At 60.3% G+C, this 128,765-nt stretch overlaps 2 protein-coding genes across 4 annotated transcripts; both read left to right on the plus strand.

Annotated features, from left to right (window-relative positions):
* The first annotated feature begins 14,930 nt into the window (after positions 1 to 14,930).
* LOC123366800 (CAD protein-like) lies at positions 14,931 to 66,891 on the plus strand. The gene is made up of 44 exons (XM_045010554.1): positions 14,931 to 15,075; positions 17,043 to 17,182; positions 17,992 to 18,121; positions 18,867 to 19,009; positions 20,389 to 20,530; positions 20,976 to 21,147; positions 22,764 to 22,949; positions 33,300 to 33,412; positions 33,950 to 34,092; positions 39,764 to 39,895; positions 40,526 to 40,759; positions 41,243 to 41,464; positions 42,494 to 42,682; positions 43,518 to 43,642; positions 44,148 to 44,281; positions 44,530 to 44,642; positions 44,732 to 44,982; positions 45,555 to 45,801; positions 45,888 to 45,986; positions 46,235 to 46,459; positions 47,002 to 47,184; positions 47,774 to 47,992; positions 48,312 to 48,479; positions 48,559 to 48,741; positions 49,866 to 49,970; positions 50,987 to 51,235; positions 51,828 to 51,909; positions 52,536 to 52,702; positions 53,598 to 53,762; positions 56,656 to 56,787; positions 58,130 to 58,331; positions 59,086 to 59,276; positions 59,663 to 59,803; positions 59,971 to 60,066; positions 60,356 to 60,497; positions 62,122 to 62,166; positions 62,657 to 62,811; positions 62,908 to 62,982; positions 63,224 to 63,436; positions 64,664 to 64,789; positions 64,972 to 65,127; positions 65,210 to 65,311; positions 65,772 to 65,866; positions 65,964 to 66,891. Exons 1-44 carry the CDS (start codon positions 14,994 to 14,996, stop codon positions 66,064 to 66,066), a joined length of 6,717 nt encoding a protein of 2,238 aa, XP_044866489.1. The 5' UTR covers positions 14,931 to 14,993; the 3' UTR covers positions 66,067 to 66,891.
* A 1,397-nt stretch (positions 66,892 to 68,288) lies between these two features.
* LOC123367031 (protein Mpv17-like) lies at positions 68,289 to 104,041 on the plus strand. 3 transcript variants are annotated; one of them, XM_045011016.1, is made up of 9 exons: positions 68,313 to 68,356; positions 73,528 to 73,615; positions 85,583 to 85,947; positions 93,766 to 93,881; positions 97,599 to 97,691; positions 98,362 to 98,457; positions 101,488 to 101,520; positions 101,972 to 102,024; positions 103,802 to 104,041. In XM_045011016.1, exons 3-9 carry the CDS (start codon positions 85,722 to 85,724, stop codon positions 103,869 to 103,871), a joined length of 687 nt encoding a protein of 228 aa, XP_044866951.1. In that variant the 5' UTR covers positions 68,313 to 68,356; positions 73,528 to 73,615; positions 85,583 to 85,721; the 3' UTR covers positions 103,872 to 104,041. The 3 variants fall into 3 exon arrangements, with proteins under 3 accessions (XP_044866952.1, XP_044866951.1, XP_044866953.1); XM_045011017.1 differs by lacking the exon at positions 85,583 to 85,947 and having other exon boundaries at positions 68,289 to 68,356; XM_045011018.1 differs by lacking the exons at positions 68,313 to 68,356; positions 85,583 to 85,947 and adding an exon at positions 69,353 to 69,881.
* Positions 104,042 to 128,765: the final 24,724 nt, after the last annotated feature.

Here is a 128,765-nt window from a genome sequence, read left to right on the forward strand (position 1 = left end):
TGAGGGACGTGATTATTCCCCTCTATTCGGCACTGGTGAGGCCACATCTGGAGTATTGCGTTTGCGTCCATCCGGTTTTGGGCCCCCCACTACAGAAGGGATGTGGACAAATTGGAGAGAGTCCAGCGGAGGACAACAAAAATGATTAGGGGGCTGGGGCACATGACTTATGAGGAGAGGCTGAGGGAACTGGGCTTGTTTAGTCTGCAGAAGAGAACAGTGAGGGGGGATTTGATAACAGCCTTCAACTACCTGAAGTGGGGTTCCAAAGAGGATGGAGCTCGGCTGTTCTCAGTGGTAGAAGATGACTGTGTTATGTCCTAGGGGCAGCCAGTGTAGGAAGCAATCACTTGAGGCCAGAGAGCAGACAGCTAACCAAAACCTCCATTTTATTTACAGAAACAGAGAGCTCACTCAGCCGGTTGAAACCGGCTGAGCTATCCCTTAATAGTCTAACTCAGTTGCCATAGTAACAAAACCCATGACAACCAAATACACAACATATTCCTCCCCCCCTAATAACATCCCCTAAATAAAACACACACTAAACTAGAGAAGGAGGGTAGACTGCCTCCATTCCCGGCTAAACCCTGGGGATTATTTTGCCCCATAACCGTGGGTTTGCCCTAACTAAAGATCCAGCCGATGAGGAGGCCTTCTGTCTCTAGGTGGATTACGGCGAACTTCTGGTGTTGTTGCACCCGAAAGTACTAGGGGCTCAGGGTCCGCAGCACGAATAGGTGAGGAGGTGGTATCAGCTCGTGCTGGGCAAAGGGGTATCTCAGCTGCCGGCAGTAATGGAGGAGAACAGTCAGGAACAGGTGACTCATGATTCGGTGTCTCACCAGGAGGGGTGAAGTCAGACCCCTCAACTGCAGATGGGTCCTGAAGACTGGCATGACCTGGCAACAGCTGATCTACATGTCGCCGCCAGGTAAGATTCTCTGCAGTCCGGACTGTATAGGAAACAGGTCCTGTTTGAGTGATGACTGTGGCCAGGACCCATTTAGCTCTGGAAGTATAATTCCGAGCCAAAACTGGCTGCCCTGGGCTAAAGGTTCGGTCTTTTGCTCTGGGTGCCCGTCTGATTACTTGATATTGCTGCTGATGTTGCACAGTTTGTCTGGGTTCAGAAGGTTTCAGCAGATCAAAGCAAGTGCGCAGCTGTCGTCCCATCATTAGAAAGGCTGGGGAAGCCTGGGTCGTAGCATGAGGTGTGTTTCTATAGGAAAGTAAGAAGGTATCCAGACGCTTTTGAATGGAGTGTTGTCCCTTTGCTGATTTCAAAGCGTTTTTCATTGTCTGCACAAATCTTTCAGCTAATCCGTTGGTGGACGGATGATATGGTGCTGACGTGATGTGGTGTATCCCATTTGCCTTCATAAAATTTTGAAACTCCTGAGAGACGAACTGCGGTCCGTTGTCGCTCACAAGTTGTTCTGGCAGACCAAAACGACTAAAGAGTCCTCGTAGTTTTTGGATAGTACTCTCTGCAGTAGTGGACTGCATTATAGAGACTTCTGGCCATTTAGAATGGGCATCTACTGCCACCAAGAACATGCTTCCTTCAAGGGGGCCAGCAAAGTCAACGTGAATACGTTGCCACGGGTTTTCAGGCCAGTCCCATGGGTGTAGGGGTGCCCACTGGGGTGCATTTCTTACACTCTGACATGACATACAAGCTTTTGCCTTCTCTTCAATAGCACTGTCCAATCTAGGCCACCAAAAATAGCTTCGTGCAATTTCCTTCATGCGCACTATTCCACAGTGACCGGAATGTAGCTGTTCTAACATCTGTGATCTCAGGGGTGGTGAAATAATGACACGCCTCCCCCACAACAAACAACCAGATTGGACCGATAACTCCGTCCGCCTGGACATGTAGGGAACAAGGTCGGGTGAGACCGGAGAGGTTTGTCGAGATTTTCCATGCATCACCAGGTCCATAACTTGGGATAATACTGGGTCAACGCGGGTTGCCTTCTTTATCTGAGTAGCAGTGATGGGTGTATTCTCTACCTGTTCAAAGTAGAAGATTTCCTTTTGGGCACTATCTTGATGTTTGACCGGTAAAGGCAACCTTGAGAGGCCATCTGCATTGCCGTGCAGAGTGGATTTCCGATATTTGATTTCATATGTGTGTGCAGAAAGTATCAATGCCCAACGTTGCATACGACTAGCAGCTAATGGGGGAATGCCTGTGTAGGGTCCAAAAATTGATGTCAGAGGTCGATGGTCTGTAAGAAGAGTAAACTTTCGTCCAAACAGGTACTGATGAAACTTCCTAATTCCAAAAACAATTCCTAATGCCTCACATTCGATTTGGGCGTAGTTAGTTTCTGCTTTGCTTAGAGTGCGTGAAGCAAAAGCAATAGGTCTTTCTTCTCCCGAAGGCATAATGTGTGACACGACCGCTCCCACTCCATAAGGGGAAGCATCGCAGGCCAATTGCAGGGGTAAGGATGGATCAAAGTGCGTTAGAACTTCAGAATTTAGCAATGCATCCTTAGCTTTGTTAAATGCAACATCACAGGCTTCAGTCCACTTCCAGGCCTTGTTCTGCCCAAGGAACTCATGAAGTGGTTTTAGCAGTGTGGCTAACTGTGAGATGAACTTTCCATAATAGTTCAGTAGTCCTAGAAATGAGCGTAGCTGGCTTACATTTCGAGGTGGGGGAGCCTCCACAATAGCTTTAACTTTTGCAGGGGCCTTATGAAGACCTGCAGAATCGATGATGTGTCCCAAATATTCAACAGAGGGCTTGAAGAATTCACACTTGTCTTTGCAAACTCGTAGGCCATACTCTTCCAGTCTTTGTAGGGTAGCCTTTAAATTCTTTAAGTGATCCTCTTCATTTCTTCCAGTGACCAGGATATCATCCAGATAGCACTGAACTCCTGACAAGCCACACAAGATCTGGTCCATAGCCCTCTGGAACAGGGCGGGAGCCGATGTGATTCCGAAGGGTAGGCGACAGTATCGATAAAGCCCCTTATGAGTCACAATAGTCAACAGCTCTTGGGACTTTTCATCAACGTGCATCTGTAAATATGCTTGACTCAGATCAATCTTACTGAACTTTTGTCCCCCAGCCAGGCCTGCGAAGAGGTCATCGATGCGGGGAAGCGGGTATTGCTCTGCACACAACACTGGGTTGGCAGTGACTTTAAAATCACCGCAAATCCGGAGAGAGCCATCTTTCTTCACGATTGGAACGATAGGAGTGGCCCATGAGCTATGGGTAACTGGTATTAGGACTCCATTGGTGACCAGGCGCTCCAGGTCTGCTTCAACTTTTGGCCTGATGGCATATGGCACAGTTCGGGCTTTCAGATATTTTGGTGGACTGCCAGGTTTAATGTTCAATGTCACAGTGATTCCCTTCATACTTCCCAAATCATCTCCAAAAACAGCAGCATGTTTCCTTAGTATAGGGGTTAGACTGGTTTCTTCTTTAGTCATCCGGTGCACTTCTGCCCAGTTCAGCTGAATCTTCCCAAGCCAAGACCTACCCATTAAAGCTGGGTAGTCACCTCTCACCACAAACAGTGGCAATTTAGCCGCCTGTCCATTGAGCTCCACCTTAACATCAACAGTGCCCAACATGGGCACAGCTTCACCTGTATACGTCTTCAGAACAGTTTTTGTTGCCTTAAGCGGAAGATGCTGTAGCTTTTCCTTATACACAGTCTCAGGAACCAGCGAGACAGCTGCACCGGTGTCTAGTTCCATGCGTATAGGTTTGCCCTCCAATAAGGGGGTTACCCAGTATTCATGTGAGCCCACTGCTAAAGACAAAACATGCAGTGGCACTTCCTCTTGTGAGGAGGTGTCACCTTGATCATCCTGGGTCTGCTCTAGGGTATGCAAGGTTCCTGGCTTTTTGGCTTTTTGGCTTTTTTTTTTCTGGCTTTTTGTCGGCCAGACCACAGGCCTCTTTTTCTTTTGTTTACAGGCATACTCAATGTGTCCCTTTTTGCCACAGTGTCGACACACCAGGTCCTTACACCAGCATTCTGATGCCTGGTGACCCAGCTTACCACAGCGGTAACATTCTTGACTCTGCACCGTTTTGTGGGTCAGTTCTTGTGACACTTTTTGCACCCTAGGGGATGCACCGATGTATTGTGCCTCCCTTGTAGCCAGTTCCATGGAGACAGCAATATCAACAGCCTTCTGTAATGTAAGCTGAGCCTCTGTCAGTAGGCGCTTCCGTATAGCTTCACTGCAGAGGCCACACACTAACCTGTCACGCAGGGCATCATTTAACATCTCTTTAAATTCACAGTGTTCTGCTAGCTTTTTTAAAATGGCTACAAATTGTACAACTGTTTCATCTTCCTTTTGGTCTCTTTTGTGGAACCTATATCTTTCAGCAATTACCAGTGGTTTTGGGGAGAAATGAGACCCCAGGATTTCCACAATGTCACTGTAAGATTTAGTCTCAGGCTTAACAGGGTGTAGTAAGCTGCGTAGCAGGGAGTAGGTTTTAGCCCCTACAACAGTTAAGAATATTGGCACCTTCTTCGCTTCTGTAATGTCATTTGCAATACCAAAAAGCTCAAAACGCTCAGTATACACATGCCACTGCTCTGTATTCTCATCAAAAGGCTCCAGGGGCCTGGTCAGAGTAGCCATGATTTTTAGTTTCACTTTCACAGTCAGTGCAAACAAGCAGCTTTTTTTCTTTGTTTGGTCTTTACCTTGACTTCTACTTCCTTCTGTTACTGGAGCAGCACCAGGATCCCACCCTCGTCGCCAGTGTTATGTCCTAGGGGCAGCCGGTGTAGGAAGCAATCACTTGAGGCCAGAGAGCAGACAGCTAACCAAAACCTCCATTTTATTTACAGAAACAGAGAGCTCACTCAGCCGGCTGAAACCGGCTGAGCTATCCCTTAATAGTCTAACTCAGTTGCCATAGTAACAAAACCCATGACAACCAAATACACAACAGACTGAACAAGGAGCAATGGTCTCAAGTTGCAGAGGGGGAGGTTTAGGTTGGATATTAGGAAATACTATTTCACTCAGAGAGTGGTGAAGCACTGGAATGGGTTCCCTAGGGAGGTGGTGGAATCTCCTTCCTTAGAGGTTTTTAAGGTCAGGCTTGACAAAGCCCTGGCTGGGATGATTTAGTTGGGGTTGGTCCTGCTTTGAGCAGGGGGTGGGACTAGATACCTCCTGAGGTCCCTTCCAGCCCTGAGATTCTATGATTCTATTTAATTGCCTTAAAAGTCTTTGTTGAGGGTCCTTGTCTCCATTTTGACTGACACCCACAAAGAATTGTACTAGGTTGCTGGGCCTCAATTCCCTTTTACAAAAGCCGTGTTGACTCTTCCCCAGAAAGTCATGTTAATCTGTGTGCCTGATAACTCTGTTCTCTATTATAGTTTCTGCTTTATACTGAAGTTAGACTCACCAGCCTGTAATTGCCAGGATCACCTCTGGAGCTCTTCTTTCAAATTGGCGTTACATTAGCTACCTTCCGAGCCACCTGGGACAGAGGTGAGTTTCAGTGTTAGGTTACACACCACAGATAGTAGTCCTACAATTTTGGATTTGAGTTCCTGCCAAATTCTGGGGTGAATCCCATCTGGTCCTTGTGATTTATTACTGTCTAATTTAGTAATTTGTTCTATAATCTCTTCTACTGACACATATGGGGCAGTGTCACAGAGTCACCAGGGCGACGCTCTGGAACTGCTCCATACAAAGCCAGGCAGGACTCTGGGGGAGCCTCCTCTCTGTGAGCAGATTGTCTCCAGGGCAAGGAGCTCACACGGCTTCACCTTCCTGGGTCGGACCTCGGAGCATTCAGCATCCCCTTCTCATACCGTTTGCTTCCCACAGCGATTCCGCACAGGCAGGGCTCCTGGGGAAGCCAGAGGGCCCTGCACCCCAACTCCGCAGCCAGATGTGACTCTCAGCCAGCCAGTAACACAGAAGGTTTATTAGAGAACAGGAACACAGTCCAAAACAGAGCTTGTAGGTACAGAAACCGGACCCCTAAGTCAGGTCTGCGCCTCCCTCTCTTTCCCCAGCCAGCTCCAAACTGAAACTCTCCAGCCCCTCCTCTGGCCTTTGTCTCTTTCCCAGGCCAGGAGGCACCTGATCTCTTTGTTCTCCAACACCTGCAGTTGGCACCTTGCAGGGGAGGGGCCAAGGCCATCAGTTGCCAGGAGACAGGGTGTCGGCCATTCTCTGTGCAGACCCCTGCCCACCCCTGCCCTGTAGGGCTCTGCAGCAATCATACCCCCTTCTCCCACCACCTAGATACTTAAGAAATGCATAGGGGAAAGTGAGGCACACAGTATTCAGAGAAAACATTGAGAACATTCCCACTTCGTCACAGGCTGTACTTCAGATTCGTCACCCAGAAAGAACAGCTCTTATGTGGGGAATCTCCCCCACATCCTCTGCAGTGAACAGGGCCGGCTCCAGGCCCCAGCACGCCAAGCGCGTGCTTGGGGCGGCACGCCGCGGGGGGCGCTCTGATGGTCGCCGGGAGGGCGGCAGGTGGCTCCGGTGGACCTCCCGCAGGCGTGCCTGCGGATGCTCCGCCGGAGCCGCGGGACCAGCGGACCCTCCACAGGCACGTCTGTGGGAGGTCCACCGGAGCCACGGGACCGGCGACCTCCAGAGCGCCCCCCGCAGCGTGCCGCCGTGCTTGGGGCGGCAAAATTGCTAGAGCCGCCCCTGGCAGTGAAGACCGATCCAAAGAATTAATTTAGCATCCTTGTAATGGCCTTGCCGTCCTTGAGTGCTCCTCTAACACCTATGTCATCTAGCGGCCCCACTGCCGGGACTTAAAAAAACTTCCTGTTAGTTTTTTGTCGTTAGCAGGTTCTCCCATGGCCTGCCATACTGTACTTTCACACTTACCAGCCAGAGTTTGCTTCCTTCTTATTATCCTCCCTAGGATCTGACTTCCAGAGTTGAAAGGATGCATCTCGTGGCCTCTACTCCCAGGCGGTTAAGCCATGGTTGATTCTTTGGCCGTCTCATTGTCGCTGCTGATTTGGGGTACGCATCTAGTCGAGCCAGTACTACGCTGTTTGTAAATAGTCCCCATGTTTCTTGCTGGCATGTAACCCTTGTGAACAGCACCTTTTCACTTCTAACAGCCTTCCTAAGGTTTGTGTGGTTCCCCTTTTCCAAGTGAAGTGTTACCGGGGTGGAGTTTTTGTGTTATTTGCAATACAAGGAGGTTAAATTTAATTACATTGTGGTTGCTTTTACCCAGCAGTTCAGTTATAGTCACCTCTTGGACCACATCCTGTGCTCCACTTAGGACTATAGTAATTGGAGATATACCAATCTCCTAGAGCTGGAAGGGACCTTGAAAGGTCATCAAGTCCAGCCCCTGCCTTCACTAGCAGGACCAAGTACTGATTTTTGCCCCAGATCCCTAAGTGGCCCCCTCAAGGACTGAACTCACAACGCTGGGTTTAGCAGGCCAATGCTCAAACTGTTGTGTATTTGGTTGTCATGGTTTTGTTGCTATGGCAACTGAGTTAGATTATTATGGGTTAGCTCAACCGGTTTCAACCGGCTGAGGAGCTCTCTGTACATATGTAAATAAAATGGAGGTTTTGGTTAGCTGCCTGCTCTCTGGCCTCAAGTGATTGTTTCCTACACCGGCTGCCCCAAGGATATAACACTGGCGACGAGGATGGGACTCCGGTGCTGCTCCAGTAACAGAAGGAAGTAGAAGTTAAGGTAAAGAACAAACAAACAAAAAAGCTGCTTGTTTGCACTGACTGTGAAAGTGAAACTAAAAATCATGGCTACTCTGACCAGGCCCCTGGAGCCTTTTGATGAGAATACAGAGCAGTGGCATGTGTATACTGAGCGTTTTGAGCTTTTTGGTATTGCAAATGACATTACAGAAGCGAAGAAGGTGCCAATATTCTTAACTGTTGTAGGGGCTAAAACCTACTCTCTGCTACGCAGCTTACTACACCCTGTTAAGCCTGAGACTAAATCTTACAGTGACATTGTGGAAATCCTGGGGTCTCATTTCTCCCCAAAACCACTGGTAATTGCTGAAAGATATAGGTTCCACAAAAGAGACCAAAAGGAAGATGAAACAGTTGTACAATTTGTAGCCATTTTAAAAAAGCTAGCAGAACACTGTGAATTTAAAGAAATGTTACATGATGCCCTGCGTGACAGGTTAGTGTGTGGCCTGTACAGTGAAGCTATACGGAAGCGCCTACTGACAGAGGCTCAGCTTACCTTACAGAAGGCTGTTGATATTGCTGTCTCCATGGAACTGGCTACAAGGGAGGCACAATACATCGTTGCACCCCTAGGGTGCAAAAAGTGTCACAAGAACCGACCCACAAAACTGTGCAGAGTCAAGAATGTTACCGCTGTGGTAAGCCGGGTCACCAGGCATCAGAATGCTGGTGTAAGGACCTGGTGTGTCGACACTGTGGCAAAAAGGGACACATTGAGTGTGCCTGTAAACAAAAGAAAAAGAGGCCTGTGGTCTGGCCGACAAAAAGAGGAACCCTGCATACCCTAGAGCAGACCCAGGATGATCATGGTGACACCTCATCGCAAGAGGAAGTGCCACTGCATGTTTTGTCTTTGGCAATGGGCTCACATGAATACTGGGTAACCCCGTTATTGGATGGCAAACGTATACGCATGGAACTGGACACCGGTGCAGCCGTCTCACTGATCTCCGAGACTGTGTATAAAGAAAAGCTACAGCATCTTCCGCTTAAGGCAACAAAAACTGTTCTGAAGACGTATACGGGAGAAGCTGTGCCCATGGTGGGCACTATTGATGTTAAGGTGGAGCTCAATGGACAGGTGGCTAAATTGCCACTGTTTGTGGTGAGAGGTAACTACCCAGCCTTAATGGGTAGGTCTTGGCTTGGGAAGATTCAACTGAACTGGGCAGAAGTGCACCGGATGACTAAAGAAGAAACCAGTCTAACCCCTATACTAAGGAAACATGCTGCTGTTTTTGGAGATGATTTGGGAAGTATGAAGGGAATCACTGTGACATTGAACATTAAACCTGGCAGTCCACCAAAATATCTGAAAGCCCGAACTGTGCCATATGCCATCAGGCCAAAAGTTGAAGCAGACCTGGAGCGCCTGGTCACCAATGGAGTCCTAATACCAGTTACCCATAGCTCATGGGCCACTCCTATCGTTCCAATCGTGAAGAAAGATGGCTCTCTCCGGATTTGCGGTGATTTTAAAGTCACTGTCAACCCAGTGTTGTGTGCAGAGCAATACCCGCTTCCCCGCATCGATGACCTCTTCGCAGGCCTGGCTGGGGGACAAAAGTTCAGTAAGATTGATCTGAGTCAAGCATATTTACAGATGCACGTCGATGAAAAGTCCCAAGAGCTGTTGACTATTGTGACTCATAAGGGGCTTTATCGATACTGTCGTCTACCCTTCAGAATAACATCTGCTCCCGCCCTGTTCCAGAGGGCTATGGACCAGATCTTGTGTGGCTTGTCAGGAGTTCAGTGCTATCTGGATGATATCCTGGTCACTGGAAGAAATGAAGAGGATCACTTAAAGAATTTAGAGGCTACCCTACAAAGACTGGAAGAGTATGGCCTACGAGTTCGCAAAGACAAGTGTGAATTCTTCAAGCCCTCTGTTGAATATTTGGGACACATCATTGATTCTGCAGGTCTTCATAAGGCCCCTGCAAAAGTTAAAGCTATTGTGGAGGCTCCCCCACCTCGAAATGTAAGCCAGCTGCGCTCGTTTCTAGGACTCCTGAACTATTATGGAAAGTTCATCTCACAGTTAGCCACACTGCTAAAACCACTTCATGAGCTCCTTGGGCAGAACAAGGCCTGGAAGTGGACTGAAGCCTGTGATGTTGCGTTTAACAAAGCTAAGGATGCATTGCTAAATTCTGAAGTTCTAACGCACTTTGATCCATCCTTACCACTGCAATTGGTCTGCGATGCCTCCCCTTATGGAGTGGGAGCAGTCGTGTCACATATTATGCCTTCAGGAGAAGAGAGACCTATTGCTTTTGCTTCACGCACTCTAAGCAAAGCAGAAACTAACTACGCCCAAATCGAATGTGAGGCATTAGGAATTGTTTTTGGAATTCGGAAGTTTCATCAGTACCTGTTTGGGCGAAAATTTACTCTTCTCACAGACCATCGACCTCTGACATCAATTTTTGGACCTTACACAGGCATTCCCCCATTAGCTGCTAGTCGTATGCAACGTTGGGCATTGTTACTTTCAGCACACACATATGAAATCAAATATCGGAAATCCACTCTACACGGCAATGCAGATGGCCTCTCAAGGTTGCCTTTGCCGGTCAAACACCAAGATAGTGCCCACAAGGAAATCTTCTACTTTGAACAGGTAGAGAATACACCCATCACTGCTACTCAGATAAAGAAGGCAACTCGCGTTGACGTTATGGACCTGGTGATGCATGGAACATCTCGACAAACCTCTCCGGTCTCATCCGACCTTGTTCCCTACATGTCCAAGCGGACGGAGTTATCGGTCCAATCTGGTTGTTTGTTGTGGGGGAGACGTGTCATTATTCCACCACCACTGAGATCACAGATGTTAGAACAGCTACATTCCGGTCACTGTGGAATAGTGCGCATGAAGGAAATTGCACGAAGCTATTTTTGGTGGCCTGGACTGGACAGCGCTATTGAAGAGAAGGCAAAAGCTTGTATGTCATGTCAGGGTGTGAGGAATGCACCCCAGTGGGCACCCCTACACCCATGGGACTGGCCTGAAAACCCGTGGCAACGTATTCACGTTGACTTTGCTGGCCCCCTTGAAGGAAGCATGTTCTTGGTGGCAATAGATGCCCATTCTAAATGGCCAGAAGTCTCTATAATGCAGTCCACTTCTGCAGAGAGTACTATCCAAAAACTACGAGGACTCTTTAGTCGTTTTGGTCTGCCAGAACAACTTGTGAGCGACAACGGACCGCAGTTCGTTTCTCAGGAGTTTCAAAATTTTATGAAAGCAAATGGGATACACCACATCACGTCAGCACCATATCATCCGTCCACCAACGGATTAGCTGAAAGATTTGTGCAGACAATGAAAAACGCTTTGAAATCAGCAAGGGGACAACACTCCATTCAAAAGCGTCTGGATACCTTTTTACTTTCCTACAGAAACACACCTCATGCTACGACCCACGCATCTCCGGCCTTTCTAATGATGGGACGACAGCTGCGCACTTGCTTTGATCTGCTGAAACCTTCTGAACCCCGACAAATTGTGCAACATCAGCAGCAATATCAAGTCATCAGACGGGCACCCAGAGCAAAAGACCGAACCTTTAGCCCGGGACAGCCAGTTTTGGCTCGGAATTATACTTCCAGAGCTAAATGGGTTCCGGCCACAGTCATCACTCAAACAGGACCTGTTTCCTACACAGTCCGGACTGCAGAGAATCTTACCTGGCGGCGACATGTAGATCAGCTGTTGCCAGGTCATGCCAGTCCTCAGGACCCATCTGCAGTTGAGGGGTCTGACTTCACCTCTTCTGGTGAGGGATCGAATCACGAGTCACCTGTTTCTGACTGTTCTCCTCCATTACTGCCGGCGGCTGAAATACCCCTTTGCCCAGCACGAGCTGATACCACCTCCTCACCTGTTCGTGCTGCGGACCCTGAGCCCCTAGTGCTTTCGGGTGCAATAACACCAGTAGTTCGCCGTAATCCACCTAGAGACAGAAGGCCTCCTCATCGGCTGGATCTTTAGCTAGGGCGAACCCACGGTTATGGGGCAAAATAATCCCCAGGGTTTAGCCGGGAATGGAGGCAGTCTACCCTCCTTCTCTAGTCTAGTGTGTGTTTTATTTAGGGGATGTTCTTATTAGGGGGGGAGGAATATGTTGTGTATTTGGTTGTCATGGTTTTGTTGCTATGGCAACTGAGTTAGATTATTATGGGTTAGCTCAACCGGTTTCAACCGGCTGAGGAGCTCTCTGTACATATGTAAATAAAATGGAGGTTTTGGTTAGCTGCCTGCTCTCTGGCCTCAAGTGATTGTTTCCTACACCGGCTGCCCCAAGGATATAACACAAACCACTGAGCTATCCCTCCCCCCAACTGATTCACGAATTGCCTCGTCCCTTAGGCGTGCAGGACTGGCCTTCAGGGTGTCTAGAAATGTTCTCTCTGCGTCACGCCCTGAGATAACATTGACTCAATCATTATGAAGAGAGTTGAAATCACCCATTGTTATTGCACTTTCTGCTTTTGCAGCCTCTCGGGCCGCTCCCTTTGGCTCTCGCCAGGCAAGTTGGAAGACGGCCTGTCCAAAAGTTCCGTCTCACTTTGTGGCTGGTAGGTTCTGGCCCCTGCTTTTGGGATGAGAGAGAGCAGAACTCGACTGCATCATTTGTGGTGGGGGGTCCGTGTTTGCACTTTCACCCAGCATTTGGTCAAGCGAAGAAAGAGAAAGCTGGCTTCTTGCAGCAGTCCCTCCGCATGCTCTGCATCTTCAGTGTAACTGTATTGTTTTTCTTTCTCCTGGTAGATTGGTTGTGTTTGGATGCGCACAACAAAATCTTTACCATAAATGACTTGGGGGAAAAAATAGCACGTACAGCCAAGACCTGGGACACGCCTGCCTAGGAAGGGGCACTGCGGCAAACAATCTAAGGTTTATGGGGGATCACAAACTAAGGATGAGTCTACAATGCAATCCTGTTGTGAAAAAAGCAAACATTGTTCTGAGATTATTAGCAGGAGTGTTGTAAGCAAAACACGAGCAGTAAATCTTCTGCTCCTCTCCACGCTGGTAAGGCTGAAGCATTGTCTCCAGTTGGGGGCACATTACAGCAAAGATCTGGAGAAAGTCCAGAGAAGAGCAACAAAAATGAATAAAGATCTAAAAAATGTGCTCTCTGGGGGAAGATTGAAAAAACTGGGTTTGTTTCATCTGGAGATGACTGAGGGTGGCATGATAGATTTAAAGTGTGTAAAAAGGTTTTTGTGCTGTCAACAGATGGGATTGAACCTAGGACCTCTGGAGCAAAATGACACATTCCCCTTAGCTAAGGTGATAGCAGACCTAGGAGGTGTGTGGTTACATTATTATGAAGAGGAGGGTGATAAATTGTTCTCCTTAACCACCGAGGACAGGACAAGAAGCAATGGGCTTAAATTGCAGCAAGGGCGGTTTAGGTTGGACATTAGGAAAAAGTTCCTAGCTGTCCGGGTGGTTAAGCCCTGGAACAAATTGCCCAGGGAGGCTGTGGAACCTCGGTCACTGGAGGTTTTTCAGAGCTGCTTGGACACACCCCTGTCAGGGCTGGTCAGAGAATCCTTAGTCCTGCCTCGGTGCGGGGACAGGAGCAGATGGCCTCTCGAGGGCCCTTCCAGCCCTAGGGTTCTCGCAGTCCCTGGGAGATGTTGTAATGCACTGGGCCCCAGACGGGCCTTTGTCCTGCCGGGGACGCCAACTGCCCCAGGCTGGAGCCCCCTCCTGCATCCTGAACCCCACATCCCTGGCCCCACCCCAGAACCCGCACCCCCAGCCCGGAGGCCTTACCCCCTCCTGCTCCCCAGCTCCCTGCCTCAGCCTGGAGCTCTCTCCCATACTCCGACCCCCTCGACTCCACTCCCCAGCACAGAGCCCCTCTTGCAGCCCGAACCTCTCATCCCTGGCCCCACCCCAGAGTCTGCACCCCCAGCCAAGCCCTCAGCCCACACCAGGGTCAGCTCCAGGGTTTTTGCCGCCTCAAGCGGGAGGGGGGGGGAAGCCGTGATCGGCGGCAGCTCCACCGCGCCGCTTTCTTCTTCGGCAGCAATTCAGCGGCAGGTCCTTCCCTCCGGGAGGGACCGAGGGACCCGCCGCTGAAGAGCCCGATTGGCCACCCCTTCCCCTTGGCTGCCCCAAGCACCTGCTTGCTGAGCTGGCGCCTGGAGCCGGCCCCGGCCCCCCGCCAGCCCCTTGAGCCAGCCGGGTGTAAATGAGTGAGCGAGCAGTGGGGGCTGGGCTGAGCGGTTGGGATTGGCTTGTTGGGTTTGCGTCGAAGGTTGGGGGAGGGAGGAGGCGCAGGGCTGTGCTGCTGAAACTAGGGTGACCAGATGCCCCGATTTTATAGGGACAGTCCCGATATTTGGGGCTTTTCTTATATAGGTGCCAGTTACCCCCATCCCGTGTCCTGATTTTTCACACTTGCTGCCTGGTCACCGAAGCTGAAACACCCGGGGAACTGGGGGGCCGCGAATCAGCCCGGCTGGTTTCTGTAGCGCCCGCCCCCCCGCAGTGCTGGGGAGCCCCTGCGCCCCCCGCGAGCTCCAAGGCAGGATTACGGGGCCGCCAGCTCCCCCCGGCACCACCGGGCACTGGCAAAGCAGCCCGGCCTCGCCCGCGGGCCCCGTGAGACTCCCGCCCCGGAGTCCAGGGACCCGCCGTGCCCGCCGGGGCTCGGGGGCTCGCAGCAGGGAACGGGGCTCGCTCTGGGGCGGGCTCGGGAGCTCGCAGCAGGGGAGGGGCTCGCTCGGGGGCGGGCTCGGGAGCAGGGGGCGGGGCTCGCTCGGAGCAGGGGCCGGAGCCAGCTCGGAGCAGGGGCGGGGCTCGCTTGGGAGCTCGCAGCAGGGGGTGGGGCTCGCCCGGGGGCGGGCTCGAGAGTTCGGAGCAGGGGGCGGGGCTCGCTTGGGGTGCTTCGGGAGCTCGCAGCGGGGGGCGGGGCTCGCCCGGGAGTTCGCAGCGGGGGAGGGGCTCGCTCGGAACGGGGGCGGGGCTCGCTCGGGAGCTCGGAGCAGGGGGCGGGGCTCGCTCGGGGCGGGCTCGGGAGCTCGCAGGAGGGGGCGGGGCTCGCCCGGGGCGGGCTCGGGAGCAGGGGGCGGGGCTCGCCCGGGCCCGCCCCGCCCCGCCCGCATCCGGCTCCTCCCGCGCAGGCCGGCGCAGTCCCCGCAGCCGCTGCGGCCTCCCCGCCTCCTGCTCCGCGCCGCGCACGTGGCCGCCCCCCGCTCCGCGCCCCACGTGCCGGCCCCGCCATGGGCTGCCTGGTGCTGCAGGACGGGGCCGTGATCCGGGGCCGCCCCTTCGGGGCCGCGCGCTCCGCCGCCGGGGAAGTGGGTGAGTGGGGCGGGGGCGCCCGGCAGGGGGCCCGGCGGGGAATGGGGCAGGCCGAGGGAAGGGAAAGGAAGGGAAGGGGGGCAGGCCCTGGGGAGGGGAGGGAAGGGAATGGGGGGGTGGGGAAGAGGGGTGGGGGAAGGGAAGGGGGGCAGGCCCGGGGGAGGGGAGGGGAGGGGAGGGGAGGGGGATGGGGAAGAGGGGTGGGGGAAGGGAAGGGGGGCAGGCCCTGGGGAGGGGAGGGGGATGGGGAAGAGGGGTGGGGGAAGGGAAGGGGGGCAGGCCCTGGGGAGGGGAGGGGAGGGGAGGGGAGGGGGATGGGGAAGAGGGGTGGGGGAAGGGAAGGGGGGCAGGCCCTGGGGAGGGGAGGGGGATGGGGAAGAGGGGTGGGGGAAGGGAAGGGGGGCAGGCCCTGGGGAGGGGAGGGGAGGGGGATGGGGAAGAGGGGTGGGGGAAGGGAAGGGGGGCAGGCCCTGGGGAGGGGAGGGGGATGGGGGGTGGGGGGGGCTCTGTCTGATCACTGTGCCCAGACCCGCACTGCTCCCACCAGCCCTGCAGGGTGCCTGGCGGTGCAGGGTCTCTCTCCTCCCCAGGTGGGGTGTGGGGGGTGCCCCGTGCCTGGGGCTGGTGCCCAGCGGAGGGGGCAGCTGGAGAGCTCGGGGCAGGGGGTCCCTGGTGCCAGGCCTCAGCCTTTGGCAGCATCCTCCAGTCGCTGGGGCGCTTCCTTTGCCACGGGCTTTAGAGCCTGTGCTGAGCTTTCCCTCTGCACCGTGTGCATCTCTGTGGGGCAGGTCATCAGAGGCCCGGACCCCGCCCCAGGTGCCCGGGAAGTTATCACCAGCCCTGTAGCGCTGGCTGAGCTCCCTGGCCCCGGGGGGGGCTGGCACCTGGCACTGATACACCAGTCTACGGCCCAGCAGTGCCCTCGCCGTGAGGGAGGGCAGGGAGTGCCCATGGCCGGCGGGTGCAGTGCCGTGCTCCGGGGCCCTGGCAGAGCTGCGCTGTGCCAGTGCCGCCGGCGGCTGTGGTGCCGTGCTCCGGGGCCCTGGCAGAGCCGCGCTGTGCCAGTGATGGGTGCGGTGCTGTGGTCCGGGCCCTGGCAGAGCCGCACTGTGCCAGTGGTGCTGGCGGTGCTGTGCTCCGGGCCCTGGCAGAGACGCGCTGTGCCAGTGGTGGGTGCGGTGCCGTGCTCCGGGCCCTGGCAGAGCCGTGTTGTGCTATTGCTGCGGGCGGGTGCGGTGCCAGTGCTCCGGGGCCCTGGCAGAGCTGCGCTGTGCCAGTGGTGCTGGCGGGTGCGGTGCTGTGCTCCGGACCCTGGCAGAGCTGCGCTGTGCCAGTGCCGCCGGCGGCTGTGGTGCCGTGCTCCGGGGCCCTGGCAGAGCCGCGCTGTGCCAGTGATGGGTGCGGTGCTGTGGTCCGGGCCCTGGCAGAGCCGCACTGTGCCAGTGGTGCTGGCGGTGCTGTGCTCCGGGCCCTGGCAGAGACGCGCTGTGCCAGTGGTGGGTGCGGTGCCGTGCTCCGGGCCCTGGCAGAGCCGTGTTGTGCTATTGCTGCGGGCGGGTGCGGTGCCAGTGCTCCGGGGCCCTGGCAGAGCTGCGCTGTGCCAGTGGTGCTGGCGGGTGCGGTGCTGTGCTCCGGACCCTGGCAGAGCTGCGCTGTGCCAGTGGTGCTGGCGGGTGCGGTGCTGTGCTCCGGACCCTGGCAGAGCCGTGCTGTGCCAGTGGTGGGTGTGGTGCCAGTGCTCCGGGGCCCTGGCAGAGCCGCGCTGTGCCAGTGGTGCCGGCGGGTGCGGTGCTGTGCTTCGGGCCCTGGCAGAGCCGCGCTGTGCCAGTGGTGGGTGCGGTGCTGTGCTCCGGGCCCTGGCAGAGCTGCACTGTGCCAGTGGTGCCGGCGGGTGCGGTGCCGTGCTCCGGGCCCTGGCAGAGCCGCGCTGTTCTGAGTGCTGTTTCTCCTTCCGCCCCGGGCTGCAGTCTTCCAGACCGGCATGGTGGGTTACCCCGAAGCCTTGACAGACCCCTCCTACAAATCCCAGATCCTGGTGCTGACCTACCCTCTGATTGGGAACTATGGCGTCCCGCAGGATGAGCCTGACCAGTACGGCCTCAGCAGGGTGAGTGCAGGGCTGGGGTGGGGCGCGGGGCTGGGGGTGGGGGTGTTGGCCGCTGCAGGCAGCTGGATGAAGCTGCGGGGAGGCTGAGAGTCGCTGAGGGCTGGGCAGCGGGTGGGAGCCGCGCCCAGAGACGCTGGGCAGGCCAGGCCTGGTTCCCAGGGGGGCTCCGGGGACCAGCACAGGCGATTTCCCCTGCACTGAGCAGTGGGGCTGGGGCTGGCGAGGCCCCGGACTCTCCTGGGACAGACAGGTGGCTAGTGGGGGAGAGATGCTGGGGCACCTGAGCCCGGCGGGTGGGGCTTGTGGGCGCTCGGGGCACAGAGCCGCCTGCTCGCTAGGGAAAGGAATGTGCCGCCCCAGGCAGGCCAGGTCCTCGCCCGTGGCTGTCTGCCTCGGCACCCTCTGCCTTGGGCACTGTCTGCCGGGCAGCTGGGGAGCAACAGCAGGGCCCTGCCCGTCCCCACGGGGCCAGCGAGGCAGAGCACTGGCCTGGGGCAGCCCCGCACCCACAGCCCTCTGGCAGGGGGCTGGGGCTGGTCTGCAGCTCCGTAACGTGCCAGGCCTGGGGAGGGGTTCCCAGAGGCTGCCGTGGCCAGTGGGCAGGGGCGGGCGGGCGGGTGGGTGGGAGCTGCGTTCTCCCTCCCTGGGGCACTCACTCCCGCTGATGGCCCAGCCTGGGGGTCCCTGGCAGGTGGGAGTGGGACCCGTGGGTGACAGGAGGTGCTCAGTCACGGCAGCTCATGCCCTGGCCCGGGGTGCTGGGGCATTGGCTGGGGTCCCGCGCAGCTCACCCCTCTCTGTGCCTGCAGTGGTTCGAATCCAGCAAGATCCACGTGTCGGCGCTGATCGTGGGCGAGTGCTCGCAAATCCCCAGCCACTGGAGCGCCGCGCGCTCGCTGGACCAGTGGCTGAAGGAGCAGAACATTCCCGGGCTGGAAGGTGGGCAGCAGGCGGGCGCGGGGGCTGAGCGGGTGGGAGGCTGGGGGCTGGGAAGGGGGTGAGATGGGGTCTTTGGCGTGGGTGTGGATGGTGAGGGGCGGGGCTCTGGGTTGGGGGAGGAGGGAGGCTGAGAGGAGGGGGCAGGGGCTCCCAGCTGGGGAGGGCGAGGGGCTCCAGGGTGGGGGAAGTGGTATGGGCTGGGGAAGGGGACAAGGGCTTCGGGCTGGGGGCAGGGGTGAGGCTGTGGGAGGAGGCGGGGGCTTCAGTCTGGGGAGGAGAGTTGAGGGAAGGGGGAGGGGCTCCGGGGCCAGGGGCTCTGGGCTGGGGGAGGGGGCAGGGGCTCTGGGCTGGGGGAGGGGCTCCAGGCAGGGCCTCCGGGCTGGGGGCCTGCGTGAGGCTGGGGGAGGGGGCAGGGGCTCCGGGCTGGGGGAGGGGGCAGGGGCTCTGGGGGAGGCGCTCCAGGCTGGGGGAGGGGGCAGGGGCTCCGGGCTGGGGGAGGGGGACGGGGCTCTGGGGGAGGGGCCAGGGGCTCCGGGCTGGGGGAGGGGGCAGGGGCTCCGGGGCCAGGGGCTCCAGGCTGGGGGAGGGGGCAGGGGCTCTGGGGGAGGGGCCAGGGGCTCCGGGGGAGGGGCTCCGGGCTGGGGGGGGCAGGGGCTCCGGGCTGGGGGAGGGGGCAGGGGCTCCGGGCTGGGTGCCGGGCTGGCGGTGGGCAGGGCTCTGGCGCTCACGCTGGGATCCCTGCCAGGGGTGGACACCAGGGCCCTGACGAAGCGGATCCGGGAGAAGGGGACGCTGCTGGGCAGGCTGGTGCTGGATGGGGCCCCAGAGAGGAACGTGCCCTTCGAGGACCCCAACAAGCGGCACCTGGTGCGGGAGGTGTCGGTGAAGGTAGGGCTGGGCCGCCCGTCGCCTCTCCCTGCATGGCGCTGGGGCAGGAAGAGTTCGGGGTGTGTGTGGGGGGGGGCGGGGGGGGGTTACTGCATGTTGGGTGAAGCCCCCCCCCGCACGGTGCGTCACGTTGGCTCCCGGGGCCGTGCAGCATGCGAGGGGGTGGGGGTGTCGCCTGGCTGGCTGGGCCGTGGCGAATGGGTCCGTAAGGAGCAGCTGGCACGTGCTGTGGGGAACCCGCCGAGGGGACACTGGAACGCCCCAGTGGCCCTGGAGGAATGTCCCTCCCCCAGCGGGCGCCTGAGCAGAGGCCCCCGGGGGGGAAGGAAAGGCTGAGGGCGTGTCTGTGCCGCCTCAGAGGAGGGCGTCCCCCTCGGTCTGGGCAACCCACCGCCCCCACAGGCGGGAGCAGGGCCGGATTGACCTTCTGTGGGTCTCGGTCCCCTCCCTCTGCTGCCCCGAGGCCTTGTCCCCCCCTCCCGCTTTGCCCCAGGCCCTGCCTGCCGCTTGCAGGGTGCGGGGGTGGGGTGGGGGAGTGGTGGTGCAGTGGGCTGAGCCATGGGAGAGGCTGAGTGGGGGTGGGGTCTGTGTGGGGCAGGGCCCCGGTCTGGGGCCAAGGCCCTTCTGAGTCTGGCCCAGGCCCCACGGTGCCATGGCACCACTGCAAGCCCAGTGCTGGCCGGGAGGGAGGGAGGCCGACAGGAGACGCCTTTCGCTGTCTGCGGGGGCGGCAGAGCTGTGGGACTGGGTTTTCCACACCCCGAGAGACGCAGCTGCGCCCAGGGACGTTCCTAGTGCAGGCCAGGCCAGGCAGGGACCGAAGGGGGGGGATGCCGGAGGAGGCGAGCGCTGAAGCAGGTGTCTGAGGGAGACACGGATCCCCAAGCGGAGTCACTCCAGCTTGGCTGGTGGGTGGCTCTGGCTGGACCAGAACGGACTCGCTTTAACCTTCGTTTCTCCGGGCTAACCTGAGAGCTGCCGATGCCGCTTCCGGGTGACGAATAAACCCTGCTCCGTTTGCCAAGCGCCGGGCGGTGTCGCTGCAAGTCCTGCCTGGATGTCCCTGAGGAGTGGGCAGGGCTCCCTGGTGAGGCGTCTGGTTCCCGCGGCTCAGCTCCTGGTGCGAAGCCGGGGGCTGGAGGCAGTGCGGCTGCGGGGCCGACCCTCAGGAAGAGTGGGACCCCTGGGGCTCTGGCCCTTGAGGAGGTCCCACAAGAGACTGTTCCCAGCTGGGGTGTAGCATCTGTTCCCGTGGATCTGTGACCCCGGGCTCCTCCCCTCACACCGTGCCCTTCTCCCCTCAGCTCCAGGGTGGGGCAGGGAGCCGCACGGGTCTTGACTGGCCTGCCACTGGCCTCCTTCATCCCTTCTCCCCACAGGAACCCAGAGTGTTCAACCCCAGCGGCTCGGTCAGGATCACGGCTGTGGATTGTGGCCTGAAGTTCAACCAGCTCCGGTGCCTGTGCCAGCGGGGGGCGGCTGTGACCGTGGTGCCCTGGGACCACCCCCTGGACAGTGCAGGTGAGGGGCTCTGGTGGCGGGGGCTGGGACCCATCAGTGAGAGCAGCTGAGGGTGTCGTGTCCAGTGTGGGGTACCGGGCAGTGTGCCCGGCACGTGTGGGGTGCTGGGGGTGGCTGAGCGTAGGGCCCCTGGTGCTGACGGGGCAGGGTGCCCAGTGCGGGGGGCTGCTGGCACAGGGGTGCCATGGGGGCTGGGATGCCGCAGGGGAAGGCAGGGGCACCCCGGGGGGGCGGGGGTGGGGGAAGGTGGAGGCGCTCAGGGGCAGGGATATCAGGGAGCCGGGGGTGGGGGAAGGTGGGGGTGCCCCGGGGGCAGGGATATCGGGGAGGTGGGGGTGCCCCAGAGGGGTGGGGGATGGTGGGGGCACCCCAGGGGGTGGGGCTATCAGGGAGGCTGGGGGGATCATGGGTGCTGCCCTGCTGCTGACCCGTCCTGTTCCTGCAGAGTTTGACGGGCTGTTTATCAGCAATGGGCCCGGGGACCCGCTCTCGTGCTCACAGACCATCGCCAACCTGCGCCGGCTCCTGGCTGAGCCCCAGCCCAAGCCCGTCTTCGGTATCTGCCTGGGGCATCAGCTGCTCGCACTGGCCATCGGCGCCCAGACCTACAAGATGAAGTGAGTGTGCGGGGGTTGAGCCCTCCCACTGCATGCCCAGCGTGGAGCTCCCCTGCTCATCCAGCTGGGGGCTGCTGGAGCAAGGCGGGCTCGGCAGAGCTGCATTACCTGGATACAGAGTTCAACTTATTCATAAATGATTTGGAGAAAGGGGTAAACAGTGAGGTGGCAAAGTTTGCAGATGATACTAAACTGCTCAAGATAGTTAAGACCAAAGCAGACTGTGAAGAACTGCAAAAAGATCTCACAAAACTAAGTGACTAGGCAACAAAATGGCAAATGAAATGTAATGTGGATAAATGTAAAGTAATACACATTGGAAAAAATAACCCCAACTATACATACAACATGATGGGGGCTAATTTAGCTACAACGAGTCAGGAAAAAGATCTTGGAGTCATCGTAGATTAGTTCTCTGAAGATGTCCACGCAGTGTGCAGAGGCGGTCAAAAAAGCAAACAGGATGTTAGGAATCATTAAAAAGGGGATAGAGAATAAGACTGAGAATATCTTATTGCCCTTATATAAATCCATGGTACACCCACATCTCGAATACTGTGTACAGATGTGGTCTCCTCACCTCAAAAAAGATACTCTAGCACTAGAAAAGGTTCAGAAAAGGGCAACTAAAATGATTAGGAGTTTGGGGAGGGTCCCATACGAGGAAAGATTAAAGAGGCTAGGACTCTTCAGCTTGGAAAAGAGGAGACTAAGGGGGGACATGATAGAGGTATATAAAATCATGAGTGATGTGGAGAAAGTGGATAAGGAAAAGTTATTTACTTATTCCCATAATACAAGAACTAGGGGTCACCAAATGAAATTAATGGGCAGCAGGTTTAAAACAAATAAAAGGAAGTTCTTCATCACACAGCGCACAGTCAACTTGTGGAGCTCCTTACCTGAGGAGGTTGTGAAGGCTGGGACTAGAACAGCGTTTAAAAGAGAACTGGATAAATTCATGGAGGTTAAGTCCATCAATGGCTATTAGCCAGGATGGGTAAGAATGGTGTCCCTAGCCTCTGTTCGTCAGAGGATGGAGATGGATGGCAGGAGAGAGATCACTTGATCATTGTCTGTTAGGTTCACTCCCTCTGGGGCACCTGGCATTGGCCACTGTCGGCAGACAGATACTGGGCTGGATGGACCGTGGCTGTTCCTATGCTCAGAGCTGGTCGGAGGCCCACAAAGCGAGTCCCTGTGAATGGGACGGTGTCGATGGCAGGGGGGTCTTGCGTGGGGTTCCGCAGGGGTCTGTTCTGGCGCTGGTTTGGTGTCCCAGCTTTATCAATGCCCTGGATGTAGGATCTGGATCAAATCACAGAGCCGGGGGGAGCAGGCGCCGCACCAGGCTCTGGCATGGAGCCCTCTCCTGTCTCCCTGGACGCTGCGCCCAGCCCGGGGGGTCACTCGGCAGGGGACGGGGGGAGGCCTGTTGCTCGCTGCTCCCATCTCCCCTGAGCCTGCCCCACATGGCTCCATCGGGCTCCTCACTCCCTGGGCGGAGCCTCGGGCGAGCCGCCCATACCCAAGGGTGGGGGGCTGTGACCAGCTAGTCACAAGCTCCCCAGGGCTGGGGCCTGGGCCCTTGCTGACCCCTTCCCTCCCGCCCCCAGGTACGGGAACCGAGGCCACAACCAGCCCTGCATCCACGAGGACTCCCAGCGCTGCTTCATCACCTCGCAGAACCACGGCTTCGCGGTGGAGCCGGGTAGCCTGCCCCCGGGCTGGGCCGTGCTCTTCACCAACGCCAACGACCGCTCCAACGAGGGCCTGGTGCACCACACCCAGCCCTTCTTCAGGTGGGAGCGCGGTGGGGGGATCTTGGGTGCCCCAGGGGACGGCATCCGGCTCAGCTGTGCCTGGATGGCCCCGCAGCGATGTCAGGGAGCAGAGGAGACTGGTTGTGTCATGGCTTGTGGTGCCCCGGGTCTGGTGCTGCGTAGCAGGGTCTTAGCAAGGGTGGGGCGGTGCATGTCGTGGGGGGCGGGGGAGGAGAGCGCTGCATGTCGGGCACCGGTGGGGGTGTCTGACCTGGGCTGGTGGGGCGCAGCAGTGCGTGTTTGACTAGGGCTGGGGGAGGGGGGGAGCGTTACGTGTCTGGCATGGGTGGGGTGGTGGTGGTGTCTGACCCAGGCTGGCAGAGCGCGGCAGTGCGTGTCTGACCCAGGCTGGGGGGGGGAGCGCTGCGTGTCTGGCACAGGTGGGGTTGTCATGGAGTGCGGGGGAGTCAGGGCCCTGCACCCCTCTTCCTGGGACTCTCAGTGACTTTCAGCCAACCAGTAAAACAGAAGGTTTATTGGACAACAGGAACACAGGCTACAGCAGAGCTTGTGGGCACAACCAGGACCTCTCAATCGAGTCCTTCTGGGGTTCAGGAAGCTTAGTCCACAGCTTGGGATTCCCTGAATTCCAACCACCCAGCCCCAAACCGAAAACTAAACTAACTCCCTCCAGCCGGCCCCTTCCTTTGTCCAGCTTCCCGGGCAAAGGTGCTGACACGCCTCCCTGCTCCCTGGCTCAGGTTACAGGCTGAGCACCTGTCCCTCACCCAAAGTCCTCCCCGGTTCTTCCATCCCCCACACAGACAGTCCCTACTCATCACATTGGTGGTGGTGGTGTCTGACCCAAGCGGGCGGGGCGGGCGGGTGCAGCAGTCTGTGTGTGACCCAGGTGGGCGAGCGCGGCAGTGTGTGTCTGACCTGGGCTGGCCGGGGAGGGGGGGAAGCACTGCTTGTCTGGCATGGGTGGGAGGTGGTGTCTGACCCGGGCTGGTGGGGGGGGGGGGGGAGCGCTGCGTGTCTGGCACAGGCGGGGTGGTGGGGATTGTCATGAATAGTTAGTAAAGGGTTAAAGCATAGTACCTGGTGGGCACCTGACCTGAGGACCAATCAGGGAAGAGAATTTGAAATTCCTAGGAGGGAACTTTTTCCCTCTGTGTGTGTGTGTGTGTGTGTGTGTATTGTCTTTAGCCATCTGGAGTTACAAGAGTCCAGATGATTTAATCAAGTCTCTCAAGTTCCACCTTTCTGAACTAATTTCTTCTAGCCAAGATAGTGAGTATTAGAAAGATACGTTGTGTCTTAAACTAATGATCCTATGTTTGCAATTCTGTGTGTTTGTTATTGATTATTCTTAATTCTGCTTGTACTGGTTGTACTGAGAAGGAGAGGGGATTCTCTCCAGAACTTAGCAAGGTTATACCCTATGAGTGTCCAGCTTGGACTCATAGAGATTCTGTATTTTCTTGTTTTTCTTTTAATAAATTCTTTCTATAAAGATTTGATTAAATCCCTTCTACTGTGGATATAGGGGGAGGGGCTAAGACGTTCTCTCTCGGTGGTGAGACAGCTTATCTCCGGGCAGAGAGGGGAGGGGGAAGGTTCCTCCTCTGTGAGTTGATCTGTGTTCCCCAGGGAGTGTCTTTGAAGGGAGACGGGGAAAACAGGGGTGTCCCGGCCCACGTATTGACCGAGGTGGTGGCAGCAAAAGGGAGACCTACCCTAGGATTTTGGGGTGGGGGAAGACATGCGGGTCCTCACTTTGAAACCCCCCAGTTTCAAGTGAGGGCAGACTCTGACATGGTGGCAGCGGAGTTTCGAACCCATTGATAGAGGCAGTTTTTTTTCAACTGGGCTACGCTGAATACAGCTTTCAGAGTAGCAGCCGTGTTAGTCTGTATCTGCAAAAAAAACAGGAGTACTTGTGGCACCTTAAAGACTAACAAATTTATTTTAGCATGAGCTTTCGTGAGCTAAAGCTCACTTCTTCGGATGCATAGAATGGAACACACAGACAGGAGATATTTATACATACAGAGAACATGAAAAGGTGGAAGTATGCATACCAACAGGCAGAGTCTAATCAATTGAGATGAGCTATCGTTAGCAGGAGGAAAAAAAACTTTTTGAAGTGATAATTAAGATGGCCCATAGAAGGTGTGAGGAGAACTTAACATAGGGAAATAGATTCAATTGGTGTAATGACCCAACCATTCCCAGTCTTTATTTAGACCACAGTTAATGGTATCTAGTTTGCATATTAATTCAAGTTCAGCAGTCTCTCTTTGGAGTCTGTTTTTGAAGTTTTTTTGTTGCAAAATTGCCACCTTCAAGTCTGTCACTGAGTGGTTAGGAAGGTTGAAGTGTTCTCCCACTGGTTTTTGAATGTTATGATTCCTGATGTCAGATTTGTGTCCATTTATTCTTTTGCGTAGAGACTGTCCGGTTTGGCCAATGTACATGGCAGAGGGGCATTGCTGGCACATGATGGCATATATCACGTTGGTAGATGTGCAGGTGTACGAGCCCCTGATGGTGTGTCTGATGTGATTAGGTCCTGTGATGGTGTCACTTGAATGGATATGTGGACAGAGCTGGCATCGGGCTTTATTGCAAGGATAGGTTCCTGGGTTAGTGTTTATGTTGTATGGTGTGCGGTTGCTGGTGAGTATTTGCTTCAGGTTGGGAGGCTGTCTATAAGCAAGGACTGGCCTGTCTCCCAAGATCTGTGAGAGTGAGGGATCATCTTTAAGGATAGGTTGTAAATCTTTGATGATACGCTGGAGAGGTTTTAGTTGGGGGCTGTAGGTGATGGCTAGTGGTGTTCTGTTATTTTCTTTTTTAGGCCTGTCCTGTAGTAGGTGGCTTCTGGGTACTCTTCTGGCTCTGTCAATCTGTTTTTTCACTTCAGCAGGTGGGTATTGTAGGTTTAAGAATGCTTGATAGAGATCTTGTAGGTGTTTATCTCTGTCCGAGGGATTGGAGCAAATACGGTTGTATCTTAGAGCTTGGCTGTAGACAATGGATCGTGTGGTGTGTCTGGGATGGAAGCTGGAGGCATGTAAGTAAGTATAGCGGTCAGTGGGTTTCCGGTATAGGGTGGTATTTATGTGACCATCGTTTATTAGCACAGTAGTGTCTAGGAAATGGACCGCTTGTGTGGATTGGTCTAGGCTGAGGTTGATGGTGGGATGGAAATTGTTAAAATCTCGGTGGAATTCCTCGAGGGCTTCTTTTCCATGAGTCCAGATGATGAAGATGTCATCAATGTAGCGCAAGTAGAGTAGGGGCGTTAGGGAACGAGAGCTAAGGAAGCGTTGTTCTAAGTCAGCCATAAAGATGTTGGCATACTGAGGGGCCATGCGGGTACCCATAGCAGTGCCACTGACTTGAAGATATATATTGTCCCCAAATGTGAAATAGTTGTGGGTGAGGACAATACAGCTACACTCTAGAGGTGTGTCCTTCCTTTGTGATATCAGGTATCACTCAGGATTCCTAAGGTGGGGGGAAGTGCTCGTCAAAGTACATTCCCATCCAGCGGGAAAAACAGGTTTGGGAGAGAGAAACCCTCCGGCCAGGTTTTTTTTCCCTGTGTCTTTTGAAAGGATCAGGAGGCAGGAGAACACAGATCCCTGAGGAAATAGACCAGATTTTTCTCAGGGGTATTGTTAGCAGCAGCCTTTCAGCTGGGCTGCTGAGTACAGCAACTCAGAGCAGAGGGAGACAGAGAATTTTTTTTTTTATCTTTCCCTCTTTCTCAGTACAAAGCAGTAACATTACACAAACCACACTTTGCTGTACAAAGGATTGTTTCTCTTTCTTTACCCAAGTTATCATAGCCAGGGTTAGGGACTGTCAAGCACCACAGACAGTTCACTGCCTGCAGAGGGGTGTGGCCAGCCCCAGAACACAGAAACAATGAGTGCCAAGGACGCATCTAAACTGGATGCGAAACAAAGAGAACTGGACTTAAAACAACAAGATTTAAATATTAAACTCCAGGAGCTGGAGATGAAAGACAAAATCAAACAGGCTGAGCACAAGAGGGAAATGGAGAAAATACAAGCCAAAGAGGCTGAGCACAAAAGACAAATGGAGTTGAAAGACAAAGAACTGGAATTAGAAAGGCTTAAGCAGAATCACCCAACCAATCCACTCCCTCTTCAACCTACTGATCAACCTTCTCGGAGAAAATTTCCCGCCTACAGGGCAGGTGAGGATGTTGAGGCCTTCTTAGAAAACTTTGAAAGGGCCTGTCTGGGATACCGTCTTCCTGAAACAGAATACAGGGTAGAGCTGAGGCCACAGCTCTGCGGACAATTAGCCCTGGTGGCAGCTGAAATGCCTAGGGGCCAAATGAACGACTTTCAACTATTCCTCACCAAGGCCAGACTCAGAATGGGCATCACCCCTGATCACGCCCGTCAGCGGTTCAGAGACCAGAAATGGAAACCAGAGATGTCATTTCCACAGCACGCTGCTTACCTTGAAAAACACTATTTGTCCTGGATAACAGGATCCAAGGTTAAGGACATAGACGACTTACACCTCCTGATATTGATGGAACAGTTCCTAGATGGTGTTCCGGAGAACATTAGACGCTACATACAAGATGGTAAACCAAAATCTCTCACTGAGGCAGGGGAGATTGGAGCCAGATGGATGGCATCGGTAGACAACACGAAAGCTACTGCCAAGGGGAGCGAATCCCACAAGGTACCCACCGAGACTAAACCCTACCATCGAGGGCCAATCAAGCCCACACCTACAACCCAAGGACAGTCACACCCTACCTCTTCTTCTACCCCACCAGTCTCCAGTAGACCAACACAAACCGGTGACCCATCAAGTGGGCGATGTTTTCGATGCAATGAACTGGGGCATATCAAAGCCAAATGCCCAAAGAACTTAAACCGAGTGCAACTCCTTGCACCTTCACACCAAGGAGATCCGGACATAGATGTATCTCAAATACCCTTAGAACATAGGGAAACTTTGAGAGTGGATGAAAAGGAGATCATCGCATGGAGAGACACTGCAGCACATGTGTCAGCTATCCACCGATCCTTCATGGACCCCAAATTCATCAACCAGAAAACCAAAGTGACAATTCAACCCTTCATGTCAAAACCGGTAACATTACCTACAGTGCGTTTACCTGTCCAGCACAAGGGCTGGTCAGGGAAGTGGACTTTTGCTGTCTATGACAACCATTCGATTCCCATGCTACTGGGGAACGACTTGGCCCGACACGTTGAACAGCAAAAAACAGAGGGAGTGGTTACACGCAGCCAAGCCAGACGAGCTGCCGGACCCATCCCTGTTCCTGAGCCATCCACCGGGCCCCCGTCTGTGTTACCAGAGACCCAGACAGAGGTGGTGGAGCCGGCTCCCATACCAACAACTACAGCAGCCATAATACATCCAGTCCCAGAACCGGAACTGGAAGAGCAACCGGCGCCAGCACCGACGCCAGCGCTTACAACACCATCGCCAGAGGGCGCCAGCGAGACAGAACTGGCAGAAGAAGCAAACAACCCTACCCAAGAGGCTCAGCCAGAGCCTGAAATATCACCTTGTGCACCAGCGGAGAGCGGTTCACAGTCAACGGAAACAACCTCATCACCTACATCGCTCCCAGAGGAACTGGTGTCTCCCGCCTCAAGGGAACAGTTCCAGACAGAGCAGGAAGCCGACGACAGCCTCAAGAAAGCATGGGCGGCGGCACGCAGCAACCCACCGCCTCTCAGCTCTACTAACCGATCCCGGTTCATTGTGGACCAAGGACTTTTATACAAGGAATTTCTTTCTGGTGGACACCAGGAGGGCTGGCATCCTCAAAAACGGTTGCTAGTTCCAGCCAAGTACCGGGAAAAGCTCTTAAGCTTAGCCCATGATCACCCTAGTGGCCATTCTGGGGTGAAGCGAAGCAAAGACAGGTTGGGAAGGTCCTTTGACTGGGAGGGGATGGGCAAGGCGGTAGCCACTTACGTCCGGTCTTGTAAGGTATGCCAAACGGTAGGAAAACCCCAAGACCAGGTCAAGGCCCCTCTCCAACCACTTCCCATAATGGAGGTCCCATTTCAGCGAGTAGCTGTGGATATTATTGGTCCTTTCCCAAAGAAGACCCCCAGAGGAAAGCAGTACATACTGACTTTTGTGGACTTTGCTACCAGATGGCCGGAAGCAGTAGCTCTAGGCAACACCAGGGCTACAACTGTGTGCCAGGCCTTAACTGACATTTTTACCAGGGTGGGTTGGCCCTCTGAACTTCTTACAGATTCAGGAGCAAATTTCCTATCAGGGACCATGAAAGACCTGTGGGAAACTCATGGGGTGCATCACTTGGTGGCCACCCCGTACCATCACCAAACTAATGGCCTAGTGGAAAGGTTTAATGGAACTTTGGGGGCCATGATCCGTAAATTCGTACATGAACATTCCAATAATTGGGATCTAGTGTTACAGCAGTTGCTGTTTGCCTACAGGGCTGTTCCACATCCCAGTTTAGGTTTCTCACCATTCTAGCTGGTGTATGGCCATGAGGTTAAGGGGCCATTACAGCTGGTGAAGCAGCAATGGGAGGGGTTTACGCCCCCTCCAGGAACTAACATTCTGGACTTTGTAAGCAACCTTCAAAACACCCTCCGAGACTCTTGGGCCCTTGCTCGAGAGAACTTAAAGGATGCTCAAGCGGAGCAAAAGGTCTGGTATGATAGACACACCAGAGAGCGTTCCTTCAAGGTTGGAGACCAGGTTATGGTCTTAAAGGTGCAACAGGCCCATAAGATGGAAGCGTCCTGGGAAGGACCATACGTGGTCCAGGAACGCCTGGGAGCTGTTAACTACCTCATAGCATTTCCTGATTCATCTTTAAAGCCTAAAGTGTTTCATGTTAACTCTCTAAAGCCCTTTTATCCCAGAGAATGACAGGTCTGTCAGTTTACAGTCCAGGAAGGAGATGACACCGAGTGGCCTGAAGGTGTCTATTACGAAGGTAAAAGAAATGGTGGTGTGGAAGAGGTGACCCTCTCCACAACCCTGCAATGTCGACAGCGGCAACAGATCAAGGAGCTGTGCACTCACTTCGACACCTTGTTCTCAGCCAACCCAGGACGGACTGAGCAAACCTGCCACTCCATTGACACAGGTAATGCTCACCCGATTAGAACACCACCCTACCGGGTGTCACCTCATGCCAAAGTTGCTATTAAACAGGAGATTGACAACATGTTGGAGATGGGTATCATCCGCCCTTCTATCAGTGCATGGGCATCTCCAGTGGTTCTGGTTCCCAAACCAGATGGGGAAATACGCTTTTGCGTGGACTACCGTAAGCTAAATGCTGTAACTCGTCCAGACAACTATCCAATGCCACGCACTGATGAGCTATTGGAAAAGTTGGGACGTGCCCAGTTCATCTCTACCATTGATTTAACCAAGGGGTACTGGCAGGTACCGCTAGATGAAACCGCCAAGGAAAAGTCTGCATTCATCACCCATGCAGGGGTGTATGAGTTTAATGTGCTTCCATTCGGACTGCGGAATGCACCTGCCACCTTCCAAAGGCTGGTAGATGGTCTACTAGCGGGATTGGGAGACTGTGCAGTTGCATACCTCGATGATGTGGCCATTTTTTCTGATTCATGGCCCGAACACCTAGAACATTTGAAAATGGTTTTTGAGCGCATCAGGCAGGCAGGACTAACTGTTAAGGCCAAAAAGTGTCAAATAGGCCAAAACAGAGTGACTTACCTAGGACACCAGGTGGGTCAAGGAACCATCAACCCCCTACAGGCCAAGGTGCAGGCTATCCAACAGTGGCCTGTCCCACGGTCAAAGAAACAGGTCCAATCCTTCTTAGGTTTGGCCGGATATTACAGGCGATTTGTACCACACTACAGCCAAATCGCTGCCCCACTAACTGATCTGACCAGGAAAACCCAGCCGAATGCAGTTAAGCGGACTGATGAGTGTCAGAAAGCCTTTACCCAGCTTAAGGTGATGCTCATGTCTCACCCTGTATTAAGGGCCCCGAACTTTGACAAACCCTTCCTAGTTACCACCGATGCATCTGAACGTGGGGTAGGAGCGGTTCTAATGCAGGAAGGACCGGATCACAACTTCCATCCTGTCGTGTTTCTCAGCAAGAAACTGTCTGAGAGGGAAAGCCACTGGTCCATCAGTGAAAAAGAATGTTACGCCATTGTATATGCCCTGGAAAAGCTACGCCCATACGTTTGGGGCCGGCAGTTCCAGCTACAAACTGACCATGCTGCGCTAAAGTGGCTTCACACCAACAAGGGAAACAACAAGAAACTTCTCCGCTGGAGCTTAGCTCTCCAAGACTTTGACTTTGACATTCAACACATTTCAGGAGCTTCCAACAAAATTGCTGATGCACTCTCTCGTGAAAGTTTCCCAGAATGAAGTGGCTAAAAACTGTTCTTAACATGTTTTCATGCTTTGTAGTCTATGTGATAGTGCATGTGTTTTATTACTCTGTTTGTTTACAGTTCTAGGAGGAAATCGCCGCCAGTGGATCCCACTGTAGCGATTTGGGGGGCGTGTCATGAATAGTTAGTAAAGGGTTAAAGCATAGTACCTGGTGGGCACCTGACCTGAGGACCAATCAGGGAAGAGAATTTGAAATTCCTAGGAGGGAACTTTTTCCCTCTGTGTGTGTGTGTATTGTCTTTAGCCGTCTGGAGTTACAAGAGTCCAGATGATTTAATCAAGTCTCTCAAGTTCCACCTTTCTGAACTAATTTCTTCTAGCCAAGATAGTAAGTATTAGAAAGATACGTTGTGTCTTAAACTAATGATCCTATGTTTGCAATTCTGTGTGTTTGTTATTGATTATTCTTAATTCTGCTTGTACTGGTTGTACTGAGAAGGAGAGGGGATTCTCTCCAGAACGTAGCAAGGTTATACCCTATGAGTGTCCAGCTTGGACTCATAGAGATTCTGTATTTTCTTGTTTTTCTTTTAATAAATTCTTTCTATAAAGATTTGATTAAATCCCTTCTACTGTGGATATAGGGGGAGGGGCTAAGACGTTCTCTCTCGGTGGTGAGACAGCTTATCTCCGGGCAGAGAGGGGAGGGGGAAGGTTCCTCCTCTGTGAGTTGATCTGTGTTCCCCAGGGAGTGTCTTTGAAGGGAGACAGGGGGAAAACAGGGGTGTCCCGGCCCACATAATTGACCGAGGTGGTGGCAGCAAAAGGGAGACCTACCCTAGGATTTTGGGGTGGGGGAAGACATGCGGGTCCTCACTTTGAAACCCCCCAGTTTCAAGTGAGGGTAGACTCTGACAGGGATGTCTGACCCAGGCTGGCGGGGGGGGGGGGGGCGTGTCTGGCACGGGCGGGGTGGGGGGGCGGTCTGACCTGGGCTGGCGGGGGGGAGGGGGGGGAGCGCTGCGTGTCTGACCCGGGCTGGCGGGGGGGGGGGAGCGCTGCGTGTCTGACCCGGGCTGGCGGGGGGGAGGGGGGCAGGGCGGGGGGAGCGCTGCGTGTCTGACCCGGGCTGGAGGGGGGCAGGGCGGGGGGAGCGCTGCGTGTCTGACCCGGGCTGGCGGGGGGGAGGGGGGCAGGGCCGGGGGAGCGCTGCGTGTCTGGCATGGGCGGGGTGGTGGGGATGTCTGACCCGGGCTGGAGGGGGGCAGGGCGGGGGGAGCGCTGCGTGTCTGACCCGGGCTGGCGGGGGGGACGGGGGCAGGGCGGGGGGAGCACTGCGTGTCTGGCACGGGCGGGGTGGTGGGGATGTCTGACCCGGGCTGGCGGGACGGGGGGAGCGCTGCGTGTCTGACCCGGGCTGGGGAGGGGGGCAGGGCGGGGGGAGCGCTGCGTGTCTGGCACGGGCGGGGTGGTAGGGATGTCTGATCCGGGCTGGAGGGGGGCAGGGCGGGGGGAGCGCTGCGTGTCTGACCCGGGCTGGCGGGGGGGAGGGGGGCAGGGCGGGGGGAGCACTGCGTGTCTGGCACGGGCGGGGTGGTGGGGATGTCTGACCCAGGCTGGCGGGGGGGGGAAGCGCTGCGTGTCTGACCCGGGCGGGAGGGGGGCAGGGCGGGGGGAGCGCTGCGTGTCTGACCCGGGCTCGCGCGGGGGCGGGGGGCAGGGGGGGGGGAGCGCGGCGTGTCTGGCACGGGCGGGGTGGTGGGGATGTCTGACCCGGGCTGGAGGGGGGCAGGGCGGGGGGAGCGCTGCGTGTCTGACCCGGGCTGGCGGGGGGGAGGGGGGCAGGGCGGGGGGAGCACTGCGTGTCTGGCACGGGCGGGGTGGTGGGGATGTCTGACCCGGGCTGGAGGGGGGCAGGGCGGGGGGAGCGCTGCGTGTCTGACCCGGGCTGGCACTCTTGCTCCCTTGCAGCGTTCAGTTTCACCCAGAGCACCGGGCCGGCCCCACAGACCTCGTAGGCCTCTTTGACGTCTTCCTGGAGACTGTGCGGGACCTGAGCGCTGGCAGCCAGAACGCCAGAACAGGTGGGAGTTGGCCTGGCCCTGGGGGGCGCTGAGCTGGGTGCTGGCCCACGGTCTGTGCCCTGGGAGGAGACTCCCCCGGCCCCTGCGGCCCGGCCGGTCTCTGGTGGTTCGTGTCTGAGCAGTGGGGGGAGGGCCCTGCCCCCATGGGTGCTGCTGTGCCATGCCACCCTCTGAGGCAAGGGCAGGCTCCAGATGAGGGGCCCCTGGATGTGACTGGGGCCACGTGGGCACCTCTAGGGAATGTGCCCCTGAGCCCCTCGTGATGCCATGGACCCCGGGGAGCCAGGCCCCGCTCCATGGAGGTTCCTGGCCTCTCCGCCTCGGCAGCAGCACCAGGCTCAGGCTGCAGCGGCGTGTCTGCCCCTCTGCCCCCCTGGGTGGCACCATCGGGCTGTGGTGATGCCAGCAGGGGGGAGAGCCGGGTACTGCCCTAGCTGGGTGTCCGCAGTGGGAGCGTGGCCTGAGCCTTGGCCATGCTGAGGATGCTCCCGATCCCCTGCCAGGCTAACGGACGCCGGGCCTGGCTTTTCTCCCCAGTGCGCGAGAGGCTGCGGGAGTGGCTGGTGCACAAGGAGCCCCCGGCGGACAGGGACGCAGCCCGGCCCCGCAAGGTGCTTATCCTGGGCTCGGGGGGCCTCTCCATAGGGCAGGCCGGGGAGTTCGACTACTCCGGCTCGCAGGTGAGTCCTCTGGGTGCTCTCGGGCCCTGGGCGCTGAGAGGTGGGGCAGGGGCAGGGGCTGCAGGGGGATGTGAGAGTAGAGGGGTTGGTGCAAAGGGGGCCGGGGGTGCGGGGGCTGACACCCCCCCAGGGTACAAGTTAGACTGTGGAGCTGCTGTGTCCCCTTAACCCTCGAGCCCAGGCTGGCTCCAGCCCGGCTCTGCTAGCGACCAGCAGCCCCTCCAGACCCTGCTCTCGAGCCATCTGCATGTAGAGGCTCCCCAGCGAAGTGCCAGTCGTGACCTGTATCCAGGGCGACTCCCACAACCCCCCCAGCCTTGCACCCCAGAACTGTGCACCTCCCCCGGCTCGATGCGGGCTCCGCCAAAGGGCGACGGCTCGTCCCCTGCTCGCACGCTGAACCAAGTGTACGAGCGCGGGCCGTGGTTATAAGCACTGGGGGCCTGGAAGGTGGAAGGCGTTAGCTCGCCGAGCTCCCTGTTATTTCTGCTCATTCTGACACTTTGCCTGGGCTGGTCAGTGGAAGAGCAGAACAAGCTGCTCGGCTGCGTGCTGCGGTACCTTTCGCAGGCTGTCTCCTTCGGCCCGGGACCCCTCTCCCCAGCTCAGCGTTAGCTCTTTGCCTTTCAGGGGGTCACGCGGCCTGGGCAGAGGTCGATTTCCCCCGTTTATACTCCGACCCTCTGTCCTGGAAAAGTCTCTGCTGGGCCATAGGGCCAGGCAGTCCCGTGGCCTGCGGGAGCTGCCAAGTGTCCTTGGGGGAACTGTCAATGTCTTGCTTCCAACTCCCCTGCTGGTGAGTCTCTGAGCAGCTTGGCCGCGTCAGTCCCTTTGTTGTTTGTGAGGCGCTAGCCAGCGCCCCTGCCCCACACTCACCACGCGGGGCCGGAACAGAGCAGATGTTCACACCTTCATAGAGGATGCTGCTACCCACCTATTAGCAGGACAGTGACACTCAGCAGATCAGGATTTCTCAAATGATCCCCCACGAGGCACTTGGCCACTTGTATATAGTTGTGTGTTGTACAAACATGGGGGTTAGAGGGTGTTATTGTGTCACGCGGTTAGTGCAAGGGGGGAGAGGGGAGAGGTGCAAAGGGGCAGAGGGTGGCGGAGGGATACGGGTCGGGAGGGTTGGGGCCAAGGGGGCAGGACCGACTCTAACTTTGTTGCCGCCCCAAGCAAAAAAGAAGAGCGCCGCCCCGCTGTACCCCGCCCCCGAGCGCCACACCAGCCCTCGCTCCCCTTAGAGCACCACGCCGCCCGAAGCCCCGCTCCCCTCAGAGCACCACGTCGTGCCCCCACCCCCCCCAGCGCCGCACCAGCCCCCACCCCCCTCAGAGCACCGCGCCAGCCCCCGCCCCCCCCCAAGCGCCACGCCGCCGAAACAAAAAAAACACCCTCCAGCGCTGCCCCGACGAACCAAAACCCAAGCGCCGCCCTGCCCCAAGGTGCCGCCCCAAGCACGTGCTTGGTCGGCTGGTGCCTGGAGCCGGCCCTGCGAGGGGGTTCATAGAATCATAGAATCTCAGGGTTGGAAGGGACCTCAGGAGGTCATCTAGTCCAACCCCCTGCTCAAAGCAGGACCAATCCCAACTAAATCATCCCAGCCAGGGCTTTGTCAACCCTGACCTTAAAAACCTCTAAGGAAGGAGATTCCACTACCTCCCTAGGTAACCCATTCCAGTTCTTCACCACCCTACTAGTGAAAAAGTTTTTCCTAATATCCAACCTAAACCTCCCCCTCTGCAACTTGAGACCATTGCTCCTTGTTCTGTCATCTTCTACCACTGAGAACAGTCTAGATCCATCCTCTTTGGAACCCCCTTTCAGGTAGTTGAAAGCAGCTATCAAATCCCCCCTCATTCTTCTCTTCTGCAGACTAAACAATCCCAGTTCCCTCAGCCTCTCCTCATAAGTCATGTGCTCCAGTCCCCTAATCATTTTTGTTGCCCTCCGCTGGACTCTCTCCAATTTATCCACATCCTTCTTGTAGTGTGGGGCCCAAAACTGGACACAGTACTCCAAATGAGGCCTCACCAGTGCTGAGTAGAGGGGGATGATCACATCCCTCGATCTGCTGGAAATGCCCCTACTTATACAACCCAAAATGCCATTAGCCTTCTTGGCAACAAGGGCACACCGTTGACTCATATTCAGCTTTTCGTCCACCGTAACCCCTAGGTCCTTTTCTGCAGAACTGCTACCCAGCCATTCGGTCCCTAGTCTGTAGCAGTGCATGGGATTCTTCCGTCCTAAGTGCAGGACTCTGCACTTGTCCTTGTTGAACCTCATCATATTTCTTTTGGCCCAATCCTCTAATTTGTCTAGGTCCCTCTGTATCCTATCCCTACCCTCCAGCGTATCAACAACTCCTCCCAGTTTAGTGTCATCTGCAAACTTGCTAAGGGTGCAGTCCACACCATCCTCCAGATCGTTAATAAAGATATTGAACAAAACCGGCCCCAGCACCGACCCTTGGGGCACTCCACTTGATACCGGCTGCCATCTAGACATGGAACCATTGATCACTACCCGTTGAGCCCGACCATCTAGCCAGTTTTCTATCCACCTTACCGTCCATTCATCCAGCCCAGACTTCTTTAACTTGCTGGCAAGAATACTGTGGGAGACTGTATCAAAAGCTTTGCTAAAATCCAGAAATAGTACATCCACTGCTTTCCCCTCATCCACAGAGCCGGTTATCTCGTCATAGAAGGCAATTAGGTTAGTCAGGCATGACTAGCCCTTGGTGAATCCATGCTGACTGTTCCTGATCACTTTCCCCTCCTTTAAGTGGTTCAGGATTGATTCCTTGAGGACCTGTTCCATGATTTTTCCAGGGACTGAGGTGAGACTGACTGGCCTGTAGTTCCCTGGATCTTCCTTCTTCCCTTTTTTAAAGATGGGCACTACATTAGCTTTTTTCCAGTCATCCGGGACCTCCCCCGATCGCCATGATTTTTCAAAGATAATGGCCAATGGCTCTGCAATCTCATCGGCCAACTCCTTTAGCACCCTCGGATGCAGCGCATCCGGCCCCATGGACTTGTGCTCGTCCAGCTTTCCTAAATAGCCCCAAACTACTTCTTTCTCCACAGAGAGCTGGTCACCTCCTCCCCATACCGTGCTGCAGAGTGCAGCTGTCTGGGAGCTGACCTTGTCTGTGAAGACAGAGGCAAAAAAAGCATTGAGTACACTAGCTTTCTCCACATCCTCTGTCACTAGGTTCCCTCCCTCATTCAGCAAGGGGCCCACACTTTCCTTGACTTTCTTCCTGTTGCTAACATACCTAAAGAAACCCTTCTTGTTACTCCTAACATCTCCGGCTAGCTGCAACTCCAAGTGTGATTTGGCCTTCCTAATTTCACACCTGCATACCTGAGCAATACTTTTATACTCCTCCCTGGTTATTTGTCCAATCTTCCACTTCTTGTAAGCTGTTCTTTTGTGTTTAAGACGAGCAAGGATTTCACTGTTAAGCCAAGCTGGTCGCCTGCCATATTTACTTTTCTTCCTACACATCGGGATGGTTTGTTCCTGCAACCTCAATAAGGTTTCTTTGAAATACAGCCAGCTTTCCTCGACTCCTTTCCCCGTCATGTTATTCTCCCAGGGGACCTTGCCCATCAGTTCCCTGAGGGAGTCAAAGTCTGCTTTTCTGAAGTCCAGGGTCTCTGTTCTACTGCTTTCCCTTTTTCCTTGTGTCAGGAAGAGGGTTACGGCGGAAGAGGGTGGTGGAGGGATACGAGGGTTGGGAAGAGGCAGAAGTTGGCAGAGGGGTTTGAGCAGAGGGTTGGTGGAAGGGGCAGAGGGTGGCGGAGGGGTACGGGGACAGGAGGGTTGGGCGAAGGGGCAGAGGGTGGCGGAGGGATATGCGGGGAGGGTTGGGCGAAGGGGCAGAGGGTGGCGGAGGGGTACGGGGACAGGAGGGTTGGGCGAAGGGGCAGAGGGTGGCGGAGGGATACGGGGGGAGGGTTGGGCGAAGGGACGTGGGGAGGGATACGGGGGGAGGGTTGGGCGAAGGGAAGCTGGGAGGGATATGGGGGGAGGGTTGGGTGAGGGGGCAGAGGGTGGCGGAGGGATACGGGGGAGGGTTGGGTGAAGGGACGGGGGGAGGGTTGGGTGAAGGGGCAGAGGGTGGTGGAGGGATATGGGGACAGGAGGGTTGGGCGAAGGGGCAGAGGGTGGCGGAGGGATACGGGGGGAGGGTTGGTGGAAGGTGCAGAGGGTGGCGGAGGGATACGGGGGGAGGGTTGGGCGAAGGGACGCGGGGAGGGATACGGGGGAGGGTTGGGCGAAGGGATGCGGGGAGGGATACGGGGGGAGGGTTGGGCGAAGGGGCAGAGGGTGGCGGAGGGATACGGGGGGAGGGTTGGGTGAAGGGGCAGAGGGTGGCGGAGGGATACGGGGGGAGGGTTGGGCGAAGGGGCAGAGGGTGGCGGAGGGATACGGGGGTAGGGTTGGGCGAAGGGACGGGCGGAGGGATACGGGTGGAGGGTTGGGCGAAGGGGCAGACGGTGGCGGAGGGATACGGGGTGAGGGGTGGTCGAAGGGTCAGAGGGTGGCGGAGGGATACGGGGGGAGGGTTGGGTGAAGGGGCAGAGGGTGGCGGAGGGAGACGGGGGGAGGGTTGGGCGAAGGGGCAGAGGGTGGCGGAGGGATACGGGGGGAGGGTTGGGCGAAGGGACGTGGGGAGGGATACGGGGGGAGGGTTGGGTGAAGGGGCAGAGGGTGGCTGAGGGATACCGGGAGACGGTTGGGCGAAGGGACGTGGGGAGGGATACTGAGGGAGGGTTGGGCGAAGGGACGCGGGGAGGGATATGGGGGGAGGGTTGGGTGAGGGGGCAGAGGGTGGCGGAGGGATACGGGGGTAGGGTTGGGCGATGGGACGTGGGGAGGGATACGGGGGGAGGGTTGGGTGAAGGGGCAGAGGGTGGCGGAGGGATACGGGGGGAGGGTTGGGCGAAGGGACGTGGGGAGGGATACGGAGGGACCGAGGGTTGGGCGAAGGGACGCGGGGAGGGATATGGGGGGAGGGTTGGGTGAGGGGGCAGAGGGACGCGGAGGGATACGGGGGGAGGGTTGGGCGAAGGGACGTGGGGAGGGATACGGGGGGAGGGTTGGGTGAAGGGGCAGAGGGTGGCGGAGGGATACGGGGGGAGGGTTGGGCGAAGGGACGTGGGGAGGGATACGGGGGGAGGGTTGGGCGAAGGGATGCGGGGAGGGATATGGGGGGAGGGTTGGGTGAGGGGGCAGAGGGTGGCGGAGGGATACGGGGGAGGGTTGGGTGAAGGGACGGGGGGAGGGTTGGGTGAAGGGGCAGAGGGTGGTGGAGGGATATGGGGACAGGAGGGTTGGGCGAAGGGGCAGAGGGTGGCGGAGGGATACGGGGGGAGGGTTGGGCGAAGGGGCAGAGGGTGGTGGAGGGATATGGGGACAGGAGGGTTGGGCGAAGGGGCAGAGGGTGGCGGAGGGATATGGGGACGGGAGGGTTGGTGGAAGGGGCAGAGGGTGGTGGAGGGATATGGGGACAGGAGGGTTGGGCGAAGGGGCAGAGGGTGGCGGAGGGATACGGGGGGAGGGTTGGGCGAAGGGGCAGAGGGTGGCGGAGGGATACGGGGGGAGGGACACTTTGGGCTGTCACGGTGCTCCCCCCTCCCCCCCCCAGGCCATCAAGGCGCTGAAGGAGGAGAACATCCAGACGGTGCTGATCAACCCCAACATTGCCACGGTGCAGACCTCCAAGGGGCTGGCCGACAAGGTGTACTTCCTGCCCCTCACGCCGGAGTACGTCACGCAGGTCAGCCCCAGCCTGGGGGGGCCATGGGGGGACCTGTGCACTGGCCTGGGGCTGAGGGGAGCCGCCCTGTGGGGCGCAGGGTGTTGCCAGGAGTCCAGGGCTCCCTGAAAACCACTTGGCAAACTGCCCCCAGGGGCAGGGGGAGGATCCTGGCTCGGGTCGAGTCGCAGCCCCTCCCCTGGGGGTTGGGGAGGATCCTGGCTCTGGGCCGGCCCCCCAGTCCCAGCCCCTCCCCTGGGGGTTGGGGGGAACCCTGGCTGTGGGCCGGCCCCCCAGTCCCAGCCCCTCCCCTGGTGGTTGGGGAGGATCCTGTCTCTGGGCTGGCCCCCCAGTCCCAGCCCCTCCCCTGGTGGTTGGGGGGGACCCTGGCTGTGGGCCGGCCCCCCAGTCCCAGCCCCTCCCCTGGTGGTTGGGGAGGATCCTGTCTCTGGGCCGGCCCCCCCAGCCCCAGCCCCTCCCCTGGGGGTTGGGGGGGATCCTGGCTCTGGGCCGGCCCCCCAGTCCCAGCCCCGCCCCTGGGGGGGATCCTGGCTCTGGGCCGGCCCCCCAGTCCCAGCCCCTCCCCTGGGGGTTGGGGGGGACCCTGGCTGTGGGCCGGCCCCCCAGTCCCAGCCCCTCCCGTGCGCCCAGGTGATAAAGAACGAGCGGCCGGACGGCATCCTGCTGACCTTCGGGGGCCAGACGGCGCTGAACTGCGGGGTGGCGCTGACCCAGGGCGGGGTGCTGGCCCGGTACCGGGTGCGGGTGCTGGGCACGCCCATGGCCTCCATCGAGATGACGGAGGATCGCAAGGTCTTCGTGGAGAAGATGGAGGAGATCGACGAGCACGTGGCCCCCAGCGAGGCGGCCTCCTCCCTGGAGCAGGTATTGGGGGGGGCGGACAATGGGGGGCCCCTCCCTGGAACAGGTACAAGGTGGGGGCCTGGACAACGAGGGGCCCCGCCCTGGAGGGGCGGTTGTTGGGGTTCCCCAGGATCCCTGCTGTGCTCCAGCTTCAGACAGTCCCTCAGTGAGGCAGCCCCCCTGGGGGTCCCCCTGTCCCCTCGGGGCTGGCGCCACAACGCCTCCGAGCCCCTGGGCTCCTGCCTCACCCCGTGAGCTCTGCCTAGTGAGTCCAGCTGCCCCCCCCCACGCCATGCCCCCCCCAGCACTTCCCCCTGCAGCACAGCCCCCACCCTCACTGCTCCCCCTCCCCCCACTGCCTCCACTGTCCTCCCATAGCACAGCCCCCTGCAGTGCCGCCTCTGTTCTCTGCTGCCCCTTGCTGCCCCACAGTGCAGCGCTAGCCCTGCTGCCCGGCCCCGAGCCCCACTCGGCCCCTCTGACTCCTTGGTCTGGTCCTGGCAGGCGCTGGCCGCGGCCTCGAGGCTGGGCTACCCGGTGCTGGTGCGCTCGGCCTACGCCCTTGGGGGCCTGGGCTCTGGCTTCGCCAACAGCCGGGAGGAGCTGACGGCGCTGGTGAGCCAGGCCTTTGCGCACACCTCCCAGGTGCTGGTGGACAAGTCCCTGAAGGGCTGGAAGGAGATCGAGTACGAGGTGGTGCGCGACGCCTACGACAACTGCATCACCGTAAGGAGGGGGGCAGGGGGAGCTGCCGTGGGGAAGGAGTTGGGGAGTGCCCAGGGTGGGGGGCACCCGGGCAGGGGGAGCTGCCGTGGGGAGGGAGTTGGGGAGTGCCCAGGGTGGGGGGCACCCGGGCAGGGGGAGCTGCAGAGGGGAGGGAGTTGGGCGGTGCCCAGGGTCGGGGGGGCACCTGGGGCAGGGGGAGCTGTGGTGGGGAGGAAGTTGGGCGGTGCCCAGGGTGGGGGGGCACCCGGGCAGGGGGAGCTGCCATGGGGAGGCTGGAGTCAGAGCCAGGCCCCAGGCCAGCACGCAACTCCCGCCCAGCCTCCTGGGGGCGCCAGAGGCTGGGCGGGAGTTGCCCAGGGGGCACCTGGGCAGGGGGAGCTGCAGAGGGGAGGGAGTTGGGCGGTGCCCGGGGTGGCGGGCAGCTGGGGCAGGGGGAGTTGGGGAGTGCCCAGGGAAGGGGGCGGATGGGTGGGGGGCACCCAGGGCAGGGGGAACTGGGGGGTGCCCAGGGGGGACCAGGGGAGGGGATTGCTCTAGGGAGGGGCAGGCTGGTGAGCTGGGCTGGGTGTAGGGTGCAGCAGGAAGGGGCCCCATCCCCATCCCCATCGCCATCGGGCTCCCCGGCCTCATGCGTGTGCTGGGGGCTGGGTATCTGCCAGCTCTGGCGCCCCCAGGAGGCTGGGCGGGAGTTGCGTGCTGGCCTGGGGCCTGGCTCTGACTCCAGCCCCCAGCCTGGCCTGGGGGCGGGGGAGGGGCTGGCGTGTCCCTAATGTGCCCCGTGGGGGCACCTGGGCTGGGGATCTGCCCCGCCCCTTGCAGTGCCCCCCGTGCCCAGCGTGCTGGGGCCGTGGGCATCAGAGGGTGGCAAAGCCCCCAGACTGCACTCGGCTGCTCCCACCTCAGGGCCTGTTGAGAGCAGCCTGGGGCCGGGGCCCCGCGTCTCTGCGCCACTCTAGGCCGGGCTGGGGCGGCCGAGCGGCCTCCCTCCCCGCAGCAAGGGGCAGTGGGTGAAACGCTTGCCCCCGGCAGGTCTGTAACATGGAGAACCTGGACCCGCTGGGCATTCACACGGGCGAGTCCATCGTGGTGGCTCCCAGCCAGACGCTGAACGACCGGGAGTACAACATGCTGCGCCACACGGCCATCAAGGTGGTCCGGCACCTGGGCATCGTGGGCGAGTGCAACATCCAGTACGCGCTGAACCCCGAGTCGGAGCAGGTGAGAGCTGGCCAGCGGCCCAGCCTGGATCGCATGGGGCCCGGGACTGTGGGACAGCCCCGGCCTGCTGCCCGGCACCGCTCCAGCCGTTCCGACGAGCGCCGGCGGAGCGCCGCGGCGTCCCTGGCCCGGCCTGCTGCCTGGGCACCGCTCCAGGCCGTTCCGATGAGTGCCGGCGGAGCGCCGCAGCATCCCTGGCCCGGCCTGCCCCGGCACCGCTCCCGGCCGTTCCAGCGAGCGCCTGCGGAGCGCCGCAGCATCCCTGGGTCGGCCTGCTGCCCCACACCGCTCCAGGCCGTTCCGATGAGCGCTGGCGGAGCACCGCGGCGTCCCTGGCCCGGCCTGCCCCGGCACCGCTCCAGGCTGTTCCGACGAGCGCCTGCGGAGCGCCGCAGCATCCCTGGGTTGGCCTGCTGCCCCACACCGCTCCAGGCCGTTCTGACGAGCGCCAGTGGAGCGCCGCAGCGTCCCTGGCCCGGCCCGCTGCCCCGGCACCGCTCCGGCCGTTCCAGCGAGCGCTGGTGGAGCGCCGCGGCATCCCTGGCCCAGTTCTGTGCCAGGAGCAGCGAAAACTTCAAGTGGGGGCATCAGTGACTGAACTGAGGCCCTGCCCCCAGGCTGCCCCTTCCCCCGAGGCCCTGCCTTCTGCTTGCTCCTCTCCATCCTTTTCCCCATCACTGCTCCTTGCTGGTAAAAAGTGGGAGGGGGGCATTGCCCCCTGATTCCCCCCCCTTGTCCAGCGCCCCTGCTCTGTGCCCCCGCCTGGCCCCGGAGCTGGAGGAGCCGGGGTCTGGGCAGCTGTAGCAGCATCTCGTGCCCTTCTCTTTGCCCGCAGTATTACATCATCGAGGTAAACGCCCGGCTCTCGCGGAGCTCCGCCCTGGCCAGCAAGGCGACCGGCTACCCACTGGCCTACGTGGCAGCCAAACTAGCTCTGGGCATCCCCCTGCCCGTCCTCAGGTAATGGCTTTGGGGTGGGGCCTGGGGGCCGACGTCCCCTGGCAGGTGTGGCGCAGAATCCAGAAGGCTCCTGGCCTGCGGGGTGGGTGCTTCTCACACGGCCTGCGAGCAGGGCGGCAGCCAGGCCGTGAGCCACTGGGTCCAGGCCTCCTCGGGCCAGTCTTCCTCAGGGGGTGCTGGGAGGGTGAGACAGGCAGCGGGGGACACTCCTCAGGGAGTCACTGCCCCTTCCAGACCATGTCCCCCCTAAAGCCCTGGGCCTGGTAAGTTCCCTCTCCTGGGGCTTTGGCCAGTCCAGCTTCAGATGGGACCAGACATTGGGCTGCCCATCTCGTCTCGCTGGAGAGTCATCCTGGCTCCCGGGCTCAGCTGCCTCGCCCCGTCCCTCCCCCAGTGAGGCCTCCGTCTCCCTGGCCCCCCGGGGGTTTGCCCTCTCCTGGGTGGCCCCTGGGGTGCCCGCGGCTGGGAACTGGGGGCTGAACCTGCTCTGTCCCCTAACCCCCAGGAACTCTGTCACCAACTCCACCACAGCCAACTTCGAGCCCAGCCTGGATTACTGCGTGGTGAAGATCCCGCGCTGGGACCTCAGCAAGTTCCTGCGGGTCAGCACCAAGATTGGCAGCTCCATGAAGAGTGTGGGTGCGTGGCCCAGCCGGACCCCTGCGCTTCCCGAGCTGGCCAGGGGCACCTGGGACCCCGCGCCCTGACCCAGGGCGGCTCCCCCCGGCCTTCCCGACTCCGGCTGTGCAGAGGGGGCTTCCCTCCCTCCCTCCCTTCCCGACATGGGGCTGCCCCCTCGCAGAGGCCGGGCCTTGGCCAGCCCCAGCATAGCGCCTGCCTCCCCCAGCCGGGCCAGGCCGCTCACTGTGTCCCCTCTCCTCCCGCAGGGGAGGTCATGGCCATCGGGCGGAACTTCGAGGAGGCCTTCCAGAAGGCGCTGCGCATGGTGGATGAGAACTGCGTAGGCTTTGACCACACCGTGAAGCCAGCCTCCGACGTGGTGAGTGGGGGGCCGGGGGGGCTCTGGGGAGCACGAAATCCAGGCTGGGGTCTCTCCCGGATCCTGGCTGAGCTGCTCCCTCCTGGCAGGAGCTGGAGACGCCCACTGACAAACGGATCTTCGTGCTGGCGGCCGCCCTGCGAGCCGGCTACCCGATTGAGCGGCTCTACGAGCTGACCAAGATCGACCGCTGGTTCCTGCACAAGATGAAGAACATCACGGACCACGCGGTGCGGCTGGAGTCCTACCGCGAGGGGCAGAGCTCCATGCCCCCTGACGTGCTCAAGAAAGCCAAGCAGCTGGGCTTCTCCGACAAGCAGGTGGCCTTGGCCGTGCTCAGGTAATGCCCGGTGCCGGGCACAGGGCGTGATGGCGACATCCAGCAGCTGCTTCTCTGAGTGGGACGGAGCTGATCGCTCCCAGCATGCACTGCAGCCTGCTTGGCAGGCTCAGCTGGGCGTGCCAGGTGGCCAGTCGAAACGGGACCTGTCCAGTGTCCGGGCCGATGTTCTGACCGGACACCAAAAGTCCGGTTACCGGTGGTGCTGGGTCATCAACCTGCACCAGCCCCTGCCTCAGGCTGCAGCGCCTGTCCCAGGTCAGGAGCAGAGGGAGCCCAGCTGCTGGGGCGGAGGGAGGTGGAGAGGGTGGAGTGTGGAAGAAGGGGGAAGGGAGAGAGCTGTGGGGGGGGGACGGCCTGGAGGGGAGTGAGTGGGGGTGGGGCTGGAGGGGGAGAGTGGGAGCCGGGTGGGAGGGGAGACAGTGGGGGGCAGGGCTCCTGCTGCAGCGTCCGGTGTTCAGAAAGGAGAAAGCTGCTGCCCCGGATGTGCTGGCGCGGTGCAGCCGTGCGTGCTGGGGTCCCCGCGTGTTGGGGGGCGTCTCTCCCTGCTCTCAGCCCTGCCCTCCCTGCAGCACGGAGCTGGCCGTCAGGAAGATGCGGCACGATCTGAAGATCCTGCCCGTGGTGAAGCAGATCGACACGGTGGCGGCAGAGTGGCCGGCGCAGACCAACTACCTGTACCTGACGTACAACGGGACGGAGCATGACTTGGCCTTCCGCGAGCCCCATGTCATGGTGATCGGCTCCGGCGTCTACCGCATCGGCAGCAGCGTGGAGTTCGACTGGTGCGCCGTGGGCTGCATCCAGGAGCTGCGCAAGGTCAGCGGGCGGGGCGGGGCGGGCTGGCCTGGGCTCCCCGTGCCCCCACGCTGGCCTCGCCGGCTCAGGGCTCCCCTCTCTTACAGATGGGCTACAAGACCATCATGGTGAACTACAACCCGGAGACAGTGAGCACCGACTACGACATGTGCGACCGCCTCTACTTCGACGAGATCTCCTTCGAGGTGAGCCTGCCAGGGCCTCGGGCTGGGGCCGGGGGGGCCCAGGTGGCCAGGGGGAGCGGCCCTGATGCCTTTGCTGGCCGGACTGCCATGCAGTGGGGGGCGGGCCCGTGCCGCTGGGGGGAAGGAGCGGGGTGTGCAGCTGGGAGGGGCCCGTCTGGCTGGGTGCCTGTGCCATCGCGGCCCGTGCCCTGGGGGGGGCCTGCCCCGGCTCCCCGCCCGCCGGCTGCACTGTCCCCTGGCTCCGGCAGGTGGTGATGGATATCTACGAGCTGGAGAGCCCCGAGGGCGTGATCCTGTCCATGGGGGGGCAGCTGCCCAACAACATCGCCATGGCGCTGCACCGGCAGCAGTGCCGCATCCTGGGCACCTCCCCCGAGGCCATCGACTCGGCCGAGAACCGGTTCAAGTTCTCCCGCCTGCTGGACACCATCGGCATCAGCCAGCCCCTCTGGAAGGAGCTCTCCGACATGGAGGTGAGTGGGGCTGTGGGAGGGGCTGCAGACCTCCTCTCCATGTGTGCTGTGGAGCCTGGGTGTGTGTGTGGTGGGGTGAGCAGCGGAGGGGCTGCCAAGTGCCCCCTGCATGTGCCATGGGGAGGGGAGGGGTTACTTGCCCCGAGTATCCTGTGGGGCAAGGGAGGAGTTGCCCGGCCCAGCTCCCCCCTCCCCCTCCCGTGCATGCCATGGGGCAGGGGTGGGTTGCCTGTTCCAGCTCCCTGCTGGGCGGGCCGTGGGGCGGGGGCGGGGTTGCCTGGCCCGGCTCTCCCCCAGGCAGGCTGTGGGGCAGGGGAGGGTTTTGGGCAGACCGGCTCCCCCCTGGGCATGCCATGGGGCGGGGGGTTGGTTGCCTGGCCCAGCTCCCCGCTGGGCGGGCCGTGGGGCGGGGTTGCCCGGCCCAGCTCCCCCCGCCCCCCCCCCGTGCATGCCAGGAGGCGGGTGCCGGTTGCCCTGTCCAGTTCCCCCCCCCCCGGTGCATGCCAGGGGGCGGGTTGCCCAGCCTGTCTCTCTGCCCGCAGTCGGCCAAGCAGTTCTGCTGCAAGGTGGGCTACCCGTGCGTGGTGCGCCCCTCCTACGTGCTGAGCGGGGCCGCCATGAACGTGGCCTACTCCGACAGCGACCTGGAGAAGTTCCTGTGCAATGCCGTGGCCGTGTCCAAGGAGCAGCCCGTCGTCATTTCCAAGTTCATCCAGGAGGCCAAGGTCAGCGCGGGCCCGGCTCCGTGGGGGGGTCGGCCACAGGGGGCCACTTCCTGGCAGCTGCTGGCAGAGCTTCGCTCGGGGGCCTGGGGGACCTTGAACACCCCCACCTCTCTGCCGGGGCCCGGCCCCAGGTCACGCTGGCAGAGACGCCCGACTCTCCGCGGCTCCAGCCTGGGCAGGCTGCCTGTCTGGCTCTTCATGTTGCGGGGGCTGGATAGTGCCCAGAGGGGTGGGGTCGGGTCAGGCGCTGCCTGGCAGATGGGGATCACTCAGGTTTCAAGTGGGGGGGCTGGGTAGGAAGGGGGTGGTAATGGCACGGAGGGGCTGGGGAGGGCAGGCAGGCACTGTGTGTGCGTGGGGGGGGGGGTGGTACTGGCCGGGGGGGCAGGCAGGGGCTGGGTGGGGGTAGTGGTACCGGCAGGCAGGGGCTGGGTTGGGACACACTCTGGTGCGGTCTGTGCACTGGGGGGTTGGAGTGGGGAGGGCAGTACCGGCAGGGAGAGCGGGCGGGGGGGGGCACACCCTGGTGCAGTGGGGGCAGGGATTGCTCAGGGGTCCGGTCTGGTCCGTTCTCCCCCCCCCCCCCCAGGAGATCGACGTGGACGCCGTGGCCTGCGACGGCGCGGTGGTGGCCATTGCCATCTCGGAGCATGTGGAGAACGCGGGCGTGCACTCGGGGGATGCCACGCTGGTGACGCCGCCCCAGGACATCACGCCCAAGACCCTGGAGCGGATCCAGGCCATTGTTCACGCCATCGGGCAGGAGCTGCTGGTCACGGGGCCTTTCAACCTGCAGCTCATCGCCAAGGTACCGCCGTGGGGCAGTCAGCCTCAATGCCCTGAGTGATGGGGGGAGGGGCGGGGGGGCCCCTTCCCCTGCTGACAGCTTTGGGCTCTGCAGCGTCTCCTGCAGCCGGGCCCACGTCCCCTCCAGGCCAGAGCTGAGTGCGGGAGCAGCGTGCATTGGCCACCCTGGGAAGACGGGACACCGGGCTAGAGGAACCTTTGCTGTGACCCAGCGTGGCCGTTCTGATCCCGGAGGATAGGTCCATCGGGCTGCTAGCCAGGCTGGGCAGGGCGGGTTCAGGTGCCAGGATGGGTCACCCCACACTCCTGTCTGTCTGCAGGACGACCAGCTGAAGGTGATCGAGTGCAACGTGCGCGTCTCCCGCTCCTTCCCCTTCGTCTCCAAGACGCTGGGGGTGGACATGGTGGCCCTGGCCACCCAGGTGATCATGGGTGAGGAGATGGAGTCGGTGGGGCTGATGACAGGCACTGGGGTCGTCGGAGTCAAGGTGAGCGTCTGGGGAGCGGTGGATGCAGTGGCCGTGGCTGTCTGGCTTGCTGAGCCCACCCTGCCCTCTGCACCCCCAGGTTCCCCAGTTCTCCTTCTCGCGGCTGGCGGGGGCGGACGTGGTGCTGGGCGTGGAGATGACCAGCACGGGCGAGGTGGCCTGCTTTGGGGAGAACCGCTGTGAGGCCTACCTGAAAGCCATGCTGAGCACCGGCTTTAAGATCCCCAAGAAGAACATCCTGCTGACCATCGGCAGCTACAAGGTGAGGGCGGGGCGGGGCCGCAGCACATGCTCAGAGACGCTGAATGCGAAGGTTAAATCCTCGCGCTGGATGGCTGCAGCGCAACGCGACTTCGTCTTAGAATCCAGAACGCTCATGCAGCAGCCAAAAGCAGCGGGAGACGAAGCAGGCTGCTCCTGAGGCAGAGACCCAACCCCTGCACCTTGCTCTAGGCTGACTCCTCACACACTGACCTGGTCCAGGTCCCTCGTCACACTGGTGACAGGCAGGCACCTCTGTCATGGACCCCCAGGGCCGGGCTGGGCCCCAGCCTGGGAACAGTCCCTGGGAGGGGCCTGCAGTGACCAAAGCCCCCTGGGGGTCTCACTCTTCCCCCAGCGTGAGACTGGGCCCCTGGGGCTGCAGCCCCCCTGCCCCACCCCGGGAGCTCTGGGACAGAGCCTGGGGGGACGTGTCCTCTCCTCAGGGATCAGTGCCCCTCGCCCAGCGCCTGCAGGGACACTCACCCAGCGCTGTGAAACCAGGCGGGTTTATTGGTCACCTGGCGCACGGCCCAGGCAGCCCCTCGGGCGGCCCAGAGACCTGACTGACGGTTACAGCCCAGCCCAGCTGCAGTGACCCCCGTGGTTCAAGCTCTGTCCCCCCGTCCGTCCGATCTCCTTTGTCAGACTCCCGGGCTGCTCCCCACAGCCCACACTTAACCCCCCCCCCCCCCCAGGCCTTTGTTCCCGAGCCGGGGGATGGGGCTCAGCCCCCTGCGGAGAGGCGGGACCACGTCTCTCTGGGTCGCTGGTCGCCAGGTGTCCACGTCCCGGCCAGGGGATCTGCCCTTGTCTTCTCGAGAGCTGCATGGAGCTGGGACCTAGGCCGCCAGGCGCCATCCACACCTGTGTCTTCACCTGCCCCAGAGCCCCCAGACCTCCCACCCGCGGGGGAACAGTGCCGCACACGGGGGAAACTGAGGCATGTACAGGACTCAGAAAAGCCTTTCTAACAATTCCCGCAGCGGCCTGGGACACAAGTCTGCGAACAGGCCCAGGAAGCCTCGCTCCTAGTGACAGCTCAGTACAGCGGGGCCATGCGGGTGGAGGGGCCCTGGGGCGGGGGGGGGCTGGGCTGCTCTGACCCCTCGGGTGGCTTTGCAGAACAAGAGCGAGCTGCTGCCGACAGTGCGCACGCTGGAGAGCCTGGGCTACAAGCTGTACGCCAGCCTGGGCACTGCCGACTTCTACACCGAGCACGGCGTCCAGGTACCGGGCCGGGGCGGGGGAGGGGAGGGCTGCTGGTGCCGCACGGCCAGTGCCTGGGTTACCAGCACGGGGTGACCCCCCTTCCATGCTGGGTCCTGGGAGCAGGGCCACCATTCCCTGGTCTCCCGGTCTGTCCCCGGAGCGAGGAAACCCCCCGCCCCGCCCCCAGTCTGGGCTGGGCCCGGGAGCAGGGCGGCTCCTCCTCTGCCCCCCCCCCCATCCACCCCCTGGTCCCCGGAGCGAGGAAACCCCCCGCCCCGCCCCCAGTCTGGGCTGGGCCCGGGAGCAGGGCCACTCCTCCTCTGCCCCCCATCCACCCCCTGGTCCCCGGAGCTAGAAAACCCCCGCCCCGCCCCCAGTCTGGGCTGGGCCCCGGGAGCAGGGCGGCTCCTCCTCTGCCCCCCATCCACCCCCGGGTCCCTGGAGCTAGGAAACCCCCGTCCTGCCCCCAGTCTGGGCTGGGCCCGGGAGCAGGGCCACTCCTCCTCTGCCCCCCCCCCCATCCACCCCCGGGTCTCCGGAGCGAGGAAACCCCCCGCCCTGCCCCCAGTCTGGGCTGGCCCCGGGAGCAGGGCGGCTCCTCCTCTGCCCCCCATCCACCCCCGGGTCCCTGGAGCTAGGAAACCCCCGTCCTGCCCCCAGTCTGGGCTGGGCCCGGGAGCAGGGCCACTCCTCCTCGGCCCCCCCCCCATCCACCCCCGGGTCTCCGGAGCGAGGAACCCCCCCGCCCTGCCCCCAGTCTGGGCTGGCCCCGGGAGCAGGGCGGCTCCTCCTCTGCCCCCCATCCACCCCCGGGTCCCTGGAGCTAGGAAACCCCCGTCCTGCCCCCAGTCTGGGCTGGGCCCGGGAGCAGGGCCACTCCTCCTCTGCCCCCCCCCCCCCATCCACCCCCGGGTCCCCGGAGCGAGGAAACCCCCCGTCCTGCCCCCAGTCTGTGCTGGGCCCGGGAGCAGGGCCACTCCTGCCCCAGTCCATGCCCAGGTCACGGCAGTGGGGCTCTGGTTCCCGCCGGGCAGGTGATGGCTGTGGACTGGCACTTCGAGGAGGCGGACGGCAGCGAGGCCGGGGCCAGGGAGACACAGCGCAGCATCATGGACTACTTGGCCGAGAACCACTTTGAACTGGTCATTAACCTCTCCATGCGCAACGCCGGGGGGCGCCGGCTCTCGTCCTTCGTCACCAAGGGCTACCGCACCCGGCGCCTGGCCGTCGACTACTCCGTGCCCCTCATCATCGACATCAAGTGCACCAAGCTCTTCGTGGAGGTGGCGTGGGGGCTGGCCAGCTGGGGAGGGGCTGGGTGGGGGCGGGGACTGGCCAGGTGGGCAGGGGGGGGTGGGGGCGGGGACTGGCCAGGTGGGGAGCGGCGTGGCTGCTGGGGGGGGGGGACTGCCTGGCTGTTGGGGGTGCGAGGGGACTGGCCAGCTGGGGAGCGGCGTGGCTGCTGGGGGGGGGGGGCTGCCTGGCTGTTGGGGGTGCGAGGGGGCTGGCCAGCTGGGGACTGGCCTGGCTGCTGGTGGGGGGGGGGGGCATCCGGGCAGTGGGGGGTGCGATGGGACTGGCCAGCTGGGGAGCGGCGTGGCTGCTGGTGGGGGGGGGGCTGCCTGGCTGGTGGGGGTGCGAGGGGACTGGCCAGCTGGGGGCACGACACTGGTGGGGGGAGGCTGCCTGTCATGGGGGCTCCCGGAGAGGCACTGATTGTCCAGACGAGTGTGTCCTGGCCCCAGGGGGCTGTGGGGCTCTGGGCCCTGGGGAAAGGGCAGTGGGGGGGAAGCCCAGCCCCAGCTGTCCTGTCCCAGCCCCCTGCCCCCCTCGGCTGGGTCTCCCCCCTCCCCAGCTGCACTGCCTCCCCCGCAGGCCCTGGGCCAGATCGGGACGGCCCCCCCGCTGAAGATGCACGTGGACTGCATGACCTCCCAGAAGCTCATCCGCCTGCCAGGTACTAGGGGCTCCCGGCAAGAGGAGGGGGCGGCTGGGGGCTCTTCCCCTGGCAGGGAAGCAGTGGGGAGGGGCAGCAGCGTGTGTGTGTGTGTGTGTGTGTGTGGTTCACCCCCTCTCCCCCCGCAGGGAGCCCAGGGTAAATCCGGGCAGGGTGGGGAGGGGAGGCGTCTGCGCCCCCCCAGTCAGTGAGAGTCCCTGGCCTGAAGCAGCTGCGCAGCCAGGGCCCTGTGGGCCGGGGACTGGGCCCCGCCTGTGGGCTCCGGCAGATTCGGGCCCGTCCTGCCCTGGGGGGCGGCTGTGTGGCCTGACTGGTGCTGCTCGGCCCCCTGGGATCCCCACCGCGTCCCTGCGCCATGGAGTGGGGGCTCCAAGCCGGCCGGGCTCGGGCTGCTCACGGGCACCATTCCCTAGGCTGGTACTAAGGCGTCCCGGGTACCCGGCGTTCTGGTACTTGCAGGACGGCGTGACCCCGGCGTACGGTGCGTGCGAGGGGGCGGCCGTACCGGCCAGCGGACAAACCGCGAGAAGCAGGACTGTCCGGGTTCACGCTGGCCCCTGGCCCTGCCCCCGCCCCCGTCGAGTCCTGAGGCCAGCGGCCCCTGCCCTGACCCCTCTCCCCCCTAGGGCTGGTCGACGTGCACGTGCACATGCGGGAGCCAGGCGGCACCCACAAGGAGGACTTCGCCTCGGGCACAGCGGCCGCCCTGGCAGGGGGCGTCACCATGGTGTGTGCCATGCCCAACACCCGCCCCGCCGTTGTCGACGCCAGCTCCTTTGCCCTGGTGCAGAAGGTGAATGCCCCTGCCCCCTCCCCATAGCTGCTGGGCAGAGACCCCCTTTGCCGGCCCCCCGAGCTGCTGTGCAGAGACCCCCCCTTGGCGGCCCCTTCAGGCCCCCCTGAGCTGCTGTGCAGAGACCCCCCCCAGCCAGTCCCCATAGCTGCTGTGCAGAGACCCCCCCAGCCAGTCCCCATAGCTGCTGTGCAGAGACCCCCCTTGCCGGCCCGCTGAGCTGCTGTGCAGAGACCCCCCCCAGCCAGTCCCCATAGCTGCTGTGCAGAGACCCCCCTTGACCGCCCCCTCACGCCCCCCTGCGCTGCGGTGATGAGACCGCCCCCGGCCAATCGGCCCCCTGAGCTGCTGTGAAGAGACCCCCCCCCCGGCCAGTCGGCCCCCTGAGCTGCTGTTATGTGACCCCCCCCCCGGCCAGTCAGCCCCCTGAGCTGCTGTGCAGTGACCCTCCCCCCCCCCCCGGCCAGTCGGCCCCCTGAGCTGCTGTGCAGAGACCCCCCCCCCCCCCCCCCGGCCAGTCGGCCCCCTGAGCTGCTGTGCAGAGACTCCCCGGCCAGTCCCCTGAGGGGCTGCGCAGGGCCCCCCCTTGGCCGGCCCCCCTGAGGTGCCGCACAGAGTCCCCCCGACACCCCAGGCCACGCACCTTCCCTGCCCTGGCAGGTGCCACTCAGAGACACTCCCGGGCATGGAGCTGGCAGCGCCAGGCGCAGCGCCAGGCCTGCCTCAGCCCCCTGGGGAATGTCGTATGGGCCATGTGGGCCCTGCAGCTGCTGGAGGATCTGGGGATGGCGCCTGTGCTGGGGGGCCCTGTGGGGGAGCTGCGGGCTCAGGGGGCCGATCCACATGCTGGCCCAGGCCCGACTTGGCACCCCATCGTGGGCCTGTCTCCCTGCAGCTGGCGGAGGCGGGCGCGCGCTGTGACTTCGCCCTGTACCTGGGGGCCACGTCCGACAACGCCGGCTCCCTGGGCCCCGTGGCCGGCACAGCTGCCGGGCTCAAGATGTACCTGAACGACACCTTCTCCGAGCTCAAGATGGACAACGTCTCGCTGTGGATGGAGGTGGGTCCTGCGGGAAGGGCTGGGGGTCCAGCCCCGTTCCTGGTGCCAGCAGCACAGCGCCCACCGGGGGCTGAGGGCCCAGCCTGCCCTCTGCATCTGCAGTGGGGACGCCCTCCTCCCCCAGCCTGCATTGCAGCCGCTGTCCTGTCCCCGTGTGCTGTGCTGTGCCCCCCGACCCTCCCCCAGCACCGCTGTCCTGTCCCCGTGTGCTGTGCCCCCCCGACCCTCCCCCAGCACCGCTGTCGTGCCCCCCCGACCCTCCCCCAGCACCGCTGTCATGCCCCCCCGACCCTCCCCCAGCACCGCTGTCCTGCCCCCCCGACCCTCCCCCAGCACCGCTGTCCTGTCCCCGTGTGCTGTGCCCCCCGACCCTCCCCCAGCACCGCTGTCCTGTCCCCGTGTGCTGTGCCCCCCCGACCCTCCCCCAGCACCGCTGTCCTGTCCCCGTGTGCTGTGCCCCCCGACCCTCCCCCAGCACCGCTGTCGTGCCCCCCCGACCCTCCCCCAGCACCGCTGTCGTGCCCCCCGACCCTCCCCCAGCACGGCTGTCCTGTCCCCGTGTGCTGTGCCCCCCGACCCTCCCCCAGCACCGCTGTCCTGTCCCCGTGTGCTGTGCTGTGCCCCCCCGACCCTCCCCCAGCACCGCTGTCCCTCTGTCCTGTCCCCGTGTGCTGTGCCCCCCGACCCTCCCCCAGCCCCGCGGTCCCACTGTCCTGTCCCCGTGTGCTGTGCCCCCCGACCCTCCCCCAGCACCGCTGTCCTGCTGTCCTGGGCCCTTGTGCTGTGCTGGGCCCCCCCGACCCTCCCCCAGCACCGCTGTCCTGTCCCCGTGTGCTGTGCCCCCCCGACCTTCCCCCAGCACCGCTGTCCTGTCCCCATGTGCTGTGCTGGGCCCCCCCGACCCTCCCCCAGCACCGCTGTCCTGTCCCCATGTGCTGTGCCCCCCCGACCCTCCCCCAGCACCACTGTCCTGTCCCCGTGTGCTGTGCCCCCCGACCCTCCCCCAGCACCGCTGTCCTGCTGTCCTGTCCCCATGTGCTGTGCCCCCCTGACCCTCCCCAGCACCGCTGTCCTGCTGTCCTGTCCCCATGTGCTGTGCTGTGCCCCCCGACCCTCCCCCAGCACCGCTGTCCTGTCCCCATGTGCTGTGCCCCCCCGACCCTCCCCCAGCACCGCTGTCCCCCTGTCCTGTCCCCATGTGCTGTGCCCCCCCGACCCTCCCCCAGCACCGCTGTCCTGTCCCCATGTGCTGTGCCCCCCCGACCCTCCCCCAGCACCGCTGTCCTGTCCCCGTGTGCTGTGCTGTGCCCCCCGACCCTCCCCCAGCACCGCTGTCCTGTCCCCATGTGCTGTGCCCCCCCGACCCTCCCCCAGCACCGCTGTCCTGTCCCCATGTGCTGTGCCCCCCCGACCCTCCCCCAGCACCGCTGTCCTGTCCCCGTTTGCTGTGCTGTGCCCCCCGACCCTCCCCCAGTACCACTGTCCTGTCCCCGTGTGCTGTGCCCCCCCGACCCTCCCCCAGCACCGCTGTCCTGTCCCCGTGTGCTGTGCTGTGCCCCCCGACCCTCCCCCAGTACCGCTGTCCTGTCCCCATGTGCTGTGCCCCCCCGACCCTCCCCCAGCACCGCTGTCCTGTCCCCATGTGCTGTGCCCCCCCGACCCTCCCCCAGCACCGCTGTCGTGCCCCCCGACCCTCCCCCAGCACCGCTGTCGTGCCCCCCGACCGTCCCCCAGCACCGCTGTCGGGCCCCCCGACCCTCCCCCCCCACCGCTGTCCTGTCCCCGTGTGCTGTGCCCCCCCGACCCTCCCCCAGCACCACTGTCCTGTCCCCGTGTGCTGTGCCCCCCCGTCCGTCCCCCCGCACCGCTGCCCTGTCCCCGTGTGCTGTGCCCCCCTGACCCTCCCCCAGCACCACTGTCCTGCTGTCCTGTCCCCATGTGCTGTGCTGTGCCCCCACGACCCTCCCCCAGCACCGCTGTCCTGTCCCCGTGTGCTGTGCCCCCCCGACCCTCCCCCAGCACCGCTGTCCTGTCCCCGTGTGCTGTGCCCCCCCGACCCTCCCCCAGCACCGCTGTCCTGTCCCCGTGTGCTGTGCCCCCCCGACCCTCCCCCAGCACCGCTGTCCTGTCCCCGTGTGCTGTGCCCCCCCGACCCTCCCCCAGCACCGCTGTCCTGTCCCCGTGTGCTGTGCCCCCCCGACCCTCCCCCCGCGCCGCTCGCCCGCTGTCCTGTCCCCGTGTGCTGTGCCCCCGCGACCCTCCCCCAGCACCGCTGTCCTGCTGTCCTGTCCCGCTGTGCTGTGCTGTGCCCCCCCGACCCTCCCCCAGCACCGTTGTCCTGTCCCCATGTGCTGTGCCCGCCTGAGCCTCCCCCAGCACCGCTGTCCTGTCCCCTTGTGCTGTGCCCCCCTGACTCTCCCCCAGCACCACTGTCCCGCTGTCCTGTCCCCATGTGCTGTGCTGTGCCCCCCCCGACCCTCCCCCAGCACCGCTGTCCTGTCCCCGTGTGCTGTGCCCCCCCGACCCTCCCCCCGCACCGCTGTCCTGTCCCCATGTGCTGTGCTGTGCCCCCCCGACCCTCCCCCAGCACCGCTGTCCTGTCCCCATGTGCTGTGCCCCCCTGACTCTCCCCCAGCACCACTGTCCCGCTGTCCTGTCCCCATGTGCTGTGCTGTGCCCCCCCCGACCCTCCCCCAGCACTGCTGTCCTGTCCCCGTGTGCTGTGCTCTGCCCCCTCAAACCCTCCCCCCCGTGTCCCGCCAGTCTGTCCTGTCCCGTCCCCCTCCCCCTCCCCAACGTGCTGTGCTCTGCCCCCGGCATTGCTGTCCGTCTGTCCTGTCCCCGTCCCCTGGTACAGCTGTCGGTTCCCCCCAGCACTGCTCTCTCCCCCCAGCACTTCGAGCAGTGGCCGAGGCACCTGCCCATCGTGGCGCACGCGGAGAAGCAGACGGTGGCGGCGATTCTCATGGTGGCCCAGCTGTACCAGCGCCCCGTGCACATCTGCCACTTGGCACGCAAGGAGGAGGTGGGGCGACCTGGGTGGGAGGCAGTGTCGTCCTCGGAGCTGGGGGGCTGGGGGGTGCGCTGGGGGGCCGGGAGAGGTTGTAGGAAAAGGCCCAGTTGGGCAGAGGTAGGTCTTAGCAGCACGATGAACCTCAGTGTGAATTGGCTTTTGTGAGCTCCCAGAAACACACACCCCCCCCCCCACCAACCTGCCCCATGGCTCCTCATCTGCCCTGCAAAGCCCCGGCTGGGTACCTGCCGTGCTCCCGTGCCGGCGCCCCCCACGGGCTCAGCAGTCCGCCCCCAGCGGCTGCAGGGACTCGACAGTGCGCCGGGGTGGGGTGGGGTGGGGTGGTATTTCCACCCCTCGTGATGGAGTTAAACCGACCCGGTGTCGTCGTGTAGCCCCGGCCTGGGGAAAGCCCCAGAGGGCTTTGGCGCTGGCTGGGCGGGTTACCTAGCGACTCCCAGCTCACTGCAGAGCCGCTGGGCCCCGCCGGGAACCCCCGAAACCTGTGTGTTAATGTGGGGGTGGCAAACGCTGAGCGAAACGCAGCGCGCCTGGGCCATGGGGGGCCCCGTCTCCCCTCGGCCTGGGCCCTGTGGGGTGGGGGGGTCACGGACTCACAGGACTGGTGCGTTCTCTCGGCTCCGTGTGGCCCCGGAGGAACCCCCCAGCGTGACAGCCTTCCGGGAAGGTGGCTCTCTTGCCGAGGGTCGGCCCTCAGGCCCTGCGCCTCCTGGGACCGTACCTCAGCCGTGGAACCCCCTCCCCTCAGGGAACCCCCTCCCAGGGAGCAACGTGTCCTCCCCCCGCCTGCAGGGACTCTCAGCCAGGGTAGCACAGGAGCCCAGTCCAGGCAGGTCTCAGGCCTGGCCAGTGTCAGCCCAGAACATCCAGGGGGGCTCTGGCTGCTCTCCCCTCCTGCCAGCTGAGCCCCCTATATCCCCTCCCCCAACAGCTCCTCCCCTGTCCTTTGTCTTCGGTCCCAGGCAAACAGGCCGCCTGAGCCTCCCCCCCCCCCCTCCCCGGCTGGGCAGGTCCCCGGGCCCCTCTCTCCGCAGCCGTTGTTCTCCCACTGGCCAGAAGCACCTGGCTCCCAAGCTGCCCGGGTCACCAGTCACTGGGTCCCCAGGCTGTGTCTGGGGTCCCGGCTGCTAGGCAAGGTCACACCTGGTCCTCTGCAACCCCCCTTCCACCCCCTCGCGACACATGCAGCACCCAGGGAAACTGAGGCACGCACCGTGTTCATGCAAAACACTAAGAAAATCCCCAACTTGGTTGCAGGGAGGATGGAGGAGGAGGATCTGGGATGGGGGGGTTGGGATGGGGGACGGTGTCTCACCCTCAGCCTGGCCTGCAGATCCTGATCATCAAGGCCGCCAAGCAGAAGGGCATCCAGGTGACGTGTGAGGTGGCGCCGCACCACCTCTTCCTGTGCCAGGACGACATTGGCCGCATCGGGGAGGGGCGCGCCCAGGTACGGCCCATGCTGGGCACCCGTGAGGACCTGGAGGCGCTGTGGGAGAACATGGACACCATCGACTGCTTCGCCACAGACCACGGTGAGGGGGGCCGTTCGAGAGCGCTGGGGCACCAGCTGGAGTGTCCTGGCACCCGTGGGACCTGGGATCCAGGGCCTGGCCCTGGCCCCAGGACGGGCATTGGTTGGGGCAGGGACTGGGACATGGGGCCTTTCCCCACTAGGGGGCACCGGCTCCCATCCCGCCCCAGGGCAGGGGACTGGCTTGGGGGTGGGGAATGGGGCACAGGGCCTGTCCCTGCTCTGGGGCACCGGCTCCCATCCTGCCCCAGGACGGGCATTGGTTGGGGCAGGGACTGGGACATGGGGCCTTTCCCCACTAGGGGGCACCGGCTCCCATCCCGCCCCAGGGCAGGGGACTGGCTTGGGGGTGGGGAATGGGGCACCGGGCCTGTCCCCGCTCTGGGGCACTGGCTCCCATCCCGCCCCAGGGCAGGGGACTGGCTGGCTGGGGGGGCGGGGAGGGGGCGAGGAATGGGACCCAGGGCCTGTCCCCACTTGAGGAGTGGGTAGTGGGACCCGGCACCTTGGGCCAGTACCAAGTGAGTCCGTTGGTCCCTCCCAGCTGATGCCGCCGGAGCTGGTGGACGTCTGGGCAGGGGCCTGGCTGGCCTCTCGCTCCAGGCCGGGCACTGGGGGGGAGCTGGCCCTGAAGGGGGTTCACACGTGCAGTGAGGGCGTGGGGCTTGCCCCAGGTCCCTCAGCCTCACCCCATGGAGCCCTCCCTGGGGGGGAGGAGGGGCAGGGCCCCCTGAGCACCTCCTTTGTGCCCATAGCTCCCCATACGATGGAGGAGAAGCAAGGGAAGGAGCCAGCCCCGGGCTACCCCGGCCTGGAGACCATGCTGCCCCTGCTGCTGACGGCCGTCTCCGAGGGGCGCCTCGCCATCGAGGATGTGGTCAAGCGCCTCTACGAGAACCCCCGCAAGATCTTCTCCCTGCCCGCGCAGGACGACACCTACATCGAGGTGGGGGTGTGCCCAGTGGGGGGTCGCGCCCCCTGGGAACGGCGCTGGCCTGGGCCCTGGGGACTCCGGGGGAGCTGAGGAGCAAATGGCTGGGCCCTGCCGAACAGCTGCCAGACATGAGTGCCCAGCCGGAGCCTGGGCCTGGCGTGGTGCTGCTGCCCCCCTGCCCTGCCCCGCCACCTGCCCTGCCCCATCCGCCCTCCTGGGCCTGGCCCCAATGCGCTGCCTGCCCTCCCCGGGCCCACCCTGAACAGCTGCCAGACACCAGAGCCCAGCTCCACCCCAACGAGCTGCCAGCCAGAGCCCAGACCCAACCCTGATGTGCCACCCACTGTCCCTGGGCCAGCTCCCAACCCCAGCCTGACCCGGCTCTGCCCCCCGGCCAGGTGGACCTGGAGCACGAGTGGATCGTCCCCAGCCACATGGCCTTCAGCAAGTGCCAGTGGACGCCGTTTGAGGGCATGAAGGTGAAGGGGACGGTGCGGAGGGTGATCCTGCGTGGGGAGGTTGCCTACATCGACGGGCAGGTAAGGGCTGGGGGGGGGGGGCGCCTCGGGGGTGACCTGAAACACTGGGCTGTGCTGCTGAGTGGGGGGGGGGCGAGTCAGCTGGTGCGGAGCCCAGCCCCCCACGACCTCCCCCCATCTCAGCCCGAGTCTCGGCTCCCTCCCCACTGAGTGTCTGTGTCCTGCAGGTGCTGGTGCCCCCTGGCTACGGCCAGGACGTGAGGAAATGGCCCACGGGGGCAGTGGCTGTGCCGCCTCCTGCCCCAGCCAAGGAGACTCTGAAGGTATGTGTGGGGGGGGGGGGGTGCTGCCAGGCTGTCACTCACATCTCCCTGTGCGGGGGAGGAGCCTGCCAGTGCCCTGATCCTGTCTGCCTGGTGATGGGCGTGGGGCTGGAGTGGGGGCACGGAATGGCCAGGGCGCCGGGAGGAAGCAGCATGTGGGATTGGGGGTCTGGCAGTGTGGGGGGAGGTGTGGGGGGGGGACGGGGACGGGCGGGGCAGTGCCGGGGGGCATTCCCCATGCCCAGTGCCAGCAGCACTGACCCCTCCTCACCACCCCACGGCGTTGCAGACCCCCGAGCGCCCCCGGCACACGGTGCAGAGCGAGACCCTGCGTAGCCGAGCGTCCAGCCCCCGGCGAGCGGGGCCCGTGGGAGACGGGCGCTTCCACCTGCCACCCCGCATCCACCGGGCCTCGGACCCCGGCCTGCCAGGTGAGGCACATGTGGGGCTGGAGCAGCGGGGCCAGGCGCTTCCCCGCCCCAGGGCTCTGGCTGAGGCCTCTGTGCGAATCCAGCCCCTCCCCTGGAGCCACATGGAATGTGCTGGGGCGGGGCCTGCCCGGAGTGACCTGAGCAGCAGCCAATGAGTGTGTGTGTCGCCCCCCCAGCCCCAGGGTGTCCTTGGGAGGGGGGATGGGCTCCAGCTGGAGGGGGGGTGTCTCAGCACCGCCCAGTGGTGCCAGCTGCTCATACTGAAGCTCCCGTTCCTGCCCCCCACCCTCCCACGGGATCCAGGCCTCCCCACTGGTGCCCTGGGGGAGGTGGCAGAGATGGGGCAGTTTGTGCCTCCATCCCTGACTGAGCTGTGCCCCCGGCACCTCCCGGACTCCCCTCCCCGGGCAGCGAGGGGGGTCCCAGCGCTGTGCTCCCGCGCCGGCCCCCTGGGCGGGTGTCTTGCTGGGCGTGGGGCCAGCCCCCCAGCTCCCCTCCCCGGGCAGCGAGGGGGGTCCCAGCGCTGTGCTCCCGTGCCGGCCCCCTGTGCGGGTGTCTTGCTGGGCGTGGGACCAGCCCCCCAGCTCCCCTCCCCGGGCAGCGAGGGGGGTCCCAGCGCTCTGCTCCCGCGCCGGCCCCCTGGGCGGGTGTCTTGCTGGGCGTGGGACCAGCCCCCCAGCTCCCCTCCCCGGGCAGCGAGGGGGGTCCCAGCGCTGTGCCAGCACTCTGCTCCCGCGCCGGCCCCCTGTGCGGGTGTCTTGCTGGGCGTGGGGCCAGCCCCCCAGCTCCCCTCCCCGGGCAGCGAGGGGGGTCCCAGCGCTGTGCTCCCGCGCCGGCCCCCTGTGCGGGTGTCTTGCTGGGCGTGGGGCCAGCCCCCCAGCTCCCCTCCCCGGGCAGCGAGGGGGGTCCCAGCGCTCTGCTCCCGCGCCGGCCCCCTGGGCGGGTGTCTTGCTGGGCGTGGGGCCAGCCCCCCAGCTCCCCTCCCCGGGCAGCGAGGGGGGTCCCAGCGCTGTGCTCCCGTGCCGGCCCCCTGTGCGGGTGTCTTGCTGGGCGTGGGGCCAGCCCCCCAGCTCCCCTCCCCGGGCAGCGAGGGGGGTCCCAGCGCTCTGCTCCCGTGCCGGCCCCCTGTGCGGGTGTCTTGCTGGGCGTGGGGCCAGCCCCCCAGCTCCCCTCCCCCGGGCAGCGAGGGGGGTCCCAGCGCTCTGCTCCCGCGCCGGCCCCCTGTGCGGGTGTCCTGCTGGGCGTGGGGCAAGGCCCCCAGCTCCCCTCCCCGGGCAGCGAGGGGGGTCCCAGCGCTCTGCTCCCGCGCCGGCCCCCTGTGCGGGTGTCCTGCTGGGCGTGGGGCCAGGCCCCCAGCTCCCCTCCCCCGGGCAGGCTGGGCTCTTCCTGGTGCTGTTTCTGTTGGGTGCCCCCCTCCCTCCCCCGGCACTGTGTCCCGCATGGAGCCAGCTGGGCCAGAGCAGGCAGGTTTCAGCGTCCCCAGGGCGCCCAGCCCATCCCCCTCCCGCTGCCTAGAGAAGGGCGGGGCCCCAGGGTGCCCGGGAGCCTCCCCGGGGCCGAGTGGTGCTGTGCTCGCAGCCGGCATGTCTAACCGTGTTGTGTGTTCCCACACGCCTGTCGCCAGCCGAGGACGTGAGAGAAAAGGTCACCAAGAAGGCCACCGAGCCAGGTTTGTCCCGTCCCACGTGGGGTCTGGGGACCTAGGTCCAGCGAGGTGGTGCCAGGCTGGGGCCCCTAGGGCCAGGGAGAGATGGTCTGAACCATCTGCCCAGGGGCCGGCGTGGGTCGCCAGATGCTGCTCTCGGGGGCAAGGGCAGCTGTTGCCGTCCCCAGGAATGTGCTTCAGGGGTCGCAAGGCCCCCTCCCCAACCCCAGGCTGCGGGCTGGTTGGTGACTGCCCCATCAGTGGCTGTGTACGCAGCTCCCCACTGGCCTCCCCCGCCCCCCGGGCCGGGGCCATCCCCTGGCTTAGCCCCAGGAGCTGGGCAGGTGGGGGCTGCAGGCCATGTTCTGGGGTGGGCGGGCGGGTGTGAGCCTCGGGCTGTGCCATGGGGCAGGGGTAGGGGGCAGAGCCTCCCCTCCTGCCACGCGGCTGGTGGGATGTCTCCCCCCTGCCCCATGGCCCCGGCGCTCGCTGATGCCTGCGCTTGGTGCTGTAGATCTGGCTGTGACCCAGGACAGCTGCTGCTACCCGCCGGGGCTGCTGCCCAGACAGACGTCGCCCCCGAGCGCGCCCCACCCACAGACCTCCCCCCTGCTGCACCCCCTCGTCGGGCAGCACGTCCTCTCCGTCAAGCAGTTCACCAAGGAGCAGGTAGTGTGCAGGGAGGGGCGGCTGGGGGCTCTCCCCGGGGAACAGGGCTGGGCTGGGGAACGCACGCGCCCCCGGCTGAACGCGCTCTCATTCCAGATGTCCCACCTCTTCAACGTGGCGCACAACCTGCGCATGCTGGTGCAGAAGGAGCGGAGCCTGGACATCCTCAAGGTGAGCCAGGCCGGCCGGGCACTGTGGGGGGAGGGATCTGGCCAGGGCTGGAAAAGCGGATCCTGGCCTCACTGCGGGGCAGGATCGGGCTGGGGGCTGGGGGGGGGGGGTTGTGATTGGGCCCCTGCCGTGAGGGGGGCTGGGGTGGAGGATTGGGACCTTCCTGTGGGGGAGCTGGGGGGATCGGAGCCCTGCCGTGGAGGGGGGCCTCACCATGCTCACGGTCTCCCCTCCCCTGCAGGGGAAGGTCATGGCCTCCATGTTCTACGAGGTGAGCACCAGGACCAGCAGCTCCTTCGCGGCGGCCATGTACCGCCTGGGGGGCTCCGTCCTGGCCTTCTGCGAGTCCATGTCCTCGGCCCAGAAGGGCGAGTCCCTGGCCGACTCGGTGCAGACCATGTGCTGCTACGCGGACGTGCTGGTGCTGCGCCACCCCCAGCCGGGGGCTGTGGAGGTGAGGGGCCCCAGGGGCCAGGCCGGGCCCCGTCCCCCAGGGAAGCAGGGGCCAGCAAGAGAGGCAATGGGGGGGGTGGGTTGTGGCTGGGCATGAGCTTCCCCCCGCTGAGCCCCGTAGGGTGGGAGGGAGATGGACTACCCGTGCCTGGGGGCGGGGGGATGGGCTGCAGCCACGCTGAGCCCCGTGGATCGGGGGCAGGGGAGGGGGGTTGCGGCCGCGCTGGGCCCTGTGGATCGAGGGGAGGGGGGTTGCGGCCGTGCTGGGCCCCGTGGATCAAGGGCGGGGGAGGGGTTGCGGCCGTGCTGGGCCCCGTGGATCGGGGGCGGGGGGATGGGCTGCAGCCGGGCAGGGCCCCGTGGATCGAGGGGAGGGGGGTTGCGGCCGCGCTGGGCCCCGTGGATCGAGGGCGGGGGGACGGGTTGCGGCCGCGCTGGGCCCCGTGGATCGAGGGGAGGGGGGACGGGTTGCGGCCGCGCTGGGCCCCGTGGATCGGTGGCGGGGGGACGGGTTGCGGCCGTGCTGGGCCCCGTGGATCGGGGGGAGGGGGGTTGCGGCCGCGCTGGGCCCCATGGATCGGGGGCGGGGGAGGGGTTGCGGCCGTGCTGGGCCCCGTGGATCGAGGGGAGGGGGGATGCGGCCACGCTGGGCCCTGTGGATCGGGGGCGGGGGAGGGGTTGCGGCCGTGCTGGGCCCCGTGGATCGGGGGCGGGGGAGGGGTTGCGGCCGTGCTGGGCCCCGTGGATCGGGGGCGGGGGAGGGGTTGCGGCCGTGCTGGGCCCCGTGGATCGGGGGCGGGGGAGGGGTTGCGGCCGTGCTGGGCCCCGTGGATCGAGGGGAGGGGGGTTGCGGCCGCGCTGGGCCCCATGGATCGAGAGGAGGGGGGTTGCGGCCGCGCTGGGCCCCGTGGATCAGGGGCGGGGGGGGGGACGGGTTGCGGCCGCGCTGGGCCCCGTGGATCGAGGGGAGGGGGGACGGGTTGCGGCCGCGCTGGGCCCCATGGATCGGGGGCGGGGGGACGGGTTGCGGCCGTGCTGGGCCCCGTGGATCGGGGGGAGGGGGGACGGGTTGCGGCCGTGCTGGGCCCCGTGGATCGGGCAGGCGGAGGGGTTGCGGCCGCGCTGGGCCCCGTGGATCAGGGGCAGGCGGAGGGGTTGCGGCCGCGCTGGGCCCCCCCCGTGCCCAGCCCGTCCCCCCCCCCGTGCCCAGCCCGTGTCTCGTTTGCAGCTGGCTGCCAAGCACTGCCGGAAGCCGGTGATCAATGCCGGGGATGGCGTCGGGGAGCACCCCACGCAGGCCCTACTGGACATCTTCACCATCCGCGAGGAGCTCGGCACCGTTAACGGCATGACGGTAAGGGGGCCGGGCCGGGCGCCCCCACACTGTGCCAGGCTGGGGGCTCAGGCCTGTCTGGGCAGGAGGAAGGGGGGTTTGCTGCGCTGGGTCTCGGCTCTGACCCCCCCCCCCCCCCGGGAGTCCCCTGCGAGCGCTGCCCCCTGCTGGCCGGGCTCCAGGGTGCGGCTCTCTCTCCCCAGATCACCATGGTGGGGGACCTGAAGCACGGCCGCACGGTGCACTCGCTGGCCTGTCTCCTGACGCAGTACCGCGTCAACCTGCGCTACGTCACGCCCCGCGACCTCCGCATGCCCGCCGACATCATCCACTTCGTCGCCTCCAAGGGCATCAAGCAGGTGAGCCCGCCCCCACGGTGCCCCCGCCCCCACGGTGCCCCCCGCCCCGCCCCGCGCTAACGCCCTCCCCTCCCCTCCCCAGGAGGAGTTCGACAGCCTCGAGGAGGCTCTCCCCGACACGGACGTGCTGTACGTCACCCGCATCCAGAAGGAGCGATTCGACTCCGTGCAGGAGTACGAGGCGGTGAGTGTCGGCGCTGCCCCGCAGGGCCTGCGAGCTGCGTCCGCTCTGGCCCTGGGCTGGGGCTTGGCTGCGGCAGCCTTGCTGTGTCTCTAGGCCCCTACACTGCTGCCCAGGGGATTGCAAAGGATGGAGCGGGGTGACAGTGCCCCGGGGGTGACCGGGTGGGGGAGGTGGCACGGCCCACGGGGGCAGTGGGGTGACCAGGTGGGGGAGGGTGTGGCACCTGGACCCCGGGGCCAGTGGGGTGACCAGGTGGGGGGAGGGTGTGGCACCTGGACCCTGGGGCCAGTGGGGTGACCAGGTGGGGGGAGGGTGTGGCACCTGGACCCCGGGGCCAGTGGGGTGACCAGGTGGGGGTCCCGGGAGCGGTAGGGCGCTGGGGCGGCCGTGCCAGGCAGGAGCAGTGATGCCCGTGGTCCTGCCCATCCTTGGGGTGCTAACAGCCTCTCCCCCCGGCCAGTGCTTCGGGCAGTTCATCCTCACCCCACACATCATGACCAGGGCCAAGAAGAGGATGGTGGTCATGCACCCGCTGCCTCGTGTCAATGAGATCAGGTGAGGGGCGCTGGGCTGGGGGCTGTGGCTCCGGGGTCCCTTCCCCCCGGCGGGGGGCTCCCCAGTTCCTAGCAGTGACTCTCCCCTTGCTCCCTAGTGTGGAGGTGGACTCGGACCCCCGGGCAGCCTACTTCCGCCAGGCTGAGAACGGCATGTACATCCGGATGGCACTGCTGGCCACGGTGCTCGGCAGGTACTAGGCCCCCCGCCTGGGCAGTGCCAGCTGCGGCAGGAACCCCCGGGCTCCAGACCTGGTTAGCGATGGACGGACCCACGGACGGACCCAGCTCCTTCCCCCCCCCACGTGCGACAGGGCCTGCGCCGAGCAAGGCCTCCCTCTGACCCAGGGGGCTGGGGCTGGGCAGCGGGCAGGGCCATGCCAGCTGGCTGGTTGAGGCTCAGAACGGGTCATACTTGTATCATTCCAGGGGCAGATCAGCCTGCATGTGCTGTGGGGAGGGAGTGATGTGGGGTGCGCTGCCCCTTCCCCAGACTTGGGGGCTCCCAAGCTCCCTAGTATCTGGGTTGAGGTGGCACCTGCTGGCTTCCCGGGTACCTGTCCTCCTCCAGCCGGGGTCCGGGGCTGGCTCCCTTCGGCGGCTGGTGGAGTCCAGGCTGTTCCCCGGCCCTCCTGGGCCACGGTTCATTGTGACGGTTCCTAGCCCGCCCCCAGGAGAATCTCCCTTCCCAGCATGGGCATGTTCTGTGGCTCCAGCTAACCCCGGCCCCCCCTGGCCTCCTCTGCCCCCCTCCCCCCCGCGGCTGTGGCGCCCCAGTCACAGGGGTCAGGGGCCTCTTTTCCCCTGGTCTCCCCCTTTCCTCCACTTGCTGAGCAGCCCCCGTCTCTTGTAGCAGGAGTTTGGTCACCCCCAAGCCGTGTCCCTGGGTGTGAGCCTGGCCTTGAGCACAGTGAGGGGCAGAGCACGTTCCGCCCTGCTGGCCCCATGGCAAGGGAGGGGGGTGAGCAGCATCTGTTCAGCAACTTTTCTACACCCACCACTGTGAACTGAATGGCTTTCCTTGGGTTTAATAAACTGAGCTGGATGCACCCCCTGCCCGTGTGGTCTGTGCGGAGGAGCGGGTGGGCCAGGCCGGCCGCCGCTGGGTGGTGCTCGAACGCTCGGCCTGAGTGCGAGCCCGGGGGTGAGTTCGTGCTGCAGCCAGCTCCAGCCAAGAAAAGGCACGTGCAGGAACGCGGCCAGGAAACTCCTGTTCCAGCCCTTGGGGTGAATGCAGCGAAGCCGCGAGTGCAATGACACGGCGCAGGGCCCTGTTTAGTCACAGAGGGATGGATGGAGAAAAGCAACGGGGTGAAGGGGAAGGAGCGGTGAACGGGGGTTACGCACCACAGGGCCCCCAAGCCCAGCGGTGCGAGTGGCCAGGGCCAACATGGGGCAATGGGCAGGAGTCCTGGGCGTGGTGCCAGTCGAGCAGTGAGGTTGGGTGCTAGTAATTGTCCTCCAGTGATGATGCTCCTGCCACTCTCCGTAACCCCCCCCCGTTGTCCCCAGTCACAGGCCCCAAGCTCCACCCGCTCTGGGCAGCGGCGAGATGGGGGCAGGGGGGCTGAGCCCTGCATGGGATGTCCCCGGGGAGGGGCGCAGGGCCTCAGCCTGGTTCCAAGCTCGTGTAGGGTCCGACTGGCCCCAGAGTTAGGGGTTTGGCCTGTGTCCTGAGCGATGTGAGGTCAGGCTGCAGCTTGTCCCAATATTTCGCACTGCGTTTGGGGGGGGGGGGGCGGTTGTGCTCTGCCGGCAGCCGCCCCCCTCCATGTGTGTCGATATTTTCTTCCTCTCAGGCAGTCCCCTAGGCTGGTGTCTGGCTCGCCCAGGCTCCAGGCCCTGGCCCGGCTCTGGGGTAAAGGAGCCGTGCTCTGACCCGGGGGGGGGGGGGCGGTACGAGCAGGGCTGGAGAAGGGCTCAGTGCTACCCAGGGGGGGAGCCCAGCCCCACCGCCCGGTCACACCCCGGGGGGGGGGGCACGTTACCCGACGGGGGGGGGGAGCCCAGCCCCACCGCCCGGTCACACCCCGGGGGGGGTTACTCTGCTGGGGGGGGGAGCCCAGCCCCACCGCCCGGTCGCACCCTGCGGGGGGGGCGTTACTCTGCCGGGGGGGGGGGAGCCCAGCCCCACCGCCCGGTCGCACCCTGCGGGGGGGGCGTTACTCTGCCGGGGGGGGGGGAGCCCAGCCCCACCGCCCGGTCGCACCCCGGGGGGGGTTACTCTGCCGGGGGGGGCGGCGCGGGGAGTCGGGGCCGGGCCAGGAGCCCCCGGGACCCCCCCGGCAGGTCGGGGGGGGGCTGTTGGGTGCCCGGCTCAGCCCCCCCCCGCCCGCAGGTGGGTCTTTGTCACGTGGTGAATAAATCCCGCCCAACTGCATGTGACCGGAAGTTATCGGACTCTAGTGCCCGAATAACCGGAAGTGCGTGTGGCGTCACTTCCCACTGCACCAATAGGCTGCGGAGGGGCGGGCCGGAGGCGGAAGCACAGGTACGGGGGGGATGGGCGGTGTTAATGACGTCACCGCGCCTCCTGTCCCGGGACCCGCGTGTTTTTCTCACCGGGGGACCCGGCGGGGGGTTGGTTAGCGTGGCGGGGTCACGTGGGTCAGGTCCCGGCGGGGGCAGGCTCAGGTCACGTGGGGCAGTGGAGGGGTCGGGGGCAGGTCCTGGGGGGGCTCGGGTCACGTGGGGGGGGTCGGGGGCAGGTCCTGGGGGGGCTCGGGTCACGTGGGGCAGTGGGGGGGTTAGGTCCTGGGCGGGGCTCGGGTCCCGTGGGGCGGTGGGGGTGGCCCAGGGGCACGGGGGGCAGGTCCGGGGGGGGGGGGTGTCTCAGGTCACGTGGGGCAGTGGGGGGTCGGGGGCAGGTCCTGGGGGGGGCTCGGGTTACGTGGGGCGGTGGGGGGGTTAGGTCCGGGGGGGGGCTCGGGTCACGTGGGGCGGTGGGGGGGTTAGGTCCTGGGGGGGCTCTCAGCCAGGGCAGCACGTTCAGTGCCAGGGCCTGTGGGGCTGGTCTCCGAGCTCCCCGCGAGCTGGGGGGGCTGCTGGAAATGAGGTGCTGGTAGCTGAGCGCAGCGCCCCAGGGCTCTCCCCAGGGCTCTCCCCAGCGCTGGCCCCAAGACCCCCGGGTCTGCAGCCCTCCCTGCACTGTTCCAGCTCCCCCAAGTACCCCCACCCCCTGAGACCGTCCAGAGACCGGGACCGCTCAGAAAGTGCCTCCCCTGAGCGGCCCTGCTTCTCTCGCGTGTGTCCTTCGCCAGTGGCAGCGTGCTGGGGCGGCTGGGTGACTGTGCCGGAGATGGGGCAGCGCCTGGGGCCCAGCACTGGGCTCAGCTTGCGCAAGGCACGAGGGGTCTCACCCCTTCCTGGGAGGCGCTGGTGCTCTCAGAGAGGAGAGACCAGGCGAGGTCTGGCCACCCCGCACTGCCTGGGGCCAGCCCTTCAGCTGCGGGGGGGGAAGGCGTCTGTTCTGGGCCCATGTGAGGTGCTTCAGGGCAGGGGGTGCAGTTTGAGGCCAGTCGCCTGGACACTTTTCCATTAAGAGCTTGAAAAGAAAATCCTCTTCCCTGGCTTCTCGTCTGCCCCCTCCCAGCCCCAGCACTGGGGCACGCGGGCAGGGGGAGAGACCAGCTAAGGGCATTTCGGCTCTCATTCGATCTCTGCCAGCCTGGGCAGGTGCCTCGCTGGGTGGATTTGTTGCCTGCAGCCACAGCCCTTGGACTCAAGAGACTTTAGGGCCAGACGGGGCCAATCGTGATCATCTTGGCTGACCTCCTACACATGGCAGGCCACAGAACCTCACCCCCATACTCCTGTGATAGGCCCAGAGCCTCTGGCTGAGTCACTGACATCCTCAAATCATGGTTTAAAGACTTCACATGACAGAGACTCCACCATTCACACAAGTTCAAACCAGCGAGTGACCTGGGCCCCAGGCGAATCACCCACCACCCAGGGTCTCTGCTAATCTGAGCTGGGGGAAATTCCTTCCCCGCCCTAAATCTAGGGATCAGTTAGTAAGTAGCATTTTCATTACTTTTTTTTTGGTAGCATTATTCAGAATCTTTTTTCATTTGTTACTGATTTGATACTGCGTAGTGCCTTTTGCTCGCATCAAAGACCTCAGGATTGCAAACCTGGGCCCAGATTTTCAAATTATTTTGCCTAACTTGAGACAACTAGACCCATATTGGTTGAAACTATAGTAAAGAACAGAATTACCAGACACATACATGAACACAATCTGTTGGGGAAGTGTCAACGTGGCTTTTGTAAAGGGAAAGCACGTCTCACCGATCTATTAGAATTCTTTGCACAAGGGTGATCCAGGGGATATAGTGTAACTTGGACTTTCAGCAAGCCTTTGACACGGTCTCTCACCAAAGGCTCTTAGGCAGAGTCAGCTGTCATGGAATAAGAGGGAAGGTTCTCTCACGGATCAGTAACCAGTTAAAAGAAAACAAAGGATAGGAATAAATGGTCAGTTTTCAGGATGGAGGGATCTATACTGGATCCAAGGCTGTTCAACATATTCATAAATGGTCTGGGAAAAGAGGTAAACAATGAGGTGGCAAAATTTGCAGAAGATTCAAAACTACTCAAGACGGTTAAATCCAAAGCATACTGCGAAGAGTAATAAAGGGATCTCACAAAACTGGGTGACTGGGTGTAACGATGCTGGTTCTGGTGGGACCCAACTGAGAGTGCCAATTCAGGATAAATTGTTTAAAGCCGGGTTTTTTCCATCTCTAAGGCAAACCAAACCAGGCAGCCAAAGAGGACTGTGGTTTTACCCCACTGACTTAAGCACAAGTCACACAAACAATTCCCTCAGACACTCTGGTTTCCCAGTATCACCACCAGTGCCACTTGTTATGGGGACAAATGGTTATGAAAACCAATACCCCAATAAAAGAAAAAAGGTTCTCTTGATCCCAAAGGACCAAGCCCCAGACCCAGATCAGTATACAAATCAGATCTTACCCACAAATCACGCTGTTGCCAATCCTATAGAATCTAAAATCTAAAGGTTTATTCATAAAAGGAAAAAGATCTAGATGAGAGCTAGAATTGGTTAAATGGAATCAATTACATACAGTGATGGCAAAGTTCTTGGTTCAGGCTTGTAGCAGTGATGGAGTAAACTGCAGGTTCAAATCAAGTCTCTGGAGTACAAACATCCCCCGATGGGATGGGTCCTTCAGTCCTTTGTTCAGAGCTTCAGTGTAGCAAAGTCCTTCCAGAGGTATGAAGCAGGATTGAAGACCAGATGGAGATGAGGCATCAGCGTTTTATAGTCTTTTCCAGGTGTAAGAACCTCTTTGTTCTTACTGTGGAAAATTACAACAAAATGGAGTCTGGAGTCACATGGGCAAGTCCCTGCACTTTGCTGAGTTACAAGGCGTATCTGCCTCCTCTCAATGGGTCAGTTGTAGCTGATGGTCCTTAATGGGCCATCAAGCAGGCTAGGCAGAGCTAACACCAACTTGTCTGGGTGTCACCCAGAAGCACAGCAGAAGTTTGAAATACAGACAGTACAGAGCCAATACTCATAACGTCAACTACAAAAATGATACACACACACAGACAGCATAATCGTAACCAGCAACCCATAACCTCTCCATAGACCCCTTACACGACAACCTTTATACAATATTTGCTGCAAATATAGAACAGTGGTCGCAACAGTGATCTCTACAGTTACAGATTATGTCAATAACGTGACACTGGGCAACCAATTGGCAGATGACATTTAATGTTGATAAATGCAAAGTAATGCACATTGGAAAACATAGTCCCAGCTATACTTACAAAATAATGGGATTGCCTGTTAGCACTGAGGAAAGAGATCTTGGAGTCACTGTGGAGAGTTCTCTGAAAACATCCACTCAATGTGCAGCGGCAGCTAAAAAAGTGAACAGAATGTTGGGAACCATTAGGAAAGGGATAGATAATGAGACAGAAAATATCATTGTGCCACTATATATTTCCATGGTACGCCCACATGCTGAATACTGCCTGCAGTTCTGGTCACCACATCTCAGAAAAGGTTTATTTGAATTTTAAAAGGTTCAGAGACGGGCAACAAAAATGATTAAGGTATGGAACAGCCTTAGATTGTGCAGAGAGATTAATAAGACTGGGACTTTTCAGCTTGGAAAAGAGACAACTAAGAGGGGATATGATAGAGGTCTAGAAAATCGTGAATGATGTGGAAGTGAATAAGGAAGCGTTATTTACTCCTTTACATAATAAAAAAAAAACAACGGGTCACCCAATGAAATTAACAGACAGCAGTTTTAAAACAAAAGGAAGTACTTCTTCATACAGTGGACAGTCAACCTGAGGAACTCATTGCCAGGGGATGTTGTGAAGGGCAAAACTATAATCGGGTTCCAAAAAGAATTAGAAGAGTTCATGGAGGGTAGGCCCATCAATGGCTATTGGCCAGGATGATCAGGGACACCCACATGCTCTGGGTGTCCCTTGTCTCTGATTGCCAGAATCTGGGACTGAACAACAGGGGATGGACCCTGGGCATGTGGGTGAGACCCACCAGCCAGACAGCTGGGAAAGAATTCTCTGCAGTGTCCCATCCCCGGCCGCTGGGGAGATTTGCTGCTAGCGGTTGCAGATCAGCTCCATGCCATCGTAGGCAGCCCCATCACACCATCCCCCCATAAACTGATCACGCTCCGGCTGGAAGCCAGTTCAGGGATTTGTCCCCACTGCTCCCCTTGGGCGGCTGCTCCAGAATTTCACTCCTCTGGTGGTGAGAAACCTTCATCTAATTTCAAGTCTAAACCTGTTGATGGCCAGTTTCTAGCCACGTGTTCTTGTGTCCACATGGGCGCTTAGCTTCAATAACTCCTCTCCCAGCCTGGTGTTTGTCCCTGGGGTGGATTTAGAGGGAGCGATTCGATCTCCCCTCGGCCTGCGTCTGGTCAGGCTAAACAAGCCGAGCTGGTTGCGTCCCCTCGCGTAAGGCAGGTTTCCGTTCCTGCCATCAGCCTCGTCGCCCTTCTCGGCTCCTCTTCCAGTCTGAATTCCTCTTTCCTACCCACGGCAGAGCAGCTGTGCTCGCGTTGTCCAGCCGAGGGCTCACCAGTGCCTGGTGTAACGGTACTAACACGTCCCGTCTCTCCGGGAAATCCCTCGCCTGATGCACCCTAGGACTGCGTTAGCTTTTATCACGGCCGCATCACACTGGCGGGCGGCTCATAGTCACCCCGTGATGGACCCAGACACCCAGGTCTCTCCTGCTCCATTGCTTCCAACGGAGACGTCCCCAGCTTAGAGCAGGGATTCCCCAAGTGTGTGACCTGGCACCTTGGCATGGGTATCTCCGCTCTCCACCCTCGGACGGGGCCTGCTTGGCATTGGGCTGGGGGAGCAGGTGGTGCTGGGGCACTTACACGCCCATGCCCAGTGTGGTGCTGTGAGCACGGCCGACAGGAGGAGTGAGCCAAAGGTGGATGGAGGGGCCCTGCCCTAGGCTCTGTCACACTCACGGCGGGCTGATTCTCCTCCAGTTCCTGCCCCGGGAGCCTGTGCCACCGTTAAACAGACGCTGTCTCTCGCCATGCTGGCAATTGGGAAGCCTGCAGAGGGCGAGGAGGGGGAACAGGGCCGTGGGACTTACCTCTGCCTTCTCTTGTCCAGCTGGCCGCAGGCAGGATGGCAGCGCTGTGGAGGTCGTACCAGCGGCTCATGGCCCAGCACCCCTGGAAAGTGCAGATCCTCACAGCTGGTAAGAGCCCCTGGCCGTTCCTTGGAGGGTCTCTGCATGGGGGGGTTCTCAGAGGCTGAGCACGGGGCAGGCCCCAGGCCCGGGAACTGCAGGGTGGAGTGAGGCAAAGGTCCGTGCAGTGAGCTGGGTCTCACGCTCTGGCGCTGGGACCCTTCTAGCCACAGCCCGCGCTCGGGTCTGTGGACAGAGAGTGCTGCGCCTCGGGGCTGGGGAGCTGGCCAGCTAGCCGTAGCCAGGGGCACGGGCTAGGCAGGGCTGGCCCAGCTCCTCCCCTTGATGCCTGGTGTTACACACACGCACGCCCCAGTACCTGGCTGAACACGCAGAGTTGCTGCTTCGGGGCCTAGAGCAAAGCTGGTGGATGGCCAGGAGCAGCCCTTTGGGAATCCTCTCGCCAGCAAGCGAGCCAGGGCCTCCCCCGTCCCCCTCTGTTTGGAGCTGCTGGGGACGGTGCTAATTCTGAGATGTGTCTGCCACTCACCCAGCCCAGCCCTGGCTGCAGCTTCCGCAGTGACTCTGCTGGGCCGTGTTGGGGAGGGTGGAGCCCAGGGACCCTTCCAGTATGGGTGCGACCGTGGGGCTGGGGCGCTGGCAGTGCCGGGCCGGAGGCCGCACTGGGGTGTGGGTTGGAGCCCCGCCCTTGTTGGAGCGCTGGGTGTGCCATGCCCAGTGGCAGTGGGTCCTGGCTGTGCTCTGGAACGTGAGAGGAGCCCCCAGCTGCATGTGGTGGGGCTGCCGGCCCATCAGTGAGCCGGGCAGGTGCTTGGCTCTGGTACGAGCCCCGATGCCCTGTCGGAGTCGCATTCCCCCTCCCCTGCTTGAGTGGCGGGGGCGGGGCGCTGAGGTGGGCAGCAGCTTTGGCCAGTCGAAGCTGTTCCCTCCCTGCCAGCCCCGCACCCCGCTGTTCCTCCCCCAGGCGCCGCAGGCCAGGCCTGAGCTGTCAGCTGCAGCCAGGAGAGGGCAGCACACACTCAGGTTTAGGCGCCGTCGGGGCTGAGCTTGCATCTAAGGGGTCTCTGGCGTCTAAGGGGGTCTCTGCTTCCGTCTGGGCCAGGCCCGTCACTCCTGGCTCTCCCCCGCCCCTCCGCTGGGCTGGGGCTGCAGCTGTCTCCAGGGGTCACTCCTGTCCTGCAGCTCCCCAGGCGTGAGTGTGGGGCTGGCTCGGCTCGGCCCTGGCCCCGGGGCAGGCTGGCTGGCCCGGGCTATGAGCTAGGCCAAAGACAGCCTGGCTAGGCTGGGCACTGTCCCGCCTGGAGATCTGCCAGGCTGGGCCCTGGAGCTCTCTGCTCCCCTTTATGCAGCATTGTGCCCTCAACTGGGCTCTGGATCTGTGTCCGCTGGGGAGAGAAGCCCTGGCCCCTTTCACCAGCCCTCCTGCTGCTCCTTGGTCTGCCCCGAGCAGGGTCCAGACGGGCAGCCCCTGCAGAGAAACAGGCTCCTGCCCAGAGCTGCAGCCATGCAAGGGGATGGCCCTGGGTCCCCAGTCCCTGCCAAGTCTGGGGACAGGGACCCTGAGTGAGTGTGAGGAGCTGGAGGACGATAGGGGCCAGGCTCCAGGAGCCCCGAGTGGGCTAGCGGAGGGGCAGTCTGGTGCTGGGGGGCAGGGACCCACCCTGGCAGCTGGCTCGGAGCAGGGTGAGCACCAGGGGGCTCTGGCAGGGAGCAGAGTGAGGCTACGTGGCTGGGACAAGCTGGGGCATTACTGGCACTAGCACAGGGTTCCCTGGCGTCCCTGGATTAACCCCTTTGTGCCGCGGAGCAGGAGCAGGGCTCGGGGCAAGATCCTGACACAAGGCCATTGGCTGAAGCCGCCTGGGGCATCAGGGGGGCGTCTTTCTGCCACTCTGCGACGGCCGACGGGGCCAGAGAGCAGACTTGGAACCAGAGTGCCCCTTCTTGCCCAGTCAGCACAGCGCTCAGATTCCTGCCCCCGGCCACTCCCCTGCTGCCGAGGGTCCCAGCCTGGTGCCCCGCTGGGCTGACCTCGCACGTAGCAGGCAGGGTCGTAACCTCTCCGGCGACCTCTCGGGAGGCCACGGGGGGCGCGGCTGTTCATGCGTAAGAAGATCAGTGCAGATCTTCGCAGCTCCCTGAGCAGTGACGGCCCCGCCGGTGTGGTGAGCAGGACACTCCGTGGCCTGTTGCCTTTTTGCTGGAGCGGGTGGGTGTGTGGTGGGGGGTTGGGGCTGCTGGATGCCCAGGCTGGAGTGGGTTTTCCGCCTCTCGGACTCGAGACTAAGAAGATGTGCCCCACAGCGGCCTGGTCTGTGTGTGGAGGCAGTGGCCGGGCGCTGGCTCTGGCCCAACGGGATGAACTGGCCAAGCACAGGCTGGGGAGCTCACCCAGGAGACATCTGGGGGTGGTTCTGTACCTGCGTGGGGAAAGGGCCTTGCAGCCTAGCAGGCAGAGGCTGGCGCCGTGGCTCGCAATCGTTCCAGACGACTGTGCCCCTCTCCCCAGGCTGGTTTGTCTCGCGTACCCCACGTTTCACCTCACTTACAAAATCAGACACAAAAACCCAGGAGTGTCCCAGCCACACTGTTACTGACAAACTACCGACGTGCTCGGTGTCACCGGCGAATCACAAACCGCGTGGAACGGAGCTCGTGTACTTACCGGTCAGTCTGTGGTGTGCCTAGGGCAGTAGGAACGAGTCCCTGGCTGACGGAAATGTTAGTTTGTGCTGACGTCGCTAGTGCTTTTTATGTGGCCTGTTGTAAGACTAGGGGAATCTCTGAAGGAGTGCGTGGTCCCGCTGGGTACCCCCTGGGTGCACGTCCCCCCGAGGTGCACAGCACAGAGCCAGAGAGCGCAGAGGTCTCACCGTGAGGGGTCTTTACCTCCGGCCTGGCTGGCTCTGCCTCGTGCTCAGCTCTGGGTCCCCAACAGGGCTGGCCTGGACCCAGGGCCCCTGTGGGAGGCGCCTGGGCCTGGACCATACAGGAGAGCAGGTCACAACTACCCCTCACGGCCTTCAGCTGGCCGACTGCCCCCTGCTGAGGCTGAATTGGCAGCAACCCTGGAGGGCAAAAGGCTCCTCCCGCCTAGGGCACGGAGCCAGTGGGAGCCTGGGGCTCAGAGCGCCAGGGGGCAGGGGCCGACCACCAGACCTGGGAGCTGCCCCCTGGGGCGGGCTCCTCATTAGTGTTACTGGAGCGCCCGGGACCCGCTGTGGGCACTGGCCCGACAGACAGACAGCTGGGCAGTGTCTCTGCACACCGCCAGCCCGGCCCATGGTTCTTTGGGGGCCTTGTGGTGAACGGGGGGCAGGGAGGGGCCAGGACCCCCCCCCATGTGGGGGGCAGCCGGGGGAGCACCGAAAGCCTGTTAGCAATGTAGCAGGTGGGCAGTGGAGCCGGCCCCAGCGAGCAGCCCCTCGATGGTAGGCTGGGTGGGGTCGGGCTGTGCCGGGCCATGGCAGTGATGTCTGAGGCGTTAACTAGGCCTGGGACCGTGATCTTCCAGCAGCACCCTGACTGCTCTGCTCAGCTCAGCCGCCCCGGCCAGGGCTCGTGGGGGGTGCCTGGTGCGAGGTTGGGGTCCTGCGTTCCATTCCCAGGAGGCGAGTTGGGGGCGGGGGGGTTGGCTTGGTGCCTGGGCTGGCGGGGAGTCTTTTTCTGGGCTTGTGGCCTCCCGGCTCCAGGAGGGTTTGGGCCAGAGCCTGGCTGGACAGCAGCAGCATCCCCCCGACACCAGTTATTGGCAGGGCACATTCGCTGGGGTAGCTGGGCTGCTCTGCTGACGGGAGCCGTGTTAGCACAGAGTCTGCTCCCGCTCCAACTCTGGGGTCTCCAGCGCCCGTCCAGGGCAGGGGGCTGGCTCCCTTGGCTTTCACCTGCCTTGGGCAAGGCTGATGGCCAGGTGCCAGGCTTTGGGGCAGCAGGGGTGAGTCTGGCGGGGAGCAGGACCAGGGGCGTGCCTGGGGGCGGGCGCTGCAAGGCATCACAGTGCCAGCGGTGAAGGTGGGGCTGCAGCCCAGCTGCTCTCTGGCTAGAGGGAGCCAACGCTTGGCCCTTGCAGACATTTCCAGTGTGCTGTGTTTGACGCCCCAGTGACTGAGCCTGTTTGACACGCTGCCTTCAGGCTCACTGTGTAACTCCTGGGCATGAACCCCAAAGGATGCGGGTGCCTTGGCTGCCCATGCGGGTGCAGAGTTGGGAGGAATTCCTAGACCGTCAAGTCCACTCCCGCTCACCTGCAGCGCTGGGACGAGAGTCCTGTTCTAAGTTTAGGTTGGACATTAGGAAACAGTTCCTAACTGTCAGAGTGGTTAAACACTGGAATAAATTGCCTAGGGAGGTTGTGGAATCTCCATCTCTGGAGATATTTAAGAGTAGGTTAGATAAATATCTATCAGGGATGGTCTGGACAGTATTTGGTCCTGCCATGAGGGCAGGGGACTGGACTCGATGACCTCTCGAGGTCCCTTCCAGTCCTAGAGTCTATGAATCTATGAATAATGGGCTGGAGAGGAGCCGGCTGCTAGCAGCATCCTGCAAACAAGCTCTCACGGCGTCTCGAAGCTAGAGCCTGCTGCTGAGGGCTGCCTGCTGGCCGGGCATGGCTGGATCTCCAGCCTGTAGCATGACGACAAAATGCAGCTGTGAGCCAGGCCTGCGCTTGCCGTTCTCTGAGCATCCCTGGGACTTTCCCTCTGCTCAGTCTCCTCTCCTAGCTCTGGCAGCGCAGAGCGCCAGCCAGCCAGCCTGTGTCCTGAGTGGGGTCCTGTGAGCCTTCCTGCTCTGGCTGTCAGGGTGAGTCAGCAAAGCAGCTCCACCCTGCTCCTGGCACTAGCCCATCACGTGGCAGAGGCAGTGAGGTGCAGGGGTAGGGAGCCCTGTGTTCTACCCCGGCTGACCTGCTGTGCGACCTGCTTCCCTCCCTGCCCCCTTTGGCTGGCATGGTTGTGGGGCAGGGCTGGCTCTCACCCAGATATACTGTGCCTGGCAGGAGCGACACGTTGGAGGGACACAACAGGGAGCACCAGCTAACGGGGGGCACATGCCCCCCCACATGGCCTGCACATTGAGGACAGCTACATTATTCAGTTGCTTCTGTCCCATTGATGCCTAGAGATAGTTTTTAAATCTTCTGAAGCTGGAGAATGAGTTCAGGATGATACAGGCACAGTGAGAAGGATTCTTATACATTTGCAGTACTCTGGAAACATAGTGCTTCCAAAGTACTGAACATGAGTCCAAGATCTCTTTCTTGGTGTGTAACAGCTAATTTAGGCACCATTGTTTTGTATGTATAGAATCATAGAATCTCAGGGTTGGAAGGGACCTCAGGAGGTATCTAGTCCAACCCCCTGCTCAAAGCAGGACCAACCCCCAACTAAATCATCCCAGCCAGGGCTTTGTCAAGCCTGACCTTAAAAACCTCTAAGGATTGAGATTCCACCACCTCCCTAGGGAACCCATTCCAGTGCTTCACCACCCTCCTAGTGAAATAGTTTTTCCTAATACAGGCAGTCCTCCACTTTATGACATTTGAGTTACGGCCAACGGCACTTACGCTGTTTATAAAGGGACATCCTGTTTCGACTTTCCGACAGCAATTTCGACTTTATGATGCTTGAGCTGACGCAACGCCACGCCAGCGAACAAGTTCATAGGTGCGCATCGGCATTCTGCGCCGCTGATCTCCCTGACTCAAGACGCTCAGTAGCTGTTCCAACACCATTTTCACATGTTGATTCTTTGTGCTTCCAAACTTTTTCTTAAAAGTTAGTGTTTCTTTGCCCATAATAATGGCAGAAAAGCTAAAATCTCATGCAAGTGATGTTTCTTCTAAGGGTACGTTTATACTTACCGCGCGGGTCGACGCGGCGAGTTCGACTTCTCGGAGTTCGAACTATCGCGTCTGATCTAGACGCGATAGTTCGAACTCCGGAAGCGCCGCGGTCGAGTCCGGTACTCCACCGCGGCAGGAGGAGTTGGCGGAGTCGACCTTGGAGCCGCGGAGTTCGCTTCCGCGGCGTCTGGACGGGTAAGTCATTCGAACTAGGGTAGTTCGAATTCAGCTACGTTATTCACGTAGCTGAATTCGCATACCCTAGTTCGACCCCGGGGCTGTGTGTAGACCAGGGCTAAGAAACGTAGAACAATTACTATGGAAACAAAAATGGAAATAATTAAGAGGTCCAAGAAAGGTGAGACGCCAACTGAAATTGGTAAAGCTTTGGATTTCCCCTGAATGACTCTCTTAACCATCTTGAAAGACAAGGTATGAATTCAGGAACATGTTAAGGGCTTGGCTCCTATGCAAGCCACTGTGATAACTAAGCAGCATGTTGGACTTATCGCCCAGGTTGAGAAACTGTTAATTGTTTGGCTGGAGGATCAATCTCAAGGCCGGGCTCTGGTGAGTTCAGGCAGAATTCAGGAGAAGACCGGGAGTCTTTATGATGATCTAAAGAAACAAGGGGGGAGAGTTCCAGTGCTGAGCCTTTTCAAGTAGGGGGTGGTTTATGCATTTTAAAGCCAGGACCAATTTGCATAACATCAAGATCTCTGGTGAAGCAGCCAGTGCTGATGAGGAGGCAGCTCATGTTTTTCCTGAGACATTGGCTGAGAGCATTGAGGAGGCAAGGGTTGTGCTCAGCAAGTTTTTAATGTTGATGGAACTGGGCTCTTTTGGAAAAAAATGCCATTGAGAACCGACATGGCCAAAGAGGAGAAATCCATGCCAGGGTACAAAGCTGCTAAAGATAGGATCGCTCTTTTGCTCCGTGCAGATGCTGCAGGTGACTTTAAACTTAACCCTTTGCTTGTGTCTGTTCGGAACCCCCCAGGGCTTTCCAGGGATAGTCCCCGGCATTTCTCCCAGTGATATGGAAACCCCATCCTAAGGCGTGGGTCAATAAAAACATTTTTGGGGATTGGCTTAATCATCATTTTGTGCCAAGCATCAGGGATTATTGCAGCAAAAACAATCTTACATTTAAAGCACTGTTAACCCTCGACAATGCTCCTGGTCATGCACCGAGCCTTGATGACCTGCATCCTGACATCCAAGTGATTTTTCTGCCCCCAAACACCAATTCATTGTTGCAACCCATGGAGCAGGGGATAATTGCATCCTGCCCACTGTCTCAGGCGCACATTTGCCCAGGCCATCAGGGCAAATAAGAGGAAGGTGGCCCAACTCTGAAGGAATTCTGGAAGCGCTTCAACATTTACCATGCAGTTAAGAACACTGGTGAGGCATGGAATGAAGTCAAACAATCCAATTTGAATGGTGTCTGGAGAAAATTGTGTCCTGATTTTGTGTCTGACTTCCAAGGATTCACAAACACTGTTGAGGAGGTGACCAACGCTGTTGTTGAAATGGGCAAATAACTCAACTTAGACGTTGCACCAGAGGATGTTGTTGAGTTGCTGGCATCACATTCTGAAGAATTAACTAATGAGGACTTCACTGATCTGGAACAGCACAAAGTGGCAGAGGAAGAAGACGCACCCACTGTTGAAGAAACTCCTCCTTGTAAAGTCTTGACAACAAAAGTGTTGGCTGAGGCATTTCAACATTTGGAAGCTGCCATGTCCCTGTTTGAGGAACACGACCCCAACATTGAGTGCAGTGCATCTGTGAATAGGAGCATATCCAACATGTACAGGGAAAGAGGAGAATGTCTGTCCAAACTTCCTTGGACACTTTTAAGTCCTTCCAAATCACCTCAAAACCCCCTGAAAACCCCACCCAGTTAGACCCACCCATGAGCTCAGAAGAAGATGTCCCATCTCCTTCTTCATTCCTTCCATAGGTTTCTTAACCTACAAATCAAATGACAAGATCAGCAATGCCCGGGAACCGATTGTGTCATAAGTCTGAGGACTGCCTGAACTATATTTCTTTATGTATGTTTAGCTTATTATGTGATTGTTTTATGGCAGCATGATTGCTATTTACAATATAAATACGTTGATGTAGGTATATTACTCATGTATAATTGTATAATTTGGGGGATTCTCTGCAGTTTGAGGTCTTCAAACCACGATTTGAGGACTTCAGTGACTCGGACATGGGTTGGGGGTTTGTTGCAGGAGTGGGTGGGTGAAATTCTGTGGCCTGCATTGTGCAGGAGGTCAGACTAGATGATCATGGTGGTCCCTTCTGACCTTAAAGTCTATGAGTCTCTGAGTCTATTACTTTGCATTTAACATTGAATTTCATCTGCTGTTTTCTTGCCCAGTCACTCAATTTTGTGAGATCCCTTTGTAGCTCTTCACAGTCTGCCTGGGACTTCACCATCTGGAGTAGTTCGCCACTTCACTGTTTACCTCTTTTTCCAGACCATTTGTGAATATGCTGAAGAGCGCTGGGCCCAGTACAGACCCCTGGGGACACTGCTATTTTCCTCTCTCCAGTGTGAAAACTGAGCAGTTATTCCTAGCCTTGGTTTCCTGCCTTCTAACTGGAGAGCCTGGGGATGCTTTCAGGGTCATCTCAGGAGCCTTCATTTGATTTAAGGACAAGCCCTTTGTTATCTTCATCCCCCTGCCTCTGTTTGTAGACAAACCTCTGCCCAGGCAGCACAGAACTCTACATTCCACACTCAAGCTCTGACTGCAGGGGCTGCTGGGCCCTTGCCCCCTGCCGGTGATTGGGGAGGGGCATGTGACCCGCCTGTGAGGAAGTGGGACTGTGCTGGCTGTTCTGTGAATGCTGAGGGGGGAGTACGGACCTGGGAAGGTGGCAGGGGGTTGTGCCGGGACTGTCTGCACTGGGGAAGGGAGGTACCTGAGCATGTAACCTGAGAACCCAGGAGGGGGGTTGGGGGCCAGGCAACACCTCTGCCTGGGACACTGGACAAGGGACACACAGGCTGGGGGAGGAGCCAGGGGGAGGCTGAGTGAGAGGCTGGGGGGAGTTTCAGTTTGAAGCTGGCTGGGAAATGGAGGGGAGCCCCGACGGGGCTTGGGCTTCCCAGCGGGGCTGTGGCCTCCCTGGGGCCCCAGATGGACCTGACTAAAGGGGGTTCTGTTTTCTGTACCGGCAAGACCTGTTTGGGACCGTGTTCCTGTCATCTTAATAAACCTCTGTGTTACTGGCTGGCTGAGAGTCACGTCTGACTGCGACGTGGGGGTGCAGGACCCTCTGGCTTCCCCAGGACCCCGCCTGGGCGGACTCGCTGGGGGAAGCGCACAGAGGGGCATATGCTGAATGCTCCGAGGGAGAGGAGGCTCCCCAAAGTCCTGCCTGGCTTGTGGGGAGCAGTTCCAGAGCAGCGCCCAGGGACTCCGTGACACCGCCCCCCACATCCCCGTAGCTCCCTGCCCCCATGGCTGCGGCTCTTGTGGCGTGGATGCTGCTACGTACGGGGGGTGCTGAGAGCTCTGCCCAGGTCCAGCCGGGTCCCCCCGACGGCGCCTGGGCCAGGTTGAGAGGGTCTCCCTGTGGGCTTGTTTGGCCAAAGTGCCCGGGCTGGGGGCAGCAGTCAGCCAGCGCTCAGCCAGACCCCCATGCCGTGTTCTGGGGGAGTGGGGCCATGGGGCTGTCCCTGTGGGGCAGGCTGGGCTCCCCTGGCAGTGCTGCCCTGCGGTGGTTTTGCTTCATTCTTCCCTGGGATGCAGCGATTTAATCTCCCTAAAAGGGTTGGTGACGTGTTGTTTGCTGAGGGGGGGAGGTGGCATAAATCCTGGCGCGAGCCTGGCGCTGGGCCATGTTTACCCAGCGCAATCCCGCAAATGGCTTCTCGGCCTCAAGGACGCACCCGCCAGTTGTGCTGCCATCAGCTGTTTTGTGTGTCCTGGAGAGCCGCTGCTGTCAGTGGGGCCGTTAGCACGGCTCCTTGGGAGGGCACGGCAGCCTGGCTGTGGAGTACAGGGCCCGGGGCTGCAGAGTGCGGGGCAGGCGATGCGATAGGAGCTGCAGGCACGGGGCGCGTGGGCACCCCCACTCCTTCTCACCTCCGAGTGTGAGGCACCCCAGAGGGCTCTGTGCACGCGTGCGCGCACACACACACACACACACACACACGCACCCTGAGTGTGAGGAGCTCCAGAGGGCTCCGTGCACCCCCCCGCCCCAGAGGGCTCTGTGCGCACACACACACACCCCCTGCGTGTGAGGCGCCCCAGAGGGCTCTTTGCGCGTGGACACACACACACACACCCTGAGTGTGAGGTGCCCCAGAGGGCTCCGTGCACCCCCCCCGGCTCCAGAGGGCTCTGTGCGCACACACACACACACCCTGCGTGTGAGGTGCCCCAGAGGGCTCCGTGCACCCCACCGGCTCCAGAGGGCTCTGTGCGCACACACACACACACACACGCACCCTGAGTGTGAGGCACCCCAGAGGGCTCTGTGCACACACACACATCCTGAGTGTGAGGTGCCCCAGAGGGCTCTTTGCATGCACACACACACACCCTGAGTGTGAGGTGCCCCAGAGGGCACTGTGCACACACACATCCTGAGTGTGAGGTGCCCCAGAGGGCTCTGTGTGTACACACACATCCTGAGTGTGAGGTGCCCCAGAGGGCACTGTGCACACACACATCCTGAGTGTGAGGTGCCCCAGAGGGCTCTGTGTGTACACACACATCCTGAGTGTGAGGTGCCCCAGAGGGCTCTGTGCACACACACACACACACACACACCCTGAGTGTGAGGGACCCCAGAGGGCTCTGTGCACACACACACACACACACACACACACCCTGAGTGTGAGGAGCCCCAGAGGGCTCCGTGCACCCCCCTGGCCCCAGAGGGCTCTGTGCACGCGCGCACACACACACACACACACACCCTGAGTGTGAGGGACCCCAGAGGGCTCTGTGCACACACACACACACACACACACACCCTGAGTGTGAGGAGCCCCAGAGGGCTCCGTGCACCCCCCTGGCCCCAGAGGGCTCTGTGCGCACACACACACCCTGAGTGTGAGGAGCCCCAGAGGGCTCCGTGCACCCCCCTGGCCCCAGAGGGCTCTGTGCAGCACACACACACACACACACACACACACACCCTGAGTGTGAGGCACCCCAGAGGGCTCTGTGCACACACACACACCCTGAGTGTGAGGTGCCCCAGAGGGCACTGTGCACACACACATCCTGAGTGTGAGGTGCCCCAGAGGGCTCTTGTGTGCACACACACATCCTGAGTGTGAGGTGCCCCAGAGGGCTCTTTGCATGCACACACACACACCCTGAGTGTGAGGCACCCAAGAGAGCTCTGTGCACACACACACACACACACACACACATCCTGAGTGTGAGGTGCCCCAGAGGGCTCTGTGTGCACACACACATCCTGAGTGTGAGGTGCCCCAGAGGGCTCTTTGCATGCACACACACACACCCTGAGTGTGAGGCGCCCAAGAGAGCTCTGTGCACACACACACACACACACACACACACACACACACACACATCCTGAGTGTGAGGTGCCCCAGAGGGCTCTGTGCACACACACACACACACACACACACTCTGAGTGTGAGGCACCCCAGAGGGCTCTGTGCATGTACCCCCCCCCGAGTGTGAGGTGCCCCAGATGGCTCTGTGCGCACACACACACGTGCACACCCAGAGGGTGTGAGCAAGTGAGCTGGCTAAGAGACCTCAGCTGCTCACGAGTGCACTGGCCACTCTGGCTGGTCTCTGCTGGTGGCCCTGCTTCCCCCACTCCATCTCCCTGCCATGCGTCTGCTTCTCAGCCACTGTAGTCAGCTGTTTTCCCCCTGGTTTAGTTTTCTCCTGTGTGTGTGGGAGGAGACACGAGGGGCAGTGGCAGGCTGAGGGAGGGGAGGAGCGGTGTGCCAGCCATATGGGAGGAGACATGGTGGCGTGGGGTGCTGGAGAGGGCGGGGCGGGGGACGCGGCCAGCCAAGGAGGGTGGGTTGGGGGGCACGGCCGGGACGAGATTTTGTCTCTTCAGTAGACTCAGGGCTTCCTAGCTCATCCCAGCCGGACTCGGGCAGATTCTCTGATCCTGGCTCGTTCCTTTCCTAGGCTGCGTCTGCACTTGCCGCTGTGCTGACACGCTGCAGAGTCCCGGCCCTGGGCATGTGTCCTGCAGAGCGAGGGGGCCGGGCGTACAGCACCGACTTGTCTGGACCCGGAAGAAACAGGTTCCGTGTCCAAAGTCCCCATGTGGCCTTGGACAAGGGATGTCAGCTCGCTGCCCCTTACTCGTAACCCGGGCCTGGCCGTCCTCACCTCCAGGGGTGCTGCCACCTTAGATGTGTTCGTGTGTGAGCTGCTCAGATACTGTGGTGATGCGGCCAGAGCAAACAGGCAGATGAGGTGTAGCCAGAGAGACCCAGGCACGGACGAGCGGTGTGCACAGCATGGAGAGCATTGTACCGCAGCCAGCAGTAAGCATTTCACAAGGACCTGCGATCGCCAGTGGCATCGTCCGGTGCCGCGCCGTAATGTTACCGAGCAGAGCTGGCTTGGGCCACGAGGGGTCAGGACAGCAGCCAGGCTCTCCCAGGGCGGTGGGGCTGAGCAGTGGGGCTGGAAGATCGTCGCTGCCGTGTTCCGCGGCGCCATGCGGGTGGCCAGAGGAGGGGGCTGCTGCATTCGGCAGTGGCCCTGGAAGGATTTTAGAGGCACAGTGGGACGCGCCAGCTGCGGGCACTGGGTGAGCGTTGGCAGAGAGGGGCAAAGGGAAGGAGGTGGGGGAAGTGGCCTGAGGTTTGTGCCTGTTGATGGAGTTCGCTCTCTGCTGCCATCTATCGATGAACCGGGGGAAAGACTTCCTGAGCAGAGCTCGTTAGCAGAGACGCTCGTTGGGCCAGGGCGATGGGTTAAATCCGCTCGTCCGGGCCGCAGGGTGATGAGCGGTTCCTGCCCGTGCCGTGTGTGTGCTGCTGTCACCTGCCTGCTGAGTGTGGAGCCGGGCACTGGGGGCTGTGGGAGTTTGCCACATGCGGACAGGACCCTGCCAGTGGGGTGCTAAGGTGGGAAACTGAGGCAGAGGCTGTGGCCCAGGGTGCTGTGGTGGCTGCGGTCCCGCTGTCCGCCTCACAGGACCCAGTGCTGGCGAGGGGAGATCTCCGGCCGGGGTTTCTGGGTGGGCCCAGGCCGGTTCTGTTGGCGATGTTAAGAGGAATCCCTGGCAGTGGCCCCTGGCCCAGCCCGGGGGGGCTGGTGACACGCCCAGCGAAGGGTCACTTCCGTGCAGAGCAGCGTGTCCCGCAGCACCTGCAGCAGCTCCTGGCCGGCCCCAGAGGCAGAGCGGGGGCCTGTGGCTGCAGCCGTGCTGCTCCCTGCCCTTGGCCAGGAGCCGTCGGAGGCAGGAGTGTAATTTGGAAATGGATGGTGTAATTATGGATTAATAGCCACTGGAGAGGCACGCAGGGACCGCAGGGACTGTGGCCTACTTAGAGCTGGGCCTGCTTCAGAGTCCCGAGGCGAGGATGAAAAGCAGCCTGCAAGCTCAGCCCGCTGGGCCCTGGACATCTGGCTCATCCTCTGCTGGGGCAGGAGGAAGGGTACCAGAGTCTGGACCATCTCACTAGCCCAGCCTGCCCCACGAGAAGCCCCTGGGGCTCCTAGCGCCTGGGTCGGTCTGGCTGCCCCAGGGCCATTGCTTCTGGGGTCCCTGAGCCCGGCCTGAGAGCCCGAAGCTGGGGAGGTGCTGGGCAGGCTGCAGTGCTTGTGGGCCCTGGCCCCCCCGCTGTCGCGCTCGGACGTGGCAGGAGGCAGCACTGGTTGCTCTCGGCAGATCCCCGGGGGGGCCGCAGGCGGGCACGTGTTCCCAGTGGGTTTGGTGCCAGGCAGGCAGTGCTTGGGTAAGGCTGTGCCCAGCCTGCATTGGTGCCCCTAGTGCATCTCCGTGGCCTGATGCCCTGCGCAGGGGTGTGCGCAGCCCATGAGGGAGGCCGCCCGCAGAGCCTCCAGGCCGTGTCCTGGGCCTGAGTTCCTGGGGGCCGGCAATCGCCCAGCCCCGTGGCAGGGGAGTGGACCCGAGCACTAACCGGGGCTGGCAGCTGCCCAAGTGAAGTCATCGCGGGGGAGAGATTAATCGAATCTCCCCGGGGACGCAGGCTGCTTCCTGGCGCAGGGACCTGCGCATCCTATTCCACTTGGCAGCAGGTGCTGGAGGGGTGAGGTGCTTTGTCACTCACTCCAGTCCCTTCCCCCCGGCCGGGGCCCAGCCGCTCTAGGGAATGAGTCAATGAAGCCTGCCGGGGCGGCACTGAACGGCTGCACATTTATCAATGGAAGGGTGGAGAGGAGCTGTGGGAAGCGCTGCCCGGGGAGATGCAGCCAGGCAGGTTCTGGGTCCGCTAGCCCAAGCCCTCCTGTGACTTGGGCCCCCGTCCCGGCCACCCTCAGGGACACACACTGGAGTCCGGCCGCTCCCCTTAGCATCACCCACGGGTAACCAGCTTCCCCGTCGCCCACGGCAGGCCTGGCTGATCCCTCGTCTCTCTCCCTCGTGCGCCAGGCCTGGCTCAGGTGGGAAAGCCAGAGCCCGGCCGGCTGAGGGCCTTCTGGTCCTTCGGGGGGCGCAGGGGGGCTTCTGCCCCAGCTGTTCCCCAGGTGCCGATTGCTGCTGGTGCGGGGGGGTGATTGGCACTGTGGTGGCTGGTGCCTCTCCGGGCTGTTCTCCGGGCACTGTCCTGCTTTGGCCAAACCCCTGGGTTAGTGGGGCTGGAGCCAGGAGCCTCCCTGGAGCTGCTTCCTGAGCCAGGCTGCCTCAGGCCTTTGCTGGCCACCCCGCACGGAGCAGGAATGCCCCAGGCGTGGGACCGGGGTTTGCGCCCCTAGCACCAATCCGCAGGCCTCAGCAGCTGGACTGATGGTGCCAGCGGGAGCCTGCTCCTTGCGTGGCACAGGCCTCAGTCGCAGACGGTGTGAACGAAGCAGCAGTTCTGGGAAAGGACCTGTCCCGAGCTGCCAACGGCAGTGACCTATTTTAGAGGCTCAGGGTTTTGAATCCAAATGAGGCCGCAGACTCCTCTTGGCCCGGCCCAGCGAGCGGAGACGCATGGCCTGACGTCATCAGAGGCTGCGGCAGAGCCCGGGCAGCGTGGCCCCAGGGGCACTCGGCTAAGGCAGGAAGGGGGCAGGCTCTGCCCACCAGCTCATGCCCTTGGGGTACTTGAGACCCGCGGGCTGCCACTCGGGCCCATGGCTGGAGTTGGCCCACGGGCTGGTGTAGGGTCAGCAGGCAGGAGGGGGGCTGAGAGAGGGCCCTGAAAACACCAGGGCTCCCCCTCAGAGCCAGCCGGGGAGCTGCGCAGCCTGGGCCTGGCATGTCCCCAGCAGAGGTGTGGTCCCACCTCTGCGTTCTAGCCATGAACGAACCCCTGCTGGCTCAGGCCTTCCACCCGCTGGGCTTGAGCCAGGCCCCCGGCCGCTCTCAGGGTACGTTGGCACAGGGACGAAAGCCCCGCGGCCTGGGTCTAACAGCGGCTGTGTGGCCGTTAGCCTGAGCTCCGGGAGCCTCCAGCCTTGCGGGGACACGTCCGTCCCTCGTCCCCTCCGGGGGGCGGCAGCGCTTGCTCCGGTTTGCCTTTGATCCGCCCATGGCGTGCGGGGGGTGACCGCCAGGCAGAGCTCGGAGGGTGCTGTATGCGCAGCCTCGGGGGCCCTGAGCCTGGAGCTGGTGTTAAAGGGACGCGGCCGACATCTGAGAACTGCCCGGCAGCCCCTGTGACTAGCCGCCCCGGGGCTGCTTTGCTCTGCTGGCCCTGCGGTGCATGGGCAGTGATCGCTGCAGAGCGGGCCCCACAGGTTTGTGGATGGTGATTGCACTTGGTTCCTCATGCTGTGGGTCGCTGGGCTGCAGGGAGCAGTGGGGGCTCAGCAGGGGGCGCTCTCCCCAGCAGTCAGTGCTGGCCCCACTGCCCCAGTGTGGTGCTAGGGGACCTGTGAACATAAGAACGGCCAGACTGGGTCAGACCAAGGGTCCATCCAGCCCAGTGTCCTGTCCTCTAACAGTGGCCAGTGCCAGGGGCCCCAGAGGGAATGACCAGAACAGGGAATCATCAAGTGATCCATCCCCTGTTGCCCATTCCTGGCTTCTGGCAAACAGAGGCTGGGGACCCCATCCCCGCCCAGCCTGGCTAATAGCCATTGATGGACCTGTCCTCCATGAATGTATCTAGTTCGGTTTTGAACCATGTTATAGTCTTGGCCTTCACAACATCCTTCGGCAAGGAGTTCCACAGGTTGACTGTGCGTTGTGTGAAGAAATACTGCCTTGTGTTTGTTTTAAACCTGCTGCCTATTAATTTCACTGGGTGGCCCCTAGTTCTCGTGTTATGAGAAGGAGTAAATAACACGTCCTTATTTACTGTCTCCACACCAGACATGATTTTATAGATCTCTATCATATCCCCCCTTAGTCGTCTCTTTGCCAAGTTGAAAAGTCCCAGTCTTATTAATCTCTCCTCATATGGCAGCTGTTCTATCCCCGAATAATTTTTGTTGCCCTTCTCTGAACCTTTTCCAATTCCAACAGATCTTTTTTGAGATGAGGCGACCACATCTGCACGCAATATTCAAGGTGTGAGTGTACCATAGATTTATACAGTGGCAATATATTTTCTGTCTTATTATCAGTAATGGTTCCTAATATTTTGTTCAGATGTTTTCAGAGAACTATCCACAATGACGCCTGGTCCCAGAACAGAGCCCTGGGGGACCCTGCTTTTTACTTTTCTCCACTATGAAAACTGACCATTAATTCCTACTTTTGATTCCTGTCTTTTAACCAGTTACTGATCCGGGAGGGGACCTTCCCTCTTATCCCATGACAGCTCACTCTGCTTAAGAGCCTTTGGTGAGGGACCTTGTCAGAGGTTTTCTGAAAATCTAAGTTCACTATAGCCACTGGATCCCTCTGGTCCACCTGCTTGTTGATCCCCTCACAGAATTCTAGTAGATCGGTGAGGCAGGATTTCCCTTTACAAAGCTGGGTTGACTCTTCCCCAACAAATCGTGTTCACCTCTGTGTCTGACAATCTGTTCTTTACTATGTTCCAACCATTTTGCGCAGTACTGAAGTTAGGCTCACCGGCCTGTAACTGTCAGGGTTGCCTCTGTACCCTTCAGTCATCTGGTCCGGAGGCCTCTTTGGGGAAAGGTCCTCAGCCCAGCCGCAGGCCGCCTGCCCAGAGCCAGGCTGGGGTGCTGGCAGGCTGGGGCTGTGGGGAGCAGGCTAGCAGGGAAGGCAGTTGCTGACAGGCTAGATGATGTCTTTGCATTAGTCTGCAGAGAGGAGGCTGGGGGGACATTCCTGTCCCAGAGCTGCTCCAAGACGAGGCGCTGTCTGTCACGGAGTCCGGGCCCTGCACCCCCCCCCCACTTCCTGCGATTCCCCGGGACTCTCAGCCGGCCAGTAACACAGAAGGGTTATTAGACGACAGGGACACCGTCCCAAGCAGGGCTTGTAGGTACAACCAGGACCCCTCAGCCAGGTCCCTCTGGGGGCCAGGATCTTAGACCCCAGACTGGGGGTTCCCTGCCCCCTCCCAGCCAGCCCAAAACTGAAACCAAAACCCTCCAGCCGGCTCTCTTCGGGTGTTAACTCGCCCCACCCCCCTCCTGGCTCAGGTTACAGGCTCAGGTCCTGTCCCTCACCTAAAGTCACCCCCTGCTCCCCCACCCCCCATGCAGACAGTCCCTACTGCTGTCCCGCTGTCAGAGAGTGAGAGGTCAGGAGTAGGCGCCAGGCCTGGCTGCTCCATTCCCCGGGGCTGAGGCATGGGGTGGACGAGTGGCTGGCAGATCCAAGTATGTTGAGTGAAGCTCTGTTGCAGAGCCCTGGAGAGTAGCCAGTGTTGTACCTGTACTGAAAACGGCTCTGGGATGAGCCTGGGGAGCTGTTGAAATGATCAGTAAAAACAGAGCAGCAACCCCCTCAAAAGATCAGGGTCTGAGAGCTCCGCCAGCTCCGTGGCTTGGACACGCAGTCCTAGCCTCAGGTTGCATGTGAGCAGGATTCATCCCCGAATTGGGGCCGCTGGCTGGATCATTCGCTCCCGGCCCAGGCCAGGGACTGACGCTGCTCCGTGCTCCCTGGCACTGGGGTAAAGGAGAACTGGCTGACAGGATCTCGTCAGACTTTCAGACCTGGACAAGGGCCCGCCGAGGAGGCTGCTGAGGTGTCCAGGGGCTGAGGCCAAGGGCTGTGACAGAGCAGAGCCCGGCTCCGCGACAGGGGAATGGGCAGTGTTCGTTGTGGCTGGCAGCTGGCAGCAGGGTGTGGACCGGACCCCATGGCGGGTTCTGTAGTGGTGAATGATCTGGAAAGGGGGCAGCGTGCGGTTAGTCAGGAGGAGAGAGGCCTGCCAGGCACTGAGCGGGATTGAACAAGCCAGGGGACTGGGCCACGTACCAGTGAATGAAATTCAGTGTCGGTAAATGTAGAGTAATGGAGGGAAACATTTCAACTGGCCGGTCATCTGCCAGGGTCTGCACAAGCCTCGGCTCTGGGCAGAAGCGCGACTGCAGGGGCGGGATGCACACGGCCTGGGGAGAGATGGCGGACGCTGCGCAGGCTGGGACCCAGCTCACCTGGGAGCTGGAGGGAGTTTGCGGGCCTGGAAAGCTGCCTTGTGCAGAGGGAGTGATGAGCTTGGGATCGTCACCTTGGAAAGGAGCTGAATGAGGGAGGGGTCTGTGGAGCTCACTGCCCCAGACAGTCACTGAGTCAGGAAGATGAGCAGGATTCAGAAAGGGGCTGGACCTTTCTGTAGGTCACAGGGACATCCCGAGTGATGGTTAATGATACAGCGTCACACTAAACCTCCTGCTTCAGGCTTACACCACTGCAGGAAGAGCCCCGCGCCTGGCCCAGGGCAGCTGGCTCGGCCCCCAGGGCTCAGCCTGCGGGGCTATACAAGATGTTTGTCTCCAGCCCGAGCCAGCTGCCCTGGGCCAGGTGCGGTTGAGCCGCTGGTCTTTACTGCGCTGTAGCCCTGCCCTGAGAGACCAGCAGCAGGGGGGTGGGGGCTCAGATTGTCCCACAGCTGGGACTGAGGGATTCTCAGACCTGCTTCTCTCCTGGTGCAGCCACTGTCAGAGATGGGCCATGGGGCTGGATGGGCCAGGGGCCTGACCCAGCTGGGGGGGTGGGGAGGAGAGCAGGCGTCCGCGCTCCTAACCCAGGTGTGGGCGCGGGGGGGTGCGGGGGCAGCAGGCGTCCGCGCTCCTGACCCAGCTGGGGGCGTGGGAGGGTGCGGGGGCAGCAGGCGTCCGAGCTCCTGACCCAGCAGGGGGCGGGGGGGGGTGGGCAGGAGAGCAGGCGTCCACGCGCCTGACCCAGCTGGGGGCGTGGGGGGGTGCGGGGGCAGCAGGCGTCCGTGCTCCTGACCCAGCTGGGGGCGTGGGGGGGTTGGGGAGGAGAGCAGGCGTCCGCGCTCCTGACCCAGCTGCGGGCGTGGGGGGGTGCGGGGGCAGCAGGCGTCCGCGCTCCTGACCCAGCTGGGGGCGTGGGGGGGTGCGGGGGCAGCAGGCGTCCGTGCTCCTGACCCAGCTGGGGGCGTGGGGGGGGTGGGGAGGAGAGCAGGCGTCCGCGCTCCTGACCCAGCTGGGGGCGTGGGGGGGTGCGGGGGCAGCAGGCGTCCGTGCTCCTGACCCAGCTGGGGGCGTGGGGGGGGTGCGGGGGCAGCAGGCGTCTGCGCTCCTGACCCAGCTGGGGGCATGGGGGGGTGGAGGGGAGCAGGCGTCCGCTCTCCTGACCCAGCTGGGGGCGGGGGGGGGTGCGGGGGCAGCAGGCGTCCGCGCTCCTGACCCAGCTGGGGGCGTGGGGGGGTGGAGGGGAGCAGGCGTCCGCGCTCCTGACCCAGCTGGGGGCGTGGGGGGGTGGAGGGGAGCAGGCGTCCGTGCTCCTGACCCAGCTGGGGGCGTGGGGGGGTGCGGGGGCAGCAGGCGTCCGCGCTCCTGACCCAGCTGGGGGCGTGGGGGGGTGCGGGGGCAGCAGGCGTCCGCGCTCCTGACCCAGCTGGGGGCGTGGGGGGGGTGCGGGGGCAGCAGGCGTCCGCGCTCCTGACCCAGCTGGGGGCGTGGGGGGGTGCGGGGGCAGCAGGCGTCCGCGCTCCTGACCCAGCTGGGGGCGTGGGGGGGTGGAGGGGAGCAGGCGTCCGCGCTCCTGACCCAGCTGGGGGCGTGGGGGGGGTGCGGGGGCAGCAGGCGTCCGCGCTCCTGACCCAGCTGGGGGCTGTTTTGTGCAGGGTCCCTGGTGGGAGTCGGAGACGTGATCTCTCAGCAGCTGGTGGAAAGAAGGGGCCTGAGTGGGCACCGCAGTGGCAGGACGCTGAAGATGATGGCCATTGGCTTCTGCTTTGTGGTGAGTGCTGCCCCCCCAGGGCCTGCTGGGAGCAGAGCAGGGACCCGGCGCAGCAGGCTGTGCGCACACCAGCATGCAGAGCCGGCCTGGTGCCGGGCGTGCGAGGAGCAGGGCCCGGCGCAGCAGGCTGTGCGCACACCGGCATGCAGAGCCGGCCTGGTGCCGGGCGTGCGAGCAGCAGGGACCCGGTGCAGCAGGCTGCGCACACCGGCATGCAGAGCCGGCCTGGTGCCGGGCGTGCGAGGAACAGGGCCCGGTGCAGCAGGCTGTGCGCACACCGGCATGCAGAGCCGGCCTGGTGCCGGGCGTGCGAGGAGCAGGGCCCGGCGCAGCAGGCTGCACGCACACCGGCATGCAGAGCCGGCCTGGTGCCGGGCGTGCGAGGAGCAGGGCCCGGCGCAGCAGGCTGCACGCACACCGGCATGCAGAGCCGTCCTGGTGCCGGGCGTGCAAGGAGCAGGGACCCGGCGCAGCAGGCTGTGCGCACACCAGCGTGCAGAGCCGGCCTGGTGCCGGGCGTGCGAGGAGCAGGGCCCGGCGCAGCAGGCTGCACGCACACCGGCATGCAGAGCCGGCCTGGTGCCGGGCGTGCGAGCAGCAGGGACCCAGCGCAGCAGGCTGTGCACACACCAGCAGGCAGAGCCGGCCTGGTGCCAGGCGTGCGAGGAGCAGGGCCCGGTGCAGCAGGCTGTGCACACACCAGCATGCAGAGCCGGCCTGGTGCCGGGCGTGCGAGGAGCAGGGCCCGGTGCAGCAGGCTGCGCGCACACCAGCATGCAGAGCTGGCCTGGTGCCGGGCGTGCGAGGAGCAGGGCCGGGAGCAGGCAGCGGCTGCAGAATTCTCTCCATGGGGCTGGCAGGGCCTCCCGGCAGGCAGCCATGGGACTCTGCCATGCTGGGGGAGAGCCCAGGGTGGGGGGCATCAGCATAGCACCCCTCTGGGGCAGGAGGGCACTCCACGACCACCCACCACCCGCGCTCTGGCCCTAGGAGCTGCTCCCCGGCCCTGCAGTCTGCGCCGCGGTGGGTGAAGTGCTGAGTGGTGCTGGAACCGGCCAGGAGCCAATTTGATTCTGTGGCACTTGGCCGCTCAGCCGCTCCCATGCCCTTGTGTTGAGCAGCTCCTGGCGTGAGTCCTAGCACTGAGGAGCCTGGGGGAGGGAGCAGCTCCCTGGGACGGGCCCAGCAAAGCTGGCGGATGTGGGGCACCAGCGCTCAGCTCCCCACCTGCCCCCACCAGCTGCTCCCACTCAGGCTGCAGTTCTCACTCCGGAGCTCGGCCTCTGCCCAGCCAGCGCGGGCAGGCAGGCGGGTGTATCCGCGGCCTGGCGCACGGCCCAGGCAGCCCTTGGGGAGCCCAGAGACCTGACTGATGGTTACAGCCCAGCCCAGCTGCAGTGACCCCCGTGGTTCAAGCTCTGTCCCCCCGTCCGTCCAATCTCCTTTGTCAGACTCCCGGGCTGCTCCCCACAGCCCACACTTAACCCCCCCCAGGCCTTTGTTCCCGGGCCGGGGGATGGGGCTCAGCCCCCTGCGGAGAGGCAGGACCACGTCTCTCTGGGTCGCTGGTCGCCAGGTGTCCACGTCCCGGCCATGGGATCTGCCCTTGTCTTCTCGAGAGCTGCATGGAGCTGGGACCTAGGCCGCCAGGCGCCATCCACACCTGTGTCTTCACCTGCCCCAGAACCCCCAGACCTCCCACCCGCGGGGGAACAGTGCCGCACACAGGGGAAACTGAGGCTCTCCCTTGCAGCCTGTGCTGCAGGGAGAGGAGCAGGGACTCAGCAGGGGGCACTGTCCTCTCCCGGTCAGTGCTGGCCTTGCCTTCTGTCTGAGAGCTCAACACACTGCAGAGGCTCCCCTGCTCCCCAGCCAGGGGCTCAGTCAGGATCAGGTGGGGAAACTGAGGCCCAGAGAAAGCTGGGGACTCTCCCAAGGCCCATAGTGGCAGGCAGTGACGGAGCCAACAGAAGGACCTCGGCACCCTGGCATCCAGCCCTGTCTCTCCCATTCGTGTTTGTTTCGAGAGCCCCGGGGATCTGTACTGGCCGCAGCCGCCAGGGCCTGGTGCCCTCTGCAGGGTTCCTCCTCGCCCTGCTGGCTCCCGGTTGCACTGGGCGTCCCCCAGCCCGTGTGGTAGAGGTCTGTGCCAAGCCCTGGCTGCAGCGTGAGTTCTCAGGGTGCCTCCTTAGGCCGTCGCGGGGGCCGTTGTCTCCTCGGTGCCTGCAGCTGAACAGGACTTTGCTGGCTGTCCTGGGATTTGCTGCCAGGCTGCGGAACTGCGCTGGGCCCCAGGGGCTGGATCCAGACCCTCGATACCAGCATGTCACTCTCACCTCCGGATCTCTGCCTGAGCTCTCAGCACCTGCCGGCTCCATTCCCAGCCACTTGCTGGCAGTGTTGCCACAGCCTCCCCCAGTCCCTGTGCCTCGGTTTCCCCTCTGCACCAGGGCAGAATGGCCTGACCCTCCTGCAGGTGCAGGGGAGGCATTTTCTGTCTGTGGGGCCTCTGTGATGCCCGTCGGGGGCGCTGGCACGGGACACGCCCCCTCCCCTGCTGTAGGGAGTGTGTGTAGGGAAGGCCCGTCCGTCCGTCCGTCTGTCTGTGGGGCACGTAGCTCAGTGCACGGCCGCTGCCTTGAACCCGTGCTCTCTGCAGTCCCGTCTGAGCCCAGGAGGCGGAGTTCCAGGGACCACAGCAGGCCCCTCCTGGGCTGACCCCCTGACAGGAGCCTGGAACTGGGGTAGTGCTTTGCCCGCTGAACTCTCCAGCCTGGGCTGTCTCTCAAGGCTTTGCTAGTGACAGGCAGCAAACCCCTCCAGGTGCTGTGATCACTCAGCACGACCGCGTGTGGAGCCCCGCACCCAGCCAGAGGGCATGACTGCTCCCAGAGCCGCTCCCGAATCACACAGAGACAGGCGCCAGCTCCGAGCCTTGTACCTCAGGTCCTGCCCTGCTCAGAAGCCTGATGAGTGTGAGTGCGTGAGCTGGTCCGCCCACATCTCGATGTGGAGAGGACACACACTAGCCTTTGTAACCTAAACACTTCAAGCAAAAGACACTGTTTAAGGTAAAAGCGAAAAGCGGTTCATTAACTACAGACAGATGCTCTGTGATGATAAGTGCTCGGCACAAAGGGTCAGAGAGTTACCAGAGAAAAGAAAAGGTGAGCACACGGTCTAAATCAGTTCTCTCACTTCCCTGGATGCTGCAGCTCTCGATGCGCAGGCTTCCCCGTAAGCCTGGGACCAGTCTCCTCAGCTGAAGTCTTTGCTCAGTGTTCGTGTTGCTTCCAGCATAGGCAGAGGAGGAGAGAGGCCAAGACACGATCCCACTGTCCCTTATTTCATACCCTCAGTCCGTGTGCCTGGAAAACACTCGCCCAGCCGTGTCCTGGTGGGCTTTGCGGAGTCATGGCGTTGAGCATCCCCCATTGGGCGATGCCTGGGCAGCCCTCTTACAGCATTGTAAATCCCTTGCTGATTAATGGGTGACAGACGCCTTCCGGAGGGGGCTCACCTCTTGTGTTGTCACAGCGTAGTTCAGTAACAGCCCTGCGGCCAATCTCATAACGTCACACACGCGAGCGATAGACCAGCGGGTTCAGCAGATCATGGCCTGCTTTGTGTGAAATACAGTTCTATGACGAGGATGAATATGGGGGTTCCAGGGTGCTGCTGAGAGGTACAGAGCGCCAGACCCGCTTTCTCCTGCAGGGCCCTGTGGTGGGAGGCTGGTACCAGCTCCTGGATCGACTTATCCCGGGAACCACCAAGATGGTGGCGTTGAAGAAGATGGCGCTGGATCAGGTCTGCAAAGGAAGCGTTTCTGGGGGACGACTGAGGGGAGTGGGTGCGTGGGGTTGGGGGATGGGGGGAGGTGAGTGCCCAAGAGGGAAGGGGGGGGCTGTGAGAGGTGGGTGCCCAGGAGGTGGGTGAGGGATGGGGCTGCAGGAGATGGGTGCCCGTGGAGAGGGGGTACATCTGTGCCCTCGCAGCCATGTGCATTTGCACCTGCATTTCCTGGGCTGGGGCCTGCCTGCGCTCCAGGCCACGTAGCACACGCCCCGGCTCCAGCACTGCCTCGGGCTCCCCCCCGCCAGGCTCCCCTGCCCACGGCCGGTGCCAGCCGAAGGAAGGTGTCTCCCAGGCTGTACCCGCCCCGCGAGCCCTGGCCGTGGGCTGCCCCATGGACAGTGGGTCCCAGCATGCATTGTTCCATGCTCCGAGCAGCCCGCCTGCATTGCACGCTGGGGCCGGGGTCTCCTGGGGCAGTTCTGCAGCAGAGATGGGGGCAGGCTGGGCTGGAGCCCTGCAAGGAGCTGCATTTGGGCAAAGGGGGGCAGCCCCTCACCTCCTCCCCCCCCCGCCCCCGAGCTCAGGCCAGGCTGAGCCACGGGTTCGCAGTGGAGTGGGTCCAGCCTGGGGGCAGAGCGCTGGCCGGGGGCCTGCAGGGCACTCACTGCTGGCTCCCTTTCAGGGGGCGTTTGCACCTTGCTTCCTGGGCTGTTTCTTGGCCATCGCTGGGGCACTCAACGGCCTGTCCGCCGAGGAGAACTGGGCCAAGATCCGACGGGTGAGTCCCGAGCTGTGCCGGGGGCAATACAGCCCCTGGGAACTGCAGCTTGTGCTCACCACTTCCTGTCCCAAGCTGCGGGGTGCTGCCCGGCGGGAGCCCTGGGGGAGTCGCTGGGGGGCGGGGGGAGCAGGGGGGAGGGGGTGTTACTGGAGCCCCCTGACGGGACCCCTGGGGGAGTCGCTGGGGGGCAGGGGGACAGGGGGAGGGGGCGTTACTGGGGCTGCCCAGAGGGAGCCCTGGGGGAATCACTGGGGGAAGAGGGGAGGGGGCGTTACTGGAGGGGCCCAGCAGGATCCCCATGAGCCTTTGCCCTGGCTATCACCGGCCCCCGGGTGTCTGCCAGGTCCCCAGGAGGGGGTGGGCTGGGGCCCGGGGCCCGTAGATGGGCAGTGGCCTGGATCCCAGGTGTGCCGCCCTCCCGCTCCGACCCTGCTCCCCAAGGCCCAGCCAGAGTCGGGGTCTCCAGGCGGGAGGGTGTCGCGGGGAAGCTGAGGCAGGCTGGGCTGGGGAGGAGCAGCCCACACGGGACGTGTCTCTGTCTCCCTGGTGCTGGGGTGCGACACAGGCGCCTGCTCTGGGCTCTGGCTCCTGGCAAGGCGCCAGCAGGGCCCATGTGGCACCAGGGTGCCAGGGCCCCGTCTGCTGGGGGGAGGAGGGGACCTGTCTGCGTTGGCAGTTCCCTAAAGCCGTTAGCAGGTGGCTCGTCTCCACCGTGGTCTGAGACCAACGCAAGCGGCTGAGTCAGCAAGTGCCGAGTGTGAATCACCCGGCGAGCCGGTGCCCTGGCCCTCCCCCAGCGCCCTGCGCCGCTCCCCGGCTGTGAGTCAGTGCGCTCCCCACTCTGGCACCCGCACAGCCCAGTCCCTGCCATGAGTCACCACAGCTGGGAGCGGGGCCAGCCCGGCCGGGGAGGGGCTGCTCCCCCAGCTTGGCAGCGTGCGCTGGCTCTCGGCTGGGACCCCTCTGCCCAGCACACGGGGCCAGCAGGGCTGCCAGGCCCTCTGCAGTGAGTCCTGAGGGCACACGGAGACTCTGCCCGGGCTGCTTCCTCCTTCAGGAGCAAATGCTTCTTGCTGCTCCAGGGGCACCAGGCCACGTGCCTGCTGCTTGCCCTGGGTCCCAGGCACAGAGCCCCATCCCTCCTCTGCAGGCGATGGGGGCGCTGCTGAGTGAGGCTGGAGGGGGTGGGGGGGACCCCTCTCCCCCCCCAGCACTCCCAGGCTGGGCTCTGAGCCTGCAGCCCCTGCTCCTGCTGCCTGGCGCATTCCCTCAGCCGCCTGCCCCGTGCCCAGTGCTGTGAGCGTGCCTGGGTGCAGAGGGGGCTTGGCCAGGGGGGTCCATCCCTAAACTGCCTCCCTTGCCCCAGGGATCACCCTGTCCTGCCCCTCACTGACGCCGTGCTGTGCCCCATGTGATGAAGTGGGGATGTTCTTAATGTTCTTGTGGACTCGCAGGCCTGGGTGCTCTCAGCTCCCCACGATCTCCAGGAAGAACCCCTAGTGTGCCAGCCCTTCTCTGGGGCACCACCTCTCTGCCAGGGTCGAGCCGCAGACTCCTCTGCCCCTGAGACTGCTCCCTGCAGTTACCATAACAGTCCTTCTCGCTGGTCACACACTCCCAGGGGTTAAGCGTAGCTCCTCCGCCCCCCGAAACCGCTCCTCTTTGAGCCTTCAGCTCGCCTGGTCCTCGTCAATCCCCCTTCGTTTTACTGCTCCCCAGTCACTTACTGCAGGAAGCGCCATCCACGGGGTGCAGCACATCCCACTTCTGGCACCAGTTGTCACAGAGTCCCCGGGCGATGCTCTGGAACTGCTCCATACAAAGCCAGGCAGGACTCTGGGGGAGCCTCCTCTCTGTGAGCAGACTGTTTCCAGGGCAAGGAGCTCACACGGCTTCACCTTCCTGGGTCTGACCTCGGAGCATTCAGCATCCCCTTCTCATACCATTTGCTTCCCACAGCGATTCCGCACAGGCAGGGCTCCTGGGGAAGCCAGAGGGCCCTGCACCCCAACTCCGCAGCCAGACCTGACTCTCAGCCAGCCAGTAACACAGAAGGTTTATTAGAGAACAGGAACACGGTCCCAAGCAGGGCTTGTAGGTACAGAAACCGGACCCCTAAGTCAGGTCCATTTTGGGGCCAGGGAGGCCAGAGCCCCATCTGGGCCCCCCTCCATTTCACACTAGGGCTTCTTCCTGGAAACCGTGGGGAGCTGAGAGCACCCAGGGCTGCGAGTCCATGACAGCATTAAGCACATCCCCGCTTCGGCACACCCCACAGCACCCCGGCTCGGTGGGAACATGGCCTTTGGTAGCCATGGGCCAGGGCAACCTTCCCGGTGTGTGTCGGAGCTGGTGGGCCCCTGGCTGCCATGGCCACGGCTGCTCCCTGGATGGGCTCCCGTGGGCACCAGCCTGGGCTGCTGGCCTGGCAGGGCTGAGCCGATGTGCCCAGCCGGGGCACAGCCTGATGCTGGCTAGCGCTGGGCGGGTCCCTGGTGTGGACGCTCCAGAGCCGGCATGGGGCCATGTGAGCCTGGCGTGGCCCGGCGGGGGGTGGGGGGTGGGAGGCTGATCCACGCCCGCACACCGGGCTATAAATAGCCTGACAAAAATACACTCCAAGCCCAGCCAGAAAAGCGACAGTGGAACCTCCCCCCCGCCCCCGGATGACATCAGCAGCTTCGAGCTCCACAGCCATTGCGTCTCCTTGAGCCCGCGCCAAAGGTCGCCCCAGAGTGCATGGGCACCAGGCCAGGGGAGTGGACGTGCCCGGCCCACGTGCCCAGGCCAGGGGAGTGGACGTGCCCGGCCCACGTGCCCAGGCCAGGGGAGTGGGCGTGTCCCACCCGCGTGCCCAGGCCAGGGGAGTGGACGTGCCCAGGCCAGGGGAGTGGACGTGCCCGGCCCGCGTGCCCAGGCCAGGGGAGTGGACGTGCCCAGGCCAGGGGAGTGGACGTGCCCGGCCCATGTCCCCTGATGGCGCCTGGGCCGGCCTTGCGAATAACTGCCCTTGTTCACTCCCCACAGGATTACCCGGACGCGCTGCTCACCAACTATTACGTAAGTGCAGGTGCTGCACCGGCGCCGCGAGCCAGTTCCCCAGGTGCTCCAGGGCTGGCCCTGCAGGCTGGGGCCTTCCCTCTGCCCCGCACCCATGCTTGGCTAATGAGCTGGCGGAGCATCTCCTCCTGGAGCCCCTCCCACTGTCTGCATGGCTGTGCCCCACACCAGGGCCTTGCCAACCGGCCAGCCAGTGCTCCTGCCCCACGGGACTGCCCAGGCGCCCCTGTCTCCCCCTCCCCCCATTACGTATTTACCCACCAGGAATTTGGGTGAATTTTACTTAGCCAAGTATCCCAACCCCTGTGGGTGCCCCCAGTGCCGGGGGCGCGGGCTGGGGGGTGTGCTGGGGGGAGGGGCTGAGGCCGGGCATCCGGCTGGCAGCCCTGCTGCAGGGTCCCCATCGGCATGTGCCTAAGTGCCCCCCCCCACCCTGTCTTCTCTCTTTCAGCTCTGGCCAGCTGTGCAGATTGCCAACTTCTACTTCATCCCCCTAAACCACAGGTCAGGCCCCTGCCCTGCCCCCGCCTGCCCCCCACCCCCTGGGGTGCCCCAGTGCCCCCCCACCCTGCCCCCTGCCTGTGCCATGGCTCCCATCTGCCCCAACATCCCTGCCCCTCCCTGCCCTGGTTCCCCCACCCCCACCTGCCCCCTGGGGTGCCCCAGCGCCCCCCCACCCTGCCCCCTGCCTGTACCATGGCTCCCATCTGCCCCAACATCCCTGCCCCTCCCTGCCCTGGTTCCCCCACCTCCACCTGCCCCTTCCCCCCTGGGGTGCCCCAGTGCCCCCCCACCCTGCCCCCTGCCTGTGCCATGGCTCCCATCTGCCCCAACATCCCTGCCCCTCCCTGCCCTGCTCCCTCCCTGCCCTGGTTCTCCCACCCCCACCTGCCCCCTTCCCCCCTGGGGTGCCCCAACACCCCCCCACCCTGCCCGCTGCCTGTGCCATGGCTCCCATCTGCCCCAACATCCCTGCCCCTCCCTGCCCTGCTCCCTCCTGCCCTGGTTCCCCCACCCCCACCTGCCCCCTTCCCCCCTGGGGTGCCCCAGTGCCCCCCCACCCTGCCCCCTCCCTGTGCCATGGCTCCCATCTGCCCCAACATCCCTGCCTGCCCCCCGGCCCTGCCTCCACTTGCCCCAGCCCAGGGAGGCTGTGCGCTAGGGGACAGCGGGGGCCGGGACACCGAGTGGGGCGTGCAGCTTGGGGTTTCCCCTGCTGGGGTGAGAGCTGCTGCCCAGGGAGGAGCCTCCCGCTAGCCCAGCCCCTCGCTGTCTCCCCCGGAGCGCAGGGCCCAGCTCCGCCCCAGGCTAATGGGAGCCGCAAGGCAGCCTGGCCTGAGGCCTGGGGGCTGCCCCATGTGTGCGTCAGGCCCAGCCCGTCACTGACCCGGCTCCCGCCTCTAGGATCTGGGGGTCATAGTGGACCACAAGCTAAATATGAGTCAACAGTGTGATGCTGTTGTGAAAAAAGCCAACGTGATTCTGGGCTGCACTAAGAGGTGTGTTGTGAGCAAGACAGGAGCAGTCATTCTTCCGCTCTCCTCTGCGCTGGTCAGGCCTCGGCTGGAGCATTGTGTCCAGTTCTGGGCACCGCATTTCAAGAAAGATGTGGAGAAATTGGAGAGGGTCCAGAGAAGAGCAACAAGAATGATTAAAGGTCTTGAGAACATGACCTAGGAAGGAGGCTGAAAGAACTGGGTTTTAGTTTGGAAAAGAGAAGCCTGAGAGGGGCCATGATAGCAGTTTTCAGGTATCTAAAAGGGTGTCATCAGGAGGAGGGAGAAACCTTGTTCACCTCAGCCTCTAAGGACAGAACAAGAAGCAATGGGCTTAAACTGCAGCAAGGGAGGTTTAGGTTGGACATTAGGAAAAAGTTCCTAACTGTCAGGGTGGCTAAACACTGGAATAAATTGCCCAGGGAGGCTGTGGAATCTCCATCTCTGGAGATATTTACGGGTAGGTTAGATAGATGTCTATCTGGGATGGTCGAGACCAGTGGTCCCCAACCTTTCTGAGCCACGGAGGACCGTGGCGGCTGATGAGCATCCGCCGAAATGCCGCCAACAAGCAGCGTCATCCAGAGGTGTCGCCGCTGAAATTCAGCGACATTTGGGCGGATGCTCGTCTGCCAGCCAGTACACAGGCGCCATGGTGCCCACAGGCACCGCGTTGGGGACCCCTGGTCTAGACAGTATTTGGTCCTGCCATGAGGGCAGGGGACTGGACTCAGTGACCTCTCGAGGTCCCTTCCAGCCCTACAATCTGTGAATCTCTGTCCCAGGCTGGCTGTCGTGCAGGTGGTGGCTGTCGTCTGGAATTCCTACCTGTCCTGGAAGGCGAACCAGCTGTGAGGCCATGGGGCCGGCGCCCCTCCCATCCCCCCACCCAGCCCGTTCTCCCCCAGCCTTCCCCCCATGCCACACCCTCCTCTGTGACTGCCATAGTGAATGGCCGTGGGGCCGGCCCCCCCTTCCTGTGCCCCCCACCCAGCCGCAGGGCCCCCCCATGCCACCCCCTCCTCTGTGACTGCCATAGTGAATGGCCATGGGGACAGCCCCCATTCTCTTCCCCCCAACGCCACACCTTCCCCTGTGACTGCCATAGCAAATGGCTGTGGGGCTGGCCCCCCCTTCCTGTGCTCCCCACCCAGCCGCAGGGCCCCCCCATGCCACCTCCTCTGTGACTGCCATAGCGACTGGCTGTGGGGCCGGCCCCCCCTTCCTGTGCCCCCCACCCAGCTGTAGGGCCCCCCCATGCCACCCCCTCTGTGACTGCCATAGAGAATGGCTGTGGGGCTGGCCCCCCCTTCCTGTGCCCCCCACCCAGCCGCAGGACCCCCCCATGCCACACCCCCTCTGTGACTGCCATAGCGAATGGCTGTGGGGCTGGCCCCCCCTTCCTGTGCCCCCCACCCAGCCGCAGGACCCCCCCATGCCACACCCCCTCTGTGACTGCCATAGCGAATGGCTGTGGGGCCGGCCCCCCCTTCCTGTGCCCCCCACCCAGCCGCAGGGCCCCCCCATGCCACCCCCTCTGTGACTGCCATAGCGAATGGCTGTGGGGCCGGCCCCCCCTTCCTGTGCCCCCCACCCAGCCGCAGGGCCCCCCATGCCACCCCCTCTGCAAGGCCCAGCAGTGGCTCTTGGGGGCACTCCAGGGGGCCACATCACACAGCAACTCTCAAACTGGCCCCCTGGGCAGCCTCAGCAAAGGAAGCGTTGGCACGTGGTGCTGGGAGGCCCTGCACCCCATGGCTGTCCCCAGCACAGGGAGATTGATTCCTGCCCCACGGCTGTCCCCAGCACAGGGGGAGATTGATTCCTGCCCCACGGCTGTCCCCAGCACAGGGGGAGATTGATTCCTGCCCCACGGCTGTCCCCAGCACAGGGGGAGATTGATTCCTGCCCCACGGCTGTCCCCAGCACAGGGGGAGATTGATTCCTGCCCCACGGCTGTCCCCAGGGTGGCTGAGCTGCGCCCCATGGCGGTCCCTGGCGCCGGGGTAGACCGAGCCGTGCCCCAGGGATGCCCGTGGTGCTGGGGGCGATGGAGCCACTCCCCTGGCTGGAGAACCCCTGCCCCAACGGGCCCCGAGCCGTCGCCCTGGAGCCCAGGCAAGGAACTGGAGAAATAAACTCAGTGACTGGCCTTGCCGTGGCCCTGCTGCTGGGGTGGGGCTGGGGCTGGGGGCGCCTTGCTCCAGGGGCTGGGACAGGGTCTGCAGGAGCCAAGGGCAGCCGGCAGGAGCTGCTCCCCGGGAACCAGGCTCGGCACCGGCAGGGCCCATGGTCATAACCTGCTGCACAGGCAGGGCCGACGGGACGCAGCTTCCTGCAGCGCCTGCTCCTCACGGGACAGTGGGGCAGCCAGGGCCAGCACACAGAGCACCCGCCTGGCAATGCCACCTGTGCGTGGGCAGCACTGACCCGAGGGGTTTCCAGCCAGCCCCCTCGGCTCTGAGCTCAGACCCTCCCACCTCGCAGGGTCCTAGAGCCCGGGCTCCAGCTCGCACCCAAGCGTCTGTCCCGCAGAGAAGCAGCCCGAGCCCGGACATAGCCTGGGTCACCACACCGGTCTCTTTGGGCTTGGGGATCTCACATTGCAGCCTGGGTCGCTGTGCCAGGCCAGGCCCGAGCCCCACCTCCGCACTGCCATTGCTAGCCGTGCTGGTGCCATTGGTACCAGTCCCTCTGCACTCAGCCTGTCTGCACTGGGGCCAGCCTCAACGTGTGAGAGCTACGCCCCCCCCCCCACAAAGTCTCGGACAGGGGCAGGGGACGTGCAAAGCACATCCCTGCTTGGTGCCTCAGTTTCCCCTGAAGCATGGCTGCTGATGCTAAGCTGGAGCAGCCCTGGGCAGTGCCCGCCTGGGCGGGGGCTGCACTCAGGCCCCTCCGCTCTGGGCAGAGTGAGCGCGTTAACTCACCGGGATCTCCGTGTGTGGGTCAGGCTGCAGAGTCACTTCTGGGGCAGCTGGTGGCATTGGCTGCATCCCGGCAGGAGGTGGGCACGACGGGTGGGGTGGTGCATGTGGGGCCCAGCCACTGCCAGCCCTGCAGCAGGAACGTTCCCTCCCTGCCCTGCCAGCGCCCGGGGGCAACGGACAGCTGTCCCGGATCCCCGGGCCTGGGGCTCTCGCACGTCGGTTTGTCAGCCCCAGCAGGGTCACACACTCACTGGGGTCAGCCCCTTGGCTTCCCCACCTCCCGTGACCAAACCTCAGAGCCTTCGGCGCCCCTGGGTCACGCCTCGAGCTGAGTCCCCCCGAGCTGGACACGAGGGAGACTTGTCTGCCCAGAAGGAGCAATGCACCCCCACATTCTTACCCTGCAGCGACCCCCAGCCAGCGGGTAACTCCAAGAATATCCTTCCCAGGCCAGACACCATTCCCAGCTGGGGTTCAGTCCCCCCCCAACTTTGTCTTGGTTTCTTCCATGTCTCAAGCAGTCATCTTGGGGGAGTCAGTGAAGAAGGAACCAAGATGAACGCCCTCCCCAGCCTTACATGGGATTTGCGTATGTTTCCCACTTTGACCCCCGAGATGGTACCCAGTACCAGGTGACATGAGCACCTGACCCTGCAGTCTCAAAGCAGCAGCCCAGGAAACTTCTCAGGAAGGAGGGAGATTCGCATCTTCAAAGACCCTCTAATGGCCCACCCAGGCTGACTGCATTCTGCCTGGTGGGCGTTCCCCAGGGGAAACCCAGCTGTAACTGTTACATAGTCAATACTCCTAACTTCAGCTACAGAACTGACCCGTGCATACAAATTCCATAAAGCAGAACCTTCCCAGTGAGACCTCACATGAGCCATCTTGCATAAAATACAGCTTAGTTGTGCCATGTTCATCTCATAAGCATATTTCTATGAAGAATATGGGGCGTAATGTCACACCTCCCCCCTTAGATTCCTGCCAGAGGGTTGGTCACGGACTAATGCGAAGGCAGTGTGCGTAATATCCTCTTTAGGCCACAGTTAACTAACTTCATAGGGCTTGTCTACGTTACTGCGCGGGTCGATCTGAGATGTGTGTGTTACCAAGTGACAACGTGACTAGCATAGCTGAAGTCGATGGACTTAGATCTGCTTCCCACAGTGTCTTCACTGCAGTATGTCGACAGCTGACGCTCTCCCATCGACTCCACTTGTGCTTCTCGTTCTGGTGGAGTGCTGGAGTCGACGGGAGAGCGTCAGCGGTCGAGTTATCGCGTCTGTGCTAGATGTGAGAAATCAACCCCTGCTGGATTGATCACTACCTGCCAATCTGGCGGGTAGTGTAGACAAGCCTTTAGTGTTACCAAAAATTGTAGTGTTACCCACAGATGTTTTTACAAAGTTCTTGGTTTCTTTTTCCAAGTTGCCTGAAAGCCTTTGAATTACAGCGTTGTTACCACAATGTAGATATTAATATCTTCTAGAGCATAGGTGTCTTGGCATTTAGCCGCCAATGCCATGAGCCGCTGGGCCTCCATTTCCCCTTCCACCCAGCAATCTAGATTGGTTCTGCTTTCTCTGCTGTGCCAAGCTCCAAGCCTGTTCACAGGCCCTAGCTGAGAAACAGCATTCCGATAGGACTTCCTTGTTACCACTCCTAGCCCGTACAAACGTTTCTTCCAAAATCATGCGTTACACATTTATAAAGGATTTACCATCAGCACCAAATTCTTTGTCTCAGCCCATAGATTGTGAATGAAGAGGCATAAAATTACAGCAAATTCATGACCGGGCGGCGCTTGCAAGTGTGATGCTCATCCCACGCCTTCTGTTCAGACAGTCCAGTTCAGCATTGGCTGCGTTTCCCAACCCTTCCGGTCCCATCGTGTGTGTTCAGATACAGCTTTTCTCTTCCCTTTAGCACAGGTTCTTCATTCAGGCATGTCTTTGGGGTGTAAGGAGCCCTTGCATGTCACTGGCCCTCCCCCGGGGAGTTGCATTTCATCTCCAGGGCTACGTCCATGCGACGAATCCACCCCCTCCCACCCCCCGGGTGTCTTTGACGCCCATTACGCAGCGACCTGTGCTTAGCAGTTGGGAGGAGTTTACCTGCCTTGGAAGCGGCTGCCTCCTCCCCTTTGTCAGGTGGGTCATTAGCATTTTCACTGACACACCAGTTCCCAGAAAGACCCTCATCCTGCCTTAAAGAGACAGAGTTAGTTTTCAGAAATACAATCAGGAACAACATTTTGCAAAAGTGGGACTGGGATTGGGGTACCCTCTGTCACCCTTTTCTCTGTCCCTGGGAGGTCTGCTGTGTGACGACTCCCCTCGGGAAGGTCAGGTACACAGTTCCCTCTTAAAACCTGAGCCACCGGGAGGGTGCCTGGGAGCACGGATGCCGATCCAGCAAATTTCTCCTGGGTAAACCCTTCCATGTAATCAGTGAGGAGACATTCCGGTACTTCCCTGCATCCCTCCCTAACTTCCTTCTCTGGGCCTCCTTCTAAGGCACACACCCCTGTGCTCTCTAGAGTGGGATCCAGCCCCTATTCAGCCATGGGCTCACAGCTAACAGCCAGGTCAGCCCTTTCACTGGTAGGCACTGTACCCGCCTGCCCCTTTGAATTGGGTTTGCCTCCAGCTACAGAGCCGAGGGAACCCTACCCACTGCAACAGTTTCTAAATTCCACCACCCTCCTTTGGGCTTCTCTCCAGGACACGTCTCTCTATGCATTCTAGAGTGAGATCTGCCCTTGCTTAACTGCAACCTGGACAGCCTTCTCACAGATACACAAAACCAAAAGAAACCTGATGAGGTTCAACAAGGACAAGTGCAGAGTCCTGCACTTAGGAAGAAAGAAACCGATGCACTGCTACAGACTAGGGACCTCAACCTCCTCCACTGCAACTTGAGACCATTGCTCCTTGTTCTGTCATCTTCTACCACTGAGAACAGTCTAGATCCATCCTTTTTGGAACCCCCTTTCAGGTAGTTGAAAGCAGCTATCAAATCCCTCCCCATTCTTCTCTTCTGCAGACTAAACAATCCCAGTTCCCTCAGCCTCTCCTCATAAGTCATGTGCTCCAGCCCCCTAATCATTTTCGTTGCCCTCCGCTGGACTCTCTCCAGTTTGTCCACATCCTTTCTGTAGTGTGGGGCCCAAAACTGGACACAGGACTCCAGATGAGGCCTCACCAATGTCCAATAGAGGGGAATGATCACTTCCCTCGATCTGCTGGCAATGCCCCTACTTATACAGCCCAAAATAGGAGGTGGTGGAATCTCCTTCCTTAGAGGTTTTTAAGGTCAGGCTTGACAAAGCCCTGGCTGGGATGATTTAGTTGGGTTTGGTCCTGCTTTGAGCAGGGGGTTGGACTAGATCCCACCTGAGGTCCCTTCCAACCCTGATATTCTATGATTCTATGATCCCATTGTCACGGAGTCCCCGGGCGATGCTCTGGAACTGCTCCCCACAAAGCCAGTCAGGACTTTGGGGAGCCTCCTCTCCCTTGGAGCAGACTATCTTTAGGGCGGGAAGCTCACATGTAGCATTCAGCACGTGCCCCTCCGTGTGCTTCCTACGACGAGTCCACCCAGTCGGGGTCCTGGGGAAGCCAGAGGTTCCTGCACCCCCACCTTGCAGTCAGACGTGACTCTCAGCCAGCCAGTAAAACCGAAGGTTTATTTAGACGACAGGAACACAGTCCCAAAACAGGTCTTGCCGGTACAGACAACAAGACCCCCCTTAGTTAGGTCCATCTGGGGCCCCAGGGAAGCCACAGCCCCGCTGGGAGGCCTGAGCCATTAGTTGCCAGGTGACAGAGGGTCGGCCAGAGCTGAGGCCCCCCCACAGTATTCAGAGGGAACATTAAAACCAGTCCCACTTCGTCACACCCATAAACACTGTCTTACATCATCACTAGACATATTCAGGAAATGCTCCTGAGCAACCAGACCACACATTTCTTCAAAGCTTGAAATACTTTTCCTCTCACCCACTTATCCAGTAAATCTCTCATTTGGTTTACGTAAGCCACATTACTCAATCCAGCCCGTCTCTTAAGGCTTCTAAATTTTACTCTATAAATTTCAGGTGTAATCTGAAACTGTTTTAAAACTATTTCCTTGAATTCACCATAATTGGAAGCATCACCCATTTGCATCTTATTGAATATCTCCAGAGGTCTCCCAGAGAACTCTGCAACCAAAGTGGTCATCGTTTGTCCAACAGGAATCCAGCTTGAGAGGACTGCTCTCACGCCCCTGGGGAGGAGGATAAGGCTCTGGCACAGGGAGGACACTGGCTGCTGGTGACTCCTGGCAGCTCCACCCGTACTCCCAACCCCCCACCATGGTGAGGGAGACCCGTTACGCTGCCCTGGCAATGAGTGATGAGGAATCACCCCCAAAAGTTGGAGGGGAGAAGCCATGTACCCCCAAGGCTGGGAGGATCACAGACTCCACTCCCAGGAAGAACTGTAGGGTAATGGTGGTTGGAGACTCTCTTCTGAGAGGGGCAGAGGCACCCATCTGTCACCCTGACATGGCTTCCCAGGAGATATGCTGCCTGCCAGGGGCCCGTATCCGAGACGTGGCAGAGGGATGGTCAAGGATCATCTGGCCCTCTGACTGCTACCCCCTGCTACTCATCCACGTGGGCACTAATGATACTGCGAGGTCTGACCCTCCACAGATCAGAAGTGACTACAGGGCTCTGGGAGGAGGGTGAAGGAGTTGGGAGCACAGGTGGTGTTCTCTGTCTTCAGTCCTTCCAGTCAAGGGTAGAGCCCCAGGCAGAGACAGCTGCGTCCTGGAGGTGAATGCCTGGCTGCGAGGATGGTGTCACCAGGAGGGCTTCAGCTTCCTTGACCACGGGATGCTGTTCCAGGAAGAAGGACTGATAAGCAGAGCTGGGTCCACCTGTCGAGGAAGGGGAAGCGCATATCTGGCTACAGCCTGGCTAACCTAGTGAGGAGGCCTTTAAACTAGGTTCAATGTGGTCAGGTGACCAAAGCCCACAGATAAGTAAAAACATGGAGACCTGGGAGAAGGGTCAGGATCTGGGGGGAGCATGGGCTGTTAACTCAGGGGGAAATCAAATCAGTATCTTAGATGTCTGTATACTAATGTGTGAAGAATGGGGAATAAGCAGGAAGAACTCAAAATGCTAGTAAATAAACACAACTATGACATAGTTGGCATCACAGAGACCTGGTGGGATAATACGCATGACTGGAATATTGGTATAGAAGGATACAGCTTGCTCAGGAAGGACAGGCAGGGGAAAAGGGAGGAGGTGTTGCCTTATATATTAAAAATGTGTATGCTTGGCCTGAGGTGGAGATGGGAATAGGAGACAGACTTGTTGGAAGTCTCTGGGTAAAGATGAAAGGGGTAAAAAGGGTGATGTCATGGTAGGGGTCTACTACACACCACCTAACCAGGAAGAAGAGGTGGAGGAGGTTTTCTTTTTTAAACTAACAAAATCATCCAAAGCACAGGACTGGGTGGTGATGGGGGACTTCAGCTCCCCAGACATCTGTTGGGAAAACAACTCAGCAGGGCACAGATTATCCAACAAGTTCTTGGAATGTATTGGAGACAATTTTTTATTTTAGAAGGTGGAGAAAGCTACTGGGGGAGAGGCTGTTCTAGATTTGATTTCGACAAATAGGAACTGGTTGGGTGGGAGTGATCATGAAATGGTGGAGTTCATGATTCTAAGGAACGGTAGGCGGGAGAACAACACAATAAAGACAATGGATTTCAAGAAGGCCACTTCAGCAAACTCAGGGAGTTGGTAGGTAAGATCCCAGGGGAAGCAAGTCTAAGGGGAAAAACAATAGAAGACAGTTGGCAGTGTTTCAAAGAGACATTATGAAGGGCACAAGAGCAAACTATCCCCCTGCGTAGGAAAGACAGGAAGTCTGGCAAGAGACCAGCCTGGCTTAACCAGGAGATCTTCAATGATCTAAAACTCAAAAAAGAGTCCTACAAAAAGTGGAAACTAGGTCCAATTACAAAGGATGAATATAAACAAATAACATAGGTATGTAGGAACAAACTTAGAAAGGCCACGGCACAAAACGAGATCAAACTAGCTAGGGACATAAAGGGTAACAAGAAAACAGATTTAAACATTTTATTAAAGTTAATGTTTAAAATGAAATAGACACAAGTTAAGAGGGAAGGTCCTGTACATCTGGGGTCAAGCTTGAGTTATGGGGGATCACAGGTAGCGGTTACAAGGCTGAAGAGATACATACATATCACATAACCAGCATAGACCCAGATTGGGGCGCGAGGGGTTTTAGAGGGTCAGTGGATAAGTGGGCTCAGGTACGCCACCCATGGAATGTATTGAGAGCCCAAGTCAGTATCAGTGTGGCGAATAAGTACATGGGTGGGGTGTGTTCCTTGTTCGTCAGGGACGGAAGTAGGCTATTTCCCTGGTCAGCGGTCTCGATTACTCAACCTGGTACTGATGGTGTCCCGTGATGTGTTCCGTGTAGATGTCCCTGGACCACCTGATGGAGTTGGACACCATGAGCTGCCTCATGAGCCAGGGGTAGCGTCGACCAACTCTGCACGCTCTCAGTACTGGTTCGTTGTGGGGGTCCCCCGAGCCCAGGGCTCCCACGATCAGGGCGTGTATCTGGACCTCGTAGCCCAGGGCTCTCAGAGTGTACTTCAACGCCTTCTGTGCTTGGGCCTCGTGGAAGGCCGGTGACCTGTTTTCAAATGGCACCATGACGTCTACCATGAGAACCTTCTTCTTTTCTGCATCTGTCATGATCTCGGGTCGCAGTCAGTTGTCTGTCCCGGGGATGGCAGAGTCGACGGTGATCTTCCCCAGGGATGGTGGGATGGCTTTCACCAGCCGGTTCTGGATGGCATTGTGGCGGTGCCACCAGGCTCCAGAGTGCTGTTTGCATCTGCACAGGGCATGGGGCAGGGTCTCGTTGGCATAACCGCACTTCCTGCAGCGCTTGTCCCGGTTGCCGTGGTGGATGTCTCCGTTGAGGGGAACCACAGTTGAGTCGGGTGGACAAACCGTCAGTTGGTGAACCTGGTGAAGCTGCCCCCGGGAAGGAAGTGGTTGCTCACGTCCCACTTGCTGGACACCTCGAACACCTTGCCCTGGTCTGGCTTCCGCTTGAGGTTCTCGGCATAGTGGCAGTGGATGGCATCTTTCAGGGTCCTTTCCAGAATTGTTCTGGTGGTCAGGGTGATGATGGTGTGGTCCAGGGTCTTTATGCACAGCACTAGTACTCCCAGTTCCTGGCACTCCACGCACCACTTCCAGTGGCAGCCAATCCTCTTTCCCTGGCATCTCGAGGTGTTGCGGGAACAGAGAAAGGACCTCCCTCTCTCCTGAACTCAGCTTCCAGGGAGCCGCTGAGGTAAGTGGCGACATCCTGCTCAGAGGGGGCCCTGGCGATGCGTTTCCTGACCACATCCCATACGGCTTCCTGCGTGATGCACCTCACCATCAGGTCCGGGCATGTCAGGAGGCGGAAGGCGTGGATCATTATGGCCACGTCGCACAGGTCACCCATCTGAGGTGCGTTGGTGACACCCTGCCTGTGGGAGATGTAGATAATGTCAGTGCTGGCCCTCTGGGGAAGGTGGAGCCATTTCCTCACCAGCTGCCTGATGGTGCTGTCGGGCTTATTCAGGGGCACCTTGGCCACGGCCAATCCCCTGAGAACAAAGGAGATGCAGGGGATCAGGAAGGTGTTCACAAAACAAGATCAAACTAGACAGAGACATAGAGGGTACCAAGAAAACATTCTACAGATACATTAGAAGCAAGAGGAAGACCAAGGACAGAGAAGGCCTGTTAATGGGGGGCGAGGGGAGAACAATAACAGAAAATGTGGAAATGGCAGAGGTGCTTAATGACGTCTTTGTTTCAGTTTTCACCAAGAAGGTTGGTGGCGATTGGACGTCTAACGTAGTGAATGTCACTGAAAATGAGGTAGGATCGGAGTCTAAAATAGGGAAAGAACACATCAAAAATGACTTAGACAAGTTAGGTGTCTTCAAATCACCAGGCCCTGATGAAATGCATCCTAGAATATCCAAGGCGCTGACTGAGGAGATATCTGAGCCATTAGCGATTATCTTCAAAAAGTCCTGGAAGCTGGGACAGATTCCAGAGGACTGGAAAAGGGCAAATCTAGTGCCCATCTATGAAAAGGGAAATAAGGACAACCCGGGTGTGACGTTATTGACATGAACTGTGACCGTATAGATCATTGTTGCAACCACTGTGATATATTTGCAGCAAATATTGTACCAAGGTTGTTGGCTGAGGTGTCTGTGACAAGGTTCTGATTTGCTGGTTATGATCATGCTGTCTGTACGTGTGTACCATTTTTGTATCTGAAGTTATGAATATTGGCTCTGTACTTGTATCTCAATGTGTTTGATTCTAAGGAACACCAGTGAAGCATTTGGTCAGCTCATTGAGCAGGGACTCTTCAGATTAAGTGCCCAATCAAGAAACACATAACTGACAATGGACCTTGGGAGGCTCCAATCCACATCCCAGGAGTCTGCCTGGGGACGTGCAAGGCAGCATGTGAGCAATGGCTGCTCTCCCTGAAAAGAACTGAGTCATGCATGGACATGTGACTTGCCCATGTGACTCCAAACTCCATCTTGCTGCTGTGATTTCCACAGTAAGAACAAAGGGGTCCTTCCACAGGGCAGTGAATATAAAGGCCCTGGAAACCCCTCCATTTAACCCCTTCAATCCTGCTTCTTACCTCTGGAGGAACTTTGCTAGAACTGAAGCTCTGAACAAAGGACTGAATGACCCATCCCAGCTGGGGATGTTCCAGAGACTTGGCAGGAGAGAGATCACTTGTTCATTGCCTGTTAGGTTCACTCCCTCAGGGGCACCTGGCATTGGCCACTGTCGGTAGACAGATACTGGGCTAGATGGACCTTTGGTCTGACCCGGTACGGCCTTTCTTATGTTCTTATGACTTGATTTAAACCTGCAGTTTATTCCATCACTGCTACAAGCCTGAACCAAGAACTTTGCCGTTACTGTATGGAATTGATTCCATTTAACCAATTCTAGCTCTCATCTCTGTCTTTTTCCTTTTATGAATAAACCTTTAGATTTTAGATTCTAAAGGATTGGCAACAGCGTGATTTGTGCGCAAGATCTGATTTGTATATTGACCTGGGTCTGGGGCTTGATTCTTTGGGATCGAGAGAACCTTTTTCTTTTATTGGGGTGTTGGTTTTCATAACCATTCATCCCCATGACAAGTGGCACGGTGGTGATACTGGGAGACTGGAGTGTCTAAGGCAGGAGTTGGCAACCTTTCAGAAGTGCTGTGCCGAGTCTTCATTTATTCGCTCTAATTTAAGGTTTTGCGTGCCAGTCATACATTTTAACATTTTTAGAAGATCTCTTTCTATAAGTCTATAATATATAACTAAACTATTGTTGTATGTAAAATAAATAAGGATTTTAAAATGTTTAAGAAGCTTCCTTTAAAATTAAATTAAAATGCAGAGCCCCCTGGACCGGTGGCCAGGACCCAGGCAGTGCGAGTGCCACTGAAAATCAGCTCGCGTGCCGCCATAGGTTGCCTACCTCTGGTCTAAGGGAATTTCTTTTGTGACTTGTGGTTAGCCAGTGGGGTGAAACCAAAGTCCTCTCTGTCTGGCTGGGTTGGTTTGCCTTAGAGGTGGAAAAACCCCAGCCTTGGGCTGTGACTGCCCTGTGTTAAGCAATTTGTCCTGAATTAATACTCTCAGTGTGTCCCGCCAGAGGCAGCATCGCTACACCGGAGAATTGTGGACCAGTCAGCTTAACTTCTGTACCTGGTAAGATAGTGGAGCAAATAATTAAGAAATCAATGTGCAGATACCTAGAAGATAATGAGGTGATAAATAACAGTCAGCATGGATCTGTCAAGAACAAATCATGTCAAACCAACCTGATAGCCTGATAACAAGCCTTGTGGATGGGGGGAAGCAGTAGACTGGAATATCTTGACTTTAGTAAAGCTTTTGATACTGTCTCGCATAACCTGCTGATAAACAAACTGGGGAAATACAACCTAGATGGAGCTACTATAAGGTGGGTGCAAAACTGGTTGGAAAATCGTTCCCAGAGAGTAGTTATCAGTGGGTCACAGTCAGGCTGGAAGGACATAACGAGTGGGGTCCCACAGGGATCAGTTCTGGGTCCAGTTCTATTCAATGTCTTCATGAATGATTTAGGTAATGACATAGAAGGTACACTTATAAAGTTTGCAGATGATACCAAGCTGGGAGGGGTTGCAAGTGCTTTGGAGGATAGGATTAAAATTCAAAATGGTCTGGACAAACTGGAGAAATGGTCTGAATAGGATGAAATTCAATAAGGACAAATCCAAAGTACTGTATTTAGGAAGGAACAATCAGTTGCACACGTACAAAATGGGAAATGGCTGCCTAGGAAGGATACTGCGGAAAGGGATCTCTTATAGTGGATCACAAGCTAAGTATGAATGAAGAGTGTAACACTGTTGCATAAAAAGAGAACATCAGTCTGGGCTGTATTAGCAGGAGTGCTGTAAGCAAGACACAAGCAGTAATTCTTCCTCTCTACTCCGCTCTGATTAGGCCTCAACTGGAGTATTGTGTCCAGTTCTGGGTGCCACATTTCAGGAAAGATGTGGACAAACTGGAGAAAGTCCAGAGAAGAGCAACAAAAATGGTTAAAGGTCTAGAAATCATGACCTATGAGGGAAGATTGAAAAAACTGGGTTTGTTTATCCTGGAGAAGAGCAGACTGAGAGGGGACATGGTAACAGTTTTTCAAGTACATAGAAGGTTGTTACAAGGAGCAGGGAGAAAAATTGTTCTTAGCCTCTGAGGACAGGACAAGAAGCAATGGGCTTAAATTGCAGCAAGGGCAGTTTAGGTTGGACATTAGGGAAAACGTCCTAGCTGTCAGGGTGGTTAAGCCCTGGAATAAATTGCCGAGGGAGGTTGTGGAATCTCCATCATTGGGGATTTTTCAGAGCAGGTTGGACAAACCCCTCTCAGGGATGGGCTGGACAATACTCAGTCCTGCCATGAGTGCAGCGGACAGGACTAGATCTCTCGAGGTCCCTGCCAGTTCTATGAGTCTATGATAATCTCATGGAGCACACACAGCCTCTCAAAGGTGATGAACTATTCAGCAATGTCCCCAGACTCACTGTATGCAGGACACTTGTGGATTTTTGGAGAGGGGGGGCCCCCTGGTGTGGGGTTCTGGTTCTGCTTCTCTATCAAGGTGTCACAGAGTGTGGGGAAGTCAGGGCCCTGCACCCCCACTTCCTGCAATTCACCCTGACTCTCAGCCAGACAATAAAACAGAAGGTTTATTAGATGACAGGATCATAGTCTAAAATGGAGCTTGTAGGTACAGGAAACCGGACCCCTCAGTCAGGTCCATCTTGGGGGTGGGGAGCCCAGACCCAGGTTCTGGGCCTCTCCCGATTTCCCCAGCCAGCTCCAAACTGAAACTCCCTCCAACCGTCTCACCCAGCCACACACCCCGGCTCCTCCTCCAGCCTTTGTCCATTTCCCGGGCAGAAGGTGTCACCTGGCCCCAACCCCCTGCTGGGCTCAGGTTACGCAGGGCAGCCACCATCCTTTACATGCTGGCCGCCAAGTATCATCCCTCAGTGAAGTCACCCCCTTATTTCCCATCACCATCTAGTATTAAAGCAGACGGTAAACTAGTAAAGCGCCCATGCAACATTCCCAGGTTAATCCTCCCTACTCCCTGCTCCGTCACATCTCTCCCCCCTCCGAGACTGAACTGAGCGGGGTCACTTTGCCCAGTGACCTGGGGAAGTTCAGGGCCCCCTCTCCGGGACAATGCGTCCGCTATCAGGTTGGCACTTTCCTTCACATGGACCATGTCCATGTCATAGTCCTGCAGGAGCAGGCTCCACCTCAGGAGCTTGGCGTTGGCTCCTTTCATCTGGTGCAGCCAGGTCAGGGGAGAGTGGTCGGTGTACACGGTGAAGTGGCGCCCAAAGAGATATGGCTCTAGTTTCTTAAGGGCCCACACCATGGCCAGGCATTCCTTCTCGATGGCCGCGTAGTTCTGCTCCCGGGGTAGCAACTTCTTGCTCAGGTACACGATGGGGGGAGGGTTAGCTCAGTGGTTTGAGCATGGGCCTGCTAAACCCAGGGTTGTGAGTTCAATCCTTGAGGAGGCCACTTAGGGATCTGGGGCAAAAATTGGTCCTGCTAGTGAAGGCAGGGGGCTGGACTCGATGACCTTTCAAGGTCCCTTCCAGTTCTAGGAGATTGGTATATCTCCAATTATTACCTTCATCCTCCTGCATTAACACTGCCCCCAGTCCCGTGTCTGAGGCGTCAGTGAATACCATAAAGGGCTTGTCAAAGTCTGGGTTTGCCAGAACTGGGCCACTAACCAGAGCCTCCTTCAGCACCCAGAGAGCCTGCTGGCACTGCTCGGTCCAGACCACCTTGTCTGGCTTCCCCTTCTTGCACAGCTCAGTGATGGGGGCGGCTATGGCACTAAAGTGGGGCACGAACCTCCGATAGTACCCCGCCATCTCAATAAAGGCCTGGACCTGCTTTTTGGTCTGGGGAGCGGGCCAGTCTCTGATCGCCTCCACCTTGGCCGGTTCCGGCTTTAGGCAGCCGCTCCCCACCCGATGGCCCAGGTAAGATACTTCAGCCATCCCCACCTTGCACTTCTCAGCCTTTACGGTTAACCCCGCCTCCCGGAGTCGGTCCAGCACTTGTCTAACCTGGGACACGTGGTCCTCCCAGGTCCAGCTAAAGACGCAGATGTCGTCAATATACGCCATGGCAAAACTCTTCATCCCCCTCAGTAGCTGATCCACCAGGCGCTGGAAGGTGGACGGCGCTCCCTTGAGGCCAAAGGGCAGGGTCAGAAACTCGTAGAGCCCCAGGGGGGTGATGAAGGCCGATTTCAGCCTGGCATCTGCGTCCAGCGGCACTTGCCAGTAGCCCTTGGTAAGATCCATGGTGGTGAGGTACCGAGCACCTCCCAGCTTGTCCAGGAGCTCGTCAGGCCTGGGCATGGGGTAGGCATCAGATACGGTGATGGCATTGAGCTTTTGATAGTCCACACAGAACCGGATCGACCCGTCCTTCTTGGGGACCAGCACCACTGGCGAGGCCCAGGGGCTGGCGGACGGCTGGATCACCCCCAAGGCTAGCATGTCCCTGACCTCTCTTTCTAGGTCCTGGGCAGTTTTCCCTGTGATGCGGAAGGGGGAGCATTTTATAGGAGGATGCAATCCTGTCTGCACCCAGAGGACAGTCAGATTAGTGAGTTCAGGCTGGTTGGAAAACAGCTGTCGGTACAAACGCAGCACCCCTCTGATCTCAGCCTGCTGGGCCGGGGTCAGCTGATCAGAGAACATAAGAACGTAAGAACATAAGAACGGCCATACCGGGTCAGACCCTGTGCAGCTCGCAGGCCTTCTCAAAGGCAATCAGGAATTCATCTATGTCCTTCCCCCGCACTCACCGCAGCCGGGTGCCCTCTGCTCCTCAGCCTGGCCAGCTCCAGTTCATGCTGCCGCTGTTTCTCCCGATCCTCCAGCTCTTTCAGTTTGATCTCCCTCTCCCATTCCAGCCACTTCAGCTCCAGCGACAGAGAGCTTCATCGTGAGGATCCTCTGCTGGCCCCAGGGTCTGCCGGGCTCCTTCCAGCCCCTCCCCAGCCATAGGTAGGAGGGGCCTTGGAGTGCCCTCAGCAGCAGTCTGACCCCTCCCAGCCGGGACAGACACTGGCACCGGGCTGCTTTTCTCTGGGGCAGGGATCAGCGCCTCCGAACAATCCTCCTCCTCCAGCTGGGCAATCAGCTGTTCTTTGGTGAGCCTCCCACTGCGCAGCCCCCTCCGCTTGCACAGCTCCACCAGGCCGCTCGTAAGGAGATGGTTCTACATCTCCCCGCTGTTCATAGACTCATAGACTTTAAGGTCAGAAGGGACCATTATGATCATCTAGTCTGACCTCCTGCACAATGCAGGCCACAGAATCTCACCCACCCTCTCCTGTAACAAACCCCTGACCTATGTCTGAGTTATTGAAGTCCTCAAATTGTTCCCAAGTTCTTGTGGACTCGCAGGCCTGGGTGCTCTCAGCTCCCCACGGTTTCCAGGAAGAACCCCTAGTGCACCAGCCCTTCTCCAGGTCACCACCTCTCTTCCAGGGTGAAGCCACAGACTTCTGAGCCCCTGAAACCACTCACCACAGTCCCCGGGGGACCCCCATTACTGCAACAGTCCTCACTGGTCACACACTCCCAGGGGTTAAGCGTAGCTCTTTCGCCTCCTGAAACCGCCCCTTTCTGAGCCTTCAGCACGCCTGGTCCTCGTCAATCCCCCTTCGTTTTACTGCTCCCCAGTCACTTACTGCAGGAAGCGCCATCCACAGAGTGCAGTAGATCCCACCGCTCCCACCACTTGTCACAGAGAGAGAGGGAGTCAGGGCCCTGCACCCCCCACTTCCTTCCATTCACCGGGACTCTCAGCCAGCCAGTAACACAGAAGGTTTATTAGACGACAGGATCACAGTCTAAAATGGAGCTTGTAGGTACAGGAAACAGGACCCCTCAGTCAGGTCCATCTTGGGGGTGGGGAGCCCAGACCCAGGTTCTGGGCCTCCCCCCATCTCCCCAGCCAGCTCCAAACTGAAACTCCCTCCAACCATCTCACCCAGCCACACACCCCGGCTCCTCCTCCAGCCTTTGTCCATTTCCTGGGCAGAAGGTGTCACCTGGCTCCAACCCCCTCCTGGGCTCAGGTTACGCAGGGCAGCCGCCATCCTGTACATGCTGGCCGCCAAGTATCATCCCTCAGTGAAGTCACCCCCTTATTTCCCGTCACCATCTAGTATTAAAGCAGATGGTAAACTAGTAAAGCGCCCATGCAACATTCCCAGGTTAATCCTCCCTACTCCCTGCTCCGTCACACAAGGCCAGTTCATGCTTGTGATGCTCTGTACCTTGGGGGAACACCCAGCACCCCATGTTCATCCTTGTAAAATGATTGTGTGGTATCCAATGCAAAGTTTGTCATGTCAGGTGTCTTTGGAAGGCTCATGATGCACTGATCATTGTTGTTATAGTAATGTTATAGGTTATAATTTCATGTATGTAGTTATGAGGCTGAAAATGTATCCCCATGGCTTAAAATAAGCCCAGGCAAAAACTCTCCAAGAGCAGAGAGGCAGTTCGCACCACATCAGGGCGCGGATGGGACAAACCCAGCCCGACCACGCAGGAACAAAGGGTAATGGCCTAGGCAGCAACAAAAGAATCTGTTAGACTCTTGAGAGAGTCGCCCCCCTTCCTTTGGTCAGTTTGGAACTGCGAGGAGGTAATGCTCACCTGACTCTGAAGTTGGGGGTGGGCGGGGGAGGCGGCAAAGCCAAGAGGGAAGAAAGGACATGATAAAAGGGAGAGACATTTGCCAGGCTCTCTCTCTCTCCCACCTACATCTACATACACCACCACCAAGCAACTGAAGTGCTGATCAAAGGGGAGAGCCTGGCTGAAGAGCAACCAGCCAGCCTGTGGTGAGAAGCATCTAAGTTTGTAAGGGCACTGAAAGTGTTAAGATCAGCTTAGAATGTATTTTGACCCAATCTGACTTGTGCTTTGACGTATAATCACTTAAAATCTATCTTTGTAGTTAATACATTTGTTTGTTTATTCTACCTGAAGCAGTGCGTTTGGTTTGAGATGTGTCAGAGACTCCCCTTGGGGTAACAAGCCTGGTACATATCAATTTCATTGTTAAATTGACAAACTCCTATAAGGGGGTAGGGATAGCTCAGTGGTTTGAGCATGGGCCTGCTTAAACCCAGGGTTGTGAGTTCAATCCTTGAGGGGGCCACTTAGGGATCTGGGGCAAAAATCAGTACTTGGTCCTGCTAGTGAAGGCAGGGTGCTGGACTCAATGACCTTTCAAGGTCCTTTCCAGTTCTAGGCGATTGGTATATCTCCAATTATAAAAATATAAAAAAGCTTGCAGCGTCCAGGGGGCATAACTGGACACTGCAAGACGGAGGTTCCTAGGGTTGTCTCTGGGACTGGAGATATTGGCTAGTGTCATTCCGTTGCAAGTAGCTGGGAGCAGCTTACATGCCAGAGGCTGTGCGTGAACAGGCCAGGCGTGGGGGTTCTCCCAGCAGAGCAGGGTAAGGCTGGTTCCCAGAGTCAAGGATGGGGGTGACCCAGCAGATCCCAGGTCCAGATGACAGCAGAGGGGAACACCGCAGCGAGCAGGGTGTAGGCGTGGCTTGCTATTCCAAGTGGAGTGCACACTTTAAGCACTGATAGTTGTGATTTTCAGTGCAGTGGCTAAGAACGGTCAAGAGGAGGTCACCGGTTTGTTATTTGCTGTTTGCTTATTTCGGGAAAGGGAAGTAGGAACGGAAAAGGAGTGAAAGCAGTGAAGTGATTGCAAAGTTGGAGCTTTTTAGGCTGCAGGTTGCGGAAAAGGCGCGGGAGCACCAGAGATTATTGCAACGGAAAGAACTGGAGATAAAAGAAAAAGAGGCAGCCAGGGAGGAGGCTGCACACAGAAGAGTCACGGAAGAAAAAGAGCGGGAAGGACGAGAGAGGGAGAAATCACCAACTGGACCTGCTAGAGAAGCAGAACCAGAACCCCTGACCCCAACGACTCCCATCACTCCAAACAGCCACATGTGGGAACACATGTCCCGCACACAGTGAGGACGATGATATTGCTGAATATCTGACTACCTTGGAAAGGCTGCGTGTAATACATGAAATCAGGGCCAACGAGAGAGGGCGGGGGAAGCCGGTACAAATTACCGGGGCCTGGCAGTCCCCAGGGCCCAGCTTCCCCGGCTTCGTCGGCCCTGTTTAGCCGGTCCACCCTTGCTGGGGGACCCGAAAAAATTTTTTCACCGGGGCCTGAACCCGCTCTTGGCGGCCCTGCATGAAATCCTGGATGATAAGAGAGTTCCTACCCTGATTGTGAAATTAACTGGTAAAGCTCAAAATGTATTCAGTGAAATGCCTATTGAAGATGCTTTAGACTATTGTAAATTTAAAGATACTGTTTTGTGAAGTTTTCAGATTGCCCCTGAAACATATAGTTAAATGTAGGACTCTTAAGGGGGATATTGGGATGAGTAATGGGGAATATGTAAACAAAACGAAAGCGTTGTTGGGGAAATGGGTGAGGGGTAAAGAGGTGGCAAGTTTTGAGGGAATGTTGGATCGTGTTGTTCAAGAGCATTTCCTGGGCAGGTGTGACCAAGTGGGACTGTTCGCACTGGGGGCTGGTTACAGATCCTAAGTATCTAGCAGCAAAAGGCCATGCAGCCAAATGCCTGAAGCTCTGTCTCCTAGCAACGGATGGCCGGGCCCCTCCCTGCAAAGGTGCATCTAGAGGTGTTGGAGACAAAGGGGTCAGGTGACCTCCTGGCCCGGGAGAGAAGCTGAGCAGAGAGGAGGGGCCGGAGGGGGCTGGGCAGACTGGAGCTGGCTGGGAACAGAGGGGAAGCAGGGAGAGAGGGCTCTGATCCCCAATGGGGGTTATGGGGTCCCAAGATGGACCTAACAGGGGGGGATCCTGTTATCTGTGCCTGCAAGACCTGTGTTGGACTGTGTTCCTGTCGTCTAAATAAACCTTCTGCTTCACTGGCTGGCTGAGAGTCCTGGTGACTCGGCAGGGAGGCCGGGGGTGCAGGGCCTGGCTCCCCCACAATCCGTGACAGCATGTGTAAGGCTGATGGACGCAGGGTCTGTGGGACAAAGCTGTAAAGTCTGTGGCTAAGGCGGCTTTTTTAGCTGATGCCTTTGAACAGACTCAGGCGTCTATTGAGGGCAGGCCACAGAGGGGTTTAGAACTGGTGGGAAGGGAGGATCCCATATTGCCCCTGGGAAGAGAGAAGGCGGCTGGGAGCCTAAACATTCTCTTACCCCCAAACATTCCTCACCCCAAATCTCCTGTAGGAGCAGAAGAGCCCAAGGAGCTATCAGTGTAATCCCACGGATCGTCTGAGGCATAAACGCCCTGTGCTAGGAGGAAGCCGGCAACCGATAGCTCATGTTAGTGCTGCCGTCCTCACCACAGAACCCCCCCCCAGGCAATCGAAACCTGTCGCATTGGTTCTGTGAGATTAGCCTCTGCAGAACCAGCCATGGAGCATGTTAAGGCTGCCCAAGCTGATGGCAGGGAAGGCTTGGGGCAGAGGGATACAGGGGCCCAGATCTCTCTGGTTACGCAGAGGGTGGTCCCAAGGCCAGTATGCTGCCTGGCCAAAGGGCAGAGATTGTGGGGGTGGGTGAAAGCAGATTCCTCGTACCACTAGCTAAGATCCATGTGGTTTGGGAAGGTTTGGAAAATATTTTAACTGGGGGGGTAATGGAAACAGAGAAGGGACAGGGAATCTCAGAAACCACTGAGGTGGGTGAGGATTCCCATGACTCTGTAGCACAGGTGTGACATTACTGACATAACCTGTGACCATATAAATCATTGTTGCAACCACTGTTATATATTTGCAGCAAGTAGTGTACAAAGGTTGTCATGTAAGGTGTCTATGGAAAGGTTCTGATTTGCTGGTGATGATTATGCTGTCTGTATGGGTGTATCAGCTTTGTAGCTGAAGTTATGAATATTGGGCTCTGTACTGGTATCTCCATGTGTTTTGATTCTAAGAAGCCTCAGTGAAGCATTTGGGCAGCTTCTTGAGAAGGGGCAATTCTCAGGAAGTGCCCAATCAAGAAACACTTAACGGACAATGGATCTTGGGAGGCTCCAATCCACATCTGAGAAGTCTTCTTGGGACGTTCAAGGCCGCATGTGAGCAATGGCTGCTCTCCCTGAAAAGAACTGAGTAATGCATGGACATGTGACTTGCCCATGTGACTCCAAACTCCATCTTGCTGCTGTGATTTTCCACAGTAAGAACAAAGAGGTGTCTTACCACCTGGAAGAGACTAAAAGGCTGCTGCATCTCCTCCATCTGATCTTCAATCCTGCTTCTTGCCTCTGGAGGGACTTTGCTACAAACTGAAGCTCTGAACAAAGGACTGAATGACCCATCCCAGCTGGGGATGTTCCAGAGACTTGATTTGAACCTGCAGTTTACTCCATCACTGCTACAAGCCTGAACCAAGAACTTTGCCATCACTGTATGTAATTGATTCCATTTAACCAGTTCTAGCTCTCATCTAGATCTTTTTTCTTTTATGAATAAACCTTTAGATTTTAGATTCTAAAGGATTGGCAACAGCGTGATTTGTGGGTAAGATCTGATTTGTATATTGACCTGGGTCTGGGGCTTGGTCCTTTGGGATTGAGAGAACCGTTTTCTTTTACTGGGGTGTTGGTTTTCATAACCATTCATCTCCAGGACGAGTGCACTGGTGGTGATACTGGGAGACTGGAGTGTCTAGGGGAATTGCTTGTGTGACTTGTGGTTGGCCAGTGGGGTGAGACCAAAGTCCTCTCTGTCTGGCTGGTTTGGTTTGCCTTGGTGTGCAAAGGACCCCAGCCTGGGGCTGTGACTGCCCTGCTCGGAGCAATTTGTCCTGCATTGTCACTCTCAGAAGTATCCCGCCAGAGGCAGCATTGTAACGACAGGGAAGCAGGGTGCTTCCAAGTATGGGACTGAAGTAAGGGACTGAAGCGCTGATCAAAGGGGAGAGCCTGGCTAAAGGGCAACCAGCCAGCCTGTGTGAGAAGCATCTAAGTTTGTAAAGGAATTGAAAGTGCTAAGATCAGCTTAGAATGTGTTTTGACACAAATCTGACTTCTTGTGCTTTGACATATAATCACTTAAAATCTGTCTTTGTAGTTAATAAATTTGAAGAAGTGTGTTTGGTTTGAGATGTGTCAGAGACTCCCCTTGGTATAAGAAGTTTGGTGCCTATCAATTTCTTTGTTAAATTGATGAACTCATATAAGTTTGCAGCGTCCAGGGGGCATAACTGGACACTGCAAGACGGAGGTTCCTAGGGTTGTGCCTGGGACTGGAGCTACTGGCTAGTGTCATTTGGTTGCAAGTAGCTGGGAGCAGCTTACATAGAATCATAGAATATCAGGGTTGGATGGGACCTCAGGAGGTATCTAGTCCAACCCCCTGCTGGCTACTAATTGTGACAAAGTGGGACTGGTCTTACTGGGGGCTGGGTACAGTTCCTAAGTATCTAGCAGCAAAAGTCCATGCAGCAAATGCCTGAAGCTCTGTCTCCTAGCAACGGATGGCCCGGCCCCTCCCTGCAAAGGTGCAGCTAAAGGTGTTGGAGACAAAGGGGTCAGGTGACCTCCTGGCCCGGGAAAGAGGCAGAGGGGAGAGGAGGGGCCGGAGGGGGGTGGGCAGACGGGAGTTGGCTGGAGAAGAGAGGGGAGGCAGGGAGACCGGGCTCTGATCACCGAGGGGGGCTGGGAGGCCCCCAAGATGGACCTAACAGGGGGGGATCCTGTTATCTGTGCCTGCAAGACCTGTGTTGGACTGTGTTCCTGTCGTCTAAATAAACCTTCTGCTTCACTGGCTGGCTGAGAGTCCTGGTGAATCGGCAGGGAGCCCGGGGGTGCAGGGCCTGACTCCCCCACACTCCGTGACACTAATACAGCCCAAAATGCCGTTACCCTTCTTGGCAACAAGGACACACTGTTGACTCATATCCAGCTTTTCGTCCACCGTAACCCCTAGGTCCTTTTCTGCAGAACTGCTGCCCAGCCATTCGGTCCCTAGTCTGTAGCAGTGCCTGGGATTCTTCCATCCTAAATGCGGGACTCTGCACTTGTCCTTGTTGAACCTCATCATATTTCTTTTGGCCCAGTCCTCTCATTTGTCTAGGTTCCTCTGGACCCTATCCCTACCCTCTAGTGTATCTACCTCTCCCCCCAGCTTAGTGTCATTTGCGAACTTGCTAAGGGTGCAGTCCACACCATCCTCCAGATCGTTAATGAAGATATTGAACAAAACCGGCCCCAGCACCGACCCTTGGGGCACTCCACTTGATACCGGCTGCCAACTAGACATGGAGCCATTGATCACTACCCGTTGAGCCCGACGATCTAGCCAGTTTTCTATCCACCTTATAGTCTGCGCAGTAAGTGGCTTGGCAGTGTGTAACCTTGGGAGTTACAGCGCAGAAAGCTGCTTTACTGCGCAGAAACTTGCCAGTGTAGACAAGGCCGGAATGACTGTTCCCCTGACAGCGAGCTGGGAGGGGGAGAGGCTTTGGGTGTGTTTATGTAAATATATCAGAGGGGTAGCCGTGTTAGTCTGGTTCTGTAGAAGCAGCAAAGAATCCTGTGGCACCTTATAGACTAACAGATGTTTTTGCAGCATGAGCTTTCGTGGGTGAATACCCACTTCTTCGGATGCAAGTGGTGGAAATTTCCAGGGGCAGGTATATATAAGCAAGCAAGAAGCAAGCTAGAGATAACGAGGTTAGATCAATCAGGGAGGATGAGGCCCTGTTCTAGCAGTTGAGGTGTGAAAACCAAGGGAGGAGAAACTGGTTCTGTAATTGGCAAGCCATTCACAGTCTTTGTTTAGTCCTGAGCTGATGGTGTCAAATTTGCAGATGAACTGGAGCTCAGCAGTTTCTCTTTGAAGTCTGGTTCTAAAGTTTTTTTGCTGCAGGATGGCCACCTTAAGATCTGCTATGGTGTGGCCAGGGAGGTTGAAGTGTTCTCCTACAGGTTTTTGTATATTGCCATTCCTAATATCTGATTTGTGTCCATTTATCCTTTTCCTTAGAGACTGTCCAGTTTGGCCGATGTACATAGCAGAGGGGCATTGCTGGCATATGATGGCATATATTACAATGGTGGATGTGCAGGTGAATGAACCGGTGATGGTGTGGCTGATCTGGTTAGGTCCTGTGATGGTGTTGCTGGTGTAGATATGTGGGCAGAGTTGGTATCGAGGTTTGTTGCATGGATTGGTTCCTGAGCTAGGGTTACTATGGTGCAGTGTGCAGTTGCTGGTGAGAATATGCTTCAGGTTGGCAGGTTGTCTGTGGGTGAGGACTGGCCTGCCACCCAAGGCCTGTGAAAGTGTGGGATCATTGTCCAGGATGGGCTGTCTCTAAGGAAAAGGATAAATGGACACAAATCAGACATTAGGAATGGCAATATACAAAAACCTGTAGGAGACACTTCAACCTCCCTGGCCACACCATAGCAGACCTTAAGGTGGCCATCCTGCAGCAAAAAAACTTTAGAACCAGACTTCAAAGAGAAACTGCTGAGCTCCAGTTCATCTGCAAATTTGACACCATCAGCTCAGGACTAAACAAAGACTGTGAATGGCTTGCCAATTACAGAACCAGTTTCTCCTCCCTTGGTTTTCACACCTCTACTGCTAGAACAGGGCCTCATCCACCCTGATTGATCTAACCTCGTTATCTCTAGCTTGCTTCTTGCTTGCTTATATTTACCTGCCCCTGGAAATTTCCACTACTTGCATCCGAAGAAGTGGGTATTCACCCACGAAAGCTCATGCTGCAAAAACATCTGTTAGTCTATAAGGTGCCACAGGATTCTTTGCTGCTTCTATGTAAATATAGTTTGCTCCTGCTCTGCTTTATATTCAGCAGATAGAGCGGTGTCAAAGTAATCAATTTTGGCTGGTGTTGGGTACGAATCACTTTAGTACTGAATGCAGGGGCAGTGAAATGCTGTTACCAAAATGTTGTAATTACTGTAGGAATGCAAAGAAGCAGGACTGTGCTTAGCCTGTCCCAAATGAGGGGGGTGACCTTCAGCTGAAAGCACCTTGTTAAGCCAG

This window comes from Mauremys mutica, chromosome 3, assembly GCF_020497125.1.
Source record: "Mauremys mutica isolate MM-2020 ecotype Southern chromosome 3, ASM2049712v1, whole genome shotgun sequence".
Taxonomy (NCBI): domain Eukaryota; kingdom Metazoa; phylum Chordata; order Testudines; family Geoemydidae; genus Mauremys; species Mauremys mutica.

Bases quoted from the DNA above. Each gene is read 5' to 3' on its own strand.
- LOC123366800 (XM_045010554.1), top strand. From the start codon at position 14,994: ATGGGCTGCCTGGTGCTGCAGGACGGGGCCGTGATCCGGGGCCGCCCC. The intron at 34,093-39,763 runs GTGAGTCCTCTG...TCCCCCCCCCAG, and splicing joins TCGACTACTCCGGCTCGCAG to GCCATCAAGGCGCTGAAGGA. The intron at 45,987-46,234 runs GTGAGCCTGCCA...TGGCTCCGGCAG, and splicing joins TCGACGAGATCTCCTTCGAG to GTGGTGATGGATATCTACGA.
- LOC123367031 (XM_045011016.1), top strand. From the start codon at position 85,722: ATGTGGCCTTGGACAAGGGATGTCAGCTCGCTGCCCCTTACTCGTAAC. The intron at 97,692-98,361 runs GTCTGCAAAGGA...GCTCCCTTTCAG, and splicing joins AGAAGATGGCGCTGGATCAG to GGGGCGTTTGCACCTTGCTT. The intron at 101,521-101,971 runs GTAAGTGCAGGT...TCTCTCTTTCAG, and splicing joins CGCTGCTCACCAACTATTAC to CTCTGGCCAGCTGTGCAGAT.